General features: G+C 45.2%; 1 protein-coding gene across 5 annotated transcripts; it reads right to left on the reverse strand.

Annotated features, from left to right (window-relative positions):
- Window positions 1-2,351: 2,351 nt before the first annotated feature.
- ANXA3 (annexin A3) lies at window positions 2,352-101,127 on the reverse strand. Of its 5 annotated transcripts, none has more exons than XM_029600367.1 (13): window positions 101,021-101,127; window positions 95,415-95,456; window positions 82,973-83,060; window positions 73,695-73,789; window positions 55,999-56,112; window positions 54,248-54,338; window positions 50,475-50,554; window positions 46,363-46,419; window positions 43,655-43,748; window positions 35,169-35,264; window positions 20,083-20,141; window positions 19,696-19,818; window positions 2,352-2,590 (listed from the first exon to the last, which is right to left on the reverse strand). In XM_029600367.1, the coding sequence occupies exons 2-13, from the start codon at window positions 95,436-95,438 to the stop codon at window positions 2,531-2,533; spliced, it is 981 nt and encodes a 326-aa protein (XP_029456227.1). In that variant the 5' UTR covers window positions 95,439-95,456; window positions 101,021-101,127; the 3' UTR covers window positions 2,352-2,530. The 5 variants fall into 5 exon arrangements, with proteins under 5 accessions (XP_029456227.1, XP_029456198.1, XP_029456217.1 ...); XM_029600338.1 differs by having other exon boundaries at window positions 100,912-101,022; XM_029600357.1 differs by lacking the exon at window positions 101,021-101,127 and adding an exon at window positions 100,781-100,895.
- Window positions 101,128-144,179: the final 43,052 nt, after the last annotated feature.

The raw sequence follows: 144,179 nt of genomic DNA on the forward strand, positions 1-144,179 counted from the left end.
TAAGCAGTTTACTAATGTTGTGCAAGTCTATGTATAAGAGGAGAAATGCACAGATGGAAAAACATGTTTAGAAATGATTCAATGAGAGTGCATACAGCTTAGTGCAGCGGAATAAAAAAAAAGCTGCATAGCAGGTTTCACGTTTTTGTGGAATCTTGCTGATTATAGCAGCATGACAAGCACATCCAGCTTTCCATGCAACCCACTATTTCTGCTTCTTGGCCTCTTATCTTTGGCAGGAACAGATGAAAGGCAGCTTTGCACATGCCCTCAGGGTCAGCAAAATAATTTGAAATTATTGCGCAGAAAGTAGCCATTCCTGATACCATAGCTGTTACCAGTGGATGTTCCATCTGGTCTGTTCAATCAATGGAAGAAACAACTCTGGAAAGAACTGATTGTTTGGCAGGAGATCCAGGCCTGCAGACACCTAATGAACCTGTGCCTGGCCAGAAGCAGAGCCAGAAGCAGAGCCTGGCCAGTAGCAGAGCCTTGTACTATTTCCTTTCAGGATCCTATTCCCTCTAGATTGGTCAGGGCCACAGTGAGTGATTTATCATTGTTGCTAACTACTATTGACAACTTAGCACTGGACCAGTGAAGTTTTCCTTTCCCCCTTAAAGTAGCCTTTGTTAGACCAGTTTTTAAGGAACAGGGCCTTGACCCTAGTTTACTGGACCATTAACATCGTATTGTCAATTTTCCCTTTTTAGGAAATATAAATTGAAAAACTTGCATACTTACAAATTAGAGATTTCATAGATGAAATCAATATTCTTCATCGTTGTCAATCAGAGTTTCACCGAGGGTACAACACCCAGTCCATATTACTGGAATTAGTCAATTTTCATGTTCAGGCAGACAACGGAGAGGACTCTTGTCCTGCTTGATCTCTCCACTACATTTGACATGTTAAACCATCATTTATTGTTGCAGTTGTTAAAATGTGTTGGAAACAATGGTGTAGCTTTATCACTCACTGAGCCCTACTTGTTTAATAGAACCTACTCCGCTAGATGGGATGGTCTGCGTTCATTAGCCAAATCTATCTCATATGGTTCCATTTTATCTAGTCCTCTTCAACTTTTATATGTGTCCTTTGCTTGAGGTTATTCACAGCTTGGACGCTGAATGCTATTTATTTGCAGATTTTGTTCAGATGTTTGTTAGTGTTGAGGACCAGTTGTAGAAGTGGTGAGATTAAATTCCTGTATTCAAGGTGTAATGAATTGGTTACAATCACACATGCTGAAACTCAGCCCAATAAAATGAGAACTGCTTTGAGTTTCTATGAGAGATATAACTCTTATTGTCTTCTTCTTGATTTGGGCAGAGCTTTAAGGCCTAAGCAGGTTGTTAATAGCCTTGGAATTCAACTAGACATCAGGCTACCTATAGACTCTCAGGTTTCCTCTATTCTCCGTTTAACTTTTCTGAGTCTCCAAACCTTAGGCAGTTTTGCTCTTACTTTCCTAGGCTTTCATGATATCTATTGTCATCTTCCCTCTAGCTGTTTCATGCATCCACCACCCTTTTTGTAGAAAAAATATTTTCTAATGCTAATCATGAGTCTACTCTTTTTGACCTTCCTCTTTTTGTATAACTTCCCTTCCACTGAGAAACATGTGCCTCAAGTGCATTGTTAATACCGTGGAGGATATATGATTATTATCTATTATATCCTCCACTCCCAGAGCATAGCAGTAACATATTTAAGTCCTTACTTCTCATCTTATAAGGATACTGGTACAGACCCTACACCATCATAGTAGCCCTTCTCTAAATTACCTGTAGACTGTCCATATTCTTCTGGATTGGATTTGAATTTTAGATTTATTTGACTTTCCAAATTTGAGTCAAAGTCAAGTTACAGTCAGGTTCAGTAGTGTCCTGCCTTAGAGGGCTTGCAATCTAAGGGCCTTATTTACCAAGCTTTTTTTCCCCTAAAATTTGGAAAAAGCCTTAGTAAATGAGGCAATGGAGGATGGAGTGACTTGCCCAAGATCACAGTGAGCATCAGTGGGAGAAACAGGCTTTCCTGCTCTTACCCCTAGGCTGTTCCTCCACATGGAGATACAGACTACAGAACGGAACACAGTACCCCAGCTGAGCTCCCACTAACAACCTGTACAGAGGCATTATGACTTCCTTTGGTCTACAGGCCCGGGATATCCCTGTGACATTCCACTGATATAGCTATCGCTTAGGTTTACATTCAGTTCTAAAAATTCAAAGCTATGTAGACAAAATTTAAGAGCAGAGAAAAAAAAGAATATTTAAAAATGAAAGTGCAGTGCCTCAGGCTGTCATTAGCATAAACTCTTGGGATGAACAGACAAGTGGCCATCAGCTTCAGAAATGCTGTAAAATAAGCATTTATTTATTTTGTACCAGAAAGACAGTGAAGAAAATACGCAGCAGTTACACCGGTGCTTAAACATTTACATGCTGAAGGGAAATCTGTGATAAAAATGGACCGTGTTGGCCATGACGTGCTGGGTTGATTTTTTTTTTTTCCACCTTTTTGTTTTCAGTCTTCTCCGCCACAGAGTTTCAGCAGCGTAGCTTCATAGTCCCCAGATGTATCAGACTGCACATGAAGAGGGACGATATACAGAGCATTATGAACAGTTTTACCTCAACTTCTAAAGGGACAATCAAAATTGACATGCTAAGAAGACCCCTTAGTACAATTACGCACACACATTCACGCAAAACAGAGCATTGCTATAAAAATGATTTACAACAGGAATCTGAATTAATGGCATAAGCGGGCCTTCACTTTCACTGATTAGGGATCACGCACCCCCCCAACCCAACACGACCTAAAAACATTCAAAAAAGACCTAAAAACACTAATGTTCCGCAAATTCTACATTGACCTTCAGACGACTGATCATCCCAACTCTCAACTGAACTCTCAGTTGTAAACCTCTTAATACATTCTCTTCACCCTGAACCTGCATACCCGCCTCATCCAACCTAATAATGCTCTCTGGACTTCATATACTTATTTCTGATATTGTTCAAATTGTTTTTACTGTTGCACAACTGCTAAGAAAAATGTATACTTTTGTAAACCGTTGTGATGGCTCTACCGAATGACAGTATATAAAACTCAACAAATAAAATAAATAAATAAATAAATAAATTTACGGTCATGAAGCCGGTGCCCTACTTGCATCGTACAATTTAGTCCTTACACAGATTAACTAAGAAGTGGAAAATACTGAGGAACGGAACTAGGTCCAGCATGGCTAAAGGCAATACTGTCTTTGGGAGTCACTATTCCCTCCCTGGAGCGACCAGTCGTTTTTCATTTCTGATGCATGTGCCAGTGTGTATGTGCTGTACAATATGGTTCTTTAAAAAAAGGGCAAAGAAGCAGAAATTAGATGATGAATGATGACTTCATGCCTGGGTAAATCAAGTGTTCTATGCCAAGACACGTGGATCTTGCCTGAACTAATGGCAGCTACCATTACAAATCAGAAGTATCAGATACTGGCTACACTCGCCTTTACACACACAGTTACTGCACAGAGAAAGGGATTCATCGTGCAGCTCTGGATGTTTTTATCTATAACATACTGTATGTGGTCAAACAATAGGACGGGCTGATCTAAGGATGTCATCTGATTGTGATTAAGCCGTGAAACTGAGCTGCTACATTTTGGCATTCACAGACTATTACAAAAGGCAACCAGAGGGTCTCATTTTTTTAAGCAGCACAGCTTAAAACCCAATCACCGTTTATGAAAACGGGTAAAAAATAAAAAGGAGGCAGGCAATTTTTTACCTGTTTTTAAATGTTCCTAAAATACAAGTCTACCCTCCCCCCCCACACACCCATGGAAAAAGGATTTCACACTGTCTGCGTTCCCAGTATTTCTGCCCCTGCATGCTGCTTTTTTTTGTTGGAGGCCCCTTGAGAATCTACCTAAAGTATCAGAATCTCCAGGAAAAACAGATCTCTCTCCCCCTAAAAAAAAAAACCAAAAACCACCAACTAGGGTAACAACTGATTGGTTTTGAAGCTTGTTGTACAGGTGTCCAGTAGTACGCAGACACTATAAAGCTTGGTCAACCAAGCCTTGGCCTATCATGCGGCAGGCTGGGCAGCTCAGTGGCCAATCAGTGGTGCTGCACTATGCAGGCAAGTAGGACCCCTGGCGTAGCACCAAGCAGCTGTCTTTATCGGATGTGGCGGCGCAGCCACGGAAGGGAGAAGCATATCTTGCCTACCCTGAATGTGTGCTTTTTATATCTTCTCTTGTCACGCCTCCTTGTTGCAGACTCTGCTGCCGCAGCTTCGCTCTGCATTTTGGCTCCAAGTCTCCCTCCGAGTCCAGTCCTCCGCTCCTCCCTTGCCACAGCTCAGGCAGGCTGCTGCTGACGACAAACAGTACAGAAAACAGCAGAGCGGCAGCAGCTCAGCACCGGACTCAGGTGGCCAGAGACTGGGGCCAGGGATGCTGGCGGTCTCTCTAGACCCGGAGGACTCTGGCTGCGGCGGACCAACAGCATGCACGTACCTTACAGTCAGACAGGCAAGTATCCTCCGGGTCAAGAGAGACCGCCAGCATCCCTGGACCCAGGCTCTGGCCACCTGAGCTACTGCCGCTCTGCTGTCGCCTGCACTGCTGGCCTCTGCTGTGCTGTCTTGGCCTGCAGCAGGGCCTGATCAGCCTTCCATTGCCCACCGCCGCCATCCTCTCCAGAGTCCAGCTCTGAGATAAAAGAGTTGCCCTGCAGGCTGCAGCTGCTGCTATTCTTCTTGTGATGGTGGAAAGGGGTGTTTTAAGTATTTCTACTGGGTCTGCTTTATCCCCTGCCCTCTCGCCTCTCCCTAGTTTCTACATTTCAGTTTTTGGGACACTACTCTGTGCTACAGGGAGTCTGGAGGGTTCGACTGGCCATTGAGGAGTGGGGGCAAAGTCTCTTTGGATGTCATAACCAGGACAGAGCCTCTGGCTACACAGGAGTTCAAGAGGGCTGGTGACAAACCCTCTGGTGAGACACATTGGTACTCCCCGCCCCCAGGCCTGGCACAGTGTATCCTGGACAGTTGTCTCCCCCATCCGAAAAGAAAGCCCTGGCTCCACCCCTCCTGCCCCGCATTCTTCTGGTCCCCTTTCTCCCCTACACCTCCCTGCCAGCAGCATTTACTCTGCTCCCGTCTTCAGCCAAGGGGATCACTATACTACCCCAATTATTCCAGAAAATTCTCCCCCCACACATTGCCTCATGGAATACGCAGCCCCTTGAGCTACTGCTGCCCCCCCCCCATCTCACACACACACAACACACATACACACAAAAGCAATTCCAACCCCCCCCCCTTCAGAAACAACTTCTCCCTCACCCTCCCCATCTGGAGCAAGTTATCCCTCATTGACCAGAGTATGTCAGTCAATCGGTATACCTGTGCTTGAACATGTGTGTTTTAGAGAGAAAGCAAGGGAGAGAGTATACATAAAAAGAGAGAGAAGAGAGAGTCTGGGCACACCCAACTAATCCAGAATAATCTCAGGGTGATTGGAATCTAAAGTTCCTAGGTATGGGGAGTAGGGTATTTTTTAAAATCACTATTCATTTTAATTATTGGATGTTAAGTGATGTGTTTGCTATTTTGAAATATGTTATTGGTGTTTGGGAAATTTAAAACAATGTTTGAGTTTTTAATTATTGGATGTTCTATGCATTAACTATTTTGAAATATTCCTTTTATTAATATAGTTTTACTATTATGATTTATGATTTAGGTTTCTTGATTTTCTTGTTTGATATTTTCTAAGGAATGGTGGTGTTTCCATTGTTACACTGCATTCAGAGTCCGGCTTGTTGTGGTTTCCAGTTCAGTTGTCTGCACATTTCTATTTATACTTTATGGTCTCTTTATTTTGTATTTGGTGAGCGCTTGTCTGTGTTTTGGATGTGTGACCAAGACAAGGTATTCTGCTACCTTGTAGTTTCTGTATAGAGATCTGAAAGCTACCTGACTTGTTCTGTTTCCAAATAGGAGCTGAATTGGTATCTTAGGGCCTGCCGTAATATTTGCAGTGCTGCCTTTTACTAGTTAAGTTGTTATTGTTTGAGTGCTGACAATTATGGTGTTTTGGCATGGGAGGTATTATCCACAATGACTCCAAAGTCCTTTTCCTAAATAATCTGGAACCCAGCATAGTGTACCTGTAATTAGGATTATTTTTCCCCATGTACATCACTTTGCACTTGTTCATATTAATTCTCATCTCCACATTAAATTTCATCTACCATTTAGATTGTCAGTTCCCCAATCTGGCCAGGTCCTTTTGCAGTTTCACACAATCCTTTTTTTTTTAAACTACTTTTAATAATAATTTGTCATCTGCAAATTTGATCACTTGTTTCCTTTTTCAGATTGTTAATAAATAATTTAAAGATGCTGTATTTCTTCCAAATACAGAACTGGAATCACACAGCAGGACATTCCCTCTTGAGCACACTTGATACTGATGTGGCTATTGAGTAGGGTGGCCTTTAAAGTGGAATGTATTTCCCATGTGAATAATCTGCGGGGGTCCTATGCTATGTGCTTTTTGTCGGTGTTTTTATTTCTAATTTTTGGCCCATCAGTCTGCATTTGGTGAGTGTCTTTCCTTGTTCTGCACGTGTAACTGAGGTAAGGGATTCTGCTAGTGCGTAGTTTGTGTAGGGGTCTGCAGCAGTCCAACTTTTGCTCTGTTTTTCCAATTGGTATTAAAGATGAAAGGCAGAACCCAAAAAGAAAAGGATTCAAAAGATGTGCTCTTTTAAAGACAACTGATTGCAGCTCTCAGAATACTGGAATTAGCTTTCGAGGGGAAGTAATGACTCCAAATATTGCTACATTTGTTGCGTAGCATTCACAGTTAAATTGGATGCTGTAAATGCCCTCAAGCATCTTGCAGAGACAGAGGGTCAAAGTCAATTTACGAGCCTAGGTTCCGTCTAGTGCCATTGATAAATTCTTCGTAAAGACTGATTCCTCTGAAGAATGAATGTCTGCAGCTGAATTGCTTTTGACACCATCCCAGCTATTGTTCTCAAGATTGTGTAAATAAGCTATACCACTCTATTTTCACAGATTCCAAGAAAGCTTCCAAAATCCACTGTGGAAGGACAAAAGCAGGGGCTTTGGTTGATACTGTATTAGCACAGCGGTGTACAAGGGGAGGCAGGGGGGGGGGGGCAAGGCCCCTGGAGGGCGCCCAGGGTCAGGAGATCCTATCCCACCCCGCAAGACAAGGCCCCCCGCAGCCACCAGGGATTCTATTCCACCCAGCAGAAGAGGTGAAAGAGGCCTGGCGATACGAGGTGTGCACACCTGGAGGGGGCGACGGCAACTGAGAAGAAGAGAAGGCCCACTAGACCGCTGGTGGACCCCCATCCCATTGGTAGCTGAAATGAAAGAAGACCCACAAGGCTGCAGGTGCCGGTGACGAAATGAAGAAGAGGCCCGTGAGAGGAAGCCTTTTCATAGAGAAAACTGTTCCTGTTTGAGTGCTGGCAGTCAGAATTGTTTTAGTATTTGAAGTTTATTATATCATTATTGTCATTTAGTTTACTCAATCCTTTGAGGATCAAACCCACACCCAACATACGTATGTTACAATAGGCCTAATTCCATATGGGTTTAACTAGGTGGCACTATAGCAGTGCATGCATTTCTGTACAACCAAATGGTGCCCGCCTCAAGGCCAGCCAGCACCATTTTTACATACCGGCTAGTGGATGACTCCTGCTCAATTATGACATTGAGGTTCAGGGGAGGTATCAATTTTAAAAGTTTAGATTGCCGGAGGGAGCATGGCTTTTTACAGTGGGGAAGGGGGGGGTGGGGGCTGCGACAGAATGCGAGACTGACAGTTTCTACTGTGTTTTGGTTAACGGGAAAAATAACATTCTGGGCCCAAAATTGAAAGCTGGCCATTTAAGTAATTTAGCTGGATATGAGTAATCCGGCTAAGTAATGATGCATATTCAGCGGCACGACCAAGCCGCTGAATATGCGCAGACAAGTCTACCCGGCTAAAGTTAAGACCTGCTATAGAGCAGGCGTCTAAACTTAGATGTAAACTTTTATATAGTTGTATACTTTTTATAATAGATGTATATATATATATATATATATATATATATATTTATATAGATGTATATATATATATATATAGATGTATATATATAGATGTATATATATAGATGTATACTTTTATATACCGAGGTTTGCTTTCGTTAAACCTCGGTATATAAAAGCTCCAAATAAATAAATAAACAAATAAATAAACTTGCGCAGCTAACTCTGAACATTTATTTATTTATTTATTTAGTAAGGTTTACATACTGTCATTTGGAGCAATTCCTTCACAACGGTTTACAGAGCACGTAATATAAATTAATAAATTACAAACAATAAAATTAACGTAAGTGCCAGAGTATCGGTAGCTGTATAAGTTATACGGCTAACTCTGCCCCCGATCCACCCAGTCCATGCCCACTTTTTGTGCATGTAACTTTTAGCCATATAAGGGACTTATACGGCTAAGTGGTGGCTGCTGACCATAGACGCATATTCAGCAGCCACTACTTATAACCGCATTAGTTCTGCTTCTCCGGCTAAATAGCATTGAACGCGCTTTGAATATTGGGCCCTCTGTGTTTAAAAGACAAAATGAATGAGGAGGGGGGCAGCACAGTAACTGTTCACACAGGGCGGCAAAAATGCTAGCAGTGGCCCAGCCTGGGGATCTCATCCTGCCTAGCGGCAGAGGTGGAGGAGAGTGAGTGTCTGAAAGGGAAAGGAAGGGTGGGGGGTGAGTGCCTGAAAGGGAAGGGGGGCAGTGATTGCGAGAGAAAGGAGGAGTGAGCGACTGAGGGAAGGGAAGAAGGGTGAGTAAGACTGAAGGGGAAGGGAGGAAGTGGAAGTGGAAGAGGGGAGTAAGAAGAGAGGGTAGAAGGCTTGTGTGCGTGTGAATGACAGAGAAAGGAGAAAGTCTGTGTATTTCCTTCTCCCCTACCTCATCTCCACTACTCCACGACAATTTCAGGGTGACTGAAAATCAAAAAAGTTCCCAGGTATAGAGAGGGGGGAATTTTTATTTTTATTAGTTTTATTGTTTTGAAATATTACACTGATTTTTTGGAAATGTTAAATTTGTTTTATTTTATCCTTATTCTTATTTATTAGATGCTCTGTCATCTGTTTTGAAATACTGTTTTTATTAGTATGGCTTACTATTATGACCGATTTAGATTTCTTGATTTTGTTTTATGAGGAATGATGATGTTTCCGTTTTTGTATTATTGCACTGTGTACGAGTCTGGCTGGGAGGTCTGGGAGGGGAGAGGAGGCTCGGGAGTAAGACTGCTGAGGACTGGGAGAGTAGGACTGCTCTTACTTCGGTTTCTCTGAGAGGGGAAGAGGGAAGAATTTGATTTTCTCTGTGTCCTTTTTGGGATATGTGAATAATACTATTTTATTTATTTATTTATTTATTTATTTATTTATTTATTTATTTACAGTAAAGGAAACATTGGGAAATCTTGGAAGAATTTAGAACTTTGACATCACAGTCCTTGGCTCTTGGTCTCATTCTTTATCGGAGGCTGTTTTTGTTCGCTTGCAGTACCACAGAGGGAAGGGGCAAAGGAAACTCTTCAGGCGGCCTGTCTTCAGGCAGGGAAGCTTCTGTTTCATAGGCAGCTCACAGTAGTCTGTCAGCTCCTTTCTTCTCTGGGGTTTGTATGTGTCTGACTTTCTGTGACTGCAAGCACGTCTACAAGGAGGCTGGGGGGAGGGGGGGCAGGGGAGGTCACTTAAATGCATTGGCCCCCGGGCGCCAGAGACCTTCGGTGCACCCCTACATTAGCACCCCCTTCACTGACACTGGAAGACATTGGGACTACAGCAATCTCAACCGTGTTAAATACTTCTAATAAATGGCACACAAAATTATTCCCACTTGCCGTCCGCTACTTTCATAAAGATAAGGGAACCTTCATGGCTATCGTAGACTTTTCTGATAATGCAGATGAAACACTGGAGGGAACAACCAGCTCAAGACGTTCTCTACAAAATGCTGGTCTGATGCATAAAAGATTGTGGCATATGGAGCAGGGAATGCATCTGTCAATTTTGGGAAACACAAGTCTTTTTTTTTTTTTTTCCACTTAAAAAAGAATGTTGGATTTACCAAAATTTGTTCCAGGGCGCGGCAGTGCTCACATAGTACACAAGACAGCAAAACATGGCTTGAAAATGCTCTCTTATGTTGCAGAGAACTTGGTTAAAGTTTTCAGCGAATTCTCCTCTACTGCAAAAAATATTAGTGAACTTAGTTTTTTTTTTTTACTTGATGCACACAGAATATTGAGATATTTTAAGCCATGTGCATACACATTGACTCTTCTCCCTGCCACAGACAGGTTGCTAAAGAATTGGCCTGCATTTTCTGACGAAGTAGAGGAAAAAGTGAGTCATGCAATATGGGATTTTTCTTTCCATGCAAGAGAAAGCAATGTCTGACGATGAAACTGTTATACTTCCTGATATATACAGTTACTTTGTGCCTAACATTATGAGCCAATTTAACAACACCGTAAAGTTTCTTGAAAGTGATTATATTCAGGTAACTGAACTGTATGCCGTATTCTAAGAAGAGCTTTAACGACGACAGGGCAAAGGTTTCTGTGGGTACAAGGTAACAATTCTTGAAGTAGCTACCACCTAGCAAGCAGAATAAATTTGTTAGAGATGTCCAGCAGGCTTACACAATCATCATACAGAACCTATAAAGATGGCTTCATTCCCGTGAAAACTCTCTTCATAAGTTATGTGCTCCACTCAGTCTGGACGCATCTCTTAAGCTAGACCAGGGGTGAGCAAATCTTTTGAGCCACGGCCTTCCCCTTCCATCCATACAATTTGTTGGGGTTACATTGTGTGTGTGTGTGTGTGAAAGTTTCTCCCCAACCAATCAGCTCTTGAACGGTTTGAAAAATAGCAGGCAATCACACTGCCAGTCAGAAACTCAAAATTCCAGTTTTGATTCTCTTCAGGTTGCTGAAAGGAGCCATCAGATACACAAAAACAGGCCGATACCATACCACATTCAGTCAGGCTGCTCACAGTAATAGCAGCACAAACTGCTTCCACTGCCAGACACATTGTAAACTAACACATAACCCCGCAAGAGAGACACTCAAAATCTATACAGAAAACTTATCACGTAACAATAGTAACACCAAGATCTCAAACAAGAACACGACCTATGAAAAAGCAGCACTGTAAATATTACACTGTCCCAGAATACCAATAATGCACCTACTAGGGAAACAAAACAAACCTGATTGCTATAGATCCCTACAAATGCATTACACGCTAGCAAAATCTTTTACTTTGGTCACATGCACAGAGAAGAGACAGACCCTCAGCAAATACAGAATAAAGGATCACAAATTAGAACTAGCAATATGCAGAAAAAAACTGAAATGGAAACCCCAAGAAGCTAGACTCGGTATAAAAATTGTAAGACAGAACCATCATTCCTCGAAACAAAATCAGAAACAAAAAGCAGCAGTTATAATAGCGGAATCATACTGTAGTGCATTCGGGCCTACTGCGACCTCAAGAATAGCTCAGGAACACATTAAGGCTGGACCAACTTCATTCTGGTGCAATTATTTACTTACAGTCCTTCAAGAATACAGAAACTATAGTAGCTCACCTTACGTGAGGCATAACTATCAGGTAAACTTACTCTGTCCAGGTGTATCGTGAGGTCCTACCAGCTCCCTGGGGGCCTCCCCAAGCTTTCTAGGCCTGGGTTCTTATGGTTTTAACCCAGTCATCTTATGCAGCATTCTGCCTTAAGGATGACTGCGTTAAAACTCTGAGCCGGGCTTCTAAAGGTAGAATGAGGGTGTTATCAGTAGACTCCATCACATACCCTCCCCCCTCAGCTCGGTCTTGTCAGGTTGTGCATCTAGACTTTCCTGGGGCATACCCCAGCTGTGTCTCAAGTGCCTCCACCTTTTCGGCTGATCTGTCCCCAGGACCCATGAGTTGTCGTTATAGGGTTGCAAAATGGGGATAATCTCAACCCAGGACTACTGGGTATGGAAGCTAAGGAAGGACAGACGCTTCTAATATGGCTAATATGGCATGGTCGAACACTTCTATTTGTTCCCATGTATACATGACAATGTCTCTATTTTCTTTAGTTTAATTCTTTTGTATTGAGTTTATAAAACAATACTCATACATACTGAACAGTGAGTGTGTTCACCGACAATTGTAAATTATTAACCTCGTTGAATTTCAAGTAGATCTTTTCAAATTTCCCATTAAGTTCTAGGGCCTCCACCAATGCCACTTCTTTGACCACAGGATCTGGTGCGCTTGGCGACGGAGAGCTGCTCACAGTACTCACCATCTTACTGTCCAGGCCCATAAGTTTTCTGCGATCACCAGTTGAGGCATGAAGACATAAGGTAGGGAAGAAGGATGCACTTCTCTCAGATATTTGGTGCACGGCACACTTTGTAGAGCCTCTGGTTCCAAATTACAGTGGAATGGCATCCTTAAAACTAAAAATATACCAAAGAGGGAGATGAGGCTTTGGAGCAAGTCAGACTCATGTCTGCTTCCTCACATTGCGTCATGTGACCCCCTCATGTCTCTATTTTCTTATAATTTATGTGACCATGACATAATAAGTCATGGCAAATAAGCATTTTGCTACAGCTAGAATCTACCAAGGCCTTGGTAGAGGCTCCTTCCAGTTCCACCTGGATTATAAATTCCTTAATTTGTGCACATGGGACACTCACAAAAATTGCAGCTTTGACGTTTTGACAACCTGTGCTCCCAAGCATTTTCCCACGTGTCACTAATATTCTGGGTATCTGACCCCGTTCTTTGCTCCTTCTCAAGTTGTTCTAACTTGCATTCGCACGCCAGGTCATCAAACCAAGGACATTCTTCTTTGAATGACCTTCCATTTTACAGAAAGAACACTCCTGTAGGGCTGGTCCGGTTTCTGCTCTACCTGGTTCACTTGAAAGACTCCTCTGTTTTCAGCTGTTTATATAGACTCTGGTCTTCTTCATGCCTGTTCTCCGCACAAAAGGCACAAAAAAAAGAGGATCTGCAAGGCCCCATTTCTGGGTTGTTCCCGCCTCTCCAAATTCCTTTTTTTTTTTTTTTGAGTTGTGGGTCGTCGCTGCTTCAGAGCATTGTTTTTAAGTATGTTTACTTCCCAAGTTTCTCATTTTATTTACAAGTCTCCTATGCAGGACCGTATCAAAAGCTTTGCTGAAATCCAAGTAGATCACATCAAGCGCTCACCCAATCAAAAAAATCAATCACATTAGTCTGACAGGATCTTCTCCTGGCGAATCCATGCTGCCTTGGGTCCAGAAATCATCCTGACTGTAGATAGTTCACTAACCTTTCCTTCAGCAGAGTCTCCATTAATTTACCCACTACCAAGGTGAGGCTAACCGGCCTGTAGTTTCCAGCCTCCTCTCTGCTACCACTCTTGTGAAGCGGGACCACCACCGCTCTTCTCCAATCACTCAGCTCCACTCCCGTTTCCAGGGATCTATTGAACAGGTCATGCAGCAGATCAGCCAACTCATTTCTGAGCTCCCTCAGTATCCTGGGATGAACTTCAACCAGCCCCATGGCCTTGTCCACTTTGTTTTCCTAGCTCTTGCCATACATTCTCTTTTGTAAATGGAGTTTCATCTTCCCCATCTCCATCTATGGTCTTCTCAACCAGCATCGGTCCTTCTCCAGGGTCTTCTTCAGTGAACACCAAACTGAAGTATTTGTTTAATATTTCTGCCATTTCTTCATCTCTCTCCACCCAGTGCTCATCACCTTTTAATTTCATTATATCACTTTCTCTGATATATCTGAAAAATGTTTTGTCTCCTTTCTTTACCTCTTTGACAATAATTTCTTCTTCTTGAATTTTTGCATTCCTGATTTCTTTCTTCATCTCCCTCAGTTTTATTGGTATAGCCACAAGTAGGCTATGGCTCACCCATATTTCACTCAGGCCCACCCAATTTGTTTTAGGCATTAGGAAGTTTTGCCCTAGGAGTCAAAAAGCAGGCAGCAGCCACCCAGTGCCAATAGCAAAGAGCCAGCCGTCAACGTTTGTCAGCTGTCAATTTTGTGTGGTTTTCTTATCGTTTTCGGGGGGAGAAAGGGCACATTAAAAAAAAAAACAAAACCCCAAACTCATCCCCAACCCTTCAAATTTAATTAATTGCAACCTCTCACCCTCCTGACCCCCCCAAGACTTACCGAAAGTCCCTGGTGTCCAGCGGGGTCCCGGGAGCAATCTCCCCCTCTCGGGCCGTTGGCTGCCACTAATCAAAATGGCGCTGATGGCCCTTTGCCCTTACCACGTGACAGGGGCTATCGGTGCCATTGGTCGGCCTCGTCACATGGTAGGAGCAATGGCTGGCCCGCGCAGCTGAAACGAAATTGGCCCGATCCGCGGGAAAACGAAATTTCCCGCGGTGGGCCGATAACGATGGCCAAATCAAAAGGTTCGGCTGAATCGCATCTCTAATATTTGCTGCTATAATTTTTGGAAAAAAGATGGTGTTTTGTTTATTTTTTTGCTGATATATTTTTTAAGTGGTATAGGAAAGTGAATAATTTGTTCTCCCATTAATTTTCTTGCTCATTCTTTTGTGGGAAGAATTTTATTTTCCTCTGTCAATTTTGGGAATTGTGCATCTCTGATAGCTTTATATTTTGCACATTACAGGAGGAAATTGATTTGTTTTCAAATGGTGAGGCTCTGCAGGTAATGTCAGGCTTTTTGATGTTTCCATTTTAGCTTTTGCCTGCATATTTCTAATTTGTGGTCACTTATTTTGTATTTGGTGAGGAGCTATCTGTGTTTTACATGTGCAACTAAGGTAGGTAACCTGCTAGCATGTCATTCCTGTACTGGAATCAGCAGCAGTCCACTTTGTTCTGTTTTCCAATCTATACTTCCCAATGGGGGGGCATATTGTATTCTAGGACAATGGTTCTCAACCTTTCATGACTACAGTACCACTTTCAAGAGTTTTAGATATCTTGTGTACTCCAAGGTGACAACATTTATGGGATACTGCCTAAAAATACCTCTTATTCCTGAATGTAACTTGCATTGAGCTACCAATGTAAAGGGGTGAACTAAATACACAATAAGTATAATAAAAATATAATTACCACTTTTTTAAATACAACTGAAATGTTTCTTTAATTATACACCTGTTTCAGTATTGGCAAGTGCTTGAAGTCATAGTGTCAAAAATATTAAAAACATGACAGCTACAGCAGACTATTTAGAAATCTATTGTCAGGTGCACGGCTAAGTATTATTTATCAGTAGGAGTATAACGACCCTGGCTCAGAGCTGTATGCCTAGTGCCCATCCAGGTTAACCTCGGGTCCAGCCCATCAGTTCTGGCTATGCCAGTGCTTGAGAGTCTTGTCTTCAGATGCGAGTATTGTCTTACATATGACATCTGAAGAAGGAACCTATGTAGTTTTGAAAGTTTATTAGATGATTCTTATGCAGCTGAAGTAAAAGGTTTCAATCTGACAAGAATCCTGCAACTGGAATGTCATTTTCAATTATTAACTTATTGTATGTTCTATGCAGCTTGGTTGTCGGGCACTAAGGCCAAAGCATATAGAGCAGCCTAACCACATTTGTTAACTTGGAAAAGTGATTAAGGCATGGCTATTTTCATAAACGTTTCATGGTTCTATTTATTATTATTTAGGTTAATTTATTTCTTAGATATTCTGAATCATTTTTATGCTGGTTAATTTTATATTCATATAATTTATTTATGTTTGGAAGTGACTTTATTGCTTTATGTTCTTGTCGCTTTTACTATCTGAAAATTTTTGATTGTTTTAATGTTGTACCATGTTTTGGGATCGGATGTAAGGCGTGTTATAAATAAAAAGTTAATAGAAAAAGTTGATGTACAGTTTATTTTTTGTTATTATATAGATGATAGAAGCTTAAATACATTTTATGAAAAGAAGGACATCACCAAACAAAACTGAGCTAGTGAGAGCTCCTTGATAAGAATCTGGCAGCACATCACTGATTGTGTAAGAATCAATCAGTTTGGTGTATTCCCCTGACTCTTCCAGTGTGTTTGCCTGAATGGATGTGCACTATAAGGACTGCATGATCTCAATTCCTCTGATTTTTTTGCTCTGGTTTTTCACTCTGTTTTGTTTTTATATGGGATTCTAGTATTGCTCTCAGGGAGAGAGAACACATTGGGGCCAATGCAATATTTATGCACAGAAAGCAGGCGCTGAACAGTCAGTGCCTGCTTTCTTAACACGTCCCCAGGCGCCCCCACGTGGGGGCATCATGCAATATTTAAATTAGGCTGCTTGCTAACGAGAGCCCGAGAGTGTCTGCTGTCCGCCGGTTAGGAAAACAGACACCGTGATAATTGGCGTCGGTTTCCCTAAATGCCGCACAGCCAGGGATACAGGAAACGGATGCTTGTCAGATGAGCGGCCATTTCCTGCACCCAACTGCCTTTTTTTTTTTTTTTTAGTTAGTTTTAGTTTAGTTTAGTTTTTCATCCTACTTAATATCGTTGCGATATCATGCATATTTATTGTGGATATCCTGAAAACCTGACTGGCTAGGTATCATTGCGAGATTAAGTAGGAGGCAGTACAGAAAAGCAGTTTTTTTCTGCTTTTCTGTACTAGTTTTAGGAACACTCAGCTATAACCGCCTGCTCCGGGCAGGCATTAATTTCTGATCGCTAAAATGTGCGTCTTAGACGCATCAGCCCCATAGGGAGGTCCCTGAGGAAGGAAGAGTGGGGATGAGGGAGGATGTGAGAGACAGAATAAGAGATGGAGTGGGAGGGAGTAAGGAAGTATGAGAGGACACCTATTATTAAAATACTATGTCACCCTTTTAACTGTAGGGGCAGACACCACTAATCCTTCCCCTCCCCCCCCATCCTCAAGATATCCAGTTACGGTCTGTGAAGAAGTTAGCAATTTTACAACCAGCAGATTTATGAAAGGTCTTGGAACAGGGTTTCTCAACCTCCGGTCCATGGACTGACATTAGTCACTTGCAGGATTTCTGCTGGTCCATGGAGCGACAGTGTTTAAAGGAGGATGAGAAGGAAGCAAGATCTGTGCTGTAGCGCAGGGGTTCTCAGCCCAGTCCTAGAGACACACCTAGCCAGTCAGGTTCTCAGGATATCCACAATGAATATGCAAGAGATAGATTTGCATACAATGGAGGCAATACATGCAAATTTCTCTCATACATATTCATTGTGGATATCCTGAAAATTTCACTGGCTAGGTGTGTCCCGAGGACTGGGTTGAGAACCCATACTGTAGCTGCACACACTGCACTGCACCCTGTACCACAACCAGCATAGAATTTTCTTAACTCTCTTCCCCTACCCTGCAAACTTTTTTTTCTCCAGCTGGGGCCGATCTTGAAGCACCATTTCTGGGAAAGAAGCAGCTGGAACTGAATGTTAATGAGCTGGCATGAGACTGAATCCTCATCTGCCCAACTCTAAAGTAGAGATGAGCTTCGTTTTTCTGGCTCGGGTCGGATTTCAGTTTGGGCGCTTCGTGGGAAAACTTGTTTTCCCACGGATCGTTTTTTGGCAAAAACGAAGCTGGAAGCCGAACCCGAAACGGGAAAAACAAACTAAATAAAGAAAAATCCAAATCGGAAAAAAAAACCACCCAACCCTTCACATTTACTATATTACAACCCCCCCACCATCCCGGTCCCTCCCCAAGACTTACTAAAAGCCCTGGTGGTCCAGCGGGGTCCCGCGACCAATCTCTCCCTCCGGGCCGTCGGGCCTGCTACGAATCAAAATGGCGCCGATGGCCCTTTGCCCTTACAATGTCACAGGGGCTACCGGTGCCATTGGTCGGCCTCTGTCACATGGTAGGAGCATAAGATGGCGCTGGCCATCCATTGCTCCTACCATGTGACAGGGGCCAACCAATGGCACCAGTAACCCCTGTGACATCGTAAGGGCAAAGGGCCATCGGCGCCATTTTGATTCGTAGCAGGCCCGACAGCCCGACTGCCTGGAGGGAGAGATCGCTCGCGGGACCCCGCTGGACCACCAGGGCTTTTAGTAAGTCTTGGGGAGGGATCGGGATGGTGGGGGATTGTAATATAGTAAATGTGAAGGGTGGGGTGGTTTCTTTTTTTTTTTTTAATAAATGTGCCCCTCCCCCCGCACAAACCCGAAAAACGAATTTTCCCCGAAGTTCGGGGAAAATCCGTTTTGTGGTTCGCGTCCCCCGAACCCTGACGAATTAGGCAATTTCATTGAAATTGACTAATTCGTGATAAACGAATGCACATTTCTACTCTAAAGTCCCACCTTCCATACCAGAAGCCAGGAGAGGATGAGGCCATTGCAGGGCTTGAGAAGACAGGAGACACTGACTCGGTCTCCCACCAGCTCATTAACATTCAGCTGCAGTTGTTCCCCTCCCAGAGATTAGGCCTCAGGACTGACCTCCAAATGATAAAAAAAAAAAAAAAGGAAAAAGTCAGTGAGGCATTAATTGTAGTAATGTTGCTGGTTGATAGAGGGGAGGGAGTTTTTACATTTTTTTTTTTTTAATGATGAGCTGGTGGCTGACTAGGACAGAGGAAAAAAGGGAGATGTTTTTCCTTTTTAAACAACCAACTGGTGACTGACTGGATGGGGAAGGGAAAAAGGAAGGGAGGAGGATTTTTTGTTTCAATGATCTACTGGTGGCCGGCTGGGAGAGGATGGGGGAGATAGGTGTTGTTTTTTTTAATTTAATAAGAGCAACTTTTTTTTAGAAAACAATTTTCTTAAACTGGCTAATTACTTCTTAAAACAACATAGTCCAGCTGCAGGGCTGACCCATGAGATTAAAGACCAAGTAGGTGAGAGAATATATCTTCCCCTCCATCCCAAGTCTTCATTTTCTGGAGAAGCCCTCCCTCCCCACTCAGTGCTATCAATCTTATGTAATTTAAAGGAAAGTAGCTAGCTGGCCCTTTCCATACAAAGCTTGATGAAGCACTGTCTTGGAGGAAATGAGATATTTTATAATGTATTCAACTTGTAAATGTTTATGCTCAAGCAACAGCAGCTATCACCAAAACAAATGTATGCTAGGACATTGGATTTGCATTTAGAATCACGTATACGTAGTTCAGAAGCCTGGTATGTTTTGGTTGTGTCGCGATGGAGGCAAGACTTCTGTAAGCCTGCACAGCGCTCTTGCGGAAGCCAGCCAAACACTCATATGGTAAAAAGAAACAAAAAAAGACCGAGCCTCTGAATTAAATCTTCCCTAAGAGTTACCACTATCGGGATTACACTCACACACACACACACAACACTCTGCAGTTAGTTCTAGTTTGACTAGCTTTCTGCAGGTGCCGAGATGTCTCGGGCCTCTTGGATCATGCCAGTTCTACAGGTGCAGAGCTCTCTTAGCCCTCGCAGCTATTCGAAAAACATCTCCGAGGGTCCTCAGCCATTACACTCTACAGGTGAGAATGAACTGAAGGCATCTGAACTGCCAATGGTTGCAGGATAAACTAATATAATTCTGCTCAGTATAAAGGTTCTTACTTTGATGGAGGAGTACAAGGAATATCCAGAGAGCTTCTTATACTCGGTTCGAATATCCAGCATGTCTATTTCTGACCTACAGACCATTATCCTTGTCAGAGTAAACTCATCTGTTCCAGCACCCTGTTAAAAAAAAAAACAACAATAAATGGCAGACATGAGATGACAATGTTCTCGTTGAAAGTTGAGCACTGTGCACGTTGTATCAAAGTGCGTGCTCCTCTTCCTTTAATCTGCTAGCTTCTAAGCTAGCTGTCACACCATTAATGACCTAAACCACAGAGTAACCCAAGGCTTAAACCAAGCTTTCAGTGACAGCATACACCGACTGCTGTTCTAAGCGAGCAGCCCCTCTCCATGAAAATATAAGAAAGACGGGGAACCCACCTTCAAAGCTTTGTGCAGTCTTTCAGCGAAAAAGGCCGGGGTGTTATTCACACACTTCACTGTAGGAAAAATCATAAGGTTCGAGTTAATTGTTAAAATATTTAGGAGGGAGGGAAAAAAAAAAAAGAAAAAAATTAGACTTGCTATCCTTGCACAATGCAGTATATCAAAAGCAGGACTGCTAGCTGGCTTCACTGTTTCAGGACAGGTTGACCCCAATCCTGGTTGAACCCCATTGCACGCATGGAACTGTAGTTTTGATTTTCCCTACCGATTTGATTAGGAAAAGCAGAAATACAATCCATGCAGGCAACGAGGTAAGAAGCGGAGCCAGTTGGCATACGACCATTAGTAATTAAGCCCATCCTCTGTTCGTGACAAATTTTAATAACCACGTCATTGTTATCCTACTTTCTGAAGGAAGAAAAGTAGGCTTATGAGATCACTGTGTGCGTCTATGCAGGCTGGAGGTTCAAGGGGATTCTGATAGGGGTATTTGTTAAGGATCCATATATACATGTGGATGTGCATTCTGAAAAGTAGGATTGATTAGTTCTGTGTAGAACTTTTCATGAATACTCTTAACTACTTTTCTGAAGCCTCGGAGAGTCATCACACTAACAAGACAAATGCAAATTACCTCCTACTCCTTAGATAAAATTATTTTGACCATGTCATTGCATATGACCTCACACATACAATATGAACCAAAACATGTGAGGTAACGAAGGACACTACTGCCACAGGTTCAGAGGCATTGCAGAGTAGTTAGCTGAATGAATTACAAATAGCTTTGCATTAAAAGGTAAATTTTAGTGACATTTCCATGAGTAAAACAGGGATTTACCAACAGAAATAGCCCATTATAAAATTGCCCACTCCTTATAGAAACATAGAAATGATGGCAGAAAAGGACCAAATGATCCATCCAGACTGCCCAGTAAGTTTATGATAATTTGTGCTGTGCTGTGTAGGTTACCCCATGCTTATTCATTTCCCAGACCATAAAAATTAGGGCCCTTGTTGGTTGCTGTTTGAATCCAATTCCCTATTACCCCCGAGCTTATCAGTATCCCACACTAGCCCTTGTTGATTGCTGTTGAGTCCAATTCCCTGTTATGCCTTGCCATTGAAGCAGAAGGCAATGTTTGAGTTGCATCAAAGTATCAGTCTTATTGGAATGTTAAGGGTAGAAACCGCCGCATCAGCAAGTTACCCCCATTCTTGTTTCCTCAGACCATAAAAGTCGGGGCCCTCGTCTGCTGAATGAATCCAATTCCCCTTTTCCTGCTGCCGTTGAAGCAGAGTTCAATGATGGAGTTGCATCAACAGTATCAAGGCTTATTGGTTAAGAGTAATAACTGTCGCACCATCAAGTTACTCCATGCACTCTTTTCTTCATTTCCATCCTTTAACCTTTAGGGTTCCACAGTATTTATCCCATTCACCACCTCCTCCGGAAGGGCATTCCAGGCATCCACCCACCCTCTCCGTGAAGAAATATTTGGCTCTGAAGCGTGCTCCTTGGAGTTTCATTTTGTGACCTCTAGTTCTGCTGATTTCTTTCCAACATAAAAGGTTTGATGTTTGCACATCATTAAAACTTTTTAGTTATCTAAAGATCTCTATCATATCATCCCTGTCTCTCCTCTCTTCCAGGGTATATATATTCATATCCTTCAGTCTCTCCTCATAGGTTTTCCGACCCCACACCATTTTGCTAGCCCTTCTCTGGACCACCTTCATCCTGTCTCTAACTCTTTTGAGATAACAGCTCCAGAACTGAATACAATACTCCAGGTGAGGCCTCACCAAGGACCTGTACAAGGGCATCACCACCTCCATTTTCTTACTGGTTATTCATCTCTCTATGCAGCCCAGCATTCTTCTGGGTTTAGCTATCACCTTGTCACAGTGCATCACCATCTTCAGATCGCCAGAGACTATCACCCCAAGATCCCATTCTTGGTCCATGCACATCAGCCTCCCCCCTCCAATCTCATACAGCTCTTTTGGATTACCACACCCCAAAAGCATGACTCTGCACTTCTTGGCATTGAATCCCAGCTGCCAAATCTTCAACCACTCTTCGAGCCTTCGTAAATCCCTTTTCATTCTCTCTACTCCTTCAGGCATGTCTATTCTGTTGCAGATCTTGGTATCAACCATAAATAGATAAACTTTAGCTTCTATCCCTTCCACAATGTTGCTCACAAAGATATTGAAGAGAACCAGTCCCAATACCGATCCCTGAGGCACTCCACGTAAGACGGCTCTCTCTTTAGAGTAGGTTCCATTTACCATTACACAGTTTGAAATCCACACCTCCACCTTGGTGCTCACTCCGAAGCTTCTCATTTTGTTCACAAGCCTCCTATGTGGAACGGTATCAAAAGGTTTGCTGAAATCCAAATAGATTACAGAGTCTCTTCCTTGATCCAATTCTCTAGTCACCCAATCAAACAAATCAATCAGATTTGTTTGATAGGACCTTCCTCTGGTGAATCCATGCAACTTACCGGATTGTAGATAGTCCGGTATCCTTTCTTTCAGCAGCTCTCCATTAATTTTCCCCTACCAAAGTGAGACTAACTGGCCTGTAGTTTCCAGCCTCTTCTCTGCTTCCACTCTTATAAACCATTCTTCTTCAATCTTGCAGCACCCCTCCTGTTTCCAGGAATCTATTGAACAAATCATTTAGCGGACCCACCAGAACATCTCTGAGCTCTCTTAATATCCTGGGATGTACCTCATCCAGCCCCACATTCAGTTTTCCTAGTTCTTTCCAAACATACTCTTCTGTAAAAGGAGTTGTGTCCAGCCCATTCCCTTCTACGGTCTCTAGGATCCCTTCTCTAGGGTCTTCTTTAGTGAACATAGAACTGAACAATTTGTTTAATATTTCCACCATTTCCTTGTCTATTGTGGCACATTGCTCCTTGTCACCTTTCAATTTTACTATACAACTTTGGGTTTTCCTTCTTTTTCTTACATATCTGAAAAATGTTTTGTCACCTCTCTCTCTCGGGCGATCCTTTTCTTCCACTTGACCTTTTGCTTTTCTGATTTCTTTCTTCATCTCCCTCATTATCACCAGATATTGATCCCTGTGTTCCTCTTTTTGGGATCCTTTATACTTCCTAAATGCTGATATTTTTGCCTTTATTTTTGCAGCCACTTCCTTTGAGAACCAAATTGGTTTCTTTTTCCTTGAACTTCTGTTTACTTTTCTAACATATAGATTTCTTGCTTTTGTAATAGCTCCTTTTAATTTAGCCCACTGTTTCACCTCGCCCATTTTCTCCCAGTCTTCTAGTTCTTCCTCCAGGTACAACCCCATATTGTCAAAGTCAATATATTTGAAATTCAAAACTCAGGTCTTTGTGTGACGTCTTTGTTTCTTATTCAAAATATCAACCCATACAGTCTGATAATCATTTGTACTCAGATGGGCACCTGTCAGGACATTATAGACATTAGCCCCATTTGTGAGCATTAGGTCCAGGATTACACCGACCCTCATGGGATCCATTACCATTTGTTTGAACATAGGCCCTTGGAGGGCATCTACTATCTGTCTACGTCTTGTAGATTCCGCAGAAGGGATACTCTAGTCTACATCCAGTAGATTAAAATCTCCAACGATCAACACTTCTTCCTTCTTTCCCATCTTTTCAATGTCTTCGATCAGATCTCTGTCCAGCTATTCTGTATGAATTGGAGGCCTACAGATCACACTGATGTAAATAGAAGCGTTATCATCTTTTTTAAAGCTAGCTCATAATGCTTCTTCCCTACCCCATGTCCCTTGCATTTCAATTGCTTGGATATTGCTTCTGACATAAAGTGCTACTCCTCCTCCTTTCCTGTTCTCTCTGTCCTTCCTTAATAAGTTATAGCCAGGGATAGCTATATCCCAGTCATGTGACTCCATAAACCATGTTTCTGTAACAGCAACGATGTCCAGATCCGCTTCCACCATTAGAGCCTACAGATCTTGGATTTTTTGGGTAAATTTATGTGCGCATATCATGTTTGCATATAAGTTTACCCAAACTGAGCAGAGGCGTTTCCAGGGGTGGGGCTGGGTAGGGGTCTGCACTTCTACACGTTTTGCCAAAAAATATCTGCGCACAGTTTAGTGGATGTAATTGGGTGTGGGTATTTTGGTGGGATAACTTTCAAAAGGGAATGCATGTGCCTATGTTCCCTTTGAAAACTGGTGAAACTTCTGTGTGAATTGGCTGCCTAATTTATGGTGGCAGTTACAAAATTACCCCTCAAAAAGTTGAATTGATAAGAGGGTGAGTACAGTTGCTTCCTGCATGGACTTGTGAAACATTATGCAGGACACCGAGAACACAGCTGTCTTTTAATGTTGCACTAAACAGAGCCCCAAAATAAAAGCAGGAGAAATAAAAGTTGTACCACACACACAGCTCCATACGGTGCTCAGATACATCAGACACCGAGACTAGGGAGCATACGCATGCATAACCAATAACTTCCAATGATCGGCTAAATAATATATACAGACGGCTCGGAGTGGGGTGAAATGCCAGCCGTGACTATTGTTCTGCTGGGTTAAACCCATATTGCACTGCCCTATACCGGTGCAAAGATTTTGGGCTCAATATTCAGAGACAGATAAATAGGATAACTGGAGAAGACTTATCTGGCTAACTTACAAGGGATATTCAGCAGAGTTGTTAGTTAGCCGGATAAGTCTTTATCCATCCAACTTAAAACCTACTACTGAGCAGGTCTAATTTATCCTGTTAATTTAAACAGGTAAGGCCGAATATTGGCACTTATCCAGCTAAGTTATCTGGTTAAGTAGCTCCTTTCTGATCCGCCCACATCCCACCCACCACTTATTCGGCTAATTGGCAGCTGCTGATCACAGTCAGAAATTTGCCGCCACCACTTAGACAGATAAGTCGCTATTTATTTGGCTTTGGTAGCACTAAATATTGGCTTCTTTGCAGATTAACCTCTGACAGGGTAATTTTCAGAGCTATTTACGTGTATAAAACATGGGTTTATGTGCATACATGGCTCCTTTGGAAAGTTGCCTGGGACTGAGACATAAGAAGTGTATGCCTCACCTGACGTCACACACACTTTTATACATACAAAACAGGCAGGGGTTGAGGGAGTAGAGTTGGGGTTGGGACTTGCGTGCAGACTTTTGCTTTTAAAAAGCGTGCATGTAAATTAACCCACACAAGTAATGTGCTACAAAGAGCAGGTATAAACTTTGTGCATCTTGGTCTTTGTATTTATTTTGGATTAATTGGTGTAATTGTGCTTAACTTTATAATTATAATCCACTTTAAATGGAAAACCAAGCCAACACAGAAAACAACATAATAAAATATTAACCTCTCCCAGCCAAAATAACACATTAGTGCCACTAGCCCAACAATTTAGAGGGGAGGAGTACACAATTTTAGGCAATGTCAGGTCAATTGATCCAAAAGAAAAACAAAAGTCAAAAAGGAAGAAACTCACTATACCATCAATATATTATCAGGACCAAAATAGGAGCAGAGGCAGCAAGTGGTTTCCTGAGCCAATTTGTTACTCAAAAAAGCTACCAACTAAGAAAGTTCTTAAAATTAAAAAAAATATTACAAATATGAAGGACTCTTGGTCTTAACAAAAGAAATGTTCTACACTTCTTTTTCATAGCTTTAGCCACATCCAGAAAAACTGTAATCTTACAATTCAGGAACTGGGCTTCTCAATGCTTAAAAAACAAAATGAAGAATCTAGTCCTTGCCTGGATCTAAAACAAAATTGGCAAAGTGCAAGAACAAATTTCTCTTCCTTTCCTAATACCTAGCAGGCCAATACAGTAAGGGCGCGTAAGAAAAAGTGCGGCAGTAACGGGCGCCCGCTCGTTTGCCGTGCGCACAGTTCGGATCACATACCGCTCGATACAGTATTTAAATGGCATGCAAATGCAAGCCGCGTCCAAAGCCCGTCCATGAAGCGCAATCCATTTTACTGTATTTGAAATGACAGGTACCAGGAAGTGGATGGTTCTCCTATGCTCGGGCATTGGGGATTGCCAGTCCTCTCTCCCCCTTCCCGAAGCAAGGCGCAGGGCGAAAAATCGACTCGACATGTTATTAAAGCAAATAGAAATTGTAACAAAAGTAAAACTTATTGCATGCTTCCTGCAGCCCCAGTCCTCTCTCCCCTCCTCCCGAGGCGCCCACCACGGCTCCCCTGCTTCCTGGGGGCAGCCGGCGGCGAAAGCGGCTTCCAGCAGCCCCGCCGGCAAAGGTGCATGAACGCTCGTCCAATTTGGGTGCTCAAGCAGCGAAGGCGCATGAGCGCACGCCGTGACCTGAGCGCCCGGATGGACGTCAGAGGTCACGGCGTGCGCTCATGCGCCTTCGCTGCTTGAGCACCCAAATTGGACGAGCGTTCATGCACCTTCGCTGGCAGGGCTGCTGGAAGCCGCTTTCGCTGCCGGCTGCCCCCAGGAAGCAGGGGAGCCACGGTGGGCGCCTCGGGAGGAGGGGAGAGAGGACTAGGGCTGCTGGAAGCATGCAGTAAGTTTACTTTTGTTACAATTTCTATTTGCTTTAATAACATGTCGAGTCGATTTTCGCCCTGTGCCTTGCTTCGGGAGGGGGGGGGAGAGAGGACTGGCAATCCCCGATGCCCGAGCGTAGGAGGACCAGGCCTGAGCGTAGGAGAACCAGGCCACACCATGTTACTCGCTTGCTCCAACCCACCCACTTATTTGACCGGAGCCTGCCTATTGCTGTCACATCCCTCTAACGCCAGGGTCAGGGTAGGCGGTAAATTAGCGGGTTAAAGACGCGGCAAAACAGTTGGTTAAAAAGGCGATAATCGGGCCGCACGTTACTGTATGGGAGGGAATAGCTAATCCAATCGTTTACATATATTCTTGCCGCGGGCGGAAAGGGATACATGTCGCTTTAAAGCGGTAAAGATTGGTAAAAACGGATAGTGAATCGCGGGTTAGACTTATGCGGCCAAATTGTGGGTAGAAACCGGGTTAGAAACAGGGTAACCGCGGCCGCGCTTTACTATATCGGCCTGTGTGTTAGGTTTAAAAAAAACAAAGGAAGCTTGTGAAGCCTGGGCTTGCTCTTTGACAAAGGCGGGTGGGGGAAGGTGATAAACCTTTGACATAGAGATATGGACTGCTGAGGTATTTGCAAAACCTCTGACATTTCTTCCAAACAATTCTAAGGGAGGCACCGCAGCAATCTTAAGAAAATTAACAGACCTCAACATATAATACCTAATCATTTTCCATCTCAATTTTATTATGCAGGAAAACATCTTTCATCAAGCAGAATTCTTCATCTTCAGATTACTTTATCTCCTCTTCAGTCACAGTTAACTGCTTGGTTATTTTACCTATGGATCTCTGGAACTGGGTTGAGAGGTATTTAATATGCACCACTAAAGCAGTGTTTCTAGGGATGTGAATCGTTTTTCTGATGGATGAAAATATCGTGCGATATTTTCTCATTCGTCAGGAATTAGGGGGTCCCCGAAAGCGAAAGGAAAACCCCACAAAATTTTTGTGGGGTTCTCTTATCATTTTGGGGGGGGGGGGGCAGGAAGTAAGGGCACACAAAAACAACCTCCAAACCCACCCCGACCCTTTAAATCTCATTATTTAGAATCCCCCACCCTCCCGACCCCCCCAAAAACTTTTCTAAAGTACCTGGTGGTCCAACGGGGGTCCCAGGAGCAATGGATGGTCCACGCCATTTTTAAAGATAGCGCCTGCCGTCCATTGCTCGTACCATGTGACAGGGGCCGGCCAATGGCATCGATAGCTCCTGTCACATGGTAAGGGCAAACGGCCATCGGCGCCATTTTGTTTACTGGCAGCCGACAGGCCGAGAGCGGGAGATTGCTCCTGGGACCCCCTGCTGGACCACCAGGTACTTTAGAAAAGTTTTGGGGGGGAGGGCGGGGGATTCTAAATAATGAGATTTAAAGGTTGGGGTGGGTTTTTTCTTTTCAGCTCCGGACAGCCGAAAAAAAAAGAGTTTGAAACCGCGAACGAAGACTTCCTGTGGTTTTACTACGAACCCGATACCGGAAACAAGTCCAGTACCAATTCACATCTCTATTTCCCAGCCCTCTCCTGGAGGCACCTCTGACCAGTCAGGTTTCCAGGATAGGCTACGGGAAATCAATGCGTGCAAACGTTGTACGTGTCCCACCAAAGTCAAAGAGAGGTGGTTATCAGCGATAAATGCTGGCTTTATTTAAGAGCTTCATGTAAACAGAGTTCAAAATGATAACAGAGCAGTAAGTCCCCGTCATGGACCCATGTTTCACCCAGAGACTGCAATGGGAGGGACCAGTAGGCAGACAGCTCAGACTACAAAATGAACAAAATAAATGGAAAATAATAACAGAGGCTTTAAGGAAATGGGGACACTAAGAATGGGGAGGCAGGCAGAACATCTCATATCTTTAACAGTACATTTGTATTACTTGAAAGAAGATCTTAAAGAGGCTGGCAGTACAGAAGGATTTTAAAAGGAATGAATCAAACAGAAGAGGCAAATTACATGCCAAAAAGTGGGTGTGTGCATGTGCCAAAGGCAGCCAATCAAAAACTGTAGTCGGATAGCCAATCTAAAAGAAGGGTTACAGCTAACAGTATATGTGGGGAAAACAATTAGGGAAACAGCAATGAAAAATGGAGGCAGACAAGTTAGAGGGAAACAGATACAGATAGGTTAAAGAAAAATAGATGCTTTACAGTTTGTCTAGTGAATTTAAATAAAAAGTAAAAAAAAAAAAAAAAAAAAAGACTACTTGATATCCCGATTCAGATCATTGGGGGATAAGGAGTGTAATCTATAGATCCAGTGTTGTTCCCTGTATGCCAGAACTTCAGAAAAATTACCTCCTTTACAGGGAGGACAAACCATGTCAATTGCAAGAAGCCATTTAGACGGATAACTAAAAAGTTACCCATTTAAATGGCTTACATGGCTATATTTAGACTTTATCTGGCTAACTTCTAGCCAACTAATAAGTTAGAAGGCTAGAATTTAGCTGGATAAGTTGGGGGGGGTTAAAGGGTTAGTCAACTAAGTTAACCAGCTAACTCCGATATTCAGAGTTAGCCGGTTAACTTAGCTGGCTAAGTCTGTTAGGGTCAAAAGAGCTGTCCTAAAATTAGCTGGCTATAGATAACCAGATATATTCAACAGTGCAGCTGCACTACTGAATATGCCTCCAAAGTTATCCAGATAAGTTTATCTGACTAACAGGTCGATACAGTAAGGCCGCGTTAGAAAGAGTGCGGCAGTGCCGGGCGCACCCTCGTTTGCCGCACGCACAGTTCTGTTCACATACCGCTTAATACAGCGCCTATACAGTATCCTGGGTGCGCTGGTACCTGTCATTTCAACTGACATTTCAACTGACGTTTGAAATGACAGGTACCAGGAAGCAAGGCGCAGGGCGAAAATTAAAACAAAAGGGAATAAAGTGTAAAAAAAGTAAACTTACTGGCGGGAGCCGGCGGGCACACGTTCGAGGTGGGAGCGAGTTCATCGAGGCGGGAGCCGGCGGGCGCGCGTTGATCCAGGCGGTGGCGGGAGCCGGCGGGCGCGCGTTGATCCGGGTGGTGGCGGGAGCCGGCGGGCGGGTGGGCGCACGTTGATCCAGGCGGCGGCGGGAGCAGGCGGGCGCGCGTTCATCCAGGCGGAGGGAGCCGGCGGCAAAAGCGGCCTCCAGCAGCCCCCGCCAGCAGTGAATGAATGCACGCCTGTGTACGCCCGTGCAATTTCGGCGCTCAAGGCGTGACGTCACGACGTTTGACATCATGGCATGTGACGTCGGCGTTCGCTAATGCACTGCCTTGAGCGCCGAAATTGCACGGGCGTACACAGGCGTGCATTCATTCACTGCCGGTGGGGGCTGCTGGAGACCGCTTTCGCCGCCGGCTCCCTCCGCCTGGATGAACGCGCGCCCGCCGGCTCCCGCCACCGCCTGGATCAACACGCGCCCACCCACCCGCCGGCTCCCGCCTCGATGACCGACCGCCCGCCCGCATGGAGATGGGGGATTCGGAAAGTGACATCCAAGGTATTTATAACAACTTTACCAACAACTTGTTTTAAGTTCATTTAAGGAATCGCATGTGTAGTGCAATGATTCACAATATCATGTAAAAAAAAAAAAAGGGGGGGGGCTAGCCGACCATAATAAAATAGACATGGACAGTAAATAAGAGATTAAAAGCTGTCCCTTCATATATTTAATGATTTAAAGGTTTTTAGGTTTTCTTTTGAGGGAAAGTTTGCCGTCTACCCTTAACCCCTGCCTCTAACGCAGGGGTAGGCGGTAAGTTAGCAGGTTAAACGCGGGGCAAAATGGCAGGGTAAAATAGCGATAGTCGGGGCGCGCGTTACTGTATGGGAGGGAATAGCTAATTCGATCGTTTACATCTAATATACATGCCGCGTGCGGAAGGGGTTACCCGGGGATTTAAAGAGGCGATAAGGATGGATTAAAGGGGATAGTGTAACGCGGGTTGGACTAACGCGGCCGAAAAGTGAGTAGAAAGCAGGTTAGGAGCAGGGTAACCGCGGCCGCACTTTACTGTATTGAGCTGTAACTTTGCTATCTGGACTATGTCTGAATATAGACCTCTTTAAATCTGCAAGGGTGTGGGAAGCATCCGACCAGTAAGACACTAACAGCCAAATTTTAAATCCCCCGCGTGTGCAAAAAATGTGGGTTATGCGCCGAAGGGCCAGGCCCAAAGGGGTGGTCCACGGCGCGGGGCTGGAGGCGGCTGGTACAGTGGCCATTTGCCGCTGTACCGGGGAAGGGTCAGAAGGCATGCGCAAGTTGCTACTGCTTTGTTGGACAGTAAGCAACAAAATAAAAACGACAGGTAGGAGAAAGCGTTTAGAGAGTGGGGAGGAGAAGGGAAGAGGAAGGGAGGTTAGGGTAGATGGTAGGGAAGTTCCCTCCCAGTCTGCTCCAATTAAGGAAGGCCGGGATGCGTCGCCATGCGACATTTGCAAAACTGTTTCCCCCTTGCGCGTGCACATGCGCCTATTAAAATCTACCCCTAAGGGCGCTTCAAAACGGGCACTCCGTATGCATGAAAGATGTTAAAAAATGCAAGTCTTTAAAAATTGTGTATTTTTTTCCAACACAAAGCAAGGAACAGGGGCAGATGACGACATTACTACTCCAGTGGAAACATAGATGGAAGAATGTTTCAAGGGGGATACCTTCCCCGTAACAAGGTGTGAAAAAGAGGTACTAGAGAGAGAAGAGGAAAGATGCTGAGCAGTGTCCACATGGTTGGTGCCCTGGGATTGAGGAGTGCAGGTCAGTGAGGGGATGGAGGGCCGAGTGCACTAGCTGATCCTGTAAATTTTTGCCACGGTGAAAAGTAAAACGGGAGGCTTCATTAAAAGTGGCATGTGGGTGGGGGATAGATTAATGACGTTTGATGATGGAACATGGGTTAGAGGACGAGAGGGCACATGTCAGATGATCAAACAAGCGGGCGCCTGGGAAAATAAGAGATTGTGGTTCACATAAAGGGTGTGCTTAAACGTCCATTTCTCCACCCGGGGAGGGTAGCTCTGTGAGAGAAATCTAGATGATCTTGGTGTGAGGCATGAACTCCTGCTGGGTGGAACAAAGGTGGCGCAATCTAAAGAACCGGCCCACCAGGATGTTATCCTGTAAAACCCATGGATGGTGGCTTGTATAGAGGAGTAGTGTATTGCGGTCAGTTTCTTTACGGTAAATTCATGTTTTAAAACTGCCTTCAGTGTGGTAAATGAGAATGTCCAAAAGAGAAATACAGAAAAGGCAAGGCTCCCATGTCAGGCCAGGGTGCCTCCTAGCAACCCACCCTGTTAGCACCATTTTCCAAAACAGCGCTGACCTGACCTTACCTTGCCCTAACCATGTGACTGGGGTAAGTTTATTTATTTGTTAAAATTTCTTTATACCGCTATTCAGTCGAGCCGTCATAGTGGTTTACATCTTATTTAAAAGATTACAAAGTACAAACATAAATATAGTCTAACTTAAAACAAAATAGCATAAAATACATCCTACATAAAATAGAGTAAAGTAATATACTAAAATTATTTAAAAGAAATTAGAATAAGATATAATAAAAGGATTGAATAAAAGGTCCTTTGCTTATTTTCCTTCCAGATTCTTAAAAGCAATACCAAACAGCCATGTTTTTAGATTTTTTTCTGAACAATTTTAAATCTGCTTGCAATCTCAATTCCGCTGGGAGTGAGTTCCAGAGTCTCGGGCCTGCTATTGAAACAGCTGTGTCCCTCACTTGACTTAAGTGAGTTGAATTTACTGATGACACTGTAAGCAAACCCTTATTTACCGATCGCAAGTTCCTCTGGAGTGTATGTAAATGAACCACCGCTTTCAGCCAGTCTCTCTGGTCACCATATATCATTTTATGCAAAATACAGTGGGCCCTCGGGTTACGAACGGCTCGGGTTACGACCAACATTCAAGGTTTCGGGTTAAAAAACAAATTTTGAGTTATGACCACAATTTTCGGTTTTGAGTTACGACTAAAATTCGAGTTATGGCCCGTGCCACGTGCATGCAGGTTTGTTTTTTTTTCGCGGATGCGTTGTAATTGGCCCATTGTTACTGCCTATTGCATTTTTTTGGTCTTGGAAGGCGGGATTTCAACAGAGATTGGATGGCTAGTGTTGCAAGTGGGCAGACCTGGCACGGAAGTGCAAACAACAGCTTCGGGGACAGCATGGGGGAACAGCTAAGCACATTTTATAACCTTTTGGTGAGTACACTGGGGACGTATTGGTGTTTCTGGTAATTAATGACCTTATACAACCATTTTTTATTATAGGTAAGGGGTGCTTTTTGGGAGGTTCGGAACACATTATTGGTTTTCCCATTTTTTCCTATGGAAAAAATAGTCTTGACTTACAACCAACTTGGGTTACAACCAGCCCTCTGGAACCAACTGAGTTCGTAAGTCAAGGGACCACGGTACACAACACTTTAAACTTCTAAAGTCAATGGGAAGCCAATGTAATGCAAACAATACTGGAGTAATATGATCTCTATTTTTGCTGTTAGTTAATATTCTTGCTGCGGCATTTTGCAAAACTTGGTCTGGGGATTGGATCCTAATTTCTATTTTTTGACTGGAGGAAAAGAGGTCCAGGACCTTAATTTTTATTTTTTAACTTGGGGGGTGGGGATGAGAAGGGGGTCAGGACCCTATTTATGTTTTAAGCTCAGGAGGGGGGGGGCAGCAGAACAGGGGCCATTATGTCTTTGGGGAGGAAAGGGGTGGGGACCATCACCGCCCGCCTACATTTTTGCTTTTTTCATTTTGGCAGTGGTGGGGCTGCTTTAACTGGTGGCCCCAGTTTGAGACAGGGATCAGCAGTGACCCCCGCTCAACCTCCCCATTTGCCCGCAATTTATTTTTTTTGGGCCAGCGGCCCTTTAAGGCAATCGCGATCCCGTGAGGTTGGGGCCACCATTGGGTTAGAAGACTGCTCACTGCATTCATTTCTCCTGCGATGTTTGGCCGAGAGACAAAAGAACGAGCCATACTCCCCCTCGATAGTGGGACCCCCTCCTGTGAAAAAACTTCGCGGATTAGTAGCTCTAGGCCTTAGATTTTACCAAAGTTGGCAAAAACTGTGGAAAAAGAAAAATTGTCTCTGATCCAGTTACTTGCTCAACATTTTTCCAACATTCACTTCAGAGGTTCCAGGATATGCAGCTGTTGCCGCTCCCATCTCTGCTAAAACCTGCCTCTTTAGCTTTCCCTGCGTGCCAATGGAGCCATCTGCAGACGCTGTTCCTTCCACACTGGCTGCTTCTGCCACTGTTGGCGCCTCTGACACAGCATGAGGGAATCCCCTTCCCATCATCTCTCTGACATCAGAGAGTGCCCAGGGAGTTCCTCAGTGACTCCCCTTGTCAGATTCACAGGGCTGGCCCTGGACTTGGGAGATAAAGATGTCTCCAGCTCCAGAGGGAGCTGTGGAACACCTTCCCTGCTGCAACCCACAAGGGGCTGTCACCAAGAGACGTAGGTGGATCCCCAGCCCTCACCATCAAACAGTCAAAAGGCCCAGATGGCCCTGGAGCCGGCTGTTCTAGCAGAAAGATATGGGCTTTGCCTTTCTGCGTAACCACCTGAAAGCAGACAAAGGACAGATGAAACTTGTTTAAAAGGTAAATCAAGACTGTACAGCACGCTCCATGTCAGCAGGCATCTGCCATCTTGCTCTGGTTCAACTTAATCATTTTGTCAAGGCATGAGTTATGCAAGTTGTTAGAAAAATTACCCTCCTCAGGTCTAGTTCTTCCAATGGAAAAACAGGCACATGTACACACATGAACCTTATGCTATTTTGGCAAACAAAATGTGTAAAGCCTCTGGGAATGGATGAGGTTCTTACACCGCTCTTCAACAGCATATACGTAACACAGTACCACAGAGTCTCATGTTTTCAAGAGCCTTCCCTCTTTTTCGATCCCCTACCCTTTTTCCAGAAGTTTCCCTCTCAGCCTCCCCTCTCACCACCTCCTCCCTCTCAGTGCCTCTCATTCCCAGCCATCTCTCTTACAATAATCCACTTCAATAGGCAACAGCTCTCTTCCTCCTCCAGCCCCTTCAAAGCAGGTGAAAAAAGCCTTTCCTGCACTTGTCCAAACTTTCAAAGAGAAACTCTGCCGGAGGTTTTCCTTTGAAACCCGCAAACTGTTTCTTGCCTCTTTAATCATGTTGCTTTCATTAACCTTTCAAGTGATGATAAATATGTTTTTAAGGGGTTTTACCTTGGTTTTCTTTCATCTTGCGATAGTTTTTGTGATTTATAATTTATTTATATGTGCAGTAACGGAAGGGCAGGTTACAAATGGCAAGATGCAAATAAAATAAAATAAATGACTTTTAAGCTTGCCGAGGATCTGGACTGTGACAGATCATCTCACCATCTTCCTTATCTCTGTAGTGCACTGGGAGAAACTGCGTGTCTGTCTCCAGCCTTGCAGTATCTTACCTACGGCCAGCAGCAAATCCTCCAGATGTCCTGACATTTCACTCGCTATGCTGTCTTCAATGCTCTTCTTGCAGATGTTCTTGTATTCCCCAAATGCTTAAAGAAAAAAAAGAAAGAAGAAATGGCCATATAATTATCTGACACATTTTTAGAATGGATCCCCAGGGCAATAAACAGGAATTAACAAGGCAAGGAAAAATGTTTAGTATTCTCATGGGCAAAGAGCAGACCCAGGATGACCCAGATATGAGAAAAAGGCCCTGGATGGTCCATGCAGAGGAATCACATTAGAACCAGCACAGAACAGTCTGACCGTGGCCGAGAAATCCTATGTAAAGCATGGGGATAGCAAGCTTCCAAGCAATTTACAAGGGTAGGAAGCATTTTATCTTGTTCACTGGTTGTGAAACCCTCCCTCCTTCAATGCAGTTAAAATGCCCAGCGCACAGATTGTTAACTGCATGGAGAGGTGGTGTTCCTGAGGGGAGAGGTTACGTCAGGGGAGGAAAAGTACACAAGCAGAGGACATTTTCAGGTCTGCGTACATGGCACAGGCACTCGTACTCACCAGCTCTGCCCCGTTCCCAAACACATAAAGAGCAAATACCAAGTACTAGGTCAATTAGATAGGGGCAAAATAAGACCACGGCTTTATCATCATCAAAATATTACAAATCTTGTAACAAATATGATATACATCATCACAAAGGCACGTATCACCCAACTAAGGTCCCCCCTCTCCCTCAGATCAGCCAATGCCCCTCTGATGTGCAAGGTTCTGGTTGTTTTATCCAGGGAGGATGAAATCACAGTGAATAATAAAACCAAAACATTTGAGGATCCTGAAAAACTATATTGATTCTCTTTCAGAAACAAAATGGAAAGTTAGTGATGTGTATGTTCAGAAGGACACAAATGAAGAATACCAGGGCAAGAAAGTGAGTTTTATGTACTGTACACCCTGCTAAAAAGACTACATATAGATTTTTGATTTGCAAACAAGAATGTATATATGGATTCAGGTTTAAGTAAAATTACTGATTACAACTGGGCCAGCTGCAGAAAATCTGTGATTAACAGAGATTCTTGTGAAGAATTATATTTAGGAACCAACGTGCCCCAGCTAAGGCAGGGAAGCCACAACGGGAAGGTGCTCCACCTCTGGAGCAAGGGAGGGGGCAGAAGCTGGGGGTTGGGAGAGCGAACATAATTTAAAGGTGGGCTGGCTCACCCTCCAGCCTCTTCTTTTGGCAGTTTTTCCCTATGGGGATGGCTTGTGGGGTTTTGATATGGCATGGTGGGTGTGGAAGATTGCCAAAGAGTAGCACATAAGGGCGGGGGTTGACCACAACTCATGGTGGGTGTGGAAGATTGCCAAAGAGTAGCACATAAGGGCGGGGGTTGACCACAACTCAAGGTGCACAGCATGTGCAATTCTTGAAAGCTGGCCGGGTAGAGAATACCAAGTAGCGTGGTATTCCTGCTCCTACAATGCATCGATGGGTGACAGTGAAATAAGTTGCCTATCAAATCTTTGAGTTTGATAGCCAGGATTGGCCTGTGCACCACCCAAATTGTGTTGGCATGCTTAATGAATGATAGCTGCTCTTTTACAGAGCAGGACTTCGTTGCACCACTGAGAACTTCGTTAGTAATCAGGATCAAAATGCATGATAACCTGAGGGACGGGGCTTTGACGGCCCTTATGTCCCCCAGTGGCGCTACATTGCTCTAGCATGATCCTATGAAGCATTTGGAGAATGGAAATTAAGCAGGTGAGAGCGTGGTCACCCCTGGGGATTGAGACTATAATAGTAATTGATGTTTTGTAATTGAATGAATTGTTTAGTAATTGAATTGTTGTATGCAACTGACCTATGTTGCAGCCATATTTATCCAATAAAGATCTTCTTTTTGAATAATGGTGAAACAGTGCTGCCTCTTACAAAGACAACAAGGAATTTGGGATGGGGTGGGGGATTTAATTATAGGTAAGCGCATGGAGGCGATCGCACCCGAGACAGTTGTGAGAGTTTTGGGTCTGCAGGCAGATCTGTTATTGGGGACTCTGAAATCTGTTTGTGTTTAAGAGTTTACAATAAGAACAAAATGGAGTCTTGTGAACGCAGATATTCAAAAGAACTAATTTTAAGCGTTAGGAACCTAGAAGTCCATATTCAGTGCAGTTGTCCATCTAGGTTTGGCACTTAGCTGGACAAACTCAGGGATTTAAAAATTCTGCTGGTCTGATTGCCCCCCACACATACACAGATAACTTGGTATCCAGCTGAAAGCCTAACCAGCTATGTCAGGGAAGGTCCAGGGGCATTCTGGAGTGGAATGCTGTTATCAGGCTAAGTTACCAAATACCAAAGGAAACCAGATACAAATTTATCAAAATGTATTATTACCCTTATATGGTTCTCTTAGGAATGATAACTAAATAGACATAGATTTGCTATCTATAAACAAACATCTATCATGTTTTTATACTAAATACAAATTTGGCACAGTAATTGGCTGTACTTATGAGCCACACACAGTAACTGTGCTCATTAACTGATTTAAATAGAAGGCTGGCGTCATCAAGTAAAATATTCAATTGGGAAATTTTTTGTGTGACCTGATTACTCTTGTGATGAAAGAGAATTTTTTTCTGTTTTGGCAATCAATTTTATCAGCAGATAAAAGGAGTTGCAATTGGAGCATCTATGGCCCCCGATATAGTTAACCTTTATGTGGGTTTCTTTGAGGTTCAGACGCTTTTGTCCTGTCCATTTGGTGATCACTTCATTTGATGGAAAAGATACATAGATAACATCATTGTGTTCTGGTCAGGTACGGCACAGGTATTTCAACAATTTTTTATACAGTTGAATTCCAGAGATGAGAATTTGTAGTTCACCTATATGGCAAGTCCTCAACAAATGAGTTTTTGATACATTTTGATTAGCTCTTCAGAGAGGGGGGGTTTAAATTTTCCAGAAACAGACTGACTGCAACACACTATTACACTTTTGATAGTTGTCACCCTAAGAAGCTGTACCAAAATCTACCTACAGGGCAGTTCTTAAGACTGAGGAAATTATGTTCCACTACTGATGAGTACAAAGCACGACCATTAGAAATGAAGGATAGATATGAAGAAAGGGGCTATCCTAAGATCATCATTCATCGCTCTTATAAACTAGGGAGGAGGGTCAATCGGAATTGTTGCTTCAATCTCAAACTGCTCAGGAGAGTTCAGATTGGTTTGGGTTTTGCCCTTCACCCCAGTCACGTGGCAACTTCAACAAAGTATTTGTACACATTGGGATATCTTGAGATTGTTGCCACCTTTTGAGCAGTTGCCTACATTTGTCTTTACTAGGGATAAAAATTTAAGAGAAAGTCTAGTTAGATCTAAGCTTTTATAAGCGTGATATCCAGCGTTTCTCTCATGAGAGGAATGGACATTTCCCCTTCGGACAATGTAGTGTTTGTCCAAAATCATTCAGTGGCGATACATTAGAGTTCTCAAGGCGTCAACCTTTTAAATTGCGATCCTGTACATCTTGCGAGTCCTCAGGAGTCATTTATATAATTTAGTGCCCTTGTATGCTGGTGTATATAGGGAAGACAATATGAAAACTAAAGGTTCGCATCCAAGAGCATCTGAGTTGCCTTAAAAGGGAAAAACAAGATGCACCATGGGTCACTCACTGGATGGAGAAGGGACATGCAATTGAAGATTTAAGATTTTCAGTATTGATACAATTATTGCTGCTGACACAAGCGGAAAATTTCTCTAAAATACTCCTTCAGAAAGACATACATTTTTAAATGGAGTATGGTTATACCCAATGGCCTTAACAGAGAGTTAGAGTGATCAGTTTTTTTATTAATAAACTGTGCATACTATGGGTAATTTTAATGAGCAGACATAAAGAGTTAGTGCTTATTAGTAGACCGATGCATTGTGTACGCATATGTGATTGGCTGGGAATTGTTTAAAACAGATAGAGACGCAATGAGACATAAATTCCACCATTTTTTGATTAGGAGATGACATAGATACCAGTTCATAGTAAGTCTTTGGCAATTTACTTTCTTTTTTGACATTTTAACAAAGTGAGGCTTATAGTTATGGGGTGTTTGCTTTTGTTTTAGAAATGCATTAGAAGTTCCCCTGAGGCAGTTTCAGATGCCGAAATCCTGCAGTGTCAGGGGAAATTAAATGTAGAACTTTGAGGGGAAAGATTGGACACAACAGGGCTTTGAGTAGAAGTTTAAAACGGCAAGGGACAGAAGTTGTTCACAGCACAGTAGAAAACTTTGATGGAGTGGTTTATTCTACAATAGTATTATTCGGGAAGGGAAGTTGGTGCATTAGACATCAAGTGCAGAAAGGTAGCTGCTGCAATAGATATTGAGCGCCATATAAACATCAGTTTTCTGTTCATGGATGATCTTTAAACTGCATTTTCATCTTTTTTATTATTTATTTATTTTTAGATTTTTATATACCGGTGTTCCTGTATTAAAATACTTTAATTAAAATAATTTAATTAAAATAATTAAAATTTTTGTGAACATTTGCCTTACTGAAATTTCTAGCTTGACATTACAATTACACCAGTGCTCAAGGGATATCAACAAAAACCTAGCCTCAAGTTTCATGACTGTGCGAGAGAAATTAAATTGAGAATACTGTGGGAAGAGATTTGAAATGAGTGTTGTGTGGATGAGCTTTAAAAATCTGTATTTCATTTTAGTGTTTAGGGCAGAGATGCCATCTGTATAATAGTTTATAACCATTTTCAATAAGAGAGGACGCCACAAGGCCTCTACCTATAGTTTGATAAACTGCTTTCCTGTGTTCGACCATGTTATTGATTCTTATTGTTTTCTTAACTTCTAATAAAAGTCAAATGGAAAAAAAAAATAAAAATCTGTATTTCATTTTCTATATGAATATTCATCTAATTGGATCTTTTACTTGATGACACCAGTCTTCTATTTAAATCTGTTAATGAGCACAGTTATTGTGTGAGGCTCATAAGTACCGACAATTATGGCACCAAAATTTAATTTAGTATAAAACATAATAGAAGTTTATTTATAGATAGTAAGTCTATATCTATTTAGATATAATTTACAAGAGAACTATATAAGAGTAATAATACATTTTGCTAAATTGGTATTTCAATATTTGGTATTTGAAACAGTATAGTGATTTATAGAGTACATTGTAGTGCAGCAGTTCTCAACTGGTGTGTCGTGACACACCAGTGTCTACAAGCACACGCAGATGTGTCGCCACACTTCCCGGTCCCCCGCTGTCCCAGGTGCTTCCCCTGCCCTAACGAGATGTTAACTTTTCTTCCGCCTGTTGCGACCGCGAGGCCTACGGATCCTGTTGCAGGCGCGGCCTACGGCTGGTGTGAGCATGGAGGCGTGGTCGCTAGCTCATGAGAGAGGAGGAGCCCTAAGGCACACCATGGGAGGTGAGAGCATGCAAGCATGGGCGGAGCAGGAACAAAGCAGGACTGGAACTAAGGCAAGGAACTTCAGAGCAGGAACAAGGCAGGGTCACAAGAGTGGTCCTCCAGCCACTCAGTAGCCCTTCCGAACCCACCGCTTGGGAACGAGTGCGTGAGGCCAGACGGAAGCTGAGGGCAGGAATAAGACAAGACAGGAACTTGGACGAAGACTCAGGATACTCAGAAGACTCTGACAAGGATTCATGGAGGTCTCAGGCAAGGATTCAGGACTCAGGCAAAGTATTGGGTGAGAACTGCATTGCAGCGTGCCCTACACAGCTGCCCATGGCTGGTCGTGGACCATGCTGAGCATGAAGCAGACTCCAGGCGAAGAAGTGGAACTTGAGACTGGAACATGTTGAAGATTCAGTAGAGGCCTGCACCGGGCACGCTCTACACAGCCACCTGTGGCTGGTTGCGGACCACGCTGAAGCGGAGCAGGTTCTGGCAGAGTCTTGAGGATGGACGGAAGCAGGCACAAGGAATTCCGAAGACAAGGATAGGATTCAAGACTCAGGATTCTCAGAAGCAAGGCATTAAAAACAGGAGTCATCTGGAGGCTTGCGCTGCAGATGAGAGGGAGGCAAAGTGCCATGAGGCGCCCTACATAGCCCCCCATGTTGAGTTTGGAATCTTATTTCTTAGGTTTGTGATTTTGTCTGAGAAATAGTTTCCCAGTTCTGGAGGTGGCTAGTGAACATGTGAATCATCTGTTAAAAGACAGGTGTTTAGACCCCTGTCAACCTTGCTCTGTTAAAAATTCCAGCAATGGATTGAAATATTGATTAATATTTATTTATCGCACTTCTATGCTGCCTGTTCCAAACTTACATTTGTTTATTGCGGCTCACATATACACATTCCTTCTCTATGATTTATCTATGTAACCAGCATTGGTGTGCGTTGGTAGTGTTTTGCACATCCTGGCCTGCATATTTGGATCACCAGTGCCAGCAAATCAGCTGTAGGATTTTTTAAACTGATATGGAGTGCTATGGTTTACATGAAAAAAAAACCTATTAATTAAACGGAACCTTCTAAAAGAGATGGCGTAGACAGTTCTGGTCCATGGGAGCCACAAACCGGACAGGTTTTCCGTACATGCATGTTTAGTGAAATTTTCATGTGTGCGTTTAAATTTTTAGCAACTGAACACTGAACACATTTTAGTATGAGTTTTAGTGCATAGAGCCCCTAAGTCCTGATTCAGAAGGGATAGTGCTACAGGAAAGATCTTATCAGTTACTCCTATCATAGCAAGCAGCATGGAAGAATATTTAATAGCTCAGTATTTTGAGTTTTCCAGACTAGTTTAGCAGAAGGCAGCTGCACTTAATTTTTTCCAATTACTGAACAAACTGGGCTCAGCGATTCACTCGAACATTCATAGATGCCTGCTCCAGCTCTGTGCAATGATGGCATCCCCTGCAGCGCATCTTGGGAGCTTGAATCTCATGGAAACTAAAATGGCTTCCTTCCGGTCCTCATTTCACTTTTTTTTTTAATTTCAATTTCTTTGACCAACGAGAGATACGTGTGCATATATTGGACACATCTAAAGAAATGGATTCCCTTTGTGTGCAGTCTGTCCTATTGTTATGGAAGGGTGGGTGCATTGTTTTTGTGCACTGTGTACTTTTATTGTATGGGAACCCATTATATAAAATTATAAATGGCAAAAAAAAAAAAAGAATCATGGCCAAGGTTATCGCTTGGCTATGAGTGTACCAAGAATATTTTAATTGAACTGAACAGCCTAAAAGCTTAAAACGAATTAAACAAACATTCAAATTTATACAGTAAAAGGATGAGGATCATGACACTATCAATAGCAATTCTTGCTATACTTTTTGGGGTAGATTTTCAAAGGGGTACGCGCGTAAGATATGCGTGTACCCCCCGAAAACCTACCCCAAACCCCCCCTGCGCATGCCGAGCCTATTTTGCATAGACTCGGCGGCACGCGCAAGCCCCAGGACGCACGTAAGTCCCGGGGCTTTGCAAAGGGGGCGTGTTGGGTGGGCGACACAAATTTCGGGGCGGGAGGCATGTTGGGGGCATGACGCCGGCCCGGGGGCGTGGTCGAGGCCTCTGGACCAGCCCCTGGGTCGGGTGATGGCGCGCCAGCAGCCCGCTGGCGCACGCAGATTTACACCTGCTTTCGGCAGGCGTAAATCTGCCAACAAAGGTAGGGGGGAGTTAGATAGGGCCGGGGGGGGGTCGTTAGGTAGGGGAAGGGAGGGGAGGTTGAAGGAAAGTTCCCTCCGAGGCCGCTCTGATTTCGAGCGGCCTCGGAGGGAACAGGCAGCGCGCACAAATGTGCACCCCCTTGCGCGCGCCAACCCCGGATTTTATAAGATATGCGCGTATCTTATAAAATCCAGCGTACTTTTGTTCACGCCTGGTGCACGAAGAAAAGTACGCGCGCGTGTAAATTTATAAAATCTACCCCTTTGTGATTTTAGCCTTAATCCCCAAGATAGCATCTTAGCTATTCTTAAACATGTGTCTCACTACAAGCCCTCTTTCTTCCACCCCTACCCCTCCACTGACAATCACATCCATCTACAAAACCGCTCACCTATTGATATTTAAATGTCCTAAGGTAACTCTTTAAGAGTTTGCAGCCTCCCTGCTGCTTAGCCACTTTAGATCCAAACATGGTACACTCTCCACTTTGGATACATTTTTAAAAACTGATTGAATTTTGAATGCAAATAAAATATGCAGGGATGGACAGTAGCCAGGATTGAAGCCTTGGCGAACGGCACAGCTCACAAGTTTCAAACTTGTACTAATTCTTCTCCCCCCCCAAATATGTTTGCATGTTTTTGGCAAATGAGATGATCACAAAATTATCAAATATCTTGAGACATTTGAAATGAAGAGTAAGGCTTTTATGGTTTGCCACTTATGAGCTTTCCTCTTTAGTTAAGATAATATGGTTTGAAATAGGTATCATACTTAATTTCAAATGAGGTACACTCCTTAAGCACAGAATCTGAACGAATGCATCTTCATCAGTTCCCCATTTTTTCTCTCCAGCATTGTACAAGACCTAGAACAAATATTAAAAAAAGAATGTGAACAATTTTCCCTAGTACATTATAATACCCTGGTACTTTGTTGTAGCATGCTGTTCCTAATCATTACAACATACAGAATTTAGATTAGTGCATGCAGTTTAACAAAAACCCTCCAATAGATGGCATTCAAGACTATGCTGGTGAAATCTCTTCACAGACTATCCAGATCTCAAGTTTACATCTTTCTGTTTCATGTTCACTTGATAGGCAGCTACTTTCAGAAGACCAAAAGCTTGGGTGTACAATAAAAGATAGAAATCATGGATCATTTTTAACCTTACTGTGCATTTTTCAGAGCAGCATTTTATTTCTGTTTCTAGAATATGTTACATGCACAGTAAGTAAAAAAAAACAAAAAACTCTATAAAAAATGATCTTCTGACTTGGGAACTGGTATACAGTGGACGGTAGAATTTTCTCAGAGAAAATGTATAAATTTGCAGGTAGTTTTCAAGTTTAGCATATTGTGTTATTCCAGTGCTCATTTTTCCCAATTATTCCTTCCTATCCCTATTCAGCCCTCATCTCCATCTAGATGTTGCATAAGCTTGCATACCCTCTGATAGCTCAGATGCCAGGCAAGATTTAGATTTTTCTTAAGAAAAGTGATTCATCAAATGCGATAAACTAACTAACTGGGTCATTTATCATTTCGCATTAGGGCCTTTGCCATGCAAGTGGGAGGAGTTTGGGCAGAGTTAATGGTAATGAGCAGCTCCTAATGTCAAATGCAAAAGAGTACCGCACAGAAACTGCGTTTGTGCCGCGTTACTGGGAAAAGGTTTTTATCACACATGAAATTGAGAGAGAGAGACTCTATAGAGAAGGCAGATTTGCTTACCTGTAACAGGTGTTCTCCTAGGACAGCAGGATGTTAGTCCTCACACATGGGTGACATCAACAGATGGAGTCCGGCAAGGAATACTTATGCCAAAGTTTCTAGAACTTTGACTAGGCACACTGAGCCTGTTGCACTCTCTACCTAGCTTGTCAGAAGCTAGGCAGAGAGTGCATTGTACAAATCAACTCCTCTTGTACCTTTCATCGATTCAAACAGCAGAAATTCTTCAGTGATGTCAACTTTGCTATTTGTACCTCCTACTCTATATGTAAAAATACAGTGGTATAAATAGTAGAGTGACATATTGTTCTCTACAAAGTCTCTGTCTCTCGTGAGATATATTTATTGCATCTTGTGGAAATTACCTATGCGATGCAAGAGCAGGGAAATTAGCCTAACCATGCCCCTTTTTTAATTTAATTTTTTTTTTTTTTTATCATGGGTGCTATTTCCGCAATATTTATAGTATTTTGATAAATCTAGGCCTAAGATGTCTGGGCTGTAATGCTGTGCTTGAATTGTCACCAGGGTGTGAGACAGTGAGCTCTTGTCCCCTGGAAAGCTGAGTGCTTCACCTCTGCAATGCAGCCAGCACTTGTTGACTGAGAAGCAAGAATCCCAAGGTCACTGCTGAATGTAGGTCTGCTCTGTAGTAAGCTGCAGTGCCAACCACAGGGCCATTAAGTTGGCCTTCTTTCAGGGTTTTTACTTACAAGAAATTTCTATCACCCTTCCAAACTCGGCAGAGGACTCGATAGGCAGGAATTCAGCAGAGCTTGGTAACGCATTTCCTATGACTTCAGAGCACCTTGGCTCCCCCAGGATGAGCTGTAAATCTGAGTTCCCAACACTTCATGGTATCTCAGCAACATGCCCTTACTCCAACTAGGAGATAGGGCCTCTCATCACTCACTCTCCAGTGGTGCCCCCAAGCCATGAAGCTGGACCTGGGGAGGGTAATTAATACACAGCCTGCAAAGGCTAAATTCTACTGTAGACTTGTTTTACCTGCAAACATTTCAAACAGGATTTCTGCACATAAATTCAGTCTGAAAATTCATGGGTATACAGATAATCCCATGAGGCATATATACATAAGGGGTCAATATTCAAAAGTTGTACATTTATTTAAGTTAGCCAGATAGTCAGATCCTGCTATCTTAGATGGGATAGTCAGCAGCACGGCTATGCTGCTGAAAATTACCGGACAAATCGCTACTTAGACAGATAAGTATAATCCGTCTAAGTTTAGACCTGCTCTTCAGCAGGTGTAACTTAGGTGGATATCTTATCCGTCTAAGACTGAAGATCGCTACTTATCTAGATAACTTATCTAGCTAAGTAATGCTGCCCCGATCCACCCTCTGCCTGCCCAAGAATTAACCAGCTAAAAGATAGCTGGATAAGTCACTTATCCGACTATCTAGTGGCCACTGAATATAACCGGATGTTCAGCGGCACTAGATAGCCGGATAAGTCCTACTTATCCAGCTAACTGCCATCTGAATACTGGGCCCGTAAAGGTTCACCTACTCCTGCACGTAAAAGCCCGATTCCGTTCCAACTGCACTCTCTGCAGAATGCCTTTTTAGTATGTGTGCAAATGTCCACGTGAAATAGTGCCATGCACGTTCTTACACGCACATACCAGCCAGGGCAATTTTCAAAGAGCCCCTTACATTCAACGCATGGACATGCCCTTGAAACTTTCCTCCTAAATACGCTTCTGTAGCTGAATATTGTACCTGGGCATCCTTTTTAGCAAGCTGCACATCCACTTTGGAATTTTCATCCCTTCTGCCCTATAGTACAAAACACACAGAACAAAACAGGTTGTCAAGTCATTACTGAGATTCAAACTAGGGGGGAAAAAAAATCTCGTAACAGCATAGCATCCTCTTATTTATTTTTATGTACCGATGTTCGTGGTAGCATCACACCGGTTTACATCAAATAACAACAGATAAAATATACATAAAATAAAATGAGGACATAAGTTACAGGATAAAAAAAAAACAGCAAAACCAATCTAAATTATCATAGAATAATACATCCTAAAAATATAATAAAATAAGAATAAAAAAAAAGAAAGCTAAGCCAGACACAAAATACATATCCAATAACCACAAGTCTTCAATATGGAGGATAGGCGTCCTCACTGGTGAAGAGATGGAATGCTTAATGATCAGCTCAACAGGTTATCTCCAGAAATGCCTTGTATCCTGCCATCCTACAAGTACTTAAATACATTTAGCGCATCAGAATTTCAAATCTGACTTGATGTGCCATTATAACTTCTCTTGCTCACTCTGCTTAAGATCTTTCTCTGAAAACATCATCACAGTTAGATGGGTTGGTAAGAAATTAGGGAGGTGGCAACCTGCAAACTACCAAATCATTAAGGTTAAAATACCTCCTTATAGACATCCATCCACTACATCCTGTACAGAAAATGCATGCATTTTGTTTGAAAAACACAATTTTTCCATCTTGAAATTTGCAGTAAAAAGCTTTGCATGAAAAAAAAAAAAAAGGAGCTGACTGCTTCTACCTTCATTTTTTTTTTTGCATTCACACATACATCCCTCTTTCCCCCTCCTTCCCTCAGCAAATATGATGGGACAGGAGACAACATTTCTCCAGCACCAGCGGCCTGGGAAGAGGAAAACCAGGGTGCGGGAAGTGCAGACCTCACCCAGCTTTCTCTGAAATAAGCCCGACAGGCAATCTGCTTGCATTTTAAGATAAAACAAGGAAAGTACTGGCAGTGGTGACCCTACACTCTCCACGATGCATGTTTTGGAGACTGCTTTTCACATTTTCAACACAAACGATCAGAAACCTCTGCTGGGGCCACCTTAGAATTAAATTAAAGATAAAGACTTTCAAAGTGAGACCCTCATTAGGAGACACCAATTTGGATTAGATTGCTTGACCTTAAAAGAGATATGTATATACAATTTAAACATATTTCGAAGAAACGCTCTGCTCCCACATTTGCCACTGAGGCGGCCTGGAACGTGCTAGAAGAATTCCATATTGCTATGAAAGGCCTGCTTCATATTTGTGCAGGGACTGCCTGGTCTCCCTACTATAAAGAAGAACACTGCACTCCCCCAGTGTAATTGCAGCCTGTCTCTTGTTGTATCCCCTTTCTCACGCACTTCCTTTAACTTTAACAAAATTCTCCGTTAAAATTGGCAATGCTATTTCTGCCCCACACCCCCTCCTACAGGGAGGTCCCACAAGGTTCCTCGCTCTCATCCACCCTCTTTAATATCTATCTCACCCCCCTCTGCCACTTACTCTCTGAACTTAACCTCAAATTCTATCTTTATGCTGACAATGTTCAAGTCATCATTCCTATTCATACCTCCATCTCTGCCGCGCTAAAACACTGGGAATCTTGCCTTGCATCTATTAATGCTCTCCTCACCAACCTACACCTTGCCCTCAACACTAACAAAACCGAGCTCCTTCTCATTTCACCACTTTCTCCTCCCAACCCCTCTCTTTCGAACGACCCTTCCTTCAATTCTATTGCCACACCTCTCTTTGTGAAAGACTTAGGAATTTTCTTGGACCAACAACTAACTCTGAAGAAATATATAAGCTCCATTCTTAAAGAAGGCTTTTACAAACTTAACGTCCTGAAAAAGCTCAAACCACTTCTTCACACCCAGGATTTCTGCATTTGTGATTCAAGCGACTCTCGCCACGAAACTAGACTACTGCAACTCCCTCTTCCTAGGGCTCCCCTACTCTACGATAAGACCGCTGCAAATGCTCCAAAATGCAGCAGCTAGAATAATCACCAACACTTGAAAAACAGAACACATCACCCCTATACTGAAAGATCTGCACTGGCTCCCTATCCCTTCCAGAATTCTCTACAAAACACTATCATTCACAAAGCCATTTACTCTCACAATTCCAATTGGCTTGACAGCCCGTTTAATATGGTGCAGTCTAACCGACCCACAAGAACAATAAATAAAGGGACCCTGCTCGTGCCCTCCCTTAAAACTGCACACCTCTCTTCCACCAGAGCCCGTGCTTTTTCAATTGCTGGCCCATCACGATGGAATTCCCTGCCCACCAGCCTCCGCCTAGAACCCTGTCCATTCAAATTCAAAAAGAAACTCAAAACGTGGCTGTTTAGACAAGCCTATCCGGACTAATCCAACCTCCTCCCCAGCTTCCTTCCTTCTGTCACAACATCACCTTGTACTATAGTCCTTGTACATATCACCCTGCATAACCAGCAATGTTATTGATACCTTTTTAATTTTGCTAATTTGTTATTTAACTTGTTTCTTGCACGACTGTTAGGCCGCGTTCCGTTATGCTGCACTATATTTATCATGTCTTTTTGTTACAGCTGATCTTTTCTCCATCTCTTTCCATGTTGATTTCCCCCCCCCCCCCCCCGTTTCTTATTATTATAGACCTTGTTATAATGTATTTTCAAACCTTCTGTTCAAATGTAAACCGGCATGATGTTTATACTAATGCCGGCATAAAAAAGTTCTTAAATCAAATAAATAAATAAATGGATAGAAAAATAACTGGGCACATGTGCAGAGGCTTCCTCATTTATCACAGCTTCCTGGCTGTCGGGGTGTGAAGGAACTTACGGCGGCTGACGTTCGGAGGCAAGAGGAAACCTCCCACGTGTTTCTCTGCCAGGGGGAGCAAGGAGCGAGGCTTGCAGAGAGGGCAGGCGGCGATCAAGCGGAGGCAAGCGGCACACGACACAGGAAGACTTGGGTGGCCCGTTAAGAGTAGTTCCTGGGCTTGGGACCACTTTTACACAAAGCCACGGGACCTTGACTTTGCCGTCACCAAATCATTAAATAAGTTGAGGCAGACTATGAAATTATAACTTCACCCCAAAAAGCAGCTGACAAACAGATCCTGGCAGTGTCCATCACAAGGATCTTCCACGTGCACTTCTGAGGAAAACGACTGGAAATCCCTCCCCCCCCCCCCCCCCTTTTAACATAGCAGTTTCCTTTTACTTCTCTAGAGCTTCCAGGGACTGGGGCTGAGAACTGGCAGCATAAGCTTTCATTTGCAACCCCACCCAGGGATTCTCCTCCTCCAAATGTTATTATCCCCTTCCAGCTTACCTTAGTGCAGGTATTACAGTGACAGTCCTCGACTAGAGACCAAGTACCAGGGCTCTTTCCTGAGCCCTGGAATTAGGGCTCCTAAATCAGGCCGCTAGGGGTTACTGACTGCAATGCCCCCTAGGAGCTGTAAACGTAGCCTCCGTGGCATCCCCAGCACGTCAACCTGGGGAGTGGAAGACCTGCACTATACAATTTTATTCAAAAACTGTGTTTAAAGAGTGCATGACATTGGGAGGAGGACAGGATCTCAGAAACACTGTAATCTAATGAAATAAACAGCTGCTAGCTTCCAATATTTGTAACAAAAAAAAAAAATATATATATATTTCTGAATCATTGTATCTCCAGATTTTGATTTAAAAACTCTTCCAAGCTTTACCCCAAAGGAGAATCAACATGACCATTGATTAGAAGTGAACCAGCCATTTAGTATGTTACAGAAAGTAGCATGTCTGGGGTCTTTTCCTTCTAATTTTACTCACTCTTCAAGCACACTTTCTGAAGTTTAAAATAGTATAGTGGAGTTCAGGCTTTTTTTTTTTCGTTTGGACAAGAACCACTCCATCTCTGTTTTGGAGTGGGAATGAATCCAGGTCCCTCTGAAGGGCAGTATGGTGCTGCTTCCGAGCTACAGGGCTGGCCACTATCATTGGAAGTTCCTGAGGTGTAGGTAACTTTTTCTGTAAGCTGGTAGCTGGCGATGGGAATTCTTGATGCCTTACCTCGGCTAAAATCAGCAAGGCTTTTCTGAAGTCACCAGTTGAGTCAGAACTGATGTCATCACTCAGATTCTTCCCACAGGCTAAAAACAAGTAAGACAGAAACTCTGAATTATTGTTAGAAAGGAAGCAGAAAACCACCCGTCACAGCAGAGGCATGACATACACAAGGCTGTTCAAACTGGACCAACATACACAGTTATCTTCTACCTCTCTGGGGAGGCAATCCAGTTATAAGATTTTTTTACTGGCATGTTTCTAAGAACAAGTAGAAAAAGTCTTTGGAAATACTTTGTGATGATTCAGTTTAAATTATGGACTCCCAGGGTCACTTCTGACTAAGAAACCTTCCTAAATTGAAGCTATACCTCATTCTGGAATAAGAGTTTGCACCGAGTCAACAACAAGTTGCCATATGATTTATACCTGGACAATTCTACTTTCACTCTTCATTTTCTGTCCTGCCTATGTTAACAGAGGCCATCTAAAGCAGTGCAGAATGCAATTGAATGCCGGCGGTGCTCCACAGGGACCTAGATAGCACAGGTCCTTCCTCATGGGAAGATTACTCCATTGCCGAAGGTCAAGTCAACCTACTATGTCTTCAGAGCCAACAGTGCTCAGCACTGTGCCGGTTTATTTTTGTTTTTCTGGAGCACCAACTTCAAATGCTATTGTTAAAGGGAAGATGAACAAGAGAAAGGCACGTGCTAATTTTTTTTTTTTTTTTTACAGTTTAAGAGTGAGAAAAGCAATATTTATTAGGGACTAGTTGTACCTGGCCACGCGTTGCCGTGTCTCAGTTTGGTTTAATTTCACAATGCGCATTAGCTCTGCTCCAGCTGTCCCAACTCCCTCCCCCCCTTCCCCGGCGGTGGACGGACTGGCTTGGCGACTCTTCTACCTTTTCCTCCTCCTGTGTGTAACTGTCCGGCAGTCCCTACTCCCTCCCCCCTTCCCCAGCGGCGGAGGAACGGGCTGAGCCGTTTCTCGGAGCGGCGACTGCCTGCCCTGTTCTCCTCCCCGTTGACACGCCCAGCACATAGCGCAGAGCTCTATGGTCCGCACATGCGCGGTAGAGCTGCTCTCTACTGCGCATTTGCGGTCCGTCGGTCAGATATAGCGTGTGTTGCTTTTACGTCCAACAGATGGCGCTGTTTTTCCCAAAAAGCATGTTTTTACCTGTCACACCTGTGACATCTATATAAGCTGGGGCAGATTTTATAAATCTGCGCACACGCGTACTTTTGTTCGCGCACCAGGCGCGAACAAGAGTACGCGGGATTTCAATAGATACGCGCGTAGCCGCGCATATCCATTAAAATCCGGGGTCGGCGCACGCAAGGCTGCCCAAAATCGGCAGCCTGTGCGCACCGAGCCGCGCAGCCTGCCTCCGTTCCCTCCGAGGCCGCTCCGAAATCGGAGCGGCCTCGGAGGAAACTTTCCTTCGCCTTCCCCCCACCTTCCCCTCCCTTCCCCTACCTAACCCACCCCCCCGGCCCTATCTAAACCTCCCCCCTACCTCTATCACGAAAGTTACGCCTGCTCGAAGCAGGCGTAACTTTGTGCACGCCGGGCTAGCTGCCGCGCTCCATGTTCCGGTCCGGGGGCTGGTCCAGGGGCCGCTGTCATGCCCCCGGAACGCCCCGGGCCGGAACCACGCCCCCGAAACACCACGTCACTCCCGGCACGCCCCTCCATGCAAGCCCCGGGGCTTGCGCGCGCCGCCGAGCCTATGCAAAATAGGCTCTGTGTGCGCAGGGGGGGTTTGGGGTAGGTTTTCGGGGGGTACGCGCGTACCCCTTTGAAAATCTACCCCTACCTCTGCCTGCTTGCTGTCTTTTTGGCAGGGTCCTGGAGAGCACAAAATACACAAGAAACTTTCAGGGGTTTCTGCTGAAACAGATCCTATTCCTCAATTTTCAAATGCCCACTAAATAACGCTTACTTAACTTGGGAAGAAAGGTTTGCTTGTTTATTAGGTTGATCATCAATGGTTTCACCATGATGACCATGCTGGCCACAAGTGGATGGCACTAACATAGCCTTACAGGTCAGGGGCTGTAATATTTCATCGGTTAGATGTAGATTAACTGTGCACAGCTGGCCGTGAACATAATTCAGATTGCATTGCCAACCTTTACTGCACTGCGACATCCTCGGTCATGTAACTGCTTAAGCAATAAGTGACTGTTCTTAGCACAGAGAAACTGAAAGGCCGTGGAGCCCACTCACGCAATGCAAGGAGGACTGCGCATTTTTTGACTGAATGAAGACAAACGTAGAACAAGATGTGGAAAAGTAAACTGTGTACCAAATATGTAGGATGTTCGTTTTTTTGGAATGTCACCGTTTCCCCTCATCACCGATTATTTTCGCTTGGTTACAGCCTTGATCTTGTTTGCTGTCCAACCCCCCCCCCCCCCCCGTGTCTCCCATTCAGAATTTACGCTACTGGCATTGCTGTCAAAGAGACATTGGATGCCGCCGAGAGCGCCACGATCCAACTGTGCTCCCGGCGGCATGGAGCGTTCAGAGGATGCCGGGTGGGCTCCTGTTTCGTTTGCGAGAGGGTGGGCTTCAGGAGGGGGCCCGAAAAAAATTGGGAATTTTTTTTTTGGGGGGGGGGGAGGGGAGCTTTCCTGACCGGTAGGCCCACAGTCTTTTTCTGGCAGGGTCTGGGAGTTACGCTTACCTGAAGGAAACTGAAGTTCCTCAGAGGGGGGAGGGGGGAGGACAGTTGGGCCTGCAGACCTCTTTCTTTTTCACTTTTAGATTGCCACCACTTAAAGTCAGCTAAGGTTTCATATATCTGTTAAACAGAAAAGTGTGCCTGGAGAACTTTAGACCTGCCTTCACCGTGGATACTAAACATAGCTGAAGAGCGCTCATATTCAGTGCTATCCGGCTAAAGTTAAACCCTGCCCCCAGAATGCCTCTTTTATCCAAATAAGTTTTAGCTTGATGACAACTTATCTGGGCTAAAAATGATCCCGGCAGTGGTGGGAAATATTTGAACCTAAGATTTGTCCAGTTAAGTCCCAAACTTAGCCAGACAAATCCTGTTGAATATTAACCTCTTAGATTCCATCAATTGCTTTAAGCTGAGTTACAGTTACATTCCTTTTTCAAAGAAAACACAGCTAACATTTATTGATTCCTCCTATAATAGTACCAGAGGACGTGGCTGCTCACTAGCAATTATATTATGGCGATATGAGCTGGCCCATGTGGAGAGTGAATTGGTGGCAGCCTGGGTAGAGGCAATACTACCTTAGCATAGTGCATAACCCAAGACAACCCAAATCTTTCAAAAGCTACTGACGAAAGCATCACCCTGACTTCCTATTTGTCAGCTTATGGATTTTTTATTTTATGGTGCTTAGAGCTCTTTGGAAATTATGAATTTAATTACCTGCAAAAACGAACATCCCTGGAGACAGAAAAACAAATTAGGTAACTTGCTTGATGCTACAGAATGCACATCTGTGTGAACAGCACAAACAGAAGCTTGGGGAAATTATTTTGCAGGGAAGGTCATCACACTAAGAGAAAGCCTGGCTTTCACAATTACAGAAGGGCATCGGGAAGCCTGGCAGAGGACTGAAAATACCAAGATGACGCATAACAGCCTGGTCTAGCGTGGAAAAAAAACACATAAAAATAACTCCATTGTTCACAAAACATACTAAGAATATTTTTCAAGGAACTGGGCAGTGAGAGGTGGAGGCTGAAGGAGGACAAGTATCAGCAGATCAGTTTGGAACAATCTCTACCTTTGTAGTATGTATGGGCTATTTCCTTCATTTGCTTGTTGTTTCTGGAAGCCAATATTTCTATCAGGGCCTGCTCATCTGTCCCACTTCCCTGAAGAGAAACAAACGGCTTGAATTTCCTTCTTCACTGTCATTTGCATTTTTACATTTTTAGAATGGATTTGGAAATACATCTTTTTTAAAAAAGCGTCTGTTATAAACATACGTCTGATATTTAAAAATTGTCTATTTGGTATAACATAGTAAAATGGTAATGAAGGCAGAAAAAAAGACTAAATGATCCATCCAGTCTGCTCAGCAAATTTCTTATGGTAGTAACTGCTGTTCCATGCAGGTTACCCCCCAACCTTTATGTTAAGGGTAGCAATATTTAGAATCAAAACCAAGCTACTGTCTAACATATAACAAACTTACTTATTGCAACATTTTTTTTTTACAGGGGGAGCAGCCTTCTTGATAATTCAGACAATGCTGCTTGAACGTGCTTTGCTGTCTGGACTTGACTGTAGAAGCAGTCCTGTGCTTTTTCCCTAATGTCTGCGTATCAGTACCCCTGGATCGTAAAAGACAGGGCCCAGCGTTGGCTGTCGTCTCAATCCAAATCCCCTTCATCCCCCTGCTGTCGAAGTGGAGCAATAAGGGCAATTTTCAAAAGCCATTTACTCGGGTCATTTGGTGGCTTGAAAATTTCCCATCCCTTTTCATGGGTAAAAGTGCGCATGGGAAGGGACCAGCAACTCACAGCCTTTTTGCCCATGGGAAAAGCAAGCAGGCTCAGAAACGGACTCAGGTTGTTTTCAAACCAGAAGTAGCCATTCCTGCCTGCTGGCCGAGGCCAGACCACATGTATACATTTGAATCAAACCTTTTCTTTCACACTTTGGGATTTGTTAAAGAGCTTGTCACCATTTTAAGGGTTGATAATAACCTAACCGGTTATTATATTAACAGTGGAAGAGGCTGCTCTCCAACACTTCGGATTTCTGCACAAAATAACTTGATCATAAAGTCCATTAAAGAAAACAGTTACAGGAAACTTAATACAGTGACAACTTAACTCAGTGTTTCCAGCTGGATTACCTTTTTAGTTACAATGCTAACAACCCTAGTGTGATATCAAAGGGCACAATGAAAAGAACAACCAAGTTTATACCTTCTGGTATACACTTTGGTGCCGAAAAAGCACAACGGTGATATAAACATTCATTCCTTCTGAAAAATATGAAGGGAGTGAATGATAATATGAGATAGAATCCCCAGATACAGACGCTAGAAACATGGTCCCGTGTCAGGAAGCTGACTCTTCAGCATTAAAGAAGGAAGATAAGTACATTCTTATCTCCATAATATTAAAAAAGTTCACAAAAATAAACCATCTGGCCTATGACCAAATAGAAGGCAAATGAAGGTAGCTTTCTGCAGGAAGTGCTTATTATGATGGCTACATTCATGGCTTCGAATCAATGAAGAGGACTTTGTTACCTTTTAAGTTATCATAAAATAGGGCGAATCAGACCAAATGATCCATCCAGTCTGCAGGTTTACAGCAGGTCTAAATCCAAACAGGAATATGTCCTATTGTTTGTATAAGCAAATATTTTTTAATCAAATTTTCTCTCAAGCAGCATCTGATGAGCGAGTACCATGCAAACCCTGCAAGACTATATATAGCCCAATAAAAGAAAAAACAAAAGAATATAGTTGGCTTTACCTGCAAGTAGAATTTAAATAAAGGTTTATTGTCAACTTACTTTCATTGATTTCTTTAGCTGCTTTGCATCAAATAGTGCTGGCTGCATCAGTAGAGACACCATGACACGCTCAAAGTTGCCTGAGAGGTCACTCTTCAAGTCATCCTTAAGTTCCTACAAGAAAAGAAACAAGTATCACAGTTCATCCGGCATTGTCCCCAAGAGGCACCACTTCCCCCTGCGAAATGGACCTCGCTAGCTGGGGAGATTTCACATCTACAACACTAACAGAACATTACTGAACAGGAAGAAGCAGCCTCTTTTTCTGGTTTATTCTTGAGGAGAGATTAGTGTACAAAGAGCCTGAGAACTCCTCTTATCCACTACATTGATGCTCTGGTTCAATCGTCCTACTTCAAACTGCGGATGTTGCATTCTTTAAAGCCTATATTATCTAACTCGGATTTCCAAACTGTTGCCCAATCTTTCATTCTGGCCTCTTTGGATTATTGCAATTTTTGTTCCTGGGTCTTCCTGAGTCTTATTTGAAGGCCCATCAACTTATCAAAAACTCTGCTGCTCATCTCATTTCCAGTTCTTCACTGCACAACCATATTTCTCCCGTTTAGCTGACTTCCATTGGCTTCCTGTCTCTTGGAGGATAAAGTTTATGACCCTTACTTTGGTTTTCAAGGCTTTGCATGGCCTGGCACGCTCCTGTATTGTCTCTTCCATACGGAGGTACTGTCCTACTCGGTGTCTCTGCTCAGCTACTCAAAATCTCGTCAAAATATACTCAAACAAGCTCATCTATCGGTATCCCTTATACAGATTTTCAGTATAGCTGGGCCTATACTTTGGAATAGTCTCCCAGGTACAATCAGAGCAGAGAATAACCTGTTACGGTTCAGAAAGCAACTAAAAATGTATTTTTTTCTCTAGCTTTTCCTGACATCTTAGTTTTGCTGGTTAATGAATATTTGTTTTTCTTCTCATTAGTTTTTTTTAAATTGCTTTTCACTATTTGTTTTGTAATCAATTGCTTTTTCATCATGTATTATTGCTGGCATTAAATAGTTTTGTGTATGTTACTTGTAATCTGCTGAGATTTGTGGATCAGTAGAATATAAATTGTTTAAATAAATACTACCATCTGAATCGAAGTAAACTGGGACACCGCAGTGCTGGCCCCTAGAACCCTGTGTAGGTATCACACCTATGCACACAATTTTTAAACAACCCATACAGGGATGGGGTTAGATTGGGGGAGAAAACAATGCATGTCATTTGGGGCTTTCAAAACTAGGCGTACTGTTTTAGTCGGAAACAGTATCCATAGGAAAAGAAGGTGCAAAAGTCTGCAGAGCGGTTTTTCCTTAAGCAATTTTCAGTATATTTTCTCCTTTAAAAACCAGTACAAAGATAGTGGGTAGAAACTACCCAGAGACTTCGCAGCAATGCAGACAGTTTTGAAAATTGCCTCAACAGAGCATGATCATAGCATGCAAATATGAAGAATGGATTCAGAGGAGATTTCTTACAAACAGGTGGATGTTGTCAGACTGAAAAGGAGCACAGCTTTTAGTCTTACCTTAATGTGAGAATATAAGTACTAAGATACATTAAACAAAAGAAAGGTGTCCTAGGGAGGAAAAAACCAAAACAAAGGAGATGCAAGAGATGCATCAGGTGGAGTTGACATCATGAAGTCTATTAAGTGCTACTGCTTTCATTTATTTTATTTAATTATGTATATATGTATTTAACAAATTTGATCTCTCACCCAATCACCTAGGTGCCCTGGGTGAGGTACAGCATTGCAACAGACAAAACACAAAATAACCAAATATAATAAACAAAAATAACAATATGGAAACATTACAAACTGACATCCTAAAAAAAATTAAGCCACAAAATACAAAAACACTAAAATCAAAACCAATATTAAAAGTTTATGTACAGCACATACAGCATAAGCTTCCAACTGCATTGTTTCAGCTTTTATTGTGCTTAGCTAGTTATGAGGTATATTTTTCAAATCATGTCATGCGTTAATGCATGTTATTTCTGCAGTTACCATTGTTTGCGATGGGACCTATACACTAATGATATGCAACACAGTTTGAAAAATAACTCTAAATTTGCTTGCCAAGTTCCTAGAAAGAACTGGATGGAATATCTTACAAATTTACCTTTTAAGAGAGAAACATAATGGTCGTGAACAGCTACTACCTTGAATGGGTAAATGTCACATCAGGACATGCCAAGGAAGTAAAGTTTCTAGATGAAATAAATGACATATGGAGCACCTGGTCTAGAGACCCACAATAGAAGGAGTTATTTTAGATCTAATCCTTAGTGGAACACATGATTTGGTTTGAGATGTAATAACATTGGAGCCACTGGGAAATAGTGATCATAACATGATCAAATTTGACTTGATAACTGGAGAAGGACATTAAGGAAATCTACTACAAAAGCATTTAATTTTAAAAGGGAAATTATGAGAAAATGAAAAAAATGGTTAGAAAAAAAACAAAGGAGCAACATCAAAGGTTAAGACTTTACATCAGGCATGGATGCTGTTCAAGAATACCATCTTGGAAGCCCAGACCAGTTGTATTCCACACATTAAAAAGGTGGAAGGAAGGCCAAACAACCGTCGGCATGGTTTCAAGGGGATAGGAAAAAGACTATTATAGGAAAAAACATCTTTCAAAACATGACAAAGGGATCCAGCATAAGCACTGGCAAGTTAGATGCAAAGCACTGATAAGGAAGGCTAAGACAGAATTTGAAAAAAGATTGCTGAAGAAGCAAAAATTAATTAAAAAAAAACAACAAAAAGCTTTTTCAGGTATATTCGAAGCAAAAAGCCTGCAAGGGAGTCAGTTGGATTATTAGACGATCAATGGGTAAAAGGTGCTGTAATGGAGGACAAGGCCATAGTAGAGAGATTAAAGGATTTCATTGCTTCAGTTTTCACTGAGGAGGATGTAAGGCAGAGACCCATTCCAGAAGTGATATTTAAAGGTGATGATTCAGAGATGAAACAAATCTCTGTAAACTTGGAAGAATTAATAGGGCAAATTGACAAACTAAAGAGTAGCAAAACACCTAGAGTACTGAAAGAACACCAGTTTTTATAAAGTATTAGAGGTGATCCAGAAAATTATAGACCAGTGAGCCTGAGGTCAGTGCAGGGAAAAATGATTGAAACTATTATAAAGAAAAAATTACTGAACATATATAGTAGTTTAATGAGACAACATGGGTTTAACCAAAGGAAGTTTTGCCTCACTAATCTGCTACATTTTGTTTTTGAAGGTGTGAATAAACATGTGCATAAAGGTGAGCCAGTTGAAATAATGTATCTGGACGTTTAGAAAGCATTTGACAAAGTACCTCATTAGACTCTCTTGAGGAAATTAGAAAGTCATGGGATAGGTGGCAATGTTCTATTGTAAATTGAGAACTGGTTAAAAGATTGAAAACAGAGAGTAGGGCTAAATGGACAATTTTCTCACTGGGGAAAAGTGACAAGCAAATGCTCCAGTGATCTGTGTTGGGACCGCTGCTTTTTAACATATTTATAAATGATCTAGAGATGGGAATGACGTGTTAGATGTTCTGTCAAATTTGCTGATGATACAAAATTATTCAAAGTTGTTAAATCACAAGAGGACTGTGAGAAATTGAAAGAGGACTTTGTGAGACTGGGCATCCAAATGGTAGATGACATTTAATGTGAACAAGTGCAAATTGACGCACATAAGGAAGAGTAAATCAATTTATAGTTACATGATGGCAGTCCGAATAGTTCCAGATTGGCAGTCACCACCCAGGAAAAAGACCTAGGCATCATCATGGATAATGTGGAAATATCCTCTGCCCAGTCTGTGGCGGTGGCCAAAAAAGCAAATAGAATTGCTAGGAAATATTAGAAAAGGCATGGAGAATAAACAGAGAAAATCCTAATGCCTCTGTATTGCTCCATGGTGAGACTGCACCTTGAGTATTGTGTGCAGTTCTGGTTACCACATCTAAAAAAAAAAATATAGCGGAATTAGAAAAAGATACAGAGAAGGATGACTAAAATGATAAAGAGGATGGAACAATTCTCCTATGAGGAAAGGTTAAAGAGGTTAGGAATCTTCAGTTTGGAGAAGAAACGGCTGAAGGAAGATATAATACAGGTCTATAAAATATTGAGTGGAGTGGAATGGGTAAATGCAAATCAGTTGTTTACTCTTTCAAAAGTACAAAAGACTAGGGAACACAAAATGAAATTACTAGATAATACATTTAAGACAAATAGGAGAAAATATATTTTTTTACTCAATGCACAATTAAACTCTGGAATTTGTTCCCAGAGGATATGGTAAAAGAAGTTAGTATGGCTGGGATTAAAAGAGGTTTAGACAAGTTCCTGGAAGAAGAATCCATAAACCATTATTAAGGTAGACTTGGGGAAATTCATGGCTTATCCTTAGATTAAGCAACATGGAATCTATCGACCTTTTGGGATCCTGCCAGATATTTGTGACTTGGATTGGCAAGGGTTTCGTGAGGACTAACATCCTGCTGTCCTAGGAAAACACCTGTTACAGGTAAACAACTCTGCTTTCTCCTAGGACTAGCAGGATGGTAGTCCTCACACAGGGGTGAATCCCTAGCTCTAGGCTGTCCGAGCAGGACAAAGTGTGAAACTGCACAGGAAGGCCCTTTGGGCAACCTAGAGAAATGATAAAAGCTAAAGGCAGCGTTGCCAGAGCATGGCGAAAAACATGGTGTATCCTTTCAGAAGATACAGAAGATATAGCACAAGGGCCTTAGCTTGTTCTCTCCTCCCTCCGACAAACCACCAGGAGTCAGAAGGAGAGGAGAACCCAAGGAGGCAGACTGGTGGACTGCCGGGGCAAGCACAAGTCGCCAGGTTGTCTATCAACCCCAAGTGAACAACTCACTGCCAAAACCAGCAGGGAGTTACCCTCCGAGATGGAGCCCTCGGCCTGCTTGGAACAGCGGAAACAGAGTAAATGTCCCAGGGGATAAATCCAGAAAACTCCACTAGGAGACGGGAAGCTGGGGAGTCATGTGCGCAAACCCCGGTAGAACAGGATTTCATTACCTGCCCAGAAAGCAGAAGGACACCAGGGCAGGCCCAGGGTGATCTCGGAGCAGATTTCCAAGCACCCAGCTGAAGTATCACAACCCCAGCCATGAGTGCATATACTCCCCCCCCCCAGGAAGCACGCGGACCAGCAACGGACAATCGTTGCATGACCAAGAACTCCTCCGTCCCGAAAAGAGGAAGAATAGCTTGCACGCTACTGCGAGCAAAGAGCAGCGCCTCTGTTACGGGGTCACTCAGCCATGGGCATGGCGAAAGGGTGAAAAGCAAGCTCACCCATTTGAAAGATTAGAACTTTCATCACAGAGGAGGATCCTGCAGGCGAGCATGACTGGCGATAGCGGTCCCTAAGAAAAGATGCCCACAGAGTCCAGCAGGTATCAAAGTGACTCTTGAGAACTCAGGTGAGTCCCAAGGCTTAGCGGCATACACGGATCACCGACAGAGTGCAGAAGTCAGTCCTGTCAGCACTGGGGAAAAACCAGTCAGAGCAAGGAGAGGACACAGATACAAAACTGCAAAACAGTTTTTCTGTTTTTTTTTTAAGTAACAGATTCTACTAGACTGCACAGGGGAACTCCCCATGCAGCCTGTAGACAGTTGGAAAGTAGAGGAAAAAGAGAAGAAATAAAACTACAGGAAAAGGAAAGAAAAGAGCTGCAGCTGTGGCTCTGCGGAAAAAAAAAAGAGACTGAGGGACTCTGCCTAGGGGGCAGGGTGATGACTACAGCTGCACATGCTCAGCAGGGCATGTTTGAGAGTTCTAGAATCTTTGAGATCAAAGTTCCATGCCAGGCTCCATCTGATGATGTCACCCATGTGTGAGGACTACCATCGTGTTTGTCCTAGAAGAAAGGTTTTTTTCATCAACCTGAAGTTAAAATGTTTTTTACTTTGACTGACTGGATTCTATGAACACTGAAATCTTGAGTGAAGTATATTTTACTTTATTTTGTATCATTTAAATCTTTTATTTCATTTTTGTTTTTATTAATTTTAAGTTTATTATACTTTTACCCTTTCAATGTTTGTCTTATCAATGTATTTATTTTTTATATTTTATGATTTTATATACTTGATGTTATATTATTATTTATTTTCTATTTTGTAAACCGCTGAAAATGGTATATAAATAAATGTTGGATCATAGTACCGTATAAATATTGGCTTCTTTACTTCTCGTTGTGCTGCTCATTTTCCTGTGGTTTGTTTTGCATAGTGTGCCAGTGTGTCTGGGTTTTCAGCATCCACCTTGTTTGAGTCATGTAGAATTTTTTTGTAGCTAGTTCTGAGTGCCAGTTTCTTTATTTTTAACCCGGTAATTTCTCGTCTCTTCTTTTCTCCAGCTCAGTTGGAACCACAGCTGGAATCCTGGTGCTTCAAGCCTTCATTTGCAACTACCCAGGGACCCTATTTTAATAGGCCCTCCCTAGTTGGTCACTAGAGCACCAATCCTGCAGCTGAGAGCCACACACCAGGCCACCTTCTGGAACCTTGTATCATGGGCTCTCAATCTGGCCAATAGATGTCACCCTTACCAAGGATCATGACTCCCTCCTCCATGACATTCCCAGCTCCAGCCACCCAGGGTACAAAAGGCTCAGTCTAGGAACTGGATTGGGGACCAGCTGTGAACAACACTGTTACAGGGCCGGACTGGCTTCTTTTTCTATTGCACCCCCTTTCTTTTAGCAGACAGAAAGGGGGTAATCTCAAGACTGCCTGCATAAGCGCAAAGTTGGCAGGTACTTTTTGCCCACATACTCAGCACTAAACTTTTTTATATTACTCTTTATTTAATTTTAAAACAAAAATCCAAGGAAAAAAACTTGGTTGCAGACAGTAGCAGAACAATCCATGACATCAATCAAATAAAGAAAAAAGAAACAAAAGAAAATTTAAAAAGAGATCTGCAACACAGATCACATAAGGGAGAGAGAAATTAGCAAAGAAAATTATAATAAAAATTATCCATACTATCAACTGACCAAATAATATAACCCTTAAGGAATGGCGCTACCACCATAAGTAACCACTCTGTTAGCCAGAAAATTATGCAGTTGGGTTGCCTTGATATTTAAGCATTCACTTACATGGACATTTCAACTGTGCTCTTCCCCATCCACTCTTTTCTTTGTTGGCAAATAATAGATTTGCTCACAGGTGAAGACATTTTCAAGATTCCCCTCAAATAGCTCTTAAAAGGTCACTGGGAAGGACACAACGGCAACCTCAGGAAACTTCAGAAGGTGCAAGTTCAGAGGGCTTGAAAATTTTTCCAAATGTTTTAACTTGTATCTTTGTAGCTATTTTGTCACAACTGCATGGAAAATTGGAAGCCTGGAACAACCTGGTAGCTGAAATTAACACCTTCAAGACGGCCATGGCTCAAAATATATTTCTAATTAGGTTTGGAATCCTGATAATCACTCTGGTTAGAGACCTGACCACATCATCTCATGCAAGAGATTAGTTACTTGCAGTTAATGCCTTCAGCATCTGGGGTAATTTCTCATGCGAGTGGGGAGACAATAAAATACTATTCCCCTCACCCCCCAAGGGGGAGCTGTGTTAGTCTGAGGTAGCAAAAGCTAATCAAATAAGAATGCACGCTGATGATATAACACGTGTAACTATACTACCAAAAACAAGCAGCTTCTTCCTGTTTTACTCCTTCACTTTAATAGTGCCACCACCACATGGGATTCAAGAGTGATGAAACACATTCACAAGTCCTCTCAATGAAACCTCTGTCTGAGCATCATTCTGTTAATACAGCAAAAGCATGCAACATGGCACCAAAACGGCCCTCCCAACTAGATGTCTAGGACTCTTTCCTAGGACTTATAAAACATGCAGTATACAATTTCAAATCCCTCGTGTAAAGAAATAAACTTAAACCCCTCTCGCCCTTCTACTGCAAAACACACACACATTAAGGTTTGTATTTTTCTATTATTCCTTCATTAGCAATAATTGATCTATTTATCTAGTTTCACCACTGGACCAGAAAACTGTTAGTCAGAGCTTTATGCTTAAACAGTTAAAACCCTTTAAATTAATAATTGGTATTTAAATTAAAAAAAAAAACATCAACTGGCTCATATCCTACGAAAACATTTCAAAGTTATCCTTCCCCGAGTAATCAGTTTTTCACAGCGGTGACTGAAATCAAATTATACCCTTCTTTATAAAAAGATCTGCATCAGCAGTTTCCCAGTGTCCCTGTTTAGTTTTAATTGAATAGTAAATACTGTAGAACTGGAGAGCCCCTAATTTTCAGCTAATTTTACATTTAAGGCAATTAGTGTTATGCATCACAACCACATTTCATTCTGCAGTGCTTATATACTGTTTTATTAATATTTCGGTTTAGGTCCCATTAACAAGCTTTCCAAGACCCTTCATATTCCATATTGATACACATTGGGGTAGATTTTAAAAAAGTGCGCCTTCGCGTACTTTTGTTGGCGCATCAGGCGCAAACAAAAGTACGCTGGATTTTAGTAGATACGCGCGTAGCCGCGCGTATCCGCTAAAATCCTGGATCGGCGCGCGCAAGGCTGCCGATTTCGTGTAGCCGGCGCGCGCCAAGCCGCGCAGCCTACCTCCATTCCCTCCGAGGCCGCTCCGAAATCGGAGCGGCCTCGGAGGGAATTCTCTTTCGCCCTCCCCTCACCTTCCCCTCCCTTCCTCTACCTAACCCACCCCCCTGGCCCTGTCTAAACCCCCCCCTACTTTTGTCGGGGGATTTACGCCTCCCGGAGGGAGAAGTAAATCCCCGCGTGCCAGCGGGCCGCTAGCGCACCAAGACGCGACCCGGGGGCGGTTCCGGAGGGCGCGGCCACGCCCCCGGACCGCCCCAGGCCGAAACCACGCCCCGGGCCCGCCCCCGAAACGCCGCGTCCCGCCCCCCAACACGCCACGCCGATTGGCCCCGCCCCCGACACGCCCCGACACGCCCCCTCGAAAAACCCCGGGACTTACGCGAGTCCCGGAGTTCTGCGCGCGCCGACAGGCCTATGGAACATAGGCGCACCGGCACGCAAGGCCCTGCTCGTGTAAATCCGGGCGGATTTACGCGAACAGGGCTTTTAAAATCCGCCCCTGTATGAATGTTTAAAGGCTTCATTTCTCTATTTCCCAAAACTCAGTAGCAAACTGCCCTCAGTATTCTACAGATTCCTATAAATATTCTAAAATTAACATTAGTCATAGAAACATAGAATATGACTGCAGATAAGGACCTCAAGCTCCATTCCTGCTGCGGTGCCATAAACCCCAGCTGATCTTTGACTTTTCCCTCTCACTTCTTCATAACCAGGAATCCTCTGTGCTTAACCCTTGCTTACTTTAATTCTGTCACTTTCTGAGTCTCCACTGCTCACCCAGGAGGCCATTCCATATATCAATCATCCTTTCCATGAAGAAATATTTCCTAATGTTTTTCCAAGTCCAATCCTTTGGATGCTCGTTCTGTGACCTCTTGTTCTACAGCATTCTTTCCTTCGAAAATGGTTTGCTTCTTGTGCCTTATTGATGCTGTATCTTTGAGGTATTTGAATGTCTCTATCATACTCCCCTGTCTCTCCTTTCCTGCAGGGTAGACATATTTAGGTCCTTAAGTCGTTTCAGAAGACTTAGGGTAGACCCTGTATTGTTTTCGTAGCTTTTTCTCTGGATTGCCTCCTCCCTGTCTATACTTATTTGGAGACACGGCCTCCAGAACTGGGCACAATATTCTAGGTGAGGTCTCACCAATGCTCTGTACAGAGCAATTATCACCTCCCTTCTTCTAGTTATGCCTCTTTATGCACTCTAGAATCCTTCTGGCTCCGGCCACTATCTTAGCATACTATTTTCCTACTTTGAGATCATCATTCACGATCACTTGTCTCTCTCTTGCTTTGCTCACATCAGTATCTTACCCCACTGTATACTGTTCCTTTAGATTTCTGCTCCCCAAATGTATGATTTTTTTGTACTGAATCCTATCAAGCACTTGCTCACTCCTTGAGCTTTCTTAAGTCACACTTCATACCATCTACTCCTCAGGGCTGTACACTCTGTTGTAGATTTTAGTGTCCTCTGCAAAAAAGGATACATTTCTTACCCATTATTTTCCTTTCCTTTAGTCCTGCTACACCAGTCCAGACTAGTAGGCTGTTTCTCCTTACCAACAAATGGAGGTAGAGAGCACAGCTTTCTGGGTACATCATCACAGCTACTAACCTGTAGTGCAATCCAGAACATTCTAATACCAAAGCACTAAACGAAACCCAAACATTAATAGATAATAAACGTGTAACTATTTCAGAACCAAATCCTCTGACAGAACCTCCTCTCCATAACGGGAGGTAAATATTAACAAAAAAAATAAATAAAAAGCTTAATATGCCTTGTAAGATTCCTATGAAACGACACTTCATATGTCCTCTGCCACATCATGAGTGGGCCCTGGATTGGTGTAGAAGTATTAAATGAAAGGAAATTTACAGGCAAGAAAATTATCCTTCCTCCTTGTACTGCTACATCATTTCAGACTAATGTGAAGTACCAAACCCCAACTAATCTGGGAGGGAGGAAATAAGGGCCGCCTTAAGGACACCAGTTTTGAAAGTTGTGCTCTTCCTAGCCCAAATATCCAAATGATAATGCTTGACAAAAGAATTCAAAGAGAACCAAGTAGCTGCTTTACAAATGTCCTCTGGCACAATAGTCACAGCTTCAGCCCACAAAGAGGACTGAACACTGGTAGAATGAGCTTGGAGAGCAAATGGAACCTGATGACCCTTGCGTACATACCCTTGTGTCCATAATCCATCTGCCAAAGTAGTGCTGGAAGCTCTCTCACCCTTCCGAGGAGCTCCAAACAACAAATAGCCTATCTGACCACTGAAAATAATTAGTAACTTATAAATATCTTAGCAGAACCTGATAGGCATCCAAAAACCTCAAAAACACTGTTACACTTGTCCTTGGGAAAGGCCAGGAGGCAAATGGACCGATTCAGATTAACCACCGAAAGCAATTTGGGTAACAAAGAAGGCACCTGCCAAATAGTCACTGAATCATCAGAAAACACCAACAAAGGATCCCTACAGGATAAAGCTTGCAGCTCCGAGATACACCAAGCCAAGCGTATCATTGACAGACACCTGTTTCAGAGGCTCAGAGGGTGGGGAGAGGGAAACAAGGCTCTGAAAACCAAATTAAGGTCCCACTGAGGAACCACTGGTCTTAAGGGAGGTCTTAACCCCTTCCCCTCGTAAAGAAAGCAAACATCATCAGGATAGGAAGCCACCAAGAGACCTTGCATATTACCTCCTTAAACCAGACATATTTGTAACCTGAACTGTCACTGAATTCAATATCAAACCTTTATCCAGGCCCCGCTAGACAAAGGCTAAAATGTCAGAAACATCAGACTGCCATGAAGAAAGTAAACACTTCTTGCAAAACACCAGACTAGGATATATGGCACAGAAATGGACCTATTACAGGCTTTCAACAGACTGGAAATTAGAGTGGAGGAATAGCCTTTCCATCGCAAACACGACCTCTCAAAAGTAAAGTCATAAGTGAAAATGGAGAAGGGTCATCGGTAATAACTGGACCCCGAGATTGGAGACCTCTGATTGCAGAAAACCTCAATGGCAGGTCTACCTAAAGTCTTACTAAATTTGTGTACCAGGGCTCCTTGGCCATTCCAGAGCCTTCAAGACTGACTGGACCGGTTCCTTTTCCAACCTTCTCCCTATTAAGGGCTAGTGAGGGAACACAGATAGCAAAACTCCTCTTGGCCAAGGTTGGACTAGAGCATTTATGCCTTCAGATTTGACTTCCCTAAATTAACTAAAGAATCCGAGGACCCTGGCATTCCTGGGGGTCACCATGAAATCTACTTGAGGAGGGTCCATAATCTTCTGAAATGCAGCAAGACTGAGTTCCCATTCTTCTGGATCCAAAAGATTCCTGCTCAGGAATTCCACTGGAACATTCTCCTGTCCCACAATATGTGCCACTGAAAGTCAAGTGAGGTTTTCTTCTGCCCAGTGAAAGAGGGGAGTCGTTTCTTCTGACATACTCAGACTCAGCGTGCCCCCTTGTTTAGTCATGTACTTGACTGCCATTGCATTTTTACCACCTTTCCCTTTACTAAGGAAACTGCTACAGAGGTATTGATGGATCAGGAGGCTTCCTCTTGAGACCAGAGCCTTTGAGCTTAACTGATCCAAACAGCGTGCTCACATCGGTGGTGAGAAATATCCACGAGAGAAGTTCCAGAGTCAGGCCCTTTAACAAATTCTGAGGCAAGGTTCACCAAACAAGACACATCTTCCTCTGAGAGGAAGATGGCATTCAAAATCCTGACCTTGGGGTAACCAAGGGAGAGCAGTGCAGCCTGCAAGGGATACAAGTGAGCTCTAGCCAAGGAATGAGATCCAAGGTGGCAGCCATCGAGCCAAGCAACTACAACTGATCCCAAATTCTGGGAGCACTTATAAAGGAGAATATCTATGTTTGACCTACAATCTCGGTAACTCTCTTACTAGAGATCTATGTTCATATCAAATCGAGTCCTTATATATTCCAGAGGCTGAAAGTTGTTCTTTGCAAATTTATCATCCAACTTTGTAACAGCTAGACAGCTCTGTCAGAGCCTTCTTGAAAAGATTTGTATCTTAGGAGCCCATCATCCAGATAACTGTGAACCATAATCCTCTCTTTCCTCAGTCAAGCAGCTACCACCATCATTATCTTGATAAAAGTTCTTGGAGCTGTGGCTAACCCATAGGGAAGGACCATGAATTGAAAGTGTCGGTTCATGATACAAAAAACCTCCAAATGTGCAAGTAGCCTCTGACAAAGAAGCAAGAAATTTGCCTTCCTGTACTGAATACTGGAAATTATCCTGCCTTAGTCCAACCTCAAGGATTAGGAAGGCCTTGTCAGAAAAATCCTGCCACACCAGCAGTACATCCTACAATAATGCTGGAGGTAGAGGCAGTTTCTGGACAGCACTTGTCGGGACTGGTGTAGAAGGATGAGGAGGAAGACAATATTTTCTTCTAACCCTTCTGCAATATCACTCACAAAGACACCGAAATGAACCAGCCTCAGGACTGATTCAGGAGGGACTCCACTAATCAGCCCTCGATCCTCAGAGGGGATTTCATTTACCACCATGTTTTGTTGTCTGTCACTCTACCAGTTTCTAATCTGGTCCACCACTGTGAGGCCACTCCCCCCCCCAGGCCGCTTGGTTTATTTACGAGCTCTGGGTGAGACAGTATCCAACTACACCACATCCATGCATAACTCCGATCTAAAACTATGGGCACCCAGTCAAAGAAATTCACCAGATTTCTCTGACACAATCTCTCTCCGGCAAAACTTTGCTGCCTCGGATTTGGCATCTTGCTGAGAAACAGTAGTTTAAAAACATAGTAAAACTAGCTTTTTTGTACTTGACGTCAAAAGTAGTACTTTTTCAGTTAAAATCCTTAAACCCCTCTTTTTTTTCTTCTGATTTTTATTATTCAGTGTTTCTGAAAGATATAAAATTTTGCTTTATTTATTTCAAGCATTTTTCACAGCAAAGAAATTCCAGAAAAAGGACCCTGCCTGGCCTGAGTCTAGAAGGTGGTATACTCAGGAGTAACATCAAAAAAGTTCTCTCTTCAAGTGGGCCGCGTCATCCCTTAAATACCTGGGGGTCCGGCTGGGTCCTCATAATGATTCCTTGTACGATTTAAATTATAAACCTCTCGCTGACACTATACAGGCCGACTTGGACAAATGGTCCGACCTTTCCCACTCCTGGTTGGGCAGGCTAGCCATTGTTAAAATGAATGTTCTCCCACGGTTTCTGTATTTTTTTACTACCATCCCTCTATTCTTACCCTCTAAGTTGCTTAAGAACTGGCAGCGGATGTTGGGCCACTTTATCTGGCGCCGTCGTCCACCCAGGGTTGCCAGGACTCTGTTATTTCAACCCAAAATCCGGGGTGGTGTACAACTGCCGAATCTGGTGTGGTATTATGGGGCAGCTCAGTTGCGGGCTCTGGTAGCCCTTCATGGAACCAGAGATATCCCGCAGTGGGTCCATCTAGAACAAGCATACTTGGGGCCAGTCCCTATTACCGCCATACCCTGGCAGCCCAAATCTCTGAGTGGCGGGTCTGTTTATGAAACTTATGCCCTGCGAACCACTATGAGACTCTGGAGGACCTGGCAATCCTTGTTGGTGGGGGGGGAACACTTTTCTATGATGACTCATCTTTTTGCTAACACTATTCTGCCTGCAGGGGATGGTTCCAAGGCTCGTCATCTTTGGTTTAAGGCTGGGGTCGGCACGTTGGGGCATGTTTATATACAGAATGCTGTAGTAACTACGGATTATCTCCGACAAACATATGCCCTGGATAATATTGACTTTCTTTTGTATGCTAAAGTGTATCACTTCCTACATAAGGGGCTCCGGGATGGTTCTATCAGGACCCGAGGTACCCTTTTTGAAACCATGTGTAAAAATGCCTCCTCTATCCGGGGCACGATTTCAAAAATTTACGCCCTCATTAATGGTAGAAAACTGGAACGCGTGCGACACCGGATTTTATGGGAATTGGACTTTAATAAGAACCTGGATGATACAGACTGGGAACAGATCTACACAGCGGCTCACAAATGCTCATTGTCTACGGGTCTCCAGGAAAATTGCTACAAAATGTTGTATCGGTGGCATTACACGCCCGTTGCCCTTCATAAATTTGCTCCTGACATTCCAGATACCTGTTGGAGAGGGTGTGCGGCCACAGGTACTTATTTTCATATATGGTGGACTTGCCCCACGATTCGTCAATGCTGGCAGAGGGTCTTCGAGTGGCTGGCCCAGCTTATCACCGTGCCCCACCCCATTGAACCTTGGCAGGCCCTTCTAGGAGCGCCACTTACGGCTGTCAGCCAATCCAATCAACGGCTGGCATTACAGGTTTTCATCGCTACTAGATCAGAGATTGCGCTTCACTGGAAGCGGGAGCATGCCCCCTCGTTAGCCGCCATTCAGCAACGTCTGCACTCTTACTTCCAATTGTATCGCCTCACGGCGCTGCATCAAGATCATGTTCCTCTATTCCAGAAAATCTGGGACCCATATAAACGATAGCTGGAGGCACAGGGTGCCTTAGCGACTTGACCTGGGGGTGCTGACCTCTGCAGGGTTCTTCTACTATACCATATGCACCACGCTGTCTATCAACTTCTCCTCGGGCACAGTGATTCTCATGCACCTTGTACTGTTTGATTTACCTAGTGATTGGTCGGGGGGTGGGTTATGGGAGGGAGGGAGGGGTTATGTGTTGTTGCTGGAAAATATGGAGCCAGTTGTTGTTCTTTTTGACTTGTTGTTCCTTGAGGATTGCTTATTGCCATTTTGTTCCTTACAAGTCATACATGTTACATTTTGTACTGCTTTTATTCTTCTGATTGCTGGTTCCTAATAAAAACCGTTTACATACAAAAAAAAAAAAAGTTCTCTCTTTCCAGAATGGTAGGTGGATGAGCGTAACAGCATCCGTCCCAGTGGAGGTGGCGGAGAAAACAAAACGGCAGCAGAATTTAAGGCAGCATGGGATAAGCACAGAGATCCATAGCAGAAGGGAAGGGAGGGAAAGCCAGAAATCACGTAAAATCTCCAGTACTGTAACAGGAAGGGCAAACAGACAGCTTAGATGGAACCAGTGTTTGTTTTTTTGTTTGCTGCCATATTTTATATTTGCAGGAATTTAAATAAAAATAAGAACACTGCTGTGCTGACCTCATCAGATGCTGACACAGGTAAAGCAGGAATACAGCAAAAAGCAGCGAGCAGTGACCTACGAAAAAGAGAGGTTAAAGAAGCAGGATAGCAGTTGGTCACAATAAAAGAAGCACACCTTGTTTTACTCCAAGGGGCCGATGCAAAAAAAAAGCACGGAAAGCGGGCGCTGAAAAGTCAGCGCCTGCTTTCTCAATGCACTTGCGCGATCTTAGCGCCTCCTTGCTAACACGACCCCACAGTTACCGGCGGTCTGCCGGTTATGAACACAGACACTGATAAACTCTGTCGGTTTTCATAACTGCAGTCCGCCAGTTATGAAAACCGACGCCGAGTTTATCGGCGTCTGTTTTTATAATGTAGCCGGCCGGTTATGAAAACCAACGCCGAGCATATCAATTATGAAAACCAACGCCAAGCATATCAATGCGACCAGCTGAGTTTTTGTGTTTTGTTTTTTTTACTTTTAAAAAGAAGTACAGAAAAGCAGTTTTTTCAGCTTTTCTGTACTTTTTTCAGTGCGCTCAGCTATTAACGCCTGCTCCAGGCAGGCGTTAATAGCTGAGCGATAAATGTGCGTCTGAGACGCACATTTATTTTTTTGCATTGGAGTGAATGACTAATAGCCTCATTCACATGCATTTGCATGTGATGAACGCTATCCCATTTACTCTGTGTCGGACGCGCATGAAATAGACACTAATCCCCCTTTTGCATTAGGGGGTGGATTAGCGCCTATTTAACCCGCGTCCGACTGCGGGTTAAACAATGCACTCGGCTGAGCGCACTGTATTGCATCGGCCCCCAAGTGTGAAATCTTCAGGAATAAAAGCACAGGAGGACAAAGAATGCAACCTAGAAATAAGAAGCAAAGAGGAAATAACAGACTCCGAAAAAAGGCAAGTCGACCAGCTGAGCAGCAGTTGTCTCAGTTAGCTGAGCTTTTTTTTTTTTGCGTTAATGAGGACTGCTGTTCTTTTAACTCGGGGGTGATGGAAATATCTGGAAATATATTTGGGTGTTCCTAAATGGCCAACCCAGATGTTGTAAAAGCAGACACTTGGTGGATATTCAGCATGACTGGAAGAAGAGGGGCCAGCACAGACACTACATTAGCACTCTGTGCTTTGCCCACAAACATACCTCCCATTACAAGCACGTCACAGCACATTTACATACGACAGAGTGGTGACCGTGAAGTATGGGCAGGCAGTTTTGGCTTCCTGCTCTTAGATTGTTCGTACATGTTGCTAACGTTAAAAAAATAAAATAAAAATGGCTTTACATAGCCTGAAAAGGATAATGAGGGCTGAAGCACTGCATGGTGGACAGCAGGGGTAGGTTTAAAAAAAAAAAAACCAGCATAAAGAGAGTTTTTTATTTCACTCCTCAGCCCATACTGTCGAACACGGGAGACCATTATTCTTATTCACCCGACTAGGCAATTAACTTTCTGCCAGAAATTTTTCAAAGTCCCTAATGGTAGGAAGAGGGTAAACTGCAGTGTGGAGGTACTTACAAATAAAATGGATCAGAAAATATGCAAAACATATATTTTAATTTATTTTACCTGACCCTTCCCCACCCAGTTAGAGTACATACAAAGAAGATGGACAATAAAATGCAGGTTTAATCCTATTTCATAATGTATTGCAATCTCTATAAAGTGCAGAAATGTACACAGTAGCGATGGGCACTGCATTGCTCCACAGTATTTTCAGCTAATCACGACAACTGCTCCTTTACCCTGGGCGTGTGTGACACAGATGGGCCAAGTTTCATGCAAAGTATCTTGCTTAATACCTTTCCGAAGGCTGTCTGGTACTCCTTTGCAATCATCTGTCTCTGCAAGTTACTCCGCCCAGTAAAAATGCTGATGAGAGCTTTTTCATCAGTTCCTGCAAGAAAAGAAGCCAAGGCTATTAAAGATGTGACCAAAGAGAAGAAAAGGCTTTTTTTTTTTTTTTTTTTTTTTTTTTTAAATAAAGTTGGAAATGGAACTATTCCCCTTTTGTGGATTACAAACAGGACTGGTTATGTGTGGAGGCAACATTCACAGACACCGGGTGGGGGGGATGACCAGGATGATTACCTTCTTGTTTCCAAACTAGGGTTGCCAACTGGCTCCAGATTTTCAGGACAGGTTGATCCAGTCCTGATTTTACTCCCCTGCATGCAGGTTACTTCTAGTCTTGCTTTTCTTAGGGAATGCAATAGGGAAATCAGAATAAGTCCCAGTATGCAATGGGGTAAAACCAGGACTGGATCAACCTGTCCTGAAAATCTGGAGCTAACTGGCAACCCTATTCCAAAGGGAGCTGCAGTCTGTGCCACCCCCTCCCCGGCCAAGGAGTGTCACCTTGATAACTGGGCTACATGGACCAGGGTGGCGGGTTTTAAAAAATTCGGGGGAAAAGTCCCAGGCAGCTAGGAACAGAGGTTCAAGGTGCTACAGCTCCATCCAGCAGGTGCCAATTCTAACTGAGCTGGAAACCTAAAAGGAGCAGGAGGAAGCTGGCTGACAGGATGAAAAAGGAATGAATTTGCCCACTAAAGCTGTTCTCAATCCAGTTTGATATTATGGTCACTGGCAGGGGTACAGTTGTGCACCTCTTACTTCAAAACTGCCTTGTACCAGTTTTCTCCACATGGACTTTCAGGAATGAGGGACAGTATTAGCTCCTCTCAGCTACAGCAACATGAACCTTGTTCTTTGTGAACTTTCAAAATGGTGCACTTTGCAAGCTTTGCCAAAATGATGTACTGTAATCTTCCCAGAAGAAGCTTTTCCACAGTACCGAGTACATTTTTTTTCTATTATTTATTTATGCATTTTTAAACAAAAGTTCCAAGAAATAAATCTTGTTAAGCAATCAGCAATGAAATGAAGCATATTTAGGAACTTTAACAAACACAAAGGATTAGTTCCATGCATATCAGTCCACAAAGAGAGAGGAGAAATCCAATTTCACATAGCAGGAAACATAACGTATCAAATACAAGCAGTTTGGCTGACATGTAATAAAAGTGGATACAATTTCAAAGCATCCCTAACAACTAATAAGAAGAGGTGGAAAATGACAGATCTAGAACTCAAAAAACAAAGTCAGCTGTGCAGGGTCATAGAAAATATATCTAGCACTGTGCTACGTTACGACACACTTACAAGGAAAATTAAACCAAAATAGGGCACTCAATTAAAAAATCATGGGATAGCAGGCAATGTCCTATCATGGATTACAAACTGGTTAAAAGAGAGGAAACAGAGTAGGATTAAATGGATAATTTTCTCAGTGAAGGGGAGTGGGCAGTGGAGTGCCTCAAGGATCTGTACTTGGACCGGTGCTTTGCAATATCTTTATAAATGATCTGGAAAGAAATACGACCAGTGAGGTAATCAAATTTGCAGATGGTACAAATTATTCAGAGTAGTTAAATCACAAGTGGATTGTGATAAATTGCAGGAGGACCTTGCGAGACTGGAAGACTGGGCATCCAAATGGCAGATGAAATTTAATGTGGACAAGTGCAAATTGTTGCATATAGGGAAAAATAACCCTTGCTGTAGTTACACGATGTTAGGTTCCATATTAGGAGCTACCACCCAGGAAAAAGATCTAGGCATCATAGTGGCTAATACATTGAAATTATCGGCTCAGTGTGTTGCAGCAGTCAAAAAAGCAAATAGAATGTTAGGAATTATTAGGAAGGGAATGGTGAATAAAACAGAAAATGTCATAATGCCTCTGTATCGCTCCATGCTGAGGAGGAGCCCTGTGAGTCTCACCGTCGGTAGACGCGGTCTCAGCAGTCATCAGACACAGCTGTGGAATAGAGTCTATATTGTAAAAGTAGAAAAGGCACAGCCCGCGAAGTGGGGGGTGCAAGAGAAAGAGATAAGGTCTGAGAAGGGGTACTCCCAGAAGTCTCTCTGAAGTGACGATGCGGTAGTGGCCTGCAGCGCAGGTTACACAGAGGGATTCCTCACTCAGGGATGATACTGTAGAGACCTCAGGGTGCGGGTATCCTGGCAGGGAACCTGCAGCAATGACGTGGCAATGACCTGCAGCGCAGGGTACACAAGAGGTGGCTCCTCAGTAGAGCTGGCATGGTAGTAGTCCGTGGAGGCAAGGTACTCACAGAGAAGATAGTTCCAGGAGAGGATCCAGGAAACAGGAACAGACTGTAGTCCAAGGCAGAAGGCCCTCCGAGGAGTGGATAGCCAAAGAAGAGAAAGGGCCCCTGAGGAGCGGGTACCCAGAGCGTCTCATGCTGAAGTGCAGGAACTGGAACAGGAAGTCCGTACGAGAGAAGCAGATTCAGCAATGAGGGAAATCCTTGCCAACTCGTTGATAGGCAGGGCCAAGCAGATTAAGTACAGCAGAGTGCAGATGTCATCCGGAGGGGACGCCCCCGAGATTCCCACCATGACGTGGTTAATACTGGCCCATGCGCGCATCTAAGAGATTCCATGAGCAAGATGGCGGTTGGCAGCACCCATGCTGTCCCGGGAACGCCAGGAAGGTTGGCGGTAGCTGGCGGAGGCCGCCACTTTCCCCAGTGATGTCAGGGCTGCATAAAAAGAGGTGAGCATTAGTGGTCACAGCCATCTGCGACCGACGGGCGTAACAGTCGGTAATTGTTTGGCCTTTCTTCCACCTTCCTTAGGGGCCGATGTAATAAGGTGCGCTGAAGCTGCTGCGGATTTGTACGCGCTTTTCTCGCGCAAAGCCCTATACGGGGATTTAACAAGGATTTCGTGCACGGGAAAAAAAGCCATACGAACGCGCTCACAGACCCGTGTTTTTTCCTGAGTGAATGCATGCTAATGGCATGCAAAGGAGGTGATTAGCTAATCATAGGCAATGTAGGGGACTGTGTGGGTTTTTTACCGCCATGGTCAGGGCATGAGTTAAGTGTCAGTGGCGACTCAGTGGGCCTATGTCGGCGTCCGAACATCCTGAAAACCACCGAGTGGCCAGCTTAGCTAGGTGCTTTTCAGGGTGTCGGAATGGCCAGCTTAAGGTCCATCCCTAGGTGCTTTTCTGGGTGCCCGATCATATAGATTCACGACCAAGAAAGCACATAGCTCAGTGCCCAAATGGCAAGGTACACTAGGCACCTTTCTGAGCACCTGATCATGCAGACTTTTCTGTCATGAACAGAGCACGTGCGGCCTGATAAGCACTTATCTCGGCTTCTGAGTGGCCAGCTTTTCATGGCATCCAAGGTAGGCGCTTCCCTGGCTGGACAGATACACAGCCAGAAGAGTGGCACGATTGTTGTGAATTAGAATTCATGAAAATATTTGCCATGTTTTCTGCAGCACAGTTATGGGAAATATTTAAAAATATGGAGACCTGTTCGCTCACTCGCTTTTATGCACAGATTATCAGCGTGGGTTTTTGAACATGGATGCGGCGCTTATTACAAAGACCCTGTACCACGCTTAGGTATGCGTTTTTTTCCATGTGTGTGCAGATTTCTGTGTGCAAGTCATTTGCATAATTTCTTTTTTTTACATCCCGTGGAAGCGGCAGCTTCAGCTGCACGTGGTGATCAAAACCCATGCACATAACGAGCGCCTGTTTTGCCGGGGTCTTATTACAATGGCCCCTTAATGTGTTGAATACATCTAAACTGTGCTTCTAAGATGATATTTTTAAACAACGTCCACGCCTGTTGTACACTTTTAACCTTTCAGTTTTTTTCTAGCTATTTTCCTCACTTTATCAAAGTTTCCCTTTTGAAAGAGTAATGTTAGGGCTGTAGATTTACATAATGTCCGCCTTCCAGTCATTAGTTCAAATTAGATCATGTTATGATCACTATTGCCAAGTGGCCCCACCACTATTACTTCTCTCACCAAATCCCGTGTTAAACTAAGAATTAGATCTAAAATAGCTCCCTCTCTTGTTGATTCCTGAACCAATTGCCCCACTAAGCAGTCATTTATTCCACCCAGGAACTTTACCTCTCTAGCATTTCCTGATGTTACATTTACCAGTCAATACTGGGATAACTGCAATCTCCCATTATTACTGCACTGCCAAATTGGTTAGCTTCCCTGATTTCTCTTAGCATCTCATGATCCATCTCATCATTTTGGCCAAGTGGACAATAATATGCTCCTATCTCCATACTCTTAACCAATACACACAGAATTTCTACCCATAAAGACTCTACTGTGCATTTAGTCTCTTGGACTCTATGCCCTCCCAGACATAAAGCACCACCCACCAAGTTGATCCTCCCTATCTTGACCAGCTGCTCTTAGTGGTGTCACTTGATTTATCTAGTGCATTTGATTTAGTGGACCATGGATATTGTTAACCCATTGCAGGGAAGTGGGACTAGACAGGTTTTGGAATGGATCACTTCTTTCTTACAAGGGTGTTTGCAGATGATTAATTTTCAAGGGTCATCTTCCTCCTTAAAGGAAGTGAAATATGGGATACCCCAGGGATCATCGTTGTCCTCACTTCTTTTTAATGTGAATTTAGTTCTTCTGGGAATGCTGATTTGTACCTTTGGCTTCATTCCATTTATATATGCAAATGACATTCAGGTGGTGGCCCCATTAGGGTGTGATAAGAGATGAAATGATTTGGCATCTGAATAATTGTTTATATGCAGTTGGGGACTGGTTGACAGAAAGTAAGTTAGTCTTGAATGCAAATAAAATGGAGGAATTGCAGGTTGAGGCTGTTGGTGATAGATACAAGTTAAACATTGGAGGAGTGGAGGTGGTTGCAAGGAGGAAGTGAAACCTTTAAGAATCAGATTAGATTGTACTCTAACTATGAAAAAGCAGGTGCAGCAGGTACACATGATGCTTACTTAAGATTGAAATGGGTGAGGTAGTTGAAAACATTTTTGGAATTTAAAGTTTTAAGATCAGTAATGTTTGCATTAGTCTTAACGTTGATGAATTATTGCCAATAATACAAAATATGGCTACGAGAATTATGTGTGGGAGATTTAGGAGAGAGGCTGCAGCTCCCCTTTTGAGGAAGCTACATCGGCTACCAAGGAAATCATGATGTAAGTTGAAATGCTTGGTTTTGGCATTCAAGATTTTGAGAGGGGTTTGTTCCCAGCAATTATCTAACTGGTTGAGTTGGAGATGCTCTAATCATCCCCTAAGATCTAGTCAGCAATTGATGCTGCAGCTCCCCCAGTAAGGGCTTTCTGCCATATTAGAGTGCAGAATCGGGTTTTTCTTCAGTAGTCTCAGTATGGCGGCATGAGATGCTATCTACAATCAGGGAAGAGAAAGAATTGATGAAGTTTCATAAGAAATGAAACCTGGAGCGTAGAAGGATGGTGGGTAAGATAACTGGATGACCAGAAATTGATTTTAATAATAATAGCTGGATAGTCCAGTTATGCTGATGTTTTATGTTGTAAAATTGTTTTAGTTTTATTTAGCTTTTATGCATTTTATCTTGATGTTTTACTTTTGAACATTGTTTTTGGAGATATATTGAAATCTATAAAGCGATTAACAAATAATTTTAAATAAATACATTTGTGCAATGATCAGTCTTGCAGTTGATGTCAGTTTCCTCCGGCCTCGAATGTTGGATCTATTAACCCACAAATCCAAAAGGCACAGAAAAAGGTCTGCATTTAATGCTGGACCATAAATAATAGAGATACGATCCACCTCTGACAATCAAAAGGTCTGTATATCTCTACAGTCCCACCACATGTGCATGGACTGATCTTCACATGAATGTTTTTCCTGCTGAGTTTTTTGTTTTTCAAAATTAAACCACCTGTATTTTGGAGCAAAGTTATGGAGTGGACAGTAGGTTTTTCGTGAGGGTGTCCTCAGCCCAGTTTGGGCCTTGCAGGTGGTCCTGCCCCCCAACCAACAGTACCTCTAGATTTTGAAATTCCCCAACTTGCAGATCTGATCCAATGTTCCCCAGGACTACGACGGTGAACCCCCCCCCCCCCCCTCCGGGAAAGGTAAGGTTACAAAAATTGAGTACATTTTAAAAACTATTGCGGTAAAAACAGAAAAAGGAATATACCAGGTCTATATGCATGCACTAGTGAGGGAGGAGAGAGGCACAGCAGAATTTCAACTATGCACTAGCATAGAGGGATCCCCAAGCCATGCAATGTGGATATTGGACTTTTGTGCACCGCTTCTCTAACCCATCCAACAGCTTTAAATTCTGCAGATGTCAAACTAGCAGAGGACCTCAACACTTGCAAATCCAAGACCTGACAGTATTGGGGCTTTTACTCAAGAAAAGGAAAAAGGCTCAGTGGCAAATATTGTGCACATCCATACTGAAGGTCCCTAGTTGTATTTCTGCATAGGGTCTTCTGCATCCTGGGTCAGCTGGCGCTGGCGATTGTGGGGAGATGGGTGTTCACAGCCCTGGGAGGAGGGAATAGGGATGTGCATTCAGGAGAAATGAAATAGAAAATAACAAAAATTTCCTATTTCATTTCAGGATGTTTTCAAAATGAAACAATTTAAATTCTGATGACATTTTTTTCAGAATTTCATTTAGTTTTCAAAATTGAAAAAAAAAAAAAGTCATCCATTTGGGCCTAGGCCAGAGGCAGGGGCCTTACCTACAGAATAGGCCAAGATGCAAAGCAGGGGCTTCGGCATAGGCCTCACCTAGGCATATGGTGCAGCCTGACACAGGGGCAGCAACCTAAACCCGAGCACAATACTGGGGTCTCAGCCTAGGCCCTTGGCTGAGACCCGTGCAAAGGCCCAGGCCCAAACAATTTTTTCCCCAGCCCCCTTATTTATCCATCAGGCAGCATATGCCAAGGCCAGGCCCAAGCCCAAGCCTAATGCCGGTTTCAGCCCGGAGGCCTGGTCCCAACACCTGGCTCTTGGCCAAAGCCCAGGCCCAGCCCAGAGGCCAGGTACCAAACCCCGGGCCTCCACCCAAGCCCACGCCCAGATGATGGCGTCTGGTGGGGACGCACTGGAGTAAATTAACTCCAGTGCATCCTCCTCAGCAGAAGGCACCATTTTGGAGGATGGCAGTTACTTGATGGCCATTAAGGTATTTGGCAGTTGATGACCATTAAGAGTGACACCTACTTGAAGTACCCTCTTATCAGAAATCTCATTTTATGGAGACCTGCAAGCAAACATGTTCCATCGTCAACCTCTATTGTTGGAACTCCCTACTTGAACAATTGAGAACTCCATCCGACGCAAAAGCTTTTAAAAAGGCACAAAATATCTTGTTCCGGTGGGCCTTATAGTCTGAATATTAGGCACTGGTAACGCGAGCCATCTTCCCTCAGTTTACCTTTAACATGGTCTCTTGGCTTTGTTTTGCTGAGTTACTTTTAGTATGTGTTTTAGATCTGATTTTATGAATGTACCCTTGCTCCCCACCTTGAACACTGGAATGTGCGAGTTGCAAATCCTTTTAAATAACTAAATAAAAATAGTAACTGGATTTAGAATCTAACATACAGGGTTCTGGGAAGCACTTTGCTGCATGGCCCCTGGCCCAATTAAAAAAAGGGAGGGGGGGGGAATCCCTGGGTAGCTGTGAATGAAAACTCATGGTACCAGAATCCTAGTGCTGGTTCCGACTGAGCTGGAATTAAAAGGAAAAGGGAGGTGCAGTTCTGGTCACCACATCTCAAAAAAGACATAGCAGAATTAGGAGAGGTACAGAGAAGGGCAACCAAAATGAAAAAGAAGATGGAACAATTCCCCTATGAGGAAAGGCTGAAGAGGTTAGGGCTGTTCAGCTTGGAGAAGAGACGGCTGAGGGGGGATATGATAGAGGCCTAAAAAATGAGTGGAGTGGAATGAGTAAATGTGAATAGGTTGTTTATTCTTTCAAAAGAGTACAAAGACTAGGAGACATGCAATGAAGTTACTAAGTGATACATTTAAAACTAATAAGAGCAAAATTGTTTTTCACTCGGTGCATAATTAAAAACTCTGGAATTCATTGCCAGAGGATATTTTATTTATTTAAAATCTTTTAATATACCGATACTCAAGACAAATATCTTATCGTACCGGTTTACAGCAAAACAAGGGATAACCAGTGATATAAGAGAAAGTTACATAAAACAGGGTGATGAATTAAGAACAACTAAGAGAGGTAGAATTAGCTTAACATAGCGCTACTATAGAGTAAATAACAAGCAACGTATAATAGTGACTAGGCGAAGGACCTAGTAGGTACTCAAACAAACAGTTCTTCAAGGGGTGTTGACATATGTAGAGGGAGACAAAGAACGGAGAAGGTGTTGAGACTAGGAGCAGAGGGGTCAAGGAGGACGGGGCAAAGAGAAAAGACCGAAAGGTGGAAGGAGGGGGAACAGAGGGCTGAGAAACTAGTGGGGAGGCTTGCATTATTACAAGTTTGGGGCAGGAGAGCAGTCAGAGTTATGAGAGTTATTAATGGAACAGAGTAGTTCCGACAGAAATCATGAAAGAAGATTTATGTACAAACCCTTATTAGTGGTGTGGTAAAAGCTATTAGTGTTGCTGCATTTAAAAAAAAGGTTTGGACAAGTTCCTGGAGGAAAAGTCCATAAACCATTATTAAGATGGAGTTGCAGATATCCACTGCTCATTCTTGGGATAAGCAGCTTGGAATCTATGTACCCCCTTGGGATCCTGCCAGGTACTTGTGACCTGGATTGGCCACTGTTGGAAACAGGACCAGGCTGAATGGACCTTTGATCTGACCCAGTATGGCATGTCTTATGTTCTTATGTTATAAAAAAAGGAAGACAGCAGAGAATTCTAGTAGGTGCATTGGTCCTGATGAAAACTGAAGCCTTTGTGGGCCATGAAACTTTATACTGTTCCACTTTAAAAGTAATCCAGAGATGCTGCAGCCCACAAGGACTCTTGCGGTGGTAAAGGTTCAGGTGCGACACCATCCTAAAAAAATATAAAAACACACACTCCGTGACCCTTACCCCACCCTGACCTACTGGTAGAACATTTTGTATCCTTTCAATTTAACATAATTCTGCAACTGAGAAAGCAATGCATAACAAATTGGTTCATTCAAACACAGCTTTATTTTCTTAAAGGAAAAGTTCGATATATTTACCAGCTCCTTTGATTGCTTTGTGAATGGCACTCGCATCTTGAGCTGCACTGAAGCCTGGATAATCTTTAATGGTTCCTCTGCTCCCAACCTAAAAAAGGCCCAAGGAAGAGAAAAGTAAATGTTGAAGGTTCAGCAATAAAATAAATAAATTGCATCCTTCTTACAGATTTCATCCGATTGCTATCAGCAGCATTTGTTCACAGAACTGCTTTTGTGTTTTCAAAAACAACAGTGACAATCTCTGATGTGAAGCAACAAAGAGCTATAGCAGTGAATGGAGGTCTTATGGATTATTTAGACCTCTCTAGGCATTAAAATAAACCAGCGGATATGTTCAGGGAGGGGCGAGATGGAGATAAGAGGAGGAGGAAAGGTTATTTACAATTTCTTTCGTGCCATAACATTATGATGATACAATCCTTGGTGATAACATTTTTTTTTTTTACAGGGGTATCAATTCTCCACTGAAGGAGGAATGGCTGAAACAGGCAACAAGAGGGAAGATCTCTGATCTGAGAGCAATCTGGCATTAGTTATGCTCCTGCCACTGTTACTAACATCCAATAGCAATATGGGTTCTAGATTTGATTTCATTTTCCTCCTGCTCCTTTGTACTTCCAGCTCAGTCAGGCCCAGGACTGGGATCCCTTCCCAAGAGCCTCCATTCCCAACCATTCAGGGATTTCCCCCATTTTATATCCACTCCCAACGTGCGTGTAGTCTCGTCAATGCAGCGGAAGTTCTTGGCCAGCCAGCGGCCTCCCGGAATCCTGCGATCATGCACCTGGTTCCGGCCAGTAGGTGTCACCCTTAAGTAAGGGGACCATGGCTCCCTCCCTCTCTGAGCTTCACCATTTGCAGGAAAGTTCATTTTCACTGTGGGAGACTGACAGAGGCAGGACTTTTTTTTTTTTTTTTTTTTTTTAAGTATTACTTTTTGTTCATCTTTTATAGGACATTTTTTAAAATCATATTTGGAAATAACCTTCTCTTCTTTGGTAGGGGCCCAGTAATTGTCACAAGAAGAGTTAGCAAGTACTAGCAGACGTACCTGTTCAAATGGGTGAAGGTGTCCCACCCCCAGAAAATAGAAATTGTATCAATTTTTTTTCTTTTAAACTATTGCTGCTGATTCATAGCTTGCTCTCCTCCTCCTTCCTCTGTTGGCAGCAGTCAATGATGGAAGAAGCCTTTATCATGCTATAGCACTTCTCACATTATCAAAAGTCTCCCTTCCAGTTTTATTATTATTTATTGTACTTGATTAACCACCATTCACTTAAACAGCTCCCTCCTCTGTAAATATTTGTTTTGCTCAGCTCCCTCCCCCCCCCCCCCAGCTACAGCAGCCTCAGAGGATACACAGAACTCAGAGGATTCACAGAAAGGTTAAAGCATTACATTTCTGCTTTTCAGAGCTAACATTCGGGCCGATACAGTAAAAGTTGCAGGAGAGCAGGCGAACACCCGCTCTCCTGTGCACGCGATTCTGTATTCAAATGAGGGTCTGCGGCAAAAAGAGGCACTTAGTGTTCCTAGCGCCTCTTTTTGGCAGGAGCGGCGGCTGTCAGTGGGTTTGACAGCCAACGCTCAATTTTGCCGGCATCGGTTCTCAAACCCGCTGACAGCCACGGGTTCAGAAACCAGACGTCGGCAAAATTGAGCATCTGGTTTTCAACCCGTGAGCTGATTTCAATTTTTTTTTTTTAAACTTTTTTTTTTTTTTTTTACTTTCGGGACCTCCGACAATATCGCCATGATATTAAGTCAGAGGGTGCACAGAAAAGCAGTTTTTACTGCTTTTCTGTGCACTTTCCCAGTGCCTGAAGAAATTAACGCCTACCTTTGGGTAGGCGCTAATTTCTGAAAGTAAAATGTGCGGCCTGGCTGCACATTTTGCTTTCTGAATCGCGCGGGAATACCTAATGGGGCCATCAACATGAATTTGCATGTTGTGGGTGCTATTAGGTTCCGGGGGGTTGGACGCGCGTTTTCGACGTCCTATTACTCCTTACTGAATAAGGGGTAAAGCTAGCGCGTCGAAAACGCGCATCCAATCGCGGGTTAACAGTGCACTCCACCGGTGCACACTGTACTGTATCGGCCTGATTATTATTATTATTGTTTGTATAGTGCTATCAGACATACACAGCGCTTTACAGAGACACATAAGAGACCATAGGGAGCAGGGACAATTTAGTCAAGATGGTGGCTTTTGCTTACTAAAATACCTGGAGTCTTGGAGAGGGGAGAAGGAAAGACAGGGAGTGGGATTGAGAGGCAAGGAAAATGGAACAACCTAGAGGCTGTGAGGATAATGAGGTTTTAAAGTCCATTGAGGGATGTGCAAGTCATGATTTTGGATTTTTCTTTACTAATAAGCAGTTGTTCTGAACACTTGCTCATTGTCTAGGGGAATGCTGTATTTATATTTACATGTGGTTGTAGGTGTGGGGTTTTCTGTGTATGTGTGGGGAGGGATAGCACTGTTTATCAGCGTGCAGGCCTACAGGGAGATGGAAAGAAAGGGATCGTGTTGAGCATGTGCTGGTCCTGGCCTGTGTTAAGTTAGCAATGCCACGTGCCCCGCTGAGCAATCAGCGAAAGCAGCTGTCCATTGCTGGCGAGACTTTACGACGTCACAAAGCCTTCAACTAGGAACCCAGACAACCATGCCAGCCTCTCTATCATTACAGAGAAGGGCAGACAAATACATTTTAGAATGGTGTTATGTTGTGAATAAGACACAGAAATATCAGAGGTTAATTCATTATTTACTCTAGTGAGCACATCTCAAAGTATATCGAGGCCCTATTTGTAATATTGTTGTTCTTTCTGGTTAACATAAGAGTTAAGATTTGCATGGAATTTATAGGAGTGCCAGCACCCAAGGATACCCATCTGACCTGCTATTTAAAAAAAAAAAAAAACCCTCTGGATTTCTCCTTAAAGAAGTTGTGAGGTCTGTCAGCTTCCACAGTACTCACCAGAACATTTAGACACTACAAAGTAATGTTTGATGCTTTGTTGTTTTTGATCATGATATGGTTTTGAAGTGAGATAATGCACTGATGTGCCTTGAAAATGTAAGATTGTGGTTAATTTGCAATGCCTCTCATTATATTTATATGTAATACTGCATTAATTTTTATGTTAGCTATAGATTTCCACCAAGAGCAAGGCATTCAGAATGGCAGAATATAAATGAGCTTAAATAAATAAAGTGTCACAAGAACCATATTATGTTGTGCTGTAGATAAAATCTCAAGATAATTATTCATACATGGGATTTCCTATCCTGGATCCCAATGCTGCGTTAATTGCAAATTCTGACTTGACTGTGAGCTGTTCTATTGCTTCTGTTCATTTAAATTTATTGTAATCCACCTCGAGACCCATTTTGGGAAAAGATAGAATATCAAATGTTCATAAATAAATAAATCATCACGTACTGTATCAACCTCAATACAAAGTTACATGTAAAAAATTCCTGCAAAAAAAAAAAAGGTCTCACTACAAAAGACTGTTTTCGCCCTAAAAGATCTCAAATATTAAGTATCTCCCCTTCAATTTCATTAATAGAATAAAATTGAATAGTAGTTGCAAAACCTCAGAGAGAGAAAACAGGGTGGAATATACAATTAAAAGGGAACCTCACTCTCCGTGCAATCTTTTAAGATTGCACATGGGCATCAACTAATACCCATTCTGTATTACACATAGTAACACAGTAGATTTGGGCAGAAAAGACCATCCAGTCTACTCTGTCATTCTGGCCACACTGCTAAAGATACATCCCGGCTGCCAGCCACAGAGTGCGACTGCCTGTAAGATATCTCCCACTATCCAGGACAATCGTTTTGGTCTTCTTTATACTCCACCATCTTAGGTAGAAGAGCATACAAAATCCCTATTTATTTTCCTCATGTCTAACCATAAAGCTCTGTAATAATCTAAATAGCCAGGAATATCCAATCCCCCCCAAGCAGCCTGCCAGACAGACCCGGATGCTAGTCAATTCCACCATCGCTACCTGCCAGACAAGTCTGGTCACATAGTTGCCTTTGTTTCTGCCAGGAGGACTTCTAACATGTTATACTAACCACTCTGAGATTTATTCTGGCAGCCCTAATACTCATTGCTGAATCAGCCAAGTATGGCTTGAAAACACATGCTGCTAGCAGTGTTTTGTGCTACCTCTTCACTTTTGGCAAGTAAGGATCCTTTGTGCTTGTCCCATGAACTCCTAACCTCCGTTACTGTTTTGCCAACACCACCACCCACTCCAGTAGGGCATTCCTGCTTCCACCACCCTTTCGGTAAAATATATTTCCCAGCGTTGCTCCTCAGTTTACCCTCTAGGCATCTCATAGCATGACCCCCTTGTTCTAGAACCTCCTTTTCCTTTTAATAGGATTGTTTTTTGTGCATTAATACTTTTCGGATATTTGAAGGTCTGTATCATATATTCCCTGACCCTCCTCTCGGGCAGACATGTATATATCTATCTTGAAGTGTCATCTCATAGAGCGTCTGGCAGCCCTTCTCTTCACTTTATTGGTTAAAGTGTGTCTTGATTTCTTTTGCTGAGGGGAGATTAGAGGTCTATAAAATAATGAGCAGAGTGGAATGAGTAAATGTTAATCAGTTGTTTATTCTTTCAAAAAGTACAAAGACTAGGGATCATACAATGAAGTTACTAAGTTGCACATTTAAAACTAACAAGAAAAAATATGTTTAAGCTCTGGAATTCATTGCCAGAGTATGTGGTGAAAGCTGTTAGTGTAGTTGCATTTAAAATCAGTTTGGCCAATTTCCTGGAGGAAAAGTCCATAAACCATTATTAAGGTGGAGTTGCGGATATCCACTGCTTTTTCCTGAGATAAGCAGCTTGGAAGCTATCACCCTTGTGGAATCCTACCAGCTACTTGTGACCTGGTCTGGCCACTCTTGGAAACAGGATACTGGGCTTGTCCACCTTTGGTCTGACCCAATATGGCAATTTTATGTTCTAAAGTTGCTCCCTGGAAGCAGTCATACTCAGAACAGTGTCACAAATTATCTCTCACAAAGGACGATGACTGACTCATAGATGCTGGAATGTAGACTGTAACTATTGCAGTTGTAAAAGTAACTCGGAGTAGTATGGGGGAAGCTGTAAGAGCAGGTTACCATTCCTATCTGCTGGCATGCCCTGGTACTCAGACAAGAGGGGCTCCCCAGTTGGGGCCTTTACCACTGCAAGGAGTCTGGGTGGAGGAGGCTTTTGACGTGTTTATGGGAAGTGTAAATGGTTGTAATTGTTTGAGTGATTGATAACATTTCCCAGGCTTGCAGTTATCCCGAGCCACTAGATGGCATCAAAAAGGGTAAAAGTACAATGCGTATGGTTAAGTCCATAGAACAGGCTTCCAAACCTGTTCCGGGGTCCCCACAGCCAGTCAGGTTTCAGGATTCCACAATGAATCTGCACAAGATAAATCTGCACATCATGGACACTCAGTATAAGCTAATTTATCTCATGCATACTTATTGTGGATATCCTGAAAACCCGACTGGCAGTGGGGTCCCCAGGACAGGTTTGGGAAGCCCTACCATAAGAAGGTTATGGAGGGAAGCTTCCAGATTAAGTTGCTAATCGGTTATAAGTTGTTGGTCCCTTTAAGAGGTGGTGTGGGGATGAGATCCTATTTGGGAAATGGTTTTAAGACTATAAATCCTGGTTCCATGTTTGGCGGGAAGGGGATTCTGCTATGGTTTAGGGGCGGAAAGGAACTACCAGTGCAGCTGGTGGGCCCAGGGGTCCCTCCTTTTAGGCCTTGCACAGGTTTTGCTCCTCAAGGGCAGAGGCCCGGGGCTGAAGAGGAGTACTTCTCATGAGGAACTTCCAGGGTACCTGGCCTGAGTTTACCCAGAGGCAGCAACTGAAAAGAGTTAGGCCTCATGCAGCGGGCAGGGACAAGGGAACAGAGAGGTACCTGCCAGGACAACGGGGAAGTGTAGGAACACTACCAGGGGACATATGCGAGTGCTTGACTCAGACGGAAGTTGGTATGAAAGGTTGGGAGAAGTCGGGTTATCCCCACTTATGGTAGGATGTTGATGGGCAAAGTATTGAGAAAATATGAAGCACATGTTTCCAAAATAACAGGCGTAAGAAGTAATTTGGCATTGCTCGAGAGGTTGAAGTGATTCTCATAAGGATGTGTAAAACTGGCTGATAACTTATTGGAGATCGCTAAAGCAGTACCAAGGCTGTAAAATCCTGTGAACTCTCTCAGAAATCTTGTTTATCTTTCACTATCTTGTACATAGTTTGCTGGCCAATCCAGCAATAACAGGTTAAGTGTTCTGGAACATTACTTGGGGGGTACATTATTTGGGGCATTCAGTGACTATCATCTTCCACCATGCAGAGATTGAAGAACCGGGTTCACAGCAGTGAGACTCCAGGGGAGGGGGAGCTCCTTGTTCCAGCTCAGGGAGAGAGAGTACATTCCTCTTCTGCCTTTGGCTGAGTCCGCTACACCATCTGGTTGACCATCCTTTCTTTTTGAACCCACCTGAGAGACTGGCCCTCAGCCTGCACCGATGTCAGACCCTCTCACATTTACCCAGGTGTAAGAAGAGGCATTGCATTTACCACTCACCACCTCTATCACTCAGAATATCTGGCCCTGCCTCCTTCTCTCATCAGCTTAGATAAATATCACAGTCAATGACAACACATTCTTATCAAATCTGCTGCTGCTCCCGTCTAATACTGCGGATGACACAATGAAATCTGATCAGAATCTGAACTGGTTAGAGGTTAAAAGTGCCTCTTTTTCAAAAGACCACCAACCAGTGTAAAAAAAACCCAAAACCCTAATAATTTTCTTCAAGGGTCAGTAGCCTTGCAAAAAAGCCTTTCAGAAAGGAAAGGTGTGTTAGTATGCTAGAAAGGCGCTAAGCATCTACAAAAGGTAATCTCTGTATTTGGGTTCTCTCAGTCAATTAATGATCTCCAGAACAGGTTCTGCCACCTTTTTACCATTCATCCTACCATGGGTGTGTACACAGTTTCTGTAAAGGGCACTAAACTGAGCATATTTGTTTTAGGGGTGCATGTCAACTTGCTGTGCTTTGTCATTTCAGAAAGGGATGGAAAAAAAAAAGTTAAACTAACAGAGGGAGGTTTTACGGGGTGGTTTTCAAATCCGGGAATTAGAGGGCCGCTTGTGTACTACATCAAGCAATGCACAATCTCAAAGCCCGCTATTAATACAGTGCAATCATGACTACTGCACTCTTGGGGCCTGGGCAATAAGGTTTCACATTTTAAAATAACATGCTCGACAATAAGGCTTCATCATGCATGTTAAGATGGTCCCCATCACACAAAATGTACAAGTGCTAAAATTAGAACTTACTTGTATGTAAATGAGGGTGCATCTTATGCAAATAAAGCTTGACCAGGCCCATGGCAAATACTGTTAAATGCTTTCTAAACCTATATACTGTGGTCTTGGAATAGTCCAAAAATTCAACATCAGATGAAGGCCAGGTGTTGAAGGCCTTCTTGCAAGCCAGCCTGAAGCAAAATGGTCAGGCAGCAGGTGGGGAGAGATTTTATGCCCACAGTCCCCTCTCTTCTGGGACTCTCCACTGACTTGCCTCTTCCTCCTGCTCTCTTCACCAGAGAAAGGGCCTAATTGCTAACTAGGCCTTCCCCTTTCTTCCCCTCCCCCCTTCAATGGCCCTCCACCCTCCCACCCAAGCAGGCTTCCCTCATCCCTTCTGAAGGGCCCAATGGGGTAGAAGAGAAGACATCTTCCTTCCGGTATCTTAGAAAATGGTGCGGAGCTCTTCTGCATGAGGCAAAGCTCTGCTGTCACCATTTTTTAAGCAGCTGGGAGGAAGGCTTGCTCTTTCTCCTGCTCCCATCAGATTCTGGGCCCTATGGAAGGGATGGAGTTACTCACCTGGAGGGGTGGGGGGAGGAAGAGGAAGGATCTAGTGAGCCATTAGGCCCTTTGGTAGAGGAAAGGAGGCTCCAGGCTGAAACTGGACCATCTCTTTGGGGGGGGGGGGGGGGGGCGGGGAGGAATGGGAGTCCTGCAGGTCATTGGACCCTCTCTCCCTGTCCTGCATGGGAATGAGGATGAAATTTCCCTTGCTATCTGGTTAATTCACGTTGGAAGTTTGCATGGGGAATTTTGCGCCATGACTAATATGGATTTTAGAATATTTTGTGCTAATGTTCATGTTGGTACTATGACCACAATAACAAAGGCAAGTTTTACCCTTCCCCTAGTAAACTGTTTTGCATAACATGCTAAGTCCCGTTTTAATGTGCATGAAATAATTTTACTAAGTTGTATGGTAAAACTAAGATGAGTTCTGTTGCACAGGCCCTTAGAATAAGTCAAGAAACCTTAATAGAACTTCAAGGTTTGAATCCTGGAACAATGGACTTTTATGCTGGAATCTCTGTATTTCCTATTACAGTTTGCTTGCAGAGCACCACAAAAGCATTATCCAGTGTCAAACCCCTTTCAAATCTCACACATAAAATAATCTAGGTTTAGGTATTTTTTTACAATAAATATCAATAGCTGTTTGCCTTCGTTCACATTCCTGAGCAAGTTTCCATGTAAAACCCAAGGCTCACAAGAAAAACAGCAAGCCACGATACACCTGGGTTAAACAGAAAAGGCGTTTCACTGCATGCACTCCAAGTTCTCAAAGCTGCTAAGAAAAGCAAATGCTGCTTCAAGAAGAGCCAGTCTTGCTCATGCTTGTTGGCAGTTGCCAGCGGAAAGTTTTATAGCAGAGTGCACTGTACGAGAGAGCTAGGTCTAAACTTGCACAGAGTGGCTGCCAACTGCACATGACGGAGTAGTTATGACCTCAACAGAACAACACAACAAACAGCCATTCACAGTTAACTGGGTTTTTGCCTTAAATAAAGCCCATAATCAATTATTTATTTATTTCTTTCGTGCTAATTCTATGCATTTCAGGTGAAATGTATTTCTCCATCAGAGCACTACAACTGCACTGTGGTGTCATCCGTCAGCATTCCAGAGGTCCGGTAGGTACAGCTGTGTTAAGATTATTTTAGGAAGTTAGTTAGACATTGTTCACGAAGGTGAAGTCAGTTATGGATCAAAGCAATCACCAATAATTGATAAATATGGTTCAATATATGTACATTGCACATAGCTTAGCCTAAAAGAGGCCTGAAATTGTAGCATGCTGCTTGGTACTAATGAGGTAAAAGATAAACCAGAATAATCTGTTCTTTCTAAGAGATAAGGTTGGTGAACGTCAGTGCCATTAACTAACAGCCATAGCCAGGCTATAGATCTTACTGTAACTGTGAGTCTTAATTGGTCATAGTTTAATGATCTGCATCTGGTCTGGCTAATGTCAGAGCTATGGGTGCAAATCGAAACACCTAACTGGCAGATGCTGGATGAGAGCTAGAAAATGAGAAGAGAAGCAGTGTTTCTTTGAATGAGCCATAAACAAAGAGCAAACAGCTGGTTTTTTTTAAGTTTCTAAGCCTTTGTTTCAAGGAACACTGTCTTGTAGAAGAAAGACCTATAAGGGAAGTGCCTCTGTATAATCGTCCTTATTTCTATCGTTATTAATGTAATCCTATTTACCTGTATTGATTTATGTAATGGTTACTGTGCTGCTGTCTGCTATTACGGATATTCACTTTTGATATTGTCTTTGCTGATTATACAATTTTCTACAAATTATTTACCATATTTAGTAAACTAAGTTTTGCTTTTACAAGCTTGATTGTGTATGAGTGTTCTATGATGCAATATAACACCACTGAGCTCAGCTTTCAAAACAGCACACAAGAACATAAGAAATTGCCATGCTGGGTCAGACCAAGGGTCCATCAAGCCCAGCATCCTGTTTCCAACAGAGGCCAAAACCAGGCCACAAGAACCTGGCAATTACCTTACATTCCTCAGAATATCAGATGGCAGGTTTCCTAGCCCCCTGTCCTTATTTCTTTGGCTTCTAAATATATAGTAGGTTTGGATATTTACAATTTCTAGGTCTCTGTCCCGACAGTCACTCTGTCTCTGCAGTACTCTTACTATTTTGAGAGTCCCATCAGCCATCAGCACAGCAGCCTTTCAGCTTACTTCAACCTAGGACAGTGAAAGGGAGCGTGCAGTGACTAGGAGCACCAGCTGTGCTAGAATCATTAGAGAAAAATTAGAAAGATGACAGCGTTTTGTGTAATAACAGCACAATTCTGTTATGGTTTGCTGTCTCCATTACAAATCTGTTTTGCTCACAGGCACTTCTTACAAGAAGCAGCTGCAGGTGGTTTGCATTCTTCTGCAAACGTGTTTCACAATGCCCCACTCTGGACTCCTCTTTACTGGCGAGTCCCAGGCCAACACTACAGACTGGGGAAAAGAAATGCAAAACCATAAATGGGAATAGCAAAAAGTAGCAATAAATCTAGCTTTAGCTGTATCTACAGGAAAAGACAGGCTACAGTGACTGGTAATGTAATCCTGAAGGTCCTTAAACAATTCCCAGCTATGCAAACCTCTTTGTGTAGCATGACAGAGACCATGGTACAAGGAATGGACCATGTCTGACCTTCCTGATGGGCAGAAGGTGGCAATGACTGCAACTTTACAATGCCTTGAGACAGTATAATTCTAAATCTTTTGGCCCAATAATTGAGGTAGTTTTATCTCTTTCAGGTATCTCAAAATTAGTAGACATTACTTTTAAAAGACCCAATCCAAATATGACTATCAATGCACATCTCAGATTTTTTTTCAGTTTGTAATCGTTTATTTCCTTGGCCATCATGGAATGCCAGGTCCTGCTAGTCACACTGCAAGACACACTGGTGTGAGGGATGAGGAACCAAAACATGTCAGAGCTGCCTTCATGTTTTGGTCCATGCTCAACCCCATCTAATGGAGCATTAATAAAAATGTGGGGGTTGGCACTCAATATCTACCACAGCATTGCTTTTGGTGAGTGGCTCTAATGTTTGCTACAGTGAAGACATGGCTCCACCGTCAGACCCACAGTAAGGAGAGCATCAGAGGACAAAACCACCGCTTGATAGCAGAAAAGGTGGAATGTGCAATGACAAACACTCTCTGTCCAATGCCAACAGGGTTCCAAGGTTGTGCAAGTGAGCCTCACACTTAAAAACCTTGAAGAGAGAAGACTAAAGAGGCAGAACACCAAATATCTTGGGCAATGGTAAAGTAAGTGACCTTACGGGATCTATGCATGTAGCTTCAGGTCCAGAACAGAGAAACAGGTGCAGGATGAGGCTACACAACCCGTCTAGTTTGTTTTACAAAATCCTATATATATAAAATTCTTTGCTGGCTATGATGAGGCTCTCCATTTGTCCAGGGGCTGCCCATTGATTAAATCAGTGGAAGACAGAGAAGGCACAGAGGGACCAGAGCTGCCCTTTCAGGTCTCCTCCAGCAATCTCCTGCCAACAGCTGCCTTCCTGAAAGCTGTCCAGCACCGTACCCTAACTGCAAGGGACACGTTCCAATTAGCTGAGGCAGGATCTCCTTGCATGGAAGGTGCTGCTTTGCTTTAAGGAAAGAAAACACGTTTATGAGTCACCGGCAACAAGCAAGAGAGCTCTCAAAACAGCGTTTTCCTTTGCATGCCAGCATGTCTAAGTTCTTCTGCTAAACACCATTTGTAGCTTCTCTAAACAGCCTTGTCACACTTCATTTGGATATTTAGTCTATGCAGTATCCTGGTCTGGAAAGTCAAGTCTGACTTATTCCTGCAAACCATATCTTATTCTTCTGATTTGATTAGGGATTTTTTTTTTTTAATATATTTCCTGGCATTTACAAATTAAAAACAAACAATGTGATATATTTGAAAAAATATCCTGTACTAATGCTAAAAATATTCCATCTCCGTATTCGATGTGTGGCTTTAAATCTGACTTTAAGGGCTGTGTAATGCTGTAGTGATGGGACCTTATTAAAAAGGCACTTCAGCCTTCACGCTGAAAAAGTTGGCAAATTGAAATGTTCCGTTCTTCTTGGGACAACTCTGTCCTGGTAAAAGATAGTGCTACAAACACAAATAAAAGAGCTTGCGGCAGTACAGCAGCTAAACCTATTCAGCCCTGTGCTCTCACTGCAGTAGTCACAGCACAGGGGTCAGAGGACAACCTTGGAGAATTAACCCCCCCCCCCCAAACTATAGATAAAACATCTGTATTAACATCTTTTGGGGGCATAGGGCGCTATGTTCACCAGCAGCGGGGAACATCAACTTAGCCAACTTTTCATTTGCCCTAGCTGACGCGTCTCTTTAAAAGCCTCCGACTCTGGAGCTAGCCCTTTCCACACTTCAGAAATGGGCTTGAAAGAAAATACACTCAAAATTGTCCAGGACGGTGTTCTTCCCTTACCCACAATGGTGTCACAGTCTGCATGTTTATCTCACGGTAGTCCTGAAATGGAATGGAAATGGAACCAGTTACTCAGGGTTAACAAAAAAAGTCCTCTCACCATGCGTTAAAAAAATAAACAGGCTGCATCACTTATCGGACCCCATAACATGATAACATGAGCCTGTTTTTCACTCCTGAAAAACCTTCAAGAGTCTAATCAATGCAACACTGAGGAACTGCATTTGAAATGAGGTTTAATGAAGAAAGAGAACACAAACATAGATCTCCTGACTTACAGACTGCAGGGAAAACAGCCAAGGACCTCCAAAATGTGATTTCCCTTACCAGGGAAGCAGAAGGAGAGACCCAGTTCAGCCTGAATACAGCCCAGTCCAGCACAATCCTGTTCGCAAACCCAGCCCTCCAAGCTTGAAAACGTTGTGCCAGCAAGGGACTCTCTGCTGGCTGGAGCCTTTGAACACCTGGGAGGAAAGACTGGGTCTCCCTATTAGCCAATGGATGCCTGGCTGGGCGTCACCCAGCCCACAATCCCTGAAAAACTAATGATATTATTGCTTCCCCAGATTTCCATGGCTCAAACAGCTCTTTCCTTAGAGCTCCAGCCTACCACCTCAAGGGCTGGAGATTCAAACCCCTGAGAAAAACGCATTTTCTTTGCCTCCTCTTCTTTGTGAGTCATTTACTTATCTATTACTTATTTTCAGTTTTTATATAGTGCCCTGCCGCCTGGCTCCATGTCCTAACGCCCAGGCTAATCTGGTTCCAGCTTTGCTCCAGTGCATGTTTGGAGTTCCAATTCTCTTAGCAACATCAACAACACAATCAGAACTACAAATCCCTGCATGCATTGGGGTAAAGCCAGGACTGGGTTAGCCTGTTGCTTCTGATATAGAGCCAAGAGGAAACACAATGCCCAGGGCACCTTGCAAGAAGGCAGTGCAAGCAAGACACCAACACCAACTTACGGCTCGATACAGTAAGGCCGCGGTAAAAACAGTGCGGTAGTGTCAGGCGCACCCTTCCTCCCCGCACGCACCGTTCTCCTGACCTAACGCCTGATTCTCTCTTCTAATTGCATGCAAATGCATGCCGCGGCTGTGAAGCGTTAGGGAAGGGTTATGCCCGCGCAACCCATTTTACTGTATAGGCGCTGTAACAGCGCCTATACAGTAACCTGGGTGCGCTGGTACCTGTCATTTCAAATGACATTTGAAATGACAGGCACCAGGAAGTGTAAAAAAGTGTAAAAAGTGTAAAAAACAAAAAACCTGTGTGTTATATAAAAAAATAAAACAATTTTAAATACCTGTCGGAGGGCCGTGGGTCCAGGCGGCCGGTGGGCAGTCATCAGCGGCATCCGGTAGTCCCTTCTCCCTTCCTCCCTCCCTCCCCTGCCTGGATGAGCGCCAAAATCGCACGGGCGGGTCGGCAGCAGGATCCGGGAGCGGCGGGTAGGCAGCAGTGGGGTCCGGGGGGGCAGCGGCAGCGGGATCCAGGGGTGGCAGCGAGATCCGGGGAGCGAGTAGCGGCAGCGTGTTCGATCGGGCAGGCAGGTAGGTGGCAAAATAAAGATGGCCGCCTGCACGGGAAAATCGTGCAATTGGCCGCTGAAGACGTGACGTCACACCCCGTGACGCCAACCATCGTGACGTCACGTCTTCAGCGGCCAATTGCACGATTTTCCTGTGCAGGCGGCCATCTTTATTTTGCCACCTACCTGCCTGCCCGATCGAACACGCTGCCACTACTCGCTCCCCGGATCTCGCTGCCGCTGCCCCCCCGGCCCCCGCTGCCGCTGCCCCCCCCGGACCCCGCTGCTGCCTACCCGCCGCTCCCGGATCCTGCTGCCGCCCCCCCCCGCTGCCGCCCCGCCCGTGCGATTTTGGCGCTCATCCAGGCAGGGGAGGGAGGGAGGAAGGGAGAAGGGACTACCGGATGCCGCTGATGGCTGCCCGCCGCCCACCGGCCGCCTGGACCCACGGCCCTCCGACAGGTATTTAAATTGTTTTATTTTTTTATATAACACACAGGTTTTTTGTTTTTAACACTTTTTACACTTACCATAGCAGGCCCGAGCCTTGCTACTTTTTCGTTTGTTTTTTTTTTGCTTCGGGAGGAGGGGACCGGACGGGACCAGGGCGGGTAAGCAATGTTTTTACACTACACTACACTAACTCCTACTAGGGGGAGGCGGTAAACTAGCAGGTTAAGGCCGCGGCAGAACAGCGGGTTACGGAGGAGATAATATCAGCGCCCGTTACAGTATCGCAGGGGAATAGCTAATTCCTTCATTATACAGCTTTTTCGTTCATTTACATGCTGGGAGCGGAAAGGGTTTAGGAAAGGGTTTAGGAAGCGCTAAGGACGCGTGAAACTGGAGACTGTATCGCTGGATGGCCTTACTCGTCTGTATTGTGCGCTCCCAGCACGTTACAGACGGGGAATCTTTAACTCAACGTTACTGTATCGACCTGTTAGAGAGTTAAACGTGGCAACAAAGTCAGAACAAAGCCGAGACGAGCACAGGCAAGTCAAAGCAGATGAGTTTTTACATCTTAATCAGCAAAAGGAAATTTCTGATTAAGACACCAGTGCAGGTACTACATGACGACCACCTTATCTCAGCTACATACACTGAGAGCCTTGAGCTGGAGCTTTTTCTTTTGAACATGCACCATGTAAAAATGATTGATCAACTCCACATAGTATCTATCAGCTTTTCCCCAATTGCTCTGCAAACTGTAGTAAGCTTGGCAGATGTCTACCAGCAAGCGTGCTGCAAAGAAACCTGCTCAGTTTGGCAGGTCAAACCCCAACTCCATCTATGCCACCCCCCGACACACACACACACACATCGCAGTTTGCTGAGTTCAGTTTCTTAGCAGTGCACCTTGGTGGAGGAGGCCTCTGGAATTTCTGCTTTGATAAAAGGGCCATTTAGGAGAAACCAGCACCTTATGCTTTCTGTGAGTACTACAAGCGCATCCTGAGTTGTCTTAGGCACTGCAAGTGGAGCATAAATGCTGCAGATGTTTGCCACAATTGTACAAATTGTAGTGAATTGTTCAGAAGAATTACTAAGGAGCAGACTCAATCCATTCACTCTTCCGGTTATGGGCTTTTATAATGATGCAACAATAACAAAGTAGTAGATTTAGATCCCCTTGGAGAGTATACAATGCCTTTATCTGGTTGCATGGCATCCACTAGGGAGCAGCATCATATGGTACAGAGGTAGCACCCTAGGATTTAGAATAAAACAAATACACAGAGGGCCACCAGGAGGATAAAGAGCCTCCCCACAAGGACCTGGTTACACATTGTTCAAACAAGTAGCTGCTCATGATGACCCAGAAGAAGTGATAACCTCACCTGGTAATGTTTCTTTACATGAAAATTTCTTTCTTGACCCCCTAATAGGAGATCAAAGAAAATCTGCCAAATACAAACTCACTAAACTGGAATACTCAATTTCACCTTTAAACTCATCCAACTTCTCTCCTAAAGTGACCCGAATTCTCTCAGCAAGCAGCATGTTCTATAGGTGCTCTCAATTAGCTAAAAGCACTTCCTTTTAACCTAGGAGTAGGCACACTCTGGCATATACCAACACTGTAAAAAATAGAGAGCAGTGACTATCACCTCTATCATTTTTATATTTTTTCAAAATGCACATTTTGAATTATGATTATAAACATGACTGGACTGCTTACTTAAAGCTTGTGCATAGGGGATTGTCATTAGAGCAGTGTGTTGTGCTGGTACTTGCTGGGAAAGCCATAGTAAACTGGAGACTTCATTCTTAAATTTGGTGATATTCAGCCAATTTTGGCAAATATTGAAGGCAGTCCATCACCCCATAAAGCAATGGTGGTGGGATATATAGCCTAAGCCGTCACCTTGTATGATACCAGTTTAAGAACCTGCAAGTTATAGATGAGATTTTTTTCTACATATACATATATTTGTTTGACATAGGAGATAAGAGGTGATAGAGTCACTGTTCTCTATTTTTCCTCATTTGTTTCTTCACATAGCAAATGATACCATTTTTTAAAAAATGTAATGTAATGTAAACCGAAGTGATAATTAATCTTGTTAATTGAACCTCGGTATATAAAAAGTTATAAATAAACAAATAAATAAATAAATAAATATAAAAAAAAATGTCTTGCTAGCTGTAAAAATATTCAACCAAAATCTATTTAGAGACAATGAAGAAGGGATTTTTCATAAAACAGTGAAGAAGGGATTATTCATAAAAAAAAAAAGTAATAAAACTTTAAAATATAATGAAAATAGTTTTTAACCAGGATTGCTTGCCGGTACTGTGTTCAATTCAATTTATAAAAGTGCCCTTCCTAAGACCGAAAGCAGAAAGTTGTAAAAATATAACTCCAGGATACACTCTCTCAGCCTTGCATTTTGTATCTTTGCAGCTACAAGTTCACAGTGTTGGGGCTCTTAAGATAAGAATGGGACAGCCTTCTAAACACAAATATCTGGTTAACGATTAATTAACAACACTTTTTGATGACCATTTCAAGGGCCACATACTGCCACATGTTTGCAACTGCCGGGCAGTAGCTACAAGCTCACTATAGAGCCGCTCAGAGCCTATGCATTCAACCGAAATCTCTCCAGTAGTTCTCCCACTTCCCTTTCATCAGCCTTCAGCGTCCACTGAAACAGAGGGACTTTGCTGATAGGCATCGCCAAATATAGAGAGACTTTTGCAGTTTGTTTTGCCTTGATCGCTTTTGCTTCGTTTACTGCGAACAAATTTTGTAATTTGAAAACGGCAGGAAGAAGGTGCAACTTCCTGCATAACCGCTCCCTCTGGCACTAGCTGAGTCGGGGGGGGGGGCGGTATTTTTGGTTTCTATCACTTCATAGTTCGCAGCGAAAATCGCACCAATGGTAAAAAAAAAAAAAAAAAGCGCATGCCGTCTATCTGAAAGCGGGGAGCAGGTTCAAGACAAGAGCGATCTGACGGCCAAGAGAGAAGGAGCGGTGCATCCGGAAGTGCATCCCTGGGCTCGTGTAGGGGAAAACCGAGGCAGCCTCCAGGAAATTCAACTTTTCAGAACGCGCAGGGCGCAGGCAGGCGGCCCCGGAGGGCTTTCAGCTCTGCCCAGCACGGGGCACGCAGCCGATTGCCGAAAGCCTTTTACCCCACAACACGGCCAATCCTTCTGAAAGCCGCCCCCGGTCACACCCGAGCTCTGCCTGCTTCTTGGAACGTCAAAGCGACTTTCTGCCTACAAGTACCCGGGCAGCAAAGGCGCTCCCCTGCCCATTCCGCAGTTACAGCCGAAGACCCCCGACCCTCTCCCCGTCCTGGGGGGGGGGGGGGGTGTTACCTGTTTGTAACAGCGCACGGGGAGCAGAGGAAATCCGAAGCCCCCTGCTGCTTCGCACTACCCCTGCCCGCCGTCCCTCCCTTCGCGGGGAGACCCCAGAGCGCTGTAACCGGGGGGGGGAGGCCACTCACCGGGGCTCGATCCCACTTCTCCTCCTCTAGCCTTGCCGCTGCCGCCGCTCCCTGCTCAGGAATCCGCCCCGGGGGAGGGCAGCAGCGCTTCTCCCCTCCCTGCACTGACCTGGAGCTCTGCCACATCTGACTGCTTTCAAGCGCACCTTCTCATCCCTTTGGTTTCCATGTGAAACCCAGGGCTATGGCAAAGCTGGGCCCTGATTTTAAGGGCCCCTGGAATTCGGCACAATAATATTCCTCCTGTTAATGCCTTTGAAGAAAGAGGAGCCCAGCTCCTTAAAGAGATTGCCTAGATAGGATTTATGGGCTCTGATGCTGCTCTCTAGGAGCACTCAGTTTGCATCAGGTACTGCTTTGCCAGATTACATTTTTCAAATTATTGTGCCAGGCTGTCTGTGCATCAGGGGATAGCCAGAGCTGGATTTTTTTGTTGGGAGGGGGGCGAATAACAGGAATGGGCACTGTGGTCAGCCACTCTGCCTCAGCACCATATCTTCTTCTGTGGGTCTTCATGGCAGTGAGTACAAAACCCTTTAATCTTCTGATAACACAGAGAATACCTCACCTTGATCACACCCACAAAATATACAGAGACCCTCACCAAATCAGAGCTGGATTTAGGCAGTGGCGAACCTAAAGTATTTGGCACCTGGAGCAGATACTTCCTTTGGCATTCCCCTCCCCCACGGTTCACTCCTCATTCCTCCCAGTAAATCCCTGGTTCCCCTCGCCCTCACACAGGCTCCACCCTCTCTTTTTTCTCTCACACACACATGCACACACAAACCCCTCACACAGGCTCCCTCTCTCTCTCTTGCACACACACAACCCATCTTTCAGGCTTGCTTGCTCTCTCACACAGACAGCCTTGTTCTCACCCCACACAAACTGTCACCATGCCACCACTCAGGCTCTCACCTAGCCACACACACGGGGCCTGGACCTTGTCTTCAGCTGCCAGCGGGATGGGGTCCAGCTATTGTGTCCTCCTCCTCTCTTTGGCCGCCAGCAGAATGGTGTCCGCTGGTGGACATCACATCTTTCTCCTGTCTTCGGCCGTCAGCAGGACTGGGGTTTGTTGGCAGCTTCCACTTTCTCTTTTCAGCAGCCTGCCGACTTGTGGGGTGGGTGGCAGCAGGAGTGGCCCTGGTGGGATGAGCTCCACCGATCTTCCTGCATGGGGGGGGGGAATAAAAGTTGTGTGTGCTGCACACGTGCACAGTTTAGATGGGACAGTCGATGGCACCCCCAGCTCACCTGGGGTGGACCACCTCGACCTTTTAATTTGCAACTGGATTTAGGTATACGCAACTGCCTCTGGCGCCACATTTTTATAAGTACTGGAGTGTTGCTGCTGATGCATGCTGAAATCCAGGCCTGCTGCCTTTAACTGCAGACCCAGAATAGAAGCAGCAGCAAGCAGAGCCAGGGAATCCAGCACGGGGCCTCCTACAGCCCTTATGCACTCACTGACCCTGCGACGCCCCTCCCCTCACAAGGGTTTCCATAGTAACAGGAAACCCCTACATGAGGAGGAGGGGGTGCCACAAGGGTGGTGGGCACAAGAGGGTTGCAGGAGGCCCAGTGCTAGATTCCCAGGCTCTGCTTGCTGCTGCTTCTGTTGTGGGGGCCTGCGCCGTGACGTAGAGGTGATGGAGGATGCCATAACAAGGACCAGGGAGAGGAATTGCCCCCTGCAGCAGATATAGACAAACCCCTTCCCCCCCCCCCCCCCCCATTTCCTAGAGGTGCTGGCTACTTAAATCTGGCCCCGCTCCAAATAGAGGGTAAGCAACCACAAATTCTAAATGAAAAGAAGCAGGGAAAAAAAAAAAAAAAACTGAACTGGAAACCCCACGAAGCCAGACTGTGGTAGCAATGCAACACTGGAGAACCAGAAACAGAAATGCATTGTCTTCTGTACCATGCAAACTACAAAGATAGCAGAGATGCTGGCATTCCCATTCCCAAAGCTGACATTCAAATCACTAAACCAAAAAGGAACTGGTTTTCTTTCTACCTTTGTTCTCGGGACATTTTGGACCCTAACATAACTCAACTCCCCCCCCCCCCCCCCCCCAACAATGACTGAGGGCTCAGCAGCTGCAACATAACACCTCCCTTCCACAAACACACAATCATACAAAAGAATGGGGATGGGGGCTCAGCGGCCTGAAGATAACTCTTTTCACCCCCCCCCCCCCCCCCCACTGCTTTGCCCTCTCACCTCCCTCCTAGCAGACAGGCTGAATCCTTCCCTTCCCTGCCCAGGCAGCATTCTCCCTTCTCTGTGAAGACAAGAGGACACAGGGAGGGGGAGCAGAGGTGGCACGGGATGCAGGTTTTTCTAGGGGGAACCACTGGGCAATTCAAGCAGGTGGCAGAAAAGATGCCAGTACCCCCCTGAACTAAAGCCCTGCCTGCCTCTGAATCTTCTCCCAGTCCAGCTTCAGATCATCACCCCTTGTCCTGGAAATGTTTAGGCTTGTGGTGTATCTTGTAACATATTGAGTGTAGGGTTTTCCCACAGAAAGGCATAAAAAAATAACCCAAACCGAGACTAGACTACACTAAAGTACAATTTATCGTCAATGGGAAATTTCACTTTCCTGTAACTTATTGAAGCCCATCAAATATTTATTTCTATAAAAAATGGCAATTAAGCCTCAGTATAGATCTGCACAAAGTAATACACAATCCCAGTTTCTCAGACACAATCAGGCCTGGCCATTACCACTCAGGAAAGAGACCTTGAGGCATTGCAGGGAGTTCTCTAAAAAGAGCCCAATGTGCAGTGCTGGTCAGAAAGGTGAATACCAGGATATTATGAAAAGATTTACAAAATAGAAAATCTTCTGCCTCATCCAAGTCTATGATGCACCCACATCTTGCGTACTGGATGACCTTCTGCTCTCCCCACAGCACCTCCTCACCCCCAGTATCTCCTCTCTCTCCTCTCATCTTGGCATCTCCCCTCTGTTTCCCATCCTATTCCTGCATCTCCTCTCTATCTCCCCCCCATTCCTGCACCTCACCCCTGTATTGCCAGTCCTCCCCTCTCTCTTCCCCCCCCTTCCCCCCCCCCCCCCCCCCCCCCCCCCATCTCTTCACCCCTAGATGCTCTGGATTCCTCTCTTCTGGCAATGGTGGTGGCCCTCTGGGCTCCTTTTCTGGTGGTGATGCTCTGACGCTTCTTCATCTTGGGCTCCGCTCCAGCTGCTGTTCAACTTGCATCAGACATCCTTGATCCTTGTTTCCGGGAGCGAGGGAAGCACCACGAGAATTTTGAAAACCTGTGAGCTGCACCTCTTCCTGCTGATCTCACAACACAGGAGATCAGCAGCTGCAACATTTTGGCCTATACATTTTTAAAATGTTTGCCGAGTTAACACAAGACCGGGTGATCCACAGGCTAGGCAGAATCAAATGTTGGATAATCCTGCGCTAAAGGCTCCTGCTCCTTGCTACCATCAGAGAGAATCAGGGATGGCTTTAGTCTGCCACCATCCCTAGGCACTGAGTCAGTGCTGGTGCCCTTCCAACCCCCCATCTCAGCAAACCTTGGCTCCAGCAGCAATCCTCACAGGGCAGTGAGGGCAGGGACTACGGCTTTACTCACAGTCCCTGCCCCCTGCATGGAAGCACAGAGGTGGCAGGACCTGGGAGTGCAGACTTCATTCCCATGCTCCCTGCGCTGTGGGGATCCCTGCTGAAACCAAGGGAAGGGATGAGGGGCAGGAGCAATGGTGGGTTTTTCCCTTAGTCTACCATCAAATTAAGGGGATTCGGAGGAGATGGGATGGGAAGGAGGACTGTGTTTATCAAGCAGTGCTAAAGACATGGTTAGTAGAAGCAGCATTAGCTATGTTATGTTGTTATTTATTTTTATGCCTCTTATGCCAAACGTGTTAGCATCGGGGGCACTATGGAGTGATCCCCGCCGGGGTTTAGTGTGCCCATGGACGTCAGCCCGACCCCAGACCAATCCAGGACCGAACCAAGGGTTGATGGCGTGTTCCAGCATGGCTGACGGTCTTACCCTCTGCCAGGCCTGCAAGCTCCCAAGGCCAACAACAGGATGATGTTGGAATGTGAATGGTCCTCCGACCATTCCAAGCCCTTTCGGACCTGCCACTTGGATCGACATGGAGCAGGTTTGGCCTGAGGTCGAGGGCAGACAGGCCTTGACACAAAGACATGGCAGACTAGGGTTGATGTGACGGCATCACAGACGAAGACTTGGGTTGATGCGACGGCAGCACAGACATGACGAGGAACTTGAATCCAAACAAGACAAAACGAAAGGCAGAAGGACATTGGCACTGTTTCTCAGGGTGCCCTCCTCAGCCAACCCGTGGGACTGAGTCACAGACCACCCTGTCCCACTGCACGCCCCACACAGCCTGAGGAGGCTGGTCACGGACCACGCTGAGAACTGGACGAGCGCAGGAGAGAATCCAATCGAAGCAGAACTCCAACAACGGAGCTGATGTCGTCCGAAGCTCCACCAATGGCTGGCAGGACATGAAGGCTCAAGAGCACAAGACGCCAGTCCACCTGCAGACTACTCCACGCTCGGGAAAGACATCATCAGAGAGAGCACGGCCTGACAGGTACCAGAAAGCTCAGGAACGCAGACGTGAACACCAAAGAGGGCAGGACACCAGGAGGCTAAACACCAAGAGACAAACACCAGGACACCTGGACGAGGACCTCAGGCACAAAAACATAGCATGAAGACATGGCGAGACGAAACAAAGAGGCGTTCCACATAGACGACCAGACAGAGCTCTAACAGGCAGGAACCTCCAGAAGGAAGTAACTCCAAGGCAAGGCGGGCTGGATGTTGAAGTCCTTTTATAGGGCTGCAGACCGGTGACTCCCTGGGAGGAGTTTGGATGGTCCACACCTAGCTGGCCCTATAATTACGGAGAAATGTTGCGGGACAGCCCCGTAGCTCAAACCAGGAAGTCCAAGCAAACACAAGCAGCCTTAGGCAGGCCCCAAGAACATAGAGGCCTACGAGACCCTGGAGCAAATCCTGGATAGTTCATAGGCGAGACTCTGGCTTCGGAGCGGCCTCCAGGAAGAGGTAAGGAGCCTCCAGTAGCACAGCTACGGGAGGGTTCATAACAAAAAGACCCTAAGTAGCTCCCAAAAAAACATTCATAAATGAATACAGGGCCTTAAATTAAGCAGTTAACAAATAATAAAAAAACAAAATAAAATAACAAATACAATTAAAACAGTGCAAGTTAGCAGCTTCAAAAACAGGGAACCAGTAAACTAAATTCCCCATCAGTTTAAATGTCTTACCTTTCCATGTTACCAGAAAGTGCAGGTCCTGCTAATAAGGTCAGATTTATGGTTTGTCATCAATGATACCATCAGTGCATTGCAATGGGAGCAGAGAGCCTGGGCTGTGGAGACCTGGAGTTACAAGTCAGGGAGAAGCTGAGCTTAGAGAAAAAAAGAGAAAACACTGCACAGAGAGAATCAGGAACTAGAGATGGGATCTTTTAGGGATTATTTTTTTCAATATTTTAATTAATTGATAGTAAAATGAAGTCAGTTTCTCCTCCTCTGCCACCTCCTCTCCTTTCCTCCCTCCATCAGATGGTCTCTCTCACCAGCCAGTGAGGGCATAATGACAGCAGGAGGCTTATAAAAAGCAGAGCTGCCTGGGCTCAGTGGCATTTCACAGGAGGGCAGCAAGCAGTGAGCATCTCTGCTGGCTTTGGCTCTCAGAAGACTGAAGGACCTGAAGATTCTAGAATGGAACACAAGCAACAGAACCAAGGTGGACTACCTGCAAGTAAGTGGTGTAGTGGCGAAGAGTAGGTTTCGGTCACAGGGGAACCGTGGCATCTTTCTTTTAGTGCCCCCGCTAGAGTGTGCTGGGGTGAACAAAATCCCTTTTTTGTTCTCTTTTCCTTTACCGAGATGGGGCAGCCGTCCCCTTCCTGGGTCTTGAAACTAAGTCCTCATCTGCCTCCATCAGTGCCTCCATCAGCCTCAAATGGTCTCTCCCACCAGCCAGTGAGGTCATAATGACAGCAGGAGGCTTATAAAAAGCAGACCTGCCTGGGCTCAGTGGCATTTCACAGGAGGGCGGCAAGCAGTGAGCATCTCTGCTGGCTTTGGCTCTCAGAAGACTAAAGGACCTGAAGATTCTAGAATGGAACTCAAGCAACAGAACCAAGGTGAACTACCTGCAGGTAAGTGGCGAAGAGTGGGTTTAGGTCACAGGGGAACCTGTGGCCTGTTTCTTTTAGTGTCCCCACTACAGTGTGCCGGGGGGAAAGAAAATCCCTTTTTGTTCTCTTTTCCTTTAGGGAGGTGGGGCAGCCTTTGGCTGCCCTGCCCCCTTCCTGGGTCTTGAAACTAAGTCCTAATCTGCCTCCATCAGCCTCAAATGGTCTCTCCCACCAGCCAGTGAGGTCATAATGACAGCAGGAGGCTTATAAAAGACCAAGCTGCCTGGGCTCAGTGGCATTTCACAGGAGGGCGGCAAGCAGTGAGCATCTCTGCTGGCCTTTGCTCTCAGAAGACTGAAGGACCTGAAGATTCTAGAATGGAACTCAAGCAACAGAACCAAGGTGGACTACCTGCAGGTAAGTGCTGAAGAGTGGGTTTAGGTCACAGGGGAACCTGTGGCCTCTTTCTTTTAGTGCCCCCACTAAAGTGTGCCGGGGGAAAAGAAAATCCCTTTTTGTTCTCTTTTCCTTTAGGGAGGTCGGGCGGTCTTTGGCTGCTCCGCCCCCTTCCTGGGTCTTGAAAAGAAGTCCTCGTCTGCCTCCACCAGCCTCCACATCTGCCTCCATCAGCCTCAAAAGGTCTCTCCCACCAGCCAGTGAGGTCATAATGACAGCAGGAGGGGGGCACTGATGGAGGCAAATGAGGACTTAGTTTCAAGACCCAGGAAGGGGACGGGGGCTGCCCCATCTCCCTAAAGGAAAAGAGAAAAAAAAAGGGATTTTCTTCCCCCCCGCACACTCTAGAAGGGGCACTAAAAGAAAGATGCCACAGTTCCCCTGTGACCTAAACCTACTCTTCACCACTTACCTGCAGGTAGTTCACCTTGGTTCTGCTGCTTGTGTTCCATTCTAGAATCTTCAGATCCTTCAGTCTTCTGAGAGCAAAGGCCAGCAGAGATGCTCACTGCTTGTCGCCCTCCTGTGAAATGCCACTGACCCCAGTCAGCTCAGCCTTTTATAAGCCTCCTGCTGTCACTATGACCACACTGGCTGGTGGGAGAGACCATTTCAGGCTGATGGTGGCAGAGGAGGAGGCTGATGGAGGCAGAGAAGGACTTATTTTCAAGACCCAGGAAGGGGGTGGAGCAGCCAAAGACTGCCCCACCTCCCTAAAGGAAAAGAGAACAAAAAAGGATTTTCTTTCCCCCCAGTACACTGTAGTGGGGGTACTAACAGAAAGAGGCCACAGTTTCCCCTGTGACCTAAATGCACTCTTCACTACTTACCTGCCGGTAGTCCACCTTGGTTCTGTTGCTTGAGTTCCATTCTAGAATCTTCAGGTCCTTCAGTCTGAGAGCAAAGGCCAGCAGAGATACTCAATGCTTGCCGCCCTCCTGTGAAATGCCACTGAGCCCAGGCAGCTCTGCTTTTTATAAGCCTCCTGCTGTCATTATGACCTCACTGGCTGGTGGGAGAGACCTTTTGAGGCTGATGGAGGCAGAAGACTTATTTTCAAGACCCAGGAAGGGGACGGTTGCCCCATCTCCCTAAAGAAAAAGAGAACAAAAAGAGATTTTCTTTCCCGCCGGCACACTGTAGTGGGGGCACTAAAAGGAAGATGCCACGGTTCCCATGTGACCTAAACCCACTCTTCACCACTTACCTCCAGGTAGTCCACCTTGGTTCAGTTGCTTGTGTTCCATTCTAGAATCTTCAAGTCATTCAGTCTTCTGAGAGCAAAGGCCAGCAGAGATGCTCACTGCTTGCTGCCCTCCTGTGAAATGCCACTGAGCCCAGGCAGCTCAGCTTTTTATAAGCCTCCTGCTGAGAGACCTTTTCAGCCTGATGGAGGCAGACGTGGAGGCTGGTAAAGGCAGATGACGAATTATTTTCAAGACCCAGGAAGGTGGCGGAGCAGCCAAAGACTGCCCCACCTCCCTAAACCAAAAGAGATCAAAAAGGGATTTTTTTTCCTCCTGGCACACTCTAGCGGGGACACTAAAAGGAAGATGCCACGCCTCCCATGTGACCTAAACCTACTCTTCACCACTTATCTGCGGGTAGTCCACATTGGTTCTGTTGCTTGTGTTCCATTCTAGAATCTTCAGGCCTTCAGTCTTCTGAGAGCAAAGGCCAGCAGCGATGCTCACTGCTTGCTGCCCTCCTGTGAAATGCCACTGAGCCCAGGCAGCTCTGCTTTTTATAAGCCTCCTGCTGTCATTATGACCTCACTGGCTGGTGGGAGAGACCATTTGAGGCTGATGGAGGCAGAGGAGGAGGCTGATGGAGGCAGAGGAGGACTTATTTTCAAGACCTAGTAAGGGGGCGGAGCAGCCAAAGACTGCCCCACCTCCCTAAAGGAAAAGAGAACAAAAAAGGGATTTTCTTCCCCCCCCCCCGCACACTCTAGCGGGGGCACTAAAAAAAGATGCCTCGGTTCCCCTGTGACCTAAACCTACCACTTACCTGCAGGTAGTTCACCTTGGTTCTGTTGCTTGAGTTCCATTCTAGAATCTTCAGGTCCTTCAGTCTGAGAGCAAAGGCCATCAGAGATGCTCACTGCTTGCTGCCCTCCTGTGAAATGCCACTGATCCCAGGCAGCTCAGCCTTTTATAAGCCTCCTGCTGTCATTAGGACCTCACTGGCTGGTGGGAGAGACCTTTTGAGGCTGATGGAGACAGAGGTGGACGCTTGTGGAGGCAGAAGAGGACTTATTTTCAAGACCCAGGAAGGGGCGGAGCAGCCAAAGACTGCCCCACCTCCCTAAAGGAAAAGAGAAAAAAAGGGATTTTCTTTCCCGCCGGCACACTCCAGCGGGGGCACTAAAAGGAAGATGCCACGGTTCCCATGTGACCTAAACCTACTCTTCACCACTTACCTGCAGGTAGTTCACCTTGGTTCTGTTGCTTGAGTTCCATTCTAGAATCTTCAGGTCCTTCCGTCTTCTGAGAGCCAAAGCCAGCAGAGATGCTCACTGCTTGCTGCCCTCCTGTGAAATGCCACTGAGCCCAGGCATCTCGGCCTTTTATAAGCCTTCTGCTGTCATTATGACCTCACTGGCTGGTGGGAGAGACCTTTTGAGGCTGATGGAGGCTTGTGGAGGCAGATGAGGACTTACCTTCAAGACCCAGGAAGGGGCGGAGCAGCCAAAGACTGCCCCACCTCCCTAAAGGAAAAGGGAACAAAAAGGGATTTTCTTTCCGCCTGGCACACTCTAGTGGGGGCACTAAAACAAAGAGGCCACAGGTTCCCCTGTGACCTAAACCCACCACTTACCTGCAGGTAGTTTACCTTGGTTCTGTTGCTTGAGTTCCATTCTAGAATCTTCAGGTCCTTCCGTCTTCTGAGAGCCAAAGCCAACAGAGATGCTCACTGCTTGCTGCCCTCCTGTGAAATGCCACTGAGCCCAGGCAGCTCGGTCTTTTATAAGCCTCCTGCTGTCATTAGGACCTCCATCCTAAAAAAAATCAGACCCTCTACACACCCTACAGACACCATTCCTACAAAACATCTCCTCTCCATCCCCGGGATCATCGCTAAACCCATATCAAACATCATAAACAAGTCCATTGAACTTGGCACTATTCCAAAAAACCTTAAACATGCCATTGTTAAACCCATACTGAAAAAGCCCTCCCTCGACCCCTCTGATCTCACCAATTTCCGACCTATCTCCAACCTGCCCCTAATCACTAAAGTCCTTGAGAAAGCCATAAACAAACAGCTATCAGACTACTTGGATGAAAACAACATCCTTTCCCCCTCACAGTTTGGCTTTCGCAAACACCATAGCACAGAGACCTTACTCATTTCACTCTCTGACCAAATCTTAAAAGGTCTTGACAAAGGTCTCTCATACATCCTTATTCTCCTAGACATCTCCGCTGCATTCGACACCATTAAACATCAAATCCTACTAGAACGTCTAAGCAGCATTGGCATCTCAGGCCTGGCCCTACAATGGTTCCACTCATACCTAGCTGATAGACAATTTAGCGTGCAAATGGGTAACTCCACCTCCAAACCACACAACCTCGCTCAAGGAGTACCCCAAGGCTCATCTCTATCCTCTACTCTTTTCAATATATATCTCCTCCCCCTCTGCCATCTCCTTGCTAAACTTGACCTTCCGCACTTCATATATGCCGATGATGTGCAGATACTTATTCCTATTAAAGACTCAATACACAAAGCTATGGAAATTTGGAAATCCGCCCTCTCTGAAATAAGCAGCCTCTTATCCAACAACTTCCTCGCCCTCAACGCTACTAAAACGGAACTCATCCACATATCACCCCCTAATATCACCCCCACCATTTTTATGACCCCCACTATCACACACAACAATGTTCCTACTACTAACCTCACCTTTCCCACCCATGTTCGGAGCCTCGGCGTATCCATTGACTGTCACCTCAACTGCAAGAAATTCATCAATAATACCCTCAAAGACTGCTTCTACAAACTGCACACCCTAAAAAGACTTAAACCTCTCCTACATCTCAATGACTTCCGCACCATTTTACAAGCCCTCATATTAACGAAAATAGATTACTGCAACTCCCTGTTATTAGGCTTGCCTAAAAACACCATACAGCCTTTACAACTCCTCCAGAATGCAGCCGCCCGAATACTCACCAACACCCACAAAAATGATCACATAACTCCGGTTCTCAAACACTTACATTGGTTACCCGTAGCATCTAGAATTGCCTTCAAAGCCCTCACCCTAATACACAAATCTCTTCACAACCAGAACATGCACTGGTACAAAGAACACTTCTCATTTCACAACAGCAATAGACCCACCAGAAAACAATATCTAGCTACATTACACACCCCCTCACCTAAGCTTACTAAACTCCGCACCACAAACGAAAGAGCCCTATCCCTAGCAGGCCCGCTTCTCTGGAACAAGCTACCTACCTCTCTCCGCCAAGAAACTTGCCCAAAAATATTCAGGCAAAACCTGAAGACCTGGTTCTTCAAATACTCTTATACCTAATATACACACATACACTCTCACCCCCCCCCCCCCCCGCAGACCTGGGTCTCCAATCCTAGCTCCTCAATTACTACTACCCCTTATATTCACACAACCACTCTAACCCCACCCCCTACAACTCCTAACCTCTCCCCCTCCCCCCTCCTATTTTCCACCTCCTTTTCACCCCCTCCCTCTACTCTAAACTACCTCTTCCCCCTCACCCCCCATAAAGTGAATTTATCAGAACTACATATTGTATATAAAAAAACTTCTATATAAAAAATGTGTTCCCAATCACGTGTATATTTACCTCCTTTAATTATGGATACCCTCCTATATATCAGAATCTCCCCCTCCCCACCCCTATATATCAGAATCTCCCCCTCCCCACCCCCGTTTAGATAACCTCTTTCATGTATCACACTTTTATAATTTTACTTATATAATCTAATCTGTTATTTGTATGCTCTGAATGTTCCTTATTTAATTATCTAATTACGCAAAAATTGTAAAGCCTGTTGCTCAGTTCTGTTATATGTAAACCGACGAGATGTTCCCAACGTTCGTCGGTATATAAAAGTTACTAAATAAATAAATGTTCACTGCTTGCTGCCCTCCTGTGAAATGCCACTGAGCCCAGGCAGCTCGGCCTTTTATAAGCCTCCTGCTTTCAAAATGACCTCACTGGCTGGTGGGAGAGACCATTTGAGGCTGATGGAGGCAGAGGAGGACTTATTTTCAAGACCCAGGAAGGGGGCGAAGCAGCCAAATACTGCCCCACCTCCCTAAAGGAAAAGAGAACAAAAAGGGATTTTCTTTCCCCCCGGCACACTCTAGCGGGGGCACTGAAAGGAAGATGCCACGGTTCCCATGTGACCTAAACCTACTCTTCACCACTTACGTGCAGGTAGTCCACCTTGGTTCTGTTGCTTGTGTTCTATTCTAGAATCTTCAGGTCCTTCAGTCTTCTGAGAGCAAAGGCCATCAGAGATGCTCACTGCTTGCTCCCCTCCTGTGAAATTCCACTGAGCCCAGGCAGCTCTGCTTTTTATAAGCCTCCTGCTGTCATTATGACCTCACTGGCTGGTGGGAGAGACCTTTTGAGGCTGATGGAGGCAAAGGTGGAGGCTGGTGGAGGCAGATGAGGAGTTATTTTCAAGACCCAGGAAGGGGGCGGAGCAGCCAAAGTCTGCCCCACCTCCCTAAAGGAAAAGAGAACAAAAAGGGATTTTCTTCCCCCCCCCCCCCGCATACTCTAGCGGGGGCACTAAAAAAAGATGCCACAGGTTCCCCTGGAACCTAAACCTACTCTTCACCACTTACCTGCAGGTAGTCCACCTTGTTTCTGTTGCTTCTGTTCCATTATAGAATCTTCATCTCCTTCAGTCTTCTGAGAGCCAAAGCCAGCAGAGATGCTCACTCCTTGCTGCCCTCCTGTGAAATGCCACGGAGCCCAGGCAGCTCTGCTTTTTATAAGCCTCCTGCTGTCATAATGAAATCACTAAATATGCAATAAAACTGCTTCGACCAAGTGTATCACTCGTAACAATTCACACACAACACTGGTATAATTTCTAGAAGGATCCAAAGAATATATGTACATTCTTGAGTGGGTTAAAAAAACCGCCGGACTAACGCAACAAAATGGAGGATCAGCTGATTTGTATGCTGGGGAAGTTGTGAGATATAAGTGATATATTAAATACAACTCAATAAGGCCTCTGAAGAAGCAAAACAAGAAACGCGAGCCGCGTCGGGCATGGTTGTTTGCTTTACTCCGGCGTTCCGGTACAGAGTTTATAACATTCAGCTGTAAACAGAAATAACAAGCGTTATTCAAGATAAGTACTTCCCATAGTATTTTATATTTTCTCTAAAAAGAATCCAACAAAAAAAATAAAAAAAATATAAAAGGAGAAAAATGAGAAAACAATGAAAAATGCAATGCAAGTAAGCTTAAAACCAATGACCAATGATTATAACCACAATACACATAAGTTTTCCAATATATGTGGTAATTAACACCAAGATCAGTGAGGTTTAAAGCTCTTGTTAAAGTGTATGAGGTCTGGTTTATAGCTACACATATACATATATTCTTTGGATCCTTCTAGAAATTATACCAGTGATAATGAAATCACTGGCTGGTGGGAGAGACAATTTGAGGCTGATGGAGGCACTGATGGAGGCAGATGAGGACTTAGTTTCAAGACCCAGGAAGGGGGCGGAGCAGCCAAAGACTGCCCCACCTCCCTAAAGGAAAAGAGAACAAAAAGGGATTTTCTTTCCCCCCAGCACACTGTAGTGGGGGCACTAAAAGGAAGAGGCCACAGGTTCCCCTGTGACTTAAACCCACTCTTCACCACTTACCTGCAGGTAGTTCACCTTGGTTCTGTTGCTTGAGTTCCATTCTAGAATCTTCAGGTCCTTCAGTCTTCTGAGAGCAAAGGCCGACAGAGATGCTCACTGCTTGCCGCCCTCCTGTGAAATGCCACTGATCCCACGCAGCTCAGCCTTTTATAAGCCTCCTGCTGTCATTAGGACCTCACTGGCTGGTGGGAGAGACCTTTTGAGGCTGATGGAGGCAAAGGTGGAGGCTGGTGGAGGCACATGAGGAGTTATTTTCAAGACCCAGGAAGGGGGCGGAGCAGCCAAAGTCTGCCCCACCTCCCTAAAGGAAAAGAGAACAAAAAGGGATTTTCTTTCCCCCCAGCACACTGTAGTGGGGGCACTAAAAGGAAGAGGCCACAGGTTCCCCTGTGACTTAAACCCACTCTTCACCACTTACCTGCAGGTAGTTCACCTTGGTTCTGTTGCTTGAGTTCCATTCTAGAATCTTCAGGTCCTTCAGTCTTCTGAGAGCAAAGGCCATCAGAGATGCTCACTGCTTGCCGCCCTCCTGTGAAATGCCACTGATCCACGCAGCTCAGCCTTTTATAAGCCTGCTGCTGTCATTATGACCTCACTGGCTGGTCGGAGAGACCTTTTGAGGCTGGTGGAGGCAGATGAGGACTTATTTTCAAGACCAAGGAAGGGGACGGCTGCCCGATCTCCCTAAAGGAAAAGAGAAGAAAAAGGGATTTTCTTTCCACCCGGCGCACTCTAGCGGGGGCACTAAAAGGAAGATGCCACGGTTCCCATGTGACCTAAACCTACTCTTCACCACTTACCTCCAGGTAGTCCACCTTGGTTCTGTTGCTTGTATTCCATTCTAGAATCTTCAGGTCCTTCATTCTTCTGAGAGCAAAGGCCAGCAGAGATGCTCACTGCTTGCTGCCCTCCTGTGAAATGCCACTGAGCCCAGGCAGCTCTGCCTTTTATAAGCCTCCTGCTGTCATTAGGACCTCACTGGCTCGTGGGAGAGACCATTTGAGGCTGATGGAGGCAGAGGAGGAGGCTGATGGAGGCAGATGAGGACTTATTTTCAAGACCCAGGAAGGGGGCGGAGCAGCCAAAGACTGCCCCACCTCCCTAAAGGAAAAGAGAAAAAAAGGGATTTTCTTTCCCGCCGGCACACTCCAGCGGGGGCAGTAAAAGGAAGATGCCACGGTTCCCATGTGACCTAAACCTACTCTTCACCACTTACATGCAGGTAGTCCACCTTGTTTCTGTTGCTTGTGTTCCATTCTAGAATCTTCAGGTCCTTCATTCTTCTGAGAGCAAAGGCCAGCAGAGATGCTCACTGCTTGCTGCCCTCCTGTGAAATGCCACTGAGCCCAGGCAGCTCTGCCTTTTATAAGCCTCCTGCTGTCGTCATGACCTCACTGGCTGGTGAGAGAGACCATTTGAGGCTGATGGAGGCAGAGGAGGACTTATTTTCAAGACCCAGGAAGGGGGCGGAGCAGCCAAGGACTGCCCCACCTCCCTAAATGAAAAGAGAACAAAAAGGGATTGTCTTTCCCCCCGGCACACTTTAGTGGGGGCACTAAAAGAAAAAGGCCACAGGTTCCCCTGTGACCTAAACCCACTCTTCACCACTTACCTGCAGGTAGTTCACCTTGGTTCTGTTGCTTGTGTTCCATTCTAGAATCTTCAGGTCCTTCAGTCTTCTGAGAGCAAAAAGGCCAGCAGAGATGCTCACTGCTTGCTGCCCTCCTATGAAATGCCACTAAGCCCTAGCAGCTCGGCCTTTTATAAGCCTCCTGCTGTCATTAGGAACTCACTGGCTGGTGGGACAGACCAATTGAGGCTGATGGAGGCAGAGGAGCACTTATTTTCAAGACCCAGGAAGGGGGCGGGGCAGCCAAAGACTGCCCCACCTCCCTAAAGGAAAAGAGAACAAAAAGGGATTTTCTTTCCCACCGGCACACTCTAGTGGGGTCCGTAAAAGAAAGAGGCCACAGGTTCCCCTGTGACCTAAACCCACTCTTCACCACTTACCTGCAGGTAGTTCACCTTGGTTCTGTTGCTCCATTTCCATTCTAGAATCTTCAGGTCCTTCAGTCTTCTGAGAGCCGAAGCCAGCAAAGATGCTCACTGCTTGCTGCCCTCCTGTGAAATGCCAATGAGCCCAGGCAGCTCTGCTTTTTATAAGCCTGCTGCTGTCATTATGACCTCACTGGCTGGTGGGAGAGACCATTTGAGGCTGATGGAGGCACTGATGGAGGCAGATGAGTACTTAGTTTCAAGACCCAGGAAGGGGGCGGAGCAGCCAAGGACTGCCCCACCTCCCTAAATGAAAAGAGAACAAAAAGGGATTGTCTTTCCCCCCGGCACACTTTAGTGGGGGCACTAAAAGAAAGAGGCCGCAGGTTCCCCTGGGACCTAAACCCACTCTTCACTACTTACCTGCAGTTAGTTCACCTTGGTTCTGTTGCTCGATTTCCATTCTAGAATCTTCATGTCCTTCAGTCTGAGAGCCAAAGCCAGCAGAGATGCTCACTGCTTGCCGCCCTCCTGTGAAATGCCACTGAGCCCAGGCAGGTCTGCTTTTTATAAGCCTGCTGCTGTCATTATGACCTCACTGGCTGGTCAGAGAGACCTTTTGAGGCTGATGGAGGCAGAGGTGGAGGCTGGCGGAGGCAGATGAGGACTTATTTTCAAGACCAAGGAAGGGGACGGCTGCCCGATCTCCCTAAAGGAAAAAAGAAAAAGGGATTTTCTTTCCCCCCGGCGCACTCTAGCGGGGGCACTAAAAGGAAGATGCCACGGTTCCCATATGACCTAAACCCACTCTTCACCACTTACCTGCAGGTAGTTCACCTTGGTTCTGTTGTTTGAGTTCCATTCTAGAATCTTCAGGTCCTTCAGTCTTCTGAGAGCCAAAGCCAGCAGAGATGTTCACTGCTTGCTGCTCTCCTGTGAAATGCCACTGAGCTCAGGCAGCTCTGCTTTTTATAAGCCTCCTGCTGTCATTATGACCTCACTGGCTGGTGGGAGAGACCTTTTGAGGCTGACGGAGGCAGAGGTGGAGGCTGGTGGAGGCACATCAGGACTTATTTTCAAGACCCAGGAAGGGGGCGGAGCAGCCAAATACTGCCCCACCTCCCTAAAGGAAAAGAGAACAAAAGGGATTTTCTTTCCCCCCGGCACACTCTAGAGGGGGCACTGAAAGGAAGATGCCACGGTTCCCATGTGACCTAAATCTACTCTTCACCACTTACGTGCAGGTAGTCCACCTTGGTTCTGTTGCTTGTGTTCTATTCTAGAATCTTCAGGTCCTTCAGTCTTCCTTGAGCCAAAGCCAACAGAGATGCTCACTGCTTGCTCCCCTCCTGTGAAATTCCACTGAGCCCAGGCAGCTCTGCTTTTTATAAGCCTCCTGCTGTCATTATGACCTCACTGGCTGGTGGGAGAGACCTTTTGAGGCTGATGGAGGCAGAGGTGGAGGCTTGTGGAGGCAGATGAGGACTTATTTTCAAGACCCAGGAAGGGGCGGAGCAGCCAAAGACTGCCCCAACTCCCTAAAGGAAAAGACAACAAAAAGGGATTTTCTTTCCCCCCGGCACACTCTAGCGGGGGCACTAAAAGAAAGATGCAACGGTTCCTATGTGACCTAAACCTACTCTTCACCACTTACGTGCAGGTAGTCCACCTTGGTTCTGTTGCTTGTGTTCCATTCTAGAATCCTCATGTCCTTCAGTCTTCTGAGAGCAAAGGACAGCAGAGATGCTCACTGCTTGCTGCCCTCCTGTGAAATGCCACTGAGCCCAAGCAGCTCTGCTTTTTATAAGCCTCTTGCTGTCATTCGGACCTCACTGGCTGGTGGGAGAGACCATTTGAGGCTGATGGAGGCAGAGGAGGACTTATTTTCAAGACCCATTAAGGGGGCGGGGCAGACAAAGACTGCCCCACCTCCCTAAAGGAAAAGAGAACAAAAAGGGATTTTCTTTCCCTGGGCACACTGTAGTGGGGGCACTACAAAAAAGAGGCCACAGGTTCCCCTGTGACCTAAACCCACTCTTCACCTCTTACCTCCAGGTAGTTCACCTTGGTTCTGTTGTTTGAGTTCCATTCTAGAATCTTCAGGTCCTTCAGTCTTCTGAGAGCAAAGGCCAGCAGCGATGCTCACTGCTTGCCGCCCTCCTGTGAAATGCCACTGAGCCCAGGCAGCTCTGCTTTTTATAAGCCTCCTGCTGTCATTATGACCTCACTGGCTGGTGGGAGAGACCTTTTGAGGCTGATGGAGGCAGAGGTGGAGGCTGGTGCAGGCACATGAGGACTTATTTTCAAGACCCAGGAAGGGGGCGGAGCAGCCAAAGGCTGCCCCACCTCCCTAAAGGAAAAGAGAACAAAAAGGGATTTTCTTTCCCCCCGGCACAGACTAGTGGGGGCACTAAAAGAAAGAAGCCACAGGTTCCCCGTTGACCTAAACCCACCACTTACCTACAGGTAGTCCACCTTGGTTCTATTGCTTGTGTTCCATTCTAGAATCTTCAGGTCCTTCAGTCTTCTGAGAGCCAAAGCCAGCAGAGATGCTCATTGCTTGCCGCCCTCCTGTGAAATGCCAGTGAGCCCAGGCAGCTTTCCCTTTTATAAGCCTCCTGCTTTCATTATGACCTCACTGGCTGGTGGGAGAGACCTTTTGAGGCTGATGGAGGCAGAGGTGGAGGCTGGTGGAGGCAGATGAGGACTTAGTTTCAAGACCCAGGAAGGGGGCGGGGCAGCCAAAGACTGCCCCACCTCCCTAAAGGAAAAGAGAACAAAAAGGGATTTTCTTTCCCCCCGGCACAGACTAGTGGGGTCACTAAAAGAAAGAGGCCACAGGTTCCCCTGTGACCTAAACCCACTCTTCACCACTTACCTGCAGGTAGTTCACCTTGGTTCTGTTGCTCGATTTCCATTCTAGAATCTTCAGGTCTTTCAGTGTTCTGAGAGCCGAAGCCAGCAAAGATGCTCACTGCTTGCTGCCCTCCTGTGAAATGCCACTGAGCCCAGGCAGGTCTGCTTTTTATAAGCCTGCTGCTGTCATTATGACCTCACTGGCTGGTGGGAGAGACCATTTGAGGCTGATGGAGGCACTGATGGAGGCAGATGAGGACTTATTTTCAAGACCCAGGAAGGGGACGGCTGCCCCATCTCCCTAAAGGAAAAGAGAACAAAAAGGGATTTTCTTTCCCCCCGGCACACTCTAGCGGGGGCACTAAAAGGAAGATGCCACGGTTCCCATGTGACCTAAACCTACTCTTCACCACTTACCTCCAGGTAGTCCACCTTGGTTCTGTTGCTTGTGTTCTATTCTAGAATCTTCAGGTCCTTCAGTCTTCTGAGAGCAAAGGCCAACAGAGATGCTCACTGCTTGCCGCCCTCCTGTGAAATCCCACTGAGCCCAGGCAGCTCTGCTTTTTATAAGCCTCCTGCTGTCATTAGGACCTCACTGGCTGGTGGGAGACACCATTTGAGGCTGATGGAGGCAGAGGAGGACCTAATTTCAAGACCCATTAAGGGGGCGGGGCAGCCAAAGACTGCCCCACCTCCCTAAAGGAAAAGAGAACAAAAAGGGATTTTCTTTCCCCCCGGCACACTGTAGTGGGGGCACTAAAAGAATGAGGCTACATGTTCCCCTGTGACCTAAACCCACTCTTCACCACTTACTTGCAGGTAGTCCACCTTGGTTCTGTTGCTTGTGTTCCATTCTAGAATCTTCAGGTCCTTCAGTCTTCTGAGAGCAAAGGCCAACAGAGATGCTCACTGCTTGCTGCCCTCCTGTGAAATGCCACTGATCCCAGGCAGCTCTGCTTTTTATAAGCCTCCTGCTGTCATTATGACCTCACTGGCTGGTGGGAGAGACCATTTGAGGCTGATGGAGGCAGAGGAGGAGGCTGATGGAGGCAGATGAGGACTTATTTTCAAGACCCAGGAAGGGGGCGGGGCAGCTAAAGACTGCCCAACCTCCCTAAAGGAAAACAGAACAAAAAGGGATTTTATTTCCCCCGGGCACACTGTAGTGGGGGCACTACAAGAAAGATGCCACGGTTCCCCTGTGACCTAAACCTACAGTTCACCACCTTGGTTCTGTTGCTTGTGTTCCATTCTAGAATCTTCAGGTCCTTCAGTCTTCTAAGAGCAAAGGCCAGCAGAGATACTCACTGCTTGCCGCCCTCCTGTGAAATGCCACTGAGCCCAGGCAGCTCAGCCTTTTATAAGCCTCCTGCTGTCATTAGGACCTCACTGGCTGGTGGGAGAGACCATTTGAGGCTGATGGATGCAGAGGAGGACTTATTTTCAAGACCCAGGAAGGGGGCGGAGCAGGCAAAGACTGCCCCACCTCCCTAAAGGAAAAGAGAACAAAAAGGGATTTTCTTTCCCCCCCCCCGCACTCTCTAGCGGGGGCACTAAAAAAAGATGCCACGGTTCCCCTGTGACCTAAACCTACTCTTCACCACTACACCACTTACCTGCAGGTAGTCCACCTTGGTTCTGCTGCTTGTGTTCCATTCTAGAATCTTCAGGTCCTTCAGTCTTCTGAGAGCAAAGGCCAGCAGAGATGCTCACTGCTTGCTGCCCTTCTGTGAAATGCCACTGAGCCCAGGCAGCTCGGCCTTTTATGAGCCTCCTGCTGTCATTATGACCTCACTGGCTGGTGGGAGAGACCATTTGATGCTGATGGAGGCAGAGGAGGAGGCTGATGGAGGCAGATGAGGACTTATTTTCAAGACCCAGGAAGGGGGCGGAGCAGCCAAGGACTGCCCCACCTCCCTAAAGGAAAAGAGAACAAAAAGGGATTTTCATCCCCCCCCCGCACTCTCTAGCGGGGGCACTAAAAAAAAATGCCACGGTTCCCCTGTGACCTAAACCCACCACTTACCTGCAGGTAGTTCACCTTGGTTCTGTTGCTTGAGTTCCATTCTAGAATCTTCATGTCCTTCAGTCTTCTTTTTTTTTTTTAATTTATAACTTTTTATTGGCCACTTATCCACAGCCTATACAAAATTCCACTAGCATAAGTAAACAGAACACGTACAGAAACAAATATGAGATGTGAAAATCAACACCATCATCAAGAACACGTCGCCATAATACGTTTTTAACCCTGAATTCCCCTCCCTCCTCCCCCCCACTGAGGTGTACCACTGTTGTCCAACAAACAGTATGTAGTGATATCAATGCACAATTACAGACAGGAACAAGACAAGGGAAGGTAGGCTGAGTATCAACGCCAAAAATGAGGCCCCGTAGCTCAGGACAAGGTCACAGGTTAACGGAAGTATCTCATGTTACCAGCCTCCCATATTATTTTGCATCCATCTATCATAGAGTCCCCATGTCCTGGAAAAATTATGTACCGACTTATTCTTATAGGCAGTAATCCGCCCAAGGTTATGCATGTTTCTCACCTCCGCCTGTACCATCAACAGGGTAGGCACCTTCGTGTCTTTCCACAATTGTGCAATGAGGCATCTGGTCGCTGTAACCACGTACTTAATAAAGTAATTATGAAACCTATAAATGTCTTTGAGGTCTTCATTCAGCAACGCCTGGGACGGAGTCAATTGTACTGTAATACGTAATATAGTTGTAAGCCAGGCAGAAATCAAGATCCACAGAGCCCGAATCCTAGGACAAGTCCACCATAAATGAAAAAATGTTCCTTTTTCCCCACAGTTCTTCCAGCATTGTCCGGAAAAGCTCGGCCGCATGTGTTGTAGCTGGGCAGGTGTAATATACCAGCGAAAGAACAGTTTATATCCGTTCTCGATATGTTTAGCAGAGATTAAGCCTTTTCGCAATCCTTGAAACACCCGCAACCAGTCCTCCCTGTTCCAGTCACATTGTAAGTCCTTTTGCCAAGCCCGGACGTGGGATGCGGAGATGGAGAAACCACTACTCAACAAACCATATATGTTAGAAATATGTTTATCCACCTTATTAGCATGTCGACACATGCTTTCAAATGTGGACATTCCTTTTATCAAATCATTGGCTACCTGATTACTATTGCAAAAGTGACGTATCTGTAAGTATTGAAACAAATCTGTGGGGGCCAGCTGATGGCGAGCACACAGCGTCTGGAATGGGATTAGCCCTCCAGGTGCCCACACATGAACAAATTGCGTGATCCCACTAGAAATCCAATGGGAAAAAGCCAAAGGATGTCCAGCAGGCCTAAATGCCTTATGGTGGAATAAATGAGTGCTGTTGAAGAATTTTTGCATACCCACTAAATGTTTTCGCCAATACTCCCAGAGCGATAGAGTGACCTCTACCGTATCAGGTAGTTGCCCGCTCTGGGGCCATGTAGCCCGCCTCTGCCACAGAAGCGCAGTGATGGGCATATCCCCTATGATTGCCTGCTCCAACTGTACCCAGGGCTTGCTAGGGTTAACTTTATGCCATTCTATAGCTGCTTTGAGCTGAGCTGCACCCTGATATCGAGCTAAATTAGGCATCCCCAAACCGCCCTGCAACCGGGGCAAATATAGAGTCTGCTTCGCAATACGAGCTCTCCTTCCTTTCCACAAATATTTATTCAATCTGTTCTGCCATTTATCCAGAAGCTTAACTGGGACCACAATAGGCAAAGTTTGCAGTAAATACAATACCCGAGGAAGAATATTCATTTTAACCACCGCCAACCTCCCTAACCAAGATATATGGTAGCGGTCCCACTCTTCGAGATCCTTATAAAGTTTTGCCATTAAAGGCGGGTAATTTAGTTGGAACAAGCTATCACTCACCCCCAAATAAACCCCCAGATATTTCAATTTTTGCCGAGCCCATTTAAAAGGGAAACTCTGCTGTATCTGTTCCGCCATTCCCAGGGGTAAGGACACGTTGAGCAATTCGGATTTGTCCCAGTTAACGGTGAACCCTGAAACAGAACTGAATGTAGTGAGTTCAGTGGAGACTTCCCGCAGCAATGCTATAGGATCAGTAATGGTAAATAGTATGTCATCTGCGAATAATGAAAGCTTGGAGGAGAAGCCACCAACCTGTATCCCTGAAAGTAAGGGATTACTCCTGATTTTTTGGGCGAAGGGTTCCAAATAAAGCGCAAACAATAATGGGGAGAGGGGGCAACCCTGCCTCGTCCCCCTCCGCACAGCGAAAGATGAGGAGTACCCCCCATTAATTTTTAGACACGCTGTGGGTGCCTCATAGAGTTTGCGGATCCAGGTGATAAATCTATCCCCAATTGATAACGCTGCAGTGTCTGAAATAAGAAGGGCCAATGCACATAGTCAAAGGCTTTCTCAGCGTCGATAGCCAGGAGTGTCATGGGGATTTGCTGAGATCTCGCCCACCCCATAGCACCCACAGCCTTCCGGACATTATCCGACGCCATGCGTCCCGGAATGAAACCTGACTGATCTTGATGGATTAAATCAGGTAGAAAAGTGTTCAGCCTATGGGCCAGGATTTTTGCTAGTAACTTCATGTCCAAGTTTATTAAGGATATGGGGCGGTATGACCCGCATAAAGTAGGGTCTCTCCCCGGCTTGGCCAGAAGTGTCACCCCCGCCAGATTCGCCTCTCTAGATAGAGAACCTTGGCCTTGCAAAGAGTTAAATAGCTTTACTAGCGTTGGGGCTATTGTGGCGGCAAACTTCTTGTAAAAAATGGCCGTGAAGCCGTCCAAGCCAGGGGACTTACCCAGCTTCAGAGCCCGTATAGCCCACATTACCTCCGCCACCGTGATAGCCCGGGTGAGATATTTTTGAGCATCCGGGGGTATCTGGGGAAGCTGTACAGACGACAGATAGCGATCGATCTCTCCAGGGTCAATATTAGGGTTATTAGCATATAGAGCTGAGTAAAATCGCAAAAACCTTTGTCGAATATCAGTATTAGAGGTAATGATGTTCCCCTGTTCATCCTTCAACTTGACTATATTAAGCACAGATTGTTGGGCCTTTAATTTCCGTGCTAAATATCTGCCAGCCCGATTCCCACCCTCGTAAAAGGCCTGTTTGGCCCGCTCCAGACCAAACGCTACTTGGGCCGCCTCTAGTTCCACCAATTGCATGCGTAATTTGTCCATTTGTGCCAAAAGGCATTTATTGCCGGACGTAGAATGTAATAGTTCCAGCCTTTGTAACTGCCCAATAATTTCGGTCTTAGCTCTCTGTCTCTGACGTTTCACGTGGGCACCCCTGGCAATGAGCCGGCCCCTAACTACTGCTTTCAGGCAATCCCACAGCGTGGACGGAGCCATGTCCAGGGTCTCATTAAGCTGCAAATATTCCTGAATATTCGAGTTTAAAAGGTCGCAGTAGTCAGCATCCGCCAGCAAACTATCGTTAAGCTTCCAGAATCGGATGCCTTTATCCATAGCAGAAAAAACTATCTGTAAAGATACTGGGCTGTGATCCGACCAAGTGGTTACCCCTATCGTCGGAGCACTAACATAATTAGAGCAGCTCTTTGCGACCAGTAAATAGTCTATTCTAGAATATGTTTTATGAACCTTAGAAAAAAAGGTATAGCCCCTTCTATTGGGATGCCACACCCGCCATGTATCAATTAAGCTGTACCGGCGAAGAAAGCTATGAAAGCACTGCCGATCCTTCTTCTTAGTTTGTGTATTCCCATGGGAGTTATCCAATCTAGGATTAGAGGTCAAATTAAAGTCGCCCCCTATTAGCAAGTGGCCTTCCGCACATTGATCAATAAGCTTAGATAAGCGGTCAAGGTAAGCTCCTTGGGCACTGTTGGGAGCATAGACGCTTAACAAGGAATATTTTACCCCTCCTATAGCAATAATTAGCATAAGATATCTACCCTCGGGGTCAGAATAGCAGGCCAATTCTTCATACATGAGATCCCTATGAATTAATATTCCGACCCCAAGATATTTGTGGGACAAAGGCCTGGCCGCCCAATATTGCCTGGTATAAGTCTTATTTTGAAGTAAACGTTCGTACCTCTTTTTTAAATGTGTTTCTTGAACCATCCCAATCATGACCTTATGGTAGGCTAAGTCAGAAAATAAAGACTGCCTCTTAAGTGGCGAGTTCAACCCCTTGACGTTAAGGGACCAGATGGTCATATTCGCCATAATGTTTGATTAGAAAAGCCATTAGGATAGGCCCCTGCATCCCACTATGCATTGGATCCATTCTTCCCTCTGATCTGCAACTGTTGCTTAACCCTCGTACAGAAAAATAAAGCATAAATACCGTTACCCACCTCAGTCCCCTCCCCCCCTCCCCCTCCCGCTTTCCCAACCCCACCGCAGCATGTTCCTCTCTCGAGGACAATACTACGTGTATAATGGAGGAAACAGTCATTCCAACCTTTGCCTTCAACCCGACATCTTACAGAATAAAAGATAAGCATCAAACTGAGCCTTAAGGCTCCCCTCTATAAAGCACAAAAAGAGCCAGCATCCGCTAGCCAAGTAAAGAAGTATTCAGTAACAGATAAAACTTTGAAACCTAAAGATAGACACAGGCACCGCTCCATGCAGCTGTCCCATTTAAGCTGCTAGACAAACGCCCATAAAGTATGCTGCATCATTCTGTGCCAAGTCAACGCTCCATCTCTGAGAAAAGAAGATTAACTCCGAAGGAATTCCCCAGCTGGTAGAATATCATCCGTGGGGTTCGGTAGCCGTTTGGCGGCGCAGCCTTCGGTCTCCCCGAATCACCCTTTGCCATCGTGGCGGTTCGTCCTTACGTGCAGGAGACGGTGGAGGGCCTGCTAATCCGGCGCAATCTGAATAGCCCGCCTCTTTGAGAATTTGGGAGGCTTCCGCTAGGGTCCGCACCCTGTGCATCTCCCCTTTAATGGCGAAGCTGATCCCAAACGGGAACAGCCAGCGATAACGAACACTTTCCTTTCGGAGCAGGCTGGTTATAGGTTGAAAGTCCCTTCTTTTCTTAATTGTGGACGGGGCGAGATCAATAAAAACCATAATCTCGTGCCCTTCCCATTGCCACGAGGACTGCCTTCTCGCTATGCTAGCGATTCTTTCCTTGAGGCCAAAGTCAAAATAACAGGCTATAATGTCTTTAGGTACATTCGAGTTCCGTGGGCCCAGCACTCGGTGCGCCCGGACTAATTTAATCTCTGTATCTGAGATCGCGGCTTTGTCCGCCTCACCTGCAGTAAGCAGCATCACGCTTATCTGTGCGACCACTACTGCACTGTCAGCGTAGTCAGGAAGCTCAGGAACACCACGAAAGCGTAGATTTTGGCGTCGGGACCTATTTTCAAGGTCTTCTACTTTATCTTGGAGATGTTCCATCTCATTGTGTAAAGTGGTTAGTTGCTCCCGCGCGGTTTTCAGCCCGTCACTGTTAGCTTCCGCTCGGGTCTCCACTTCAAAGATGCGCCGCCCATGTTCTGCGATATCCCCACGCAATTCTTCGATCGAGGTCTTAATATCCGCTGTATTGGTCGCTATATCTTTTTTCAGTTCTTCAAACCAGCCCCCCATTTCGGATTTGGTAGGTAGTTCAAGTGAGCCAGGCGGCGATTCCGCCCGGCTGTCCGCCGGAGTCGTAGCGGCCTCGTGCGCATCCGCCATGTTGGGTTCCTGAGGCTCTCCTTCTAGCGCCAATTTGTGATACGAATACTTCTTTAAATCACAGGTTTTTCGTCTGGTATCATCTGCTACTGATCTGATAGCAGAAAAAGGATAATGGACGCCTCGAATGTCCCGCTAGGAGGTTTGATGGACATAGATACTGTCAGGCATCGGAGGAGACTCGGGTTTAGGCTGCCATCAGTCTCGATGACGTCACTTCCTCCATGTCCTTCAGTCTTCTGAGAGCCAAAGCCAACAGAGATGCTCACTGCTTGCTGCCCTCCTGTGAAATGCCACTGAGCCCAGGCAGCTCTGCCTTTTATAAGCCTCCTGCTGTCATAATGAAATCACTGGCTGGTGGGAGAGACCATTTGAGGCTGATGGAGGCAGAGGAGGACTTATTTTCAAGACCCAGTAAGGGGGCGGAGCAGCCAAAGACTGCCCCACCTCCCTAAAGGAAAAGAGAACAAAAAAGGGATTTTCTCCCCCCCCCCCGCACACTCTAGCGGGGGCACTAAAAAAAGATGCCACGGTTCCCCTGAGACCTAAACCCACCACTTACCTGCAGGTAGTTCACCTTGGTTCTGTTGCTTGAGTTCCATTCTAGAATCTTCATGTCCTTCAGTCTTCTGAGAGCCAAAGCCAACAGAGATGCTCACTGCTTGCTGCCCTCCTGTGAAATGCCACCTAGCCCAGGCAGCTCTGCTTTTTATAAGCCTCCTGCTGTCATAATGAAATCACTGGCTGGTGGGAGAGACCATTTGAGGCTGATGAAGGCAGATGAGGACTTATTTTCAAGACCCAGGAAGGGGGCGGGGCAGCCAAAGACTGCCGCACCTCCCTAAAGGAAAAGAGAACAAAAAGGGATTTTCTTTCCCCCCGGCACAATCTAGGGGGGAAACTAAAAGTAAGAGGTCACAGGTTCCCCTGTGACCTAAACCCACTCTTCACCACTTACCTGCAGGTAGTTCACCTTGGTTCTGTTGCTTGAGTTCCATTCTAGAATCTTCAGGTCCTTCAGTCTTCTGAGAGCAAAGGCCATCAGAGATGCTCACTGCTTGCTGCCCTCCTGTGAAATGCCACTGATCCCAGGCAGCTCAGCCTTTTATAAAACTCCTGCTGTCATTAGGAACTCACTGGCTGGTGGGAGAGACCTTTTGAGGCTGATGGAGGCAGAGGCGGAGGCTTGTTGAGGCAGAAGAGGACTTATTTTCAAGACCCAGGAAGGGGCAGAGCAGCCAAAGACTGCCCCACCTCCCTAAAGGAAAAGAGAAAAAAAGGGATTTTTTTTCCCGCCGGCACACTCCAGCGGGGGCACTAAAAGGAAGATGCCACGGTTCCCATGTGACCTAAACCTACTCTTCACCACTTACATGCAGGTAGTCCACCTTGTTTCTGTTGGTTGTGTTCCATTCTAGAATCTTCATGTCCTTCAGTCTTCTGAGAGCCAAAGCCAACAGAGATGCTCACTGCTTGCTGCCCTCCTGTGAAATGCCACTGAGCCCAGGCAGCTCTGCCTTTTATAAGCCTCCTGCTGTCGTCATGACGTCACTGCCTGGTGGGAGAGACCATTTGAGGCTGATGGAGGCAGAGGAGGACTTATTTTCAAGACCCAGGAAGGGGCGGAGGAGCCAAAGACTGCCCCACCTCCCTAAAGGAAAAGGGAACAAAAAGGGATTTTCTATCCCCCTGGAACACTCTAGTGGGGGCACTAAAACAAAGAGGCCACAGGTTCCCCAGTGACCTAAACCCACCACTTACCTGCAGGTAGTTTACCTTGGTTCTGTTGCTTGAGTTCCATTCTAGAATCTTCATGTCCTTCAGTCTTCTGAGAGCCAAAGCCAACAGAGATGCTCACTGCTTGCTGCCCTCCTGTGAAATGCCAATGAGCCCAGGCAGCTCTGCTTTTTATAAGCCTCCTGCTGTCATAATGAAATCACTGGCTGGTGGGAGAGACCATTTGAAGCTGATGGATGAGGAAGAGGAGGCTGCTGGAGGCAGATGAAGACTTATTTTCAAGACCCAGGAAGGGGACGGTTGCCCCATCTCCCTAAAGAAAAAGAGAACAAAAAGGGATTTTCTTTCCCCCCGGCACACTGTAGTGGGGGCACTAAAAGGAAGATGCCACGGTTCCCATGTGACCTAAACCTACTCTTCACCACTTACCTGCAGGTAGTTCACCTTGGTTCTGTTGCTTGTGTTCTATTCTAGAATCTTCAGGTCCTTCAGTCTTCTGAGAGCAAAGGCTAGCAGAGATGCACAGTGCTTGCCTCCCTCCTGTGAAATGCCACTGAGCCCAGGCAGCTTTGCCTTTTATAAGCCTCCTGCTGTCATTATGACCTCACTGGCTGGTGGGAGAGAACTTTTGAGGCTGATGGAGGCAGAGGTGGAGGCTGGTGGAGGCAGATGAGCACTTATTTTCAAGACCCAGGAAGGGGGGCGGAGCAGCCAAAGACTGCCCCACCTCCCTAAAGGAAAAGAGAACAAATAGGGATTTTCTTTCCCCCCCGCACACTCTAGCGGGGGCACTAAACGGAAGATGCCACGGTTCCCATGTGATCTAAACCTACTCTTCACCACTTACCTGCAGGTAGTTCACCTTGGTTCTGTTGCTTGTGTTCTATTCTAGAATCTTCAGGTCCTTCAGTCTTCTGAGAGCAAAGGCTAGCAGAGATGCACAGTGCTTGCCGCCCTCCTGTGAAATGCCACTGAGCCCAGGCAGCTTTGCCTTTTATAAGCCTCCTGCTGTCATTATGACCTCACTGGCTGGTGGGAGAGACCTTTTGAGGCTGATGGAGGCAAAGGTGAAGGCTGGTGGAGGCACATGAGGACTTATTTTCAAGACCCGGGAAGGGGGCGGAGCAGCCAAAGTCTGCCCCACCTCCCTAAAGTAAAAGAGAACAAAAAGGGATTTTCTCCCCCCCCACCCCCCGCATACTCTAGCGGGGGCACTAAAAAAAGATGTCACAGGTTCCCCTGGAACCTAAACCTACTCTTCACCACTTACGTGCAGGTAGTCCACCTTGTTTCTGTTGCTTGTGTTCCATTCTAGAATCTTCAGGTCCTTCAGTCTTCTGAGAGCAAAAAGGCCAGCAGAGATCCTCACTGCTTGCTGCCCTCCTGTGAAATGCCACCGAGCCCAGGCAGCTCTGCTTTTTATACGCCTCCTGCTGTCATAATGAAATCACTGGCTGGTGGGAGAGACCATTTGAGGCTGATGCAGGCACTGATGGAGGCAGATGAGGACTTAGTTTCAAGACCCAGGAAGGGGGCGGAGCAGCCAAAGACTGCCCCACCTCCCTAAAGGAAAAGAGAACAAAAAGGGATTTTCTTTCCCCCCGGCACACTCTAGGGGGGGGAACTAAAAGGTTGAGGCCACAGGTTCCCCTGTGACTTAAACCCACTCTTCACCACTTACCTGCAGGTAGTTCACCTTGGTTCTGTTGCTTGAGTTCCATTCTAGAATCTTCAGGTCCTTCAGTCTTCTGAGAGCAAAGGCCGACAGAGATGCTCACTGCTTGCCGCCCTCCTGTGAAATGCCACTGAGCTCAGGCAGCTCGTCCTTATATAAGCCTCCTACTGTCATTAGGACCTCACTGGTTCGTGGGAGAGACCATTTGAGGCTGAAGGAGGCAGAGGAGGAGGCTGGCGGAGGCAGATGAGGACTTATTTTCAAGACCAAGGAAGGGGACGGCTGCCCGATCTCCCTAAAGGAAAAGAGAAGAAAAAGGGATTTTCTTTCCCCCCGGCACACTCTAGCGGGGGCACTAAAAGGAAGATGCCATGGTTCCCATGTGACCTAAACCTACTCTTCACCACTTACCTCCAGGTAGTCCACCTTGGTTCTGTTGCTTGTGTTCCATTCTAGAATCTTCAGGTCCTTCAGTCTTCTGAGAGCAAAGGCCGACAGAGATGCTCACTGCTTGCCGCCCTCCTGTGAAATCCCACTGAGCTCAGGCAGCTTGTCCTTATATAAGCCTCCTACTGTCATTAGGACCTCACTGGTTCGTGGGAGAGACCATTTGAGGCTGAAGGAGGCAGAGGAGGAGGCTTTTGGAGGCAGATGAGGACTTATTTTCAAGACCCAGGAAGGGGGCGGAGCAGCCAAAGACTGCCCCACCTCCCTAAAGGAAAAGAGAACAAAAAGGGATTTTCTTTCCCCCCGGCACACTCTAGTGGGGGCACTAAAAGGAAGATGCCACGGTTCCTATGTGACCTAAACCTACTCTTCACCACTTACGTGCAGGTAGTCCACTTTGGTTCTGTTGCTTGTGTTCCATTCTAGAATCCTCAGGTTCTTCAGTCTTCTGAGAGCAAAGGACAGCAGAGATGCTCACTGCTTGCTGCTCTCCTGTGAAATGCCACTGAGCCCAGGCAGCTCTGCTTTTTATAAGCCTCTTGCTGTCATCGGACCTCACTGGCTGGTGGGAGAGACCATTTGAGGCTGATGGAGGCAGAGGTGGAGGCTGGTGGAGGCAGATGAGGACTTATTTTCAAGACCCAGGAAGGGGGCGGGGCAGCCAAAGACTGCCCCACCTCCCTAAAGGAAAAGAGAACAAAAAGGGATTTTCTTTCCCACCGGCACACTCTAGTGGGGTCACTAAAAGAAAGAGGCCACAGGTTCCCCTGTGACCTAAACCCACTCTTCACCACTTACCTGCAGGTAGTTCACCTTGGTTCTGTTGCTCAATTTCCATTCTAGTATCTTCAGGTCTTTCAGTCTTCTGAGAGCCGAAGCCAGCAAAGATGCTCACTGCTTGCCGCCCTCCTGTGAAATGCCACTGAGCCCAGGCAGGTCTGCTTTTTATAAGCCTGCTGCTGTCATTATGACCTCACTGGCTGGTGGGAGAAACCATTTGAGGCTGATGGAGGCACTGGTGGAGGCAGATGAGGACTTATTTTCAAGACCTAGGAGGGGACGGCTGCCCCATCTCCCTAAAGAAAAAGAGAACAAAAAGGGATTTTCTTTCCCCCCGGCACACTCTAGCGGGGGCACTAAAAGGAAGATGCCACGGTTCCCATGTTACCTAAACCTATTCTTCACCACTTACCTCCAGGTAGTCCACCTTGGTTCTGTTGCTTGTGTTCCATTCTAGAATCTTCAGGTCCTTCAGTCTTCTGAGAGCAAAGGCCAACAGAGATGCTCACTGCTTGCCGCCCTCCTGTGAAATCCCACTGAGCCCAGGCAGCTCTGCTTTTTATAAGCCTCCTGCTGTCATTAGGACCTCACTGGCTGGTGGGAGAGACCATTTGAGGCTGATGGAGGCAGAGGAGGAGGCTGATGGAGGCAGATGAGGACTTATTTTCAAGACCCAGGAAGGGGGTGGAGCAGCCAAAGACTGCCCCACCTCCCTAAAGGAAAAGAGAACAAAAAAGGGACTTTCTTACCCCCCCCCCCCCCGCACACTCTAGCGGGGGCACTAAACGGAAGATGCCACGGTTCCCATGTGACCTAAACCTACTCTTCACTTGCCTGCAGGTAATACACCTTGGTTCTGTTGCTTGTGTTCTATTCTAGAATCTTCATGTCATTCAGGCTTCTGAGAGCAAAGGCCAGCAGAGATGCTCACTGCTTGCGGCCCTCCTGTGAAATGCCACGGAGCCCAGTCAGCTCTGCTTTTTATAAGCCTCCTGCTGTCATAATGAAATCACTGGCTGGTGGGAGAGACCATTTGAGGCTGATGGAGGCAGATGAGGACTTATTTTCAAGACCCAGGAAGGGGACGGCTGCCCCATCTCCCTAAAGAAAAAGAGAACAAAAAGGGATTTTCTTTTCCCCCCGCACACTCTAGCGGGGGCACTAAACGGAAGATGCCACGGTTCCCATGTGACCTAAACCTACTCTTCACCGCTTACCTGCAGGTAGTCCACCTTGGTTCTGTTGCTTGAGTTCCATTCTAGAATCTTCAGGTCCTTCCGTCTTCTGAGAGCCAAAGCCAGCAGAGATGCTCACCGCTTGCGGCCCTCCTGTGAAATGCCACTGAGCCCAGGCAGCTCTGCTTTTCATAAGCCTCCTGCTGTCATAATGAAATCACTGGCTGGTGGGAGAGACCATTTGAGGCTGATGGAAGCAGATGAGGACTTATTTTCAAGACCCATGAAGGGGACGGGGCAGCCAAAGACTGCCCCACCTCCCTAAAGGAAAAAGGAACAAAAAGTGATTTTCTTTCCCCCCCAGCACACTCTTGTGGGGGGCACTAAAAGAAAGAGGCCACAGGTTCCCCTGTGACCTAAACCCACCACTTAACTGCAGGTAGTTCACCTTGGTTCTGTTGCTTGAGTTCCATTCTAGAAGCTTCATGTCCTTCAGTCTTCTGAGAGCCAAAGCCAACAGAGATGCTCACTGCTTGCGGCCCTCCTGTGAAATGCCACGGAGCCCAGTCAGCTCTGCTTTTTATAAGCCTCCTGCTGTCATAATGAAATCACTGGCTGGTGGGAGAGACCAGTTGAGGCTGATGGAGGCAGATGAGGACTTATTTTCAAGACCCAGGAAGGGGACGGCTGCCCCATCTCCCTAAAGAAAAAGAGAACAAAAAGGGATTTTCTTTCCCCCCGGCACACTCTAGCGGGGGCACTAAAAGGAAGATGCAATGGTTCCCATGTGACCTAAACCTTCTCTTCACCACTTACCTGCAGGTAGTCCACCTTGGTTCTGTTGCTTGTGTTCCATTCTAGAATCTTCAGGTCCTTCAGTCTTCTGAGAGCCAAAGCCAGAAGAGAGGCTCACTGCTTGCTGCCCTCCTGTGAAATGCCACTGAGCCCAGGCAGCTCTGCTTTTTATAAGCCTCCTGCTGTCATAATGAAATCACTGGCTGGTCGGAGAGACCATTTGAGGCTGATGGAGGCAGAGGAGGACTTATTTTCAAGACCCATGAAGGGCACGGGGCAGCCAAAGACTGCCCCACTTCCTTAAAGGAAAAAGGAACAAAAAGTGATTTTCTTTCCCCCCCCGGCACACTGTAGTGGGGGCACTAAAAGAATGAGGCTACATGTTCCCCTGTGACCTAAACCTACAGTTCACCACCTTGGTTCTGTTGCTTGTGTTCCATTCCAGAATCTTCTGGTCCTCCAGTCTTCTGAGAGCAAAGGCCAACAGAGATGCTCACTGCTTGCCGTCCTCCTGTGAAATGCCACTGAGCCCAGGCAGCTCGTCCTTTTAAAAGCCTCCTGCTGTCATTAGGACCTCACTGGCTCGTGGGAGAGACCATTTGAGGCTGATGGAGGCAGAGGAGCAGGCTTGTGGAGGCAGATGAGGACTTATTTTCAAGACCCAGGAAGGGGGTGGAGCAGCCAAAGATTGCCCCACCTCCCAAACGGAAAAGAGAACAAAAAGGGATTTTCTTTCCCCCGGGCACACTGTAGTGGGGGCACTACAAGAAAGATGCCACGGTTCCCCTGTGACCTAAACCTACAGTTCACCACCTTGGTTCTGTTGCTTGTGTTCCATTCCAGAATCTTCTGGTCCTCCAGTCTTCTGAGAGCAAAGGCCAACAGAGATGCTCACTGCTTGCCGTCCTCCTGTGAAATGCCACTGAGCCCAGGCAGCTCGTCCTTTTAAAAGCCTCTTGCTGTCATTAGGACCTCACTGGCTCGTGGGAGAGACCATTTGAAGCTGATGGAGGCAGAGGAGCAGGCTTGTGGAGGCAGATGAGGACTTATTTTCAAGACCCAGGAAGGGGGTGGAGCAGCCAAAGATTGCCCCACCTCCCTAAATGAAAAGAGAACAAAAAGGGATTGTCTTTTCCCCCGGCACACTTTAGTGGGGGCACTAAAAGTAAGGGGCCACAGGTTTCCCTGGGACCTAAACCCACTCTTCACCACTTACTTGCAGGTAGTCCACCTTGGTTCTGTTGCTTGTGTTCCATTCTAGAATCTTCAGGTCCTTCAGTCTTCTGAAAGCCAAAGCCAGCAGAGATGCTCACTGCTTGCTGCCCTCCTGTGAAATCCCACTGAGCCCAGGCAGCTCTGCTTTTTATAAGCCTCCTGCTGTCATAATGAAATCACTGGCTGGTGGGAGAGACCATTTGGGGGTGATGGAGGCAGAGGACTTATTTTCAAGACCCAGTAAGGGGGTGGAGCAGCCAAAGACTGCTCCACCTGCCTAAAGGAAAATAGAACAAAACATGGATTTTCTTCCCCCCCCGCACACTCTAGCGAGGGCACTAAAAAAAGATGCCACGGTTCCCCTGTGTCCTAAACCCACCACTTACCTGCAGGTAGTCCACCTTGGTTCTGTTGCTTGTGTTCCATTCTAGAATCTTCAGGTCCTTCAGTCTTCTGAGAGCAAAGGCCAGCAGAGATACTCACTGCTTGCCGCCCTCCTGTGAAATGCCACTGAGGCCAGGCAGCTCGGCCTTTTATGAGCCTCCTGCTGTCATTAAGACCTCACTGGCTGGTGGGAGAGACCATTTGAGGCTGATGGAGGAACTGATGGAGGCAGATGAGGACTTAGTTTCAAGACCCAGGAAGGGGGCGGAGCAGCCAAAGACTGCCCCACCTCCCTAAATGAAAAGAGAACAAAAAGGGATTGTCTTTTCCCCCGGCACACTTTAGTGGGGGCACTAAAAGAAAGAGGCCACAGGTTCCCCTGTGACTTAAACCCACTCTTCACCACTTACCTGCAGGTAGTCCACCTTGGTTCTGTTGCTTGAGTTCCATTCTAGAATCTTCAGGTCCTTCAGTCTTCTGAAAGCCAAAGCCAGCAGAGATGCTCACTGCTTGCTGCCTCCTGTGAAATGCCACTGAGCCGAGGCAGGTCGGCCTTTTATAAGCCTCCTGCTGTCATTATGACCTCACTGGCTGGTGGGAGAGACCATTTGAGGCTGATGGAGGCAGAGGAGGAGGCTTGTGGAGGCAGATGAGGACTTATTTTCAAGACCCAGGAAGGGGCGGAGCAGCCAAAGACTGCCCCACCTCCCAAACGGAAAAGAGAACAAAAAGGGATTTTCTTTCCCCCCGGCACACTCTAGTGGGGGCACTAAAAAAAGAGCCACACAGGAAACACCACTGAGCCCAGGCAGCTTGGCCTTTTATAAGCCTTCTGCTGTCATTATGACCTCACTGGTTGGTGGGAGGTAAGTGGTGAAGAGTAGGTTAAGGTCACATGGGAACCGTGGCATCTTCCTTTTAGTGCCCCTGCTAGAGTGTGACGGGGGGAAAGAAAATCCCTTTTTGTTCTCTTTTGCTTTAGGGAGGTGGGGCAGTCTTTAGCTGCCCCGCCCCCTTCCTGGGTCTTGAAAATAAGTCCTCCTCTGCCTCCATCAGCCTCCTCCTCTGCCTCCATCAGCCTCAAATGGTCTCTCCCACCAGCCAGTGAGGTCCTAATGACAGCAGGAGGCTTATAAAAGGCCGAGCTGCCTGTGCTCAGTGGCATTTCACAGGAGGGCAGCAAGCAGTGAGCATCTCTGTTGGCTTTGGCTCTCAGAAGACTGAAGGGCAGCCGGCGGCGAAAGCGGCTTCCAGCAGCCCCCACCTGCGAATGTGGATGAATGGGCGCCCGTACACCTGGATGAATGCACGCCCGCCGGCGCGTATGTGCATCCATTCATTCACCTTTGCCGGTGGGCGTGCATTCATCTGGGCGGGAGCCGGCGGGCGTGCATTCAGCCAGGCGGAGGGAGCCGGCGGTGAAAGCGGCTTCCAGTAGCTCCCGCCGGCGGTGAATGAATGCACGCCTGTGTACGCCTGTGCGTGCAATTTGGGCGCTTAAGGCGTGACATCACGGCGTTTGACGTCATGGCGAGTGACGTCGGCGTTTGCTAATGCACTGCCTTGAGCGCCCAAATTGCATTCATTCACCTTCGCCGGCGGGGGCAGGGGAGCCAAAGCGGCTTCCAGCAGCCCCCGCCAGCAAAGGTGAATTAATGCAATTTGGGCGCTCAAGGCAGTGCATTAGCAAACGCCGACGGCACACGCCGTGACGTCTAACGCCGTGACGTCACGCCTTGAGCACCCAAATTGCACACACAGGCGCACATTCATTCACCTTCGCCGGCGGGGGCTGCTGGAAGCTGCTTTCGCCGCCGGCTTCCTCCGCCTGGCTGAATGCACGCCCACCGGCTCCCGCCCAGATGAATGCACGCCCGCCGGCTTCCCCCGGGAACCGCGGTGCGTGCCTCGGGAGGAGGGGAGAGAGGACTGTTCAAAAAAAATTCACATGCAGTAAGTTTATTTTTATTACACTTTATTCACTTTTGTTTTAATTTTCGCTCTGCGCCTTGCTTCAGGAGGGGAGGGGGGAGAGAGGACCCAAGCATAGGAGAACCATCCACTTCCTGGTACCTGTCATTTCAAATGTCATTTGAAATGACAGGTACCAGCGCACCCAGGTTACTGTATAGGCGCTGTATAGCGCTCTATACAGTAAAATGGATTGCGCGGGCCTAACGCTTCACGGACGCTTCTTGGGCGCGGCTTGCATTTGTATGCCATTTTAATACAGTATTGAGCTGTAGGTGAGCCGGACTGTGCGTGCAGGCAAACGCGGGTACGCCCGGCACTAACGCAGCTCTTCCTACCGCTCCTTACTGTATCGGCCCATCTGTAAGTACACATTTGAACAACTTTCCCATCATACCTCATCGTTTTCCTCCCCTACCTTGTCCCTCCAGTCTCCCACTTATTTTCCCTTACTCTCCATACATCATGGCTTCCCAAATCTGTTCTGGGGACCCCACAGCCACTTGGGTTTTCAGGATATCCACGATGGAAATAGATAAAATAAATTTGTATACTATGGAGACTGAATATATGCAAATATTTCTTCTGCATATTCATTGTGGATTTCCTGAAAACCTGAGTGGCTATGAGATCCCCAGGACAGGCTTTGCAATCCAGTCATACACACTATTCTTCTACTTCTCGCTGGTTTCCCTTCCCCCTCCCACCTTTCTTTACATTACATCCCTTTTCCTTTTCCCCATGTCTTCTCTCCTCCCAGTTCTCTTTACCCTCTCTTCATTCACTATCCCCGTCTACCTTTCCCAGCTAATTCTGCTTTCACCTGCATCCCTCTCCCCTTCTCATTCTTCAAGTTCTTGCCCCTATCATGTTTCTCCTGCCTCCTCATCCCTTCCCCCTCTTCATTCTCCCCACTTTTCTTGCCCCGTTCTGTCTTTTTACCAGCTTCCTCCTTAGTTCCCCTTCACTACTCCCCATTCTCCTCCCATTCCTTCCTACTCTCTTTCCTGCACATCCCCTCCTCCTTTCTCCCTTACCTTCTATCATTCCGCCTCCACTCCTCCTCCCACTTCTTTCCCCACCTTCTCCTCCCCTCCTATTTTACACTGTTCCTTCCTTCCCAGCTCTCCCCTCCTTTACCCTTTCCTCTCTGTCTTCCATATCTCCCTTCCTTTCATGCTCCTCTTCCCTCCCCTTTCCCTCCTCATTCCACTTCTCTTCCACCCTGTCCCTGCCTCCTCCCAGTTACTTCTTCCTCTTCTTCTCCCTTCCCATTCCCCTCCTCCCTTCCCTAGCTCCCTCTCCTTCTCTGCATTCTTCTGCCTCTCTCCCTCCTCCCTTAACTCCTCTCCCACTTCTCTTATCCCCAATTCCTTTGTCTTCCCTCATTCCCTTTCTCTATTCCCTTTTTGTTCTCTCCTCTCTTAACCCCTGCTCCTCCCTTCCTCATTCTCTTCCCCTTCTCTCATTCCTCCTCTCCCATCCTTACCTGCATTCTTCTGCCTCCTCTGTCCCTCTTATCCTTTCCCCCTCCTTCTCTTCTCTCTATCCTCCACCCTCTTCTCCTTCCTCTCTACCCTCTTTTGCCTCCTCCCCCTCCTATTTCACATTGCTATTCCCCTTCTCTATTCTGCTCTATCTCCTCCACTCCACATTTCCTCCTCTCACCCCTGCACCTTCCCTCCATATTTTCCCCTCCTTCTGCTGCTCTGTTCCCTTTCTTCACTCCTTGCTGCTCTTACCCACTACTTTCTTTCCCCTCCCTTTCTGCCTCTCTTCCCCAGTCCTTTTCCTTGTCCCTCCCTCTTACCTTCTTTCTCCCCTGCTCTTCTCATCCACCCTGCTTCCTTCTCTCCCATGCCTCCTACTTCTCTCCTCCTCTTCCCCCTCAACCTCTCCATTCTTCCTCATGAGATCCTCTCCCTGCCTCTTTCCTCCTGTCTTCCACCATTCCCTCTTGTCCCTCCTCTATTCTGCCCACTCCTCTCCTCCTCTCCGCTTCTCTCTTCTCTTCCCCTGCTCAACTTCTTTCTCTTCCGCTCCTCTTCCCCCTCATCCCCTTCTTTCTTCCTCATCCTGAGATCCTCACCCTCTTCTTGTCCCTCTACTAGTGCTCTTCCCTTCTTCCCTTCTTCCTCTCTCCTCCCATTTCTTTTACCCCTCTCCTATTCCTGCTCACTCCCTTCTTTCCCCTCAATTTTTACCTCTTTTCACTCCATTCCTCTTCCATCTCCTCCTATTTCTTTTGCCCACTCCCCTCCTCTCTATCACTCTCCCCTTCTTCCCCTTCCCATTCTTTTATCCCCTTGTCCTTTTTCTTCCCCACCTCCATCACCATCTATCCTCCCTTTTCTCATCCCTTTTCTTTCTTACATTTCCTTTTTTTTAATTTAAATGATTTTATTTATTGGTGAATGCAAAATGTTACAATATCATAATATGAACAATAACAGAAGGTGATGTCTCAAGACATATGTACATGTACAACCAACAATACAGGATGTGTAATTGCATAAATATCAAAGATATATCACCGACATATCATCTTCCTAGTTCCTTACCCTTGTTTTATTGTAACATTTTATTCCTCTGCTACTATGTTAAGGTTACTGTTACTACCCCTGGTTCCTTGTAAACCGATATGATATGATCTGTATCGTGAATGTTGGTATAGAAAAAGTACTAAATAAATAAATATCCATGTCATCGACTTATTGTAACTGCATATGCATACATGTATCCCAAGTTTACCCCTACCCTCCCTCCCGTATTCCATAGTAATGTAAACAACAGGTGAGTCAGTGTATAGTAGTGGCCATAAGTGCGAAGACATAAAGACAATGCATATAACAAAATAAGGTAGCAGAAGACATGCCAGAGGCTAAGCACAGAACAAGCTCTAGATGGGTGGAAGAAATAGCATCCCCGTAGAATCAGGGTCCCTCAGGTTGCCCTTCCAGAGGCTATACGCCTTCCAAGTATCCCGGAATCTCCCAAGACTTTTCCTAAGGTGGGCCGTAATTTCAGCTAATTGATTAGATCCCACCCAGTTTAGACTGAACATCAGCTAATGATGGTACCTGAGGGGACCTTTCATCTCCTCGCAATCTCAATTCTGGTAGCTGTACAAATGAAGTTTACCAATTTATAGAATTATTTGTACACTGGAAAAGAGGCATACCCAAAAGAGCCTGTTGTGGAAGAACCCTCGCCTCTGTCTTACAAATCTGAATTATCCAGGCTTCGATCGAGGACCAGAGTGTGCGAATCATGGGGCAGTCCCATCACATGTGGATAAAGCTGCCAACGGTATGGCAACCTCTCCAACACTGATCCGAAAAAGTGACAGACATGCGATGTAACTGCAGTGGATGATAGTGCCATCTCATCAATAACTTCCAGGAATTCTCAATCATATAAGTCGCTATCATACCCTTACCTATGTGTGAAAAAATCTTTTCCCATTCCTTCTGAGAGGAGACATTCAGATCAGCTTCCCAAGCAACCACAAGCTTTCGAATTTCTCCTTCCCCAGCAGAGCATATATAGTTGAAAGTAAGTGAGATGTTTGATCAGCTTTTTGACATAGCAGCTCAAACTCAGATTTCCCTTGTTGGAAATGCCCATGGAGTTGATTAGTCTGGACAAAATGACGTAGTTGCAGGAACAGAAAGATATCTGAGCCCTGAAGGGCATACTTCATTTGTAATTTGGGGAAGGAAAGGAGTCCCTGTGGTCCCCAAATCTGACCCCAGAATCTAATCCCCTGCGTATCCCATTTTCAAAAAAACAGAGCTCTCATACCCTGGTGTGAAGTTACTATTAGCATAGAGATAAGTGCTATAATACTCTTGGGATCCTAAAAACACATGTTTCTTGTCAACCCAAATCTTTAAAGATAAGAGCATGGTCGGCGGTAAGGTATCACCAGGCTGAATGATCCAAGTCTTCTTGGGCTGCCAGAGGTAACTGGACAGCGGGATGTGATGTAAGAGCTGCTGGCTGAAATTAACCCATTGTTTCTGTTGGTTATGCCTATGCCAGTCCACAAGTATCTTGAATTTGGCTGCCCGGAAGTATCTTTCCAAATTTGGGACTCCTAGCCTCCCATTTAGCTTAGATTTATAGAGAATTTGGCGTGCTATTCTAGGTTGCTTGTCACCCCAAATATACAATAATAGCCTCTTTTGCCATTGCAACAAACGATTTTTTGGAATATCAGTCGGAAGAGTTTGAAATTGATATATTTGGGATGGACTGTCATTTTAACAGCAGCAGTTCTGCCGAACCAGGATATTCTATACCGATTCCATTCCTTTAGGTCTCTAGTGATTTTAGCCCACAGAGTATCATAGTTTAATAGAAATAGATCCTGAGTTGCACTAATATATACCCCTAAATATTTTAATTTGTTAGCCCATAGAAATCGGAATCTGGCTTTCAATACAGTCTTCATAGAAGAGGAAATATTGACATTGAGAATCTCCGATTTCTCCCAATTAATACGGAAGCCTGAAATTTTGCTAAAAGCTTCCAGGGCCTGTGTCAGCGGCATAAGGGAGGTCTCCGGTTCAGTGACGATGATCAGAATATCGTCAGCAAATAGTGACAACTTCAAAGAAAAATTCCCCACTTCTATACATCTTATCTCAGGGTTCTGCCGTATATGGTTTACAAGAGGTTCCAGGAAGATTGCAAATAGGAGCGGGGATAGTGGGCAGCCTTGCCTTGTACCTCTCTGTACTGCAAAAGTGGGTGAGTACCCCCCATTTATCTTAATGAATGCTAAGGGGTTTGTATATAACTGTTGTACCCATTGAATGAAGTTATCCCCGAACTGTAACCGCCAGAGTAGTGCAAATAGGTAGGGCCAGTGCACCATGTCAAAAGCTTTTTCGGCGTCAACCAAGAGAGCCACCATTGGTATCGAGTTTTGTAACCCACCAGATCATATCTAGGATTTTATGGACATTATCGCTAGCCTGGCGCCCCGGTATGAAACCCGCCTGATCTAGGTTAATTTGGGCAATAAAACTATTCAGGCGATTCGCTAAAATTTTGGCCAGAATTTTTAAATCTATGTTGAGGGAGATTGGCCGGTAGGATTCACACACCATGGGATCCCTGCCCGGTTTAGCAATAATCATTATCCCTTCAGTGTTAGCAATAGTTGACAGTGGAGACACCTCTTTCAATGACTGAAAAAGTTTTGCCAAAACCAGGGCGATCTGAGTAGCGAATTGTTGATAAAACCTCCCTGTATAGCCATCTAGGCCCGGTGACTTTCCAGGTTTCAGGGCTTTTATAGCCAAACGAGTTTCTATTTCTGTAATGTCTTTGTTTAATATATGTTGTTGCGGGGCTTCTAGCGCGCTGAGTTGAGAGTCCTCCAAATAGACATCAATATCTGCGCTAGTCATATTCCCATCCGCTGAGTACAATTCTGAATAGAATTGTTAGAAATGCTGTCTAATGGATTTATTACCTGTGAGCATGGTTCCCTCCATGCTCTTGATCTTCACTATAGTGGACTAATCCTGTCTCCTCTTTAACACCTGGGCTAATACTTTCCTGGCCTTATTACCCCCTTCAAAATATTTTTGTTGGGTCCTTTCCAGCTGGTATGCAATAGCTGCAGCATCTAGCGAAGCTATACATAAGCAGATAGCGTCCAGCTCAGCAGAAGGAACCCGGGGGTCGTCGCTAATTTGTGCAGTCGCTCTAAAGCTTTGAGTTGAAGCAATAACTGAGCACGTTCAGCTTCTCGTTGTTTTTTGAGGCATGACGCTCGTGCAATAAATTTACCCCTCAGGACAGCCGTCAAACAATCCCATAGCAGCACAGGGGTAACCTCACCGTTATCATTTATTGCCAAGTAGTCCTGAATATCGTTCTCTCTCTGCAATACAAAGCTCGAGTCATTCAACAGTGAATCATTGAGTTTCCAGAATCTAGTTTCTCTATCAAAATCTTGGAGCTGGAGGTTGAACCATATGGGGGCTACAGCTCCCAGGATCTTTACCACAATCTTGGTCGAGGTGATGGCACTCCTGAGAAAGGAAGGGCTTTTTCTGCATCCAGGTACCTAGCGCCTTCCCCTCCCCCATTAAGAGTTTGAGCTCCTTTCTCCACTTTAGGATCCGAGCTAACGCCTGCAGATTTGTCGATTCTGGGGTTGAGAGTGAGGTTAAAATCCCCTCCCATGAGCAGGCTATCTTCTATTCTAGTAGATAGCATTTGATTTATAGACTTATAGAATTCCGCTTTGTGAGAGGTAGGACCATAAATAGATAGCAGAGAAAAGAGTTCCCCTCCCACAAAGATTTTAAGCAATAACAACCGTCCATTGGGGTCTGTGTATATATGCTTAAACTCAAAATGGAGATCCTTATGTTTCATAATCCCTACCCCAGAATATTTGGAAGTGACAGTGGCTGCCGCCCAATATTGATGGGGAAATTTAGGATGACACATCAAACCTTGGTACCGTTTCCGCATGTGAGTCTCTTGTAAGAACACCACATCTACCCATAGACTATCTAACTCTTTAAACAGCAGCCACCGTTTCCGTGGAATATTAAGCCCCTTGGCATTTAGAGGAAAAAATGTAAAGGTAGTCATTATATATAATCCACCCTTGTCCCTCCCAGCCAGATACTGAACTACACACTTTAGGCATACATCTCAGCTTAATATCACCTTCAACAGTGCAAACAATGCCCCCTTACTTCACCCCCCCCCCCCCCATCATAACCAGAAGCATGACCTTTGTGCTCCAATCCTTACTTTCCCTCACCTTTTCTCTGCATCCCACTTTTCTCCTTATCTCCTCCATTTCCTTCTCCCTCCATTTTACTTGCCTCTCCTCTCTTCTGCTCATTCTTTCTTCTCACCTGTTCTTCACTCCCATCTCCCTCCCCCTCCTGTAGTACATCACATTTCACCTCCAGCCCACTGCTTCTACAACTCACCTTCCCTCTCCACGATCTCT

This window comes from Rhinatrema bivittatum, chromosome 1, assembly GCF_901001135.1.
Source record: "Rhinatrema bivittatum chromosome 1, aRhiBiv1.1, whole genome shotgun sequence".
Lineage (NCBI taxonomy): Eukaryota > Metazoa > Chordata > Amphibia > Gymnophiona > Rhinatrematidae > Rhinatrema > Rhinatrema bivittatum.

Excerpts from the sequence above, each read along its gene's own strand:
- ANXA3 (XM_029600367.1), bottom strand. The coding sequence starts at position 95,438 with ATGCAGACTGTGACACCATTGTGG. Across the intron at positions 83,061-95,414 it reads AGACTGTGACACCATTGTGG|GTTGGGAGCAGAGGAACCAT; the intron begins GTAAGGGAAGAA and ends GGCCTTTTTTAG. Across the intron at positions 73,790-82,972 it reads CAAAGCAATCAAAGGAGCTG|GAACTGATGAAAAAGCTCTC; the intron begins GTAAATATATCG and ends CTTTTCTTGCAG.